A 142,797-nucleotide genomic window follows, 5' to 3' on the forward strand; every position below is an offset into this window, starting at 1 on the left:
TACTTGGCATCTGGCACAAGACCAGACATATCTTATGGAGTAAATCTACTGGCGAGGTACAGCGAAAATCCATTGCAACGGCACTGGGAAGCGCTCAATTTTCTGATTGGGTATCTAAAGAGGACGAAATCGATGAAATTAACGTTAAAGGGGCGTGGAAGGTCACTGGACTTGTGGTCGGATGCGAATTGGGGCGGCAAGCACGAGCAGTCTACATCAGGTTTTGTCATCAAGCACCTGGGAGACTCCATTGCGTGGGGAGCGAAGCGGCAAACGGTAGTAGCACTGTCAACTTGTGCGGCGGAATACGTGGCTCTATCCGATGGATCTCAACAATTCGCCGGAGTCTCAATACTTCTTGAAGAAATAAAACATCAGCTGCTGATGGAAATTTTCTGCGACAACGAAGCGGCCATCCTAATTGTGGGCGACAACGCGTCAAAGAAAAAGACAAAATATCTGACGCAGGCTTTTTATTTCATCAACGACTTCATCAGAGAAAACAAGGTCAAGATTTCATGGACAAGCACCATCCTTCAACAGGCGGACATCTTCAGAAAGCGACTAGGACCCAACAAAATGGACGCGGCGACAGCATCACTTGGTCTGAAGGCGTGAAGTTTACCAACTTGGGGGGGGGGTGTTAGAGGCCGGGGAAGCCAAGGTGGTAAACTTAGTACATAAGCGAGTTTATTCATCTGAAGCATGTATCCAAAACACTGTATATACATGCTGCGGCTATGCCTGTACTTAGTCTAGCTCAACCCGCTCGGTACCGGATTCCCTCTTTCCTCACCAAGAGTGGATCCATTACCGAGCAAGGCTGACCCTACCGTGACGCATCTCTTGTCGTCAGGTATGTGCAATTCAATCACCAAGAGTGGATCCGATACTGAGCGAGGCTGACCCTACCGTGACGCATCTCTTGTCGTCAGATTTGCATTCACTCATTTTGAGTTTCTTATACGGGGCAAGTTGAGGTGTGAGGTTGAGGTCCTGCGAGCTGACAGAACACCGCGAGGCCTGGACAGTCAGCCAGGCCTCAGAGATCAAAAAAACATGGCCTTTATCCATTGATCAAGGCCCAGGACAGTTGAACAGCCAAAATTCTCACCTGGGTTTGTAGGTGGGGGATTGTGGCACAAGGGCAGGTTCCAGGGGGAGTTTAGGTGCAAGGACAAGGTCAGAGGCCTTCCAAGGTTGTCTGCCAACTGATACAGCAAAAGCAAAAAAGCTTGCGGGTGCGGGAGGCCGAAAATTGCCTGCTGCATTTCAGCCACACACCTGTACAGCGGAGCTGTACAGGATGTCACATCGCCTCTGGGCGACTGGTTGAGCTTGATTTGCATGTTGGGCCGACTGTTGGGTGGGGCAGATAGTCCTGGCAAAGCGGCCGATCAGGGTAAAGTTGCACCAGGATTCCAATGGTGCAACCCTCAATACCCCAATGTTGATAATGAAGGAAATAGAATTTTTCTTCAAATGATATTCCTGTATGCAGCTTGACATACAGGACCTATACAGGCTTGAAGGGCAGTGGCTGAGATTCCAAAATTGGGCCTGCCAGACCGCAAGCTTTTTCGCTTTTGCTGTAGAACAGAGAGAGGCCTCAACAGTCAGCCAGGCCTCAAAGATTAAAAAAAAACCCTGGCCTTGATATCACCCACAGATATTTGTTGGCTGGGGTTCCGTGGCAGTGACTATGAGATTGAGAGTTGAGGGGTTTTATGCACTTGGGAAGGCTTTTGATGAAGAGTTGAAGCTTGGCTTGGTCGAAGGGAAGAGGATGAAACGGCAAACATGAATCCACCCACTCAAGTGGAAGAGTTTGTCTGGGAACCGAGGAAAAAAAATCAAAGGTGAAACATGAATATGATATTGGTGACACTGTATTAATTGAAAGGAAACCAAAGTAACGCCGTGGCATGAACATGGTTCCAGACCACTTCAAACGGTTTGGAAGGCCCAATCTAGGTGAATAGAAATCAATTTCAGTCAAACAAAAATCATCACCCCCAGCCCCCCCCCCCCCCCCCCCAAATTAACAACTTGCCTTATTCAAAGTGGGCCAGTGTGATGGGACGCAAGATACGTCTCAGATCACACAAAGCTTTTTCAGTGTGGGGTGCTATTTCAGGGGGTGGTTCAGGAATGTCATCTTCATAGAGCTCTTTCCATTGATCTTTGAGGTCTGCCAGCAGATTATGTAGAATGATGCATGTAACAATCCATTTGATGGCTTCCTTCATCTCTTCCTGCCTGCGTAATTGACTTCAAATCTCACGTAGGCTAGCAAATCAACCTTTGAGAATCCCAATGGCATTTTCAATTCTGACTCAAGATTGGGCAAGGTGGTAGTTGAAATTAACGTTTCGCTGGTCAGATAATTCTCTGGGCCCTTTGTATGCAGGGACAACATATCAATCATTGGTGTAGGCTGAGTCTGCAAGTAGGAATTGGTTTTGATCAAAATATTGTTCTGGTTCCTGGGCAACCTTCATGTGTGAAAAAACATAAGCATCATGACGGGAGCCAGGGAATCCGGCCAGGTACAATATGAACTTCTTGTTAACATCACATATGAGAGTAACTGAGATTGAGTATCTGAGGGGCAGGCCAAATAGAAGATCAGTCAACATGTTAGAAGATTACTTTATCGAAGATAGTATCAAAAATATGACCTCTTCTTTCAATCAAAGTAGTGATTCCCATCTACTGGGGGCTTCTGACTCAAGGGAATTAACGTTCCATCAACAAATCCGACGCAGCCAGGAAATCCTTCCTCTTGCATGACCTGTGATGATTTGATTCGTTCAGATTTGGTTGGCCATGAGATTAGAGAAGTTCGTAATTTGTAAATAGCATTGATGACTCTTCAAGTATACAGGTCAATTGTTCCAAAGCCAACTTGGAAAAGATTTTTCAGCCTCAAGACAGCTGACCCGTTGCCATTTGATCCAAGACAGCACAGAGCAACAGCAATTTGAATAGGTGGTTCACGTCGGGGGTTCTGAGAGTTGTTGTAGAAGATGAGGTCTTGTTTGATAAGCTGGAGGAGGTTGAGAAAACATGGAAATGTCATACAAAACAGTTGTAAAAAGCTTGAGGCTGATAGGTCTTGAAGTTCAAACATGTCATAGCGAGGATTTAAGCAAGTGGTGGAATTGTGGTCTTCTAGGTATCGTCTCTGAAGCTGATGCATCAAAAAAGCGTAAAAATCTTCAAGTTCTGAGTCATAATCAGAATCAGAATCAAGCATCAAGGCAAGGGCAGCAACATTGGCCCCTTCAACTATTTTTTTTCTTTGAGATACTTTTGGCATGATTGCTTTTGAGCTCTTGAAGGTTCCAGGAAGTGGAGTTGATCAAGGTATCAGTTTGTCAGAAGGATCCAGGAAGTAAAATCAATTGGGGGATTCAGTTGGGTCCAGGAAGTGATTTGGATCAGGTGTCAGTTGGGTCAAAGGTTCCAGGAAGTTAATTTGATTGGGGTGTCAGTTGGGCCAAAGGTTCCAGGAAGTGTATTTGATCGGGGTGTCAGTTGGCTTGAACGTTTGACAAAGTGAATTTGATTTGGGCATCAGTTGGATTGAACGCTTGGAGAACTGAATTGGGTCTCAGGTTGCTCAAGTGGGGTGAGTTGAAAAACTATGATAATTTGAATCGACTGATTTGAGTGAAAAAAAAGTGATTTAGCTATTTCAAAATCCACCTTGGTTGGGTTGGTGGGTTTCAAAAACCCGTCAATTAGGAATTGTGGATTTGGCAATTTCTAATTGACTGGTTTGTAATGGTGGATTTCTCATATTTGATACCCCCTATTGAGTTGATACCTGTGCAAAATCCCCTTTCATGTGCACATATCCCTTTTGTATGCATTCAACCCTTTCATAATGTGTACATACCCCTTTATGTGCACATACCCCTTTCATGTACATGTATCCCTTTCATGTGCATGTATTGCTTTCACAATGTGTACATACCCCTTTCATCATGTGTTCATGACCCTTTCATGTTTACATGTCCCTTTTGAGATTTTTACATCCCTTTCAATACCCCTTTCATCATTCAGTTCTACATACCCTTTTGATGTTTACATTTGAAATATCACTTAATGCACATACCCCTTTCATGCATAAATAACCATTTCATCATGTGTACATATCCCTTCTATATTTTAATACACCTTCTCACATTCCCCTTTCATATGTACATATCCCTTTCATGTGTACATACCCTTTTTATGTTATTCTGGCTAGATTCAATGGCACATGGAGTTTTTACTAAAATCAAATAAAAGGATGCTCAGGGGGATGCTCATTTTCAAGGTTGAACATTGGCCTCAGCCTACTGCATGAGCACTACAGCATGTTCAGCATTGGGATGGATGCTGAACAAGGTCCACACTCAAGATGCACCAGCACAGAATATGGGTGCTTGACTCCAGCTTGAGCTGAGGCTTTATTCAAGCTTGCTACATCTCGACTGCAAGCAGTTTCTAGAGTTTTTCTTGCAGTGTTAAATTATCTGCCAAGCTAGATGAAGGAGGGGACAGATCTGCCTAAGTATGCAGTGGAGGATGAATAAGTGAAATATACTATAAAGCTCAAGTCCACATTATGCACGGGCTTTACAAGCCAACACAAAGTTTACCAGCAACATGCATTCAGTGAAGTAGTAAATTCTGGATGGCATGATGCTCCAAAGTGAGGGTGGAAAAAACCTGGGTTTGACTTCTGAGTATTTGCTCACATGATGACAGAAATGTATCACTCCTACCTTGTAAAGGATGTACAATCAACGGTGGGTAGTTACGTTGTGTTGTGTTATCTGCGCTATTTGTGTAAAGTAACTACCTGTGTTATTCACCGCGCCTTGTTACATTACCAGTAACGGGCCATTTAAGTGGCATATGGATAGCGTAACAGGTCTTTCTCCGACGCCGTTACACTACATTATTGCTTAGATAACGCAATAACAAGCCCTCAAGGGCCGTTTTGGCACTGAAATCAGCTTGTTATCTGGCGCGCCGCGGGCCTGGATAATGTAACAAACAGGAAAAAATTGTACAAGCAGTGGTGAAACAACGCAGTGCACCACCATTATGAGAAACTGTAACAATAATGTTGTAAAACTGTTATGTTACCATTATTGGTAACATAAATACCCACCACTGGTACAATGGAGAGGCAGTTCTTCGAAACATAACTGCCCACAGCTGGTACAATGGAGAGAAACTGGGAGGTAAATTCTGGATATGCTTGGAAGGATTATCAGGTAAACAGAAGCACATGTGAGGAGTATATTAGTATAAACTGCAGGTCACCATGCTTTCATCAGGTTGCATGGCTGAGTTCATACTGACTTACAGATCAATCCATCACAAGTGTGTCTCACATTAGCAATGATTTCAGAACAGACTTCTGCTTACTTTCAATTTGACATGGAACTGACTTCAGACAAGAAGCATGATAAAATTACCATCTGGCAATCTCTGGAGAGTGCAACAGATTCCCCCCTGGTGACTACTGCCCCTTCTCACCATCTTTCTACCTCTACTTCCCAACCCAGTGTAAGACTCAAAAGATGTTGTGAAACCCTTTTGCTGAATGGTGAAGGGGATGATGGAGTTTCAAGCTCTGCTCTTCTGCTATCAGATAACATTGGCAAGTTTTAATCAAGTGATAGGTCTGGTCTAGTTCCAGATGAAGTTGTTTGACAATGAGAATATGAGAGTTAACTCAGTGGTTATTGCAGATATGAGGGATGATACTGTATAACTGGTGGGTACTGAACTGGGGGGAAAAAATTGGGGGGGAGAGAGCTCCTTATATAGACAATTGTAAGGGATTTTAGCTAAAAGGAGGACCCTGGATGAGGGATTTTAGCTGGTGGTCTGTGTAAAAGTGGTTTCAGAAGATACTGAATACAGGCAAAAAGTGGGGTGAGAAATGAAGGATGATGTCATACTAATGCAAGGAGTGCATAAACAAAGCGGGGAAATGTCAAATACAGGGTACCTCATGCAAGGGGTGCATAAAGGGTATCAGAATAATGCAAATGAAGGAGTGCAGAAACGGGGTCAGAAGACTGCATACAGCTGCAAGGGGTGCATGAATGAAGCAGGGATATGTCAAATACAGGGGAAATGGGGTTGGTCCCCTGCATACACAGTGGAGATAAGTAGGATAGAGAAGAGTATGTGTTTTTCTGGGGCTCAGGTTGTAAACGGGTTGGTTTTGGGTCAAAAAACAGCACCCAAACCCAACCCAACGTTTAGTGCGGGTCGGGGCAGATTTTAAAATATGCTGCCCAAACCCAACCCAATGTCGTACTTTTTTGGGTTGGGTTGGTTGGGGCCTTGGTTTGACCTGGCCTATTAGGTGCTGTTGAGTTTATGCCGTGACAGCCTTGGGAAACTTCTTGTGAAACTTCACTCGCCTGTGCTCCTTTGTTTCAGTCTTCTCACTGGTCTCACAATTCTCCGTTGATCCACTTCCTTCGACCGCTCTTGTCTAGACTTTGATCAGACTCTCAACCCTCAAGCTTTGTCTTGACATCGCTCAAGATCAAGCTTTGTCTCAACATTGCTCAAGACTCAAACTTCTTTCCCTTCTTGACATTGCTCAAGTTTCTCATCAATCTCTTGATTGGCTCTTCTCTCCAATTTGGTGAGAAAAGAACAGTGATAACCTCGGTCCACCTCTCCCTTGGCTAATCTTCTTTTCTTTTCTTTCCTTCTCTCTTTATCATCTCCAGTTTCCTTGTTCCCAATATTTCTTCTCCTGTCTTTGGTTGTCTCAGAATCTATATTCTCTTGTGGTGGTAATTCTCTCTCATCTTTTCTTCCAATGTTTTCTTTTTCTTTTCCCTGAATGTTCTAACGTTGTTTCTTCAGTCTGGTTCTTATTTCACAGCAATACAGTTCAAATCTTAACACAATTAAGAGTCAAACGTTGCCAATTCTTGCACTCAGGATTGCATGTCGTCAAACTCTGAAGAACCTCAAAATAAACCAATTGTGAACCAGCCACCACGCCCACAACCAACAACATCTGACTCAAAGATGACGGACTCCATTATATCGGCCGAAAAACTTAAAGCACTGGCGATTGAGACTGCCATCAAGTCGATTCCATCATTGAATCAGGAGAACTTTTCTAGCTGGAAGGACCAAATGCTCAACCTGTTCGAAAACCTCAACGTCAAAGAGATATTCACTCTCAACAAAGGTGTTATTTCAGCGGCAAACAAGCTATTCATTTGAATGATCATTACTTCCAAGCTCGACGTGGATATTCAATCCAACATCATAAACAAGGACAACCGTGGAGACGCTTTGAAAATCTGGAACGCAATCATCAAATATTTCGCCTCCAAACATAGCGCAAACGGAGCCAGAGTCTGGAATCAGTTCTCTTATATGAAATTTAACAAGACTGATATAAAGACTTTTACAACTAAAATCAAGAATCTTATCAATGAGATGCACAAAGTCGGCATTCAATAGATTCCGACATCGTTGGGTACGAAATCTTGAAGAAATTACCTAAATTGACCGAGATGGACAGCATGAAGACCACAATCACTCAAAACGGTCTCACCAAACCAGAGGAAATTCTTGATCATATGAGAATTCATGCTCATAATCTTGTCATCAATCGCTCTTCGAAGACGTCCACTTCTCAAGTCTCGCTCTACACCGGTCCTCCAAAAAATGGATGCACCAAAGACTATCATAATCCGTCCGCAACTCATCCTAAGGAAAGGTGTTGGTCACTCTATCCTAAGCTTCGACCTCCTCCTAAATCTGAAGATGCGAAGACTCAAGCAAAAAACACCCAATCAGAGAATATTGTTAGCAGCTTTTTGTCCTCTATTTCATCTCCATCCACCAACTTTATTCTTGATTCCGGTTCCTCCGCTCATATGACTTCCGATTTGAACCTATTCATATTGATATCACTCAAAGAGGAAGGAATTATGAAGACCAGCTCCGGTACCAAATCTCTGAAGATTAAGGGTGTTGGAACAATCAAGCTATCCAACAAGGTGGGAGATCTCATTCTAAAACACGTTCTCTTTGTACCCGATATCGTTGTCAATCTTCTCTCTGCCCAATGTCTTGCTCTCAATGGCTATGAGATTCTCTTTGAAATTAACTCCTTTTCCATTGTAAAAGAAAACTCAATCATTATGAGATGTCACTATGAGATTAATATTCCGACTCTTCACTTCAAGAACCTGAGTCAACAATGCCTGTATTCAACAAGTGTGATACTCCATAAATCACTCGGTCATGTGAGTTATTGAAGGATTTGTCAAAGACTTGGTATCCAATTGAAGGACTATGGAGCTTGTGAAGCTTGAGCTGTCGCGAAAATCACCAAGGGATCTTTTCACTCTTGACACTCCATTGCGTCCAAACCCTTTGAGGAAATTCATCTCAACATTGTTGGTCCGATCAATCCATCATCTCGTGAAGGACACAAGTATTTTCTTACTGTTGTAGACAGCTGCACCCGCTTCTGTCCAGCCCTTCCTCTAAAAAACAAGAACAATGTAGCCTAAATCTTGGAACAGGCTCTTGATCTAGAAGCTCGACCTTTCGGCTACTATCCTAGGATCATTCATTCTGATCGAGGAACCGAGTTCATCAACTTCTGCAATAAAAATTTGATCAAAGCTTGATACTCCAATGCCTATACTCCGCAACAAAATGGACTAGCGGAACGGTTTACTCGAGCGATCTTCAAAGACTCTGGAATGAAGTGGTGAAAGCTAGCACCTTGGCTCTCAATCAAATTCCCTCTCATCAAAGTCGCAAGTCACCCTTTGAATTGTTCAAAAACCGATCTCTTCCTCTCAGTTACTTCAAACCTATTGGAAACCGTGTGTCGTATTTGCTCTTACCTGAAAGGACCGGCTCTAAACTGGCAGAAAAAGGTGGTCTTGGCTATCTTGTTGGCTACAATGAAGAGCTACAGTCTTATAAAATTCTCACTGATGAAGGAAGATTGCTTGGCACCAAGCATGTGTCTTTCTTAGACTTTCCTAAAACCAAATTGAATACTGAAGATTCCGAATTCATTGTGGAGCTGTTTGATGAAGAAGAAAAACCTCCAAATGTTCCTTCGAATGAAGATTCTCGCGAATCTGCTGATGAAGTTATCAACTTTCAAGGTAGACAGACTGACGAAGAATCAGGCAACGATGAAGATGAGGTAGCCGGCAATCTAATTCCTCCTGTGAGGTCTCTTCAAGATTGCACTGACAGAGTAAAACCAGTAAAATACTCTTATCTAACGGGTGATCCTGATACTTTTCAACAAGCCATGAAATCGTCCAGCAAGGCCAAATGGATAGCCGCAACAAATAACAAACTCAACAACATCGCATCACATCAAGTTTGGGATGATGAGTGGGGAAATCCTGAGTCTTTTCTTTGTACGGTATGGATCTTCAAAACAAAACCAGCCACTCTCTCTTCTGCCGAAAGGAAGAAAGCACGTTTGTGTATTCAAGGCTTCAGACAAATCAAAGGACGTGATTACAAGAACACCTTGGCACCAACCGGTGTGGTAAGCCAATCCTGATCTAACCAGAAAACCAGCAACCATCAATCACAAGGCTGTCACACCTCAAGACTAAATCCCATACCTCTGGCCCCCTTGTCAGCAAAGCCCAAGGCCCTCAACATCCCCACTCAATGTTAATACCCTGGATAATAGTATTCCCTCTTCCCACGCTCACACTCACTTGGATAAACCCTCTCCCTAGTCTCAAACATCTACCTAGATCACATGTTACCCCCTTCTTCTAGTTTTTCCTCAGAACCATGTGCTCAAATATGTACAAGCACCCTTGAAACCCTTCATCCTCCAAACCCAACCAGATACACATTATACTAGACATAGCCCCAAACCCCACCTATATTATTTCTCCCTGAAACACTTCCTGAAACGCTTCCTGAAACACCTAACTCCTCCTATCTTCAATCCCTAGATGACTTCTTCCTGAAACACTTCCTGAAACGCCTAACTACTCCTATCTTAGATCATAGAATATTCTACCCCTGTTATGTCTAACATATCCCCTCCTCCAACTAGGAAGATTGTACCATAGCCCCCAGAAGATGGCATCATCCCCACCCACTATTACACCATCATGTGACTCCTTGACCCACTACTCTGACCACATGGCTGTTTCATCCTATAGAAGTAGAATGTCCTATGCGTCCCTTCAGGCTATCCTTGTTTCATCATGGCTCCTCTTTCTTGTGTATATAAAATGGGTTGTTTTCCTCTTCATTTGTTCCCCATCAGATCCTGTCCCAGCAATCCAGATCACTGGTCACCATTCACTAGCCTAGCTTATGCCATTAAATCAGAGTGGACAAGCTTGATAAGTCTATGCCAAATATATCAGGTTGGACAGGCTTTAAATTATTCTTGACTCCTACTATTAGATTAGTATACCCATTAAAGTAAAAACCTACAGACAGACCTCAAGAATCTCCATAGCCACACCTTTCCTTAAGAGTCCATACTCTTATATTCTTTTTCTTGTTCCCAGAGAGGCAGACCATTAAAGCACCATTCCCTCTCCAGCTCTATTCATCCCAAGAGTAGTTCCACACCAGGAAATTCACTTCCCTTCTAATTGTCTTGATTTTTGCTCTAGATAAAAAGTTGCCAATCCACAATTCAATGTCAAAAACGTGTTTCTGTTTGCACCTCTCAAAGGAGACATCTACATAAAAACTCCTGATGGTTCTGAGAGGAAAGCTCCTTTCCTGTGACTCAACAAATCTCTTTATGGACTCAAGCAAGCTCCTGCGAACTGGTACGACACGCTTACGGCCTGGTTTGGAGAAATCCATTTCGAACAATCTTCTGATCCGTGTTTATTCCACTACCAAGATGGATGAATTTGCAATGTTGTATATTGATCAATATAGCATATATTGATCAATTTATATTGATCATATTTTTTTTTATTCCTCTTAATACCTTTTTCTGTGTTCCATGTCTCCTTGATACTCTTCTATAATCTCTCTCCTTCCCCCTGTGTTAGCTTCAAGGCACAGGATTTTTTTTTTTTGCCTGGTAACATTCATAAATTTCTACATACACCATTCAATTCTTCATGAAAAAAGGCGTTGTAAGTTTTAGGATTAATCCAGGGTGGCTGAGGGGTCTCAAATTTTTTTCTTGTTTTTTTTTACTTCAACAATTGATGCTATCAGAAGTCTCCAAATCTACTTTTTTTCAAAAAAGGAAAAACATTGAACCCTGACCTCTCTCATGATACCATCCTGCACACATTGCTAATTTGGTTGGTTGAACTTCCTGAAGATATTGCACATCATACTTGAAGTGCTACATGCATAGATGGCCTTTTTGAAATTAGTTTACCATGGTTTAGCATATTTTTGTCAGGTTCTTTTTTTTATCTGCTTTTGTTATCAACCACAGGTTAATGAGGAATATTTCAACATTACAATTTTGTCGGACAATTGTTCTGCATATGAAACCCAGAAATATTTTGTTTGGGGTCACATCCATTATGCAGCAGCTACAATCTGATCAGTTGCCAAATTACACTACTTTGGTAGTTTCTTGGTGTTTCTGCCACTATATCTCATCCCAGCGTGGGAATTCTTCCAAGATATTTTTACCAAAATGTTGAAAAGCCCCCAAAGTTTCATTATGTACCTTTACTGACCACAAAACCCCCAAATGTAGCAGCTACAGTCTGATCAGTTTCCAAATATCACTACTTTGGTAGTTTCTTGGTGTTTCTGCCACTATATCTCATCCCAGCGTGGGAATCCTTCTGCCAGGTGGTGACCAAAATGTTTATAAGCCCCCAAAGTCTCATTTTGTACCTTTACTGACCACAAAACCCCCTAATGAAGCAGCTACAGTCTGATCAGTTCCCATGTATCACTACTTTGATATTTTCTTGGTGTTTCTGCCACTATATCTCATCCCAGCCTGGGAATCCTTCTGCCATATGGTTAGTAAAAAATTTACAAGCCCCCAAAGTTTCATTATGTACCTTTACCAACCACAAAACCCCCGAATTTAGCAGCTACAGTCTGATCAGTTTCCAAATATCACTACTTTGGTAGTTTCTTGGTGTTTCTGCCACTATATCTCATCCCAGAGTGGAAATCCTTCTGCCATATGGTGACAAAAATGTTTACAACCCCCCAAAGTTTCATTATATACCTTTACTGACCACAAAACCCCCAAATGTCGCAGCTACAGTCTGATCAGTTCCCAAATATCACTACATGGTAGTTTCTCGGTGTTTCTGCCACTATATCTCATCCCAGCGTGGGAATCATTCTGCCAGACAGTGACCAAAATGTTTACAAGCCCCCAAAGTTTCATTTTGTACCTTTACTGACCACAAAACCCCCTAATGTAGCGGCTACAGTCTGATCAGTTCCCAAATATCACTACTTTGGTAGTTCTTTGGTGTTTCTGCCACTATATCTCATCCCAGTGTGGGAATCCTTCTGCCAGATGGTGGAAAAAAGGTTGAAAACCCCCCAAAGTTTCATCATGTACCTTTACTGACCACAAAACCCCCAAATGTAGCAGCTAAAGTCTGATCAGTTCCCAAATATCACTACATGGTAGTTTTTTGGTGTTTCTGCCAATATATCTCATCCCAGCCTGGGAATCCTTCTGTCAGATGGTGATAAAAATTTTAACAAGCCCCCAAATTTTCATTATGTACCTTTGCTCACCACAAAACCCCCAAATGAAGCAGCTACAGTCTGATCAGTTCCCAAATACCACTACTTTGGTAGTTTCTTGATGTTTCTGCCACTTTATCTCATCCCAGCCTTGGAATCCTTCTGCCATATGGTTAGTAAAATATTTACGATCCCCCAAAGTTTCATTATGTACCTTTACCAACCACAAAACCGCCAAATGTAGCAGCTACAGTCTGATTGGTTCTGAAATATCACCACTTTGGTAGTTTCTAGGTGTTTCTGCCACTATATCTCATCCCAGCGTGAGAATTCTTCTTCCATATGGTTACCAAAATGTTTAAACGCCCCCAAAGTTTCATTATGTACCTTTACTGACCACAAAACCCCCAAATTTAGCAGCAACAGTCTGATCAGTTTCCAAATATCACTACTTTGGTAGTTTCTTGGTGTCAGCCTTAGAGTCAACACAGCTGACCTAATGTCTGCCTCTTTTCTACTTATTACATATGAAACTACATCATATCTTTTTCATCTTAAGAGATTTCATTATTTCGAATTCATATTCTGTTTCCTCATGCAATTTTAACCCTAGTTACAACTTACTAATTCTTTGTAACTATACTCCTTCCCTGAGTTCTTGAGTTGTGGCCCGCATGCGCAGTTGTGACGTGTCTGCGCTACCAGGCGCACCAAACCACATGTACATATGTAATTACATAAGCAAACTGTGAAATTTTCGAAGTCAGGATCCCCCTTGCCTGAGGAGGATCTACAGACTTGAGACCACCCAGAACCACGCCGTAGATAACCCAGGATCACCCCACAAGAGGATACTACACTCCCAGTACACCTACCATCACAGGCGCCTAGGTTATTGACATTAAGTATACTCTTCATTTGAACCTTGATTATCCAGAGTGATTCTCTGTGTCTCTTGATTGCTTCTCTTTATTACTTTTACATCAACCCTTCTCAAGATCAAAGGTTACTCTGTTAATCCTAGACTCAGTCTAAAAATCAGAGCAGATTAGTATTACTATTCTGTGTCCCCCCACCGTCTCCTTGGTGCGCGCGGAGGCTGTAGCCCTTGTTGGTCTGGCGCAGCTGTCCTTATCACTTTTCAGGTGATTCAAGTTGACTTTTGAGGATCCTCCTATAAGGAGTAGATAGACGCCCTCCAGATCATATATTTCTCTTTCTATTTCTTTCTTTTTCTCTTTTACTCTCTGTTTGTAGTTCTTTATCCCAAGAAATACAACCAGTGTCCCCCTTCTTCTTGTGTCCTGTAGCCACTATAGAGGCTCAGGCTCATACTTGGTGTTTCTGCCACTATATCTCATCCCAGCGTGGGAATTCTTCCCAGAAATTTTTACGGAAATGTTTAAAAGCCCCCAAAGTTTCATTATGTACCTTTACTGACCACAAAACCCCCAAATGTATCAGCTACAGTCTGATCAGTTCCCAAATATCACTACTTTGATATTTTCTTGGTGTTTCTGCCACTATATCCCATCACAGCATGGGAATGCTTCTGCCATATGGTTACAAAAATGTTGAAAAGCCGCCAAAGTTTCATTCTGCACCTTTACTGACCACAAAACCCTCAAATATAGCAGCTGCAGTCTGATCAGTTCCCGAATATCACTACTTTGGTAGTTTCTTGGTGTTTCTGCCACTATATCTCATCCCAGCGTGGAAATCCTTCTGCCAGATGGTGACCAAAATGTTGAAATGCCCCTAAAGTTTCAACGTGTACCTTTACTGACCACAAAACCCCCAAATATAGCAGCTACAGTCTGACCAGTTACCAAATTTCACTACTTGGGTGGTGACTGGGTGTTTCTGCCACTATATCTCATCTGGGGGTTTGTGGTCAGTAAAGATACATGATGAAACTTTGGGTCCTGGTAAACATTTTGTTCACCATCTGGCAGAATATTTACCACGCTGGGATGAGATATAGTGGCAGAAACACCAAGAAACTACCAAAGTAGTGATATCTGGAAACTGATCGGACTGTAGCTGCTACATTTGGGAGTTTTGTGGTCATTAAAGGTACATGATGAATCTTTAGGGGCCTGTAAACATTTTGGAAACCATATGGCAGAAGGATTCCCACGCTGAGATGAGATATAGTGGCAGAAACACCACAAAACTACCAAAGTAGTGATTTTTGGGAACTGATCAGACTGCTGCTACATTTGGGGTTTTTGTGGTCAGTAAAGGTAAATAAGGAAACTTTGGGGGCTTGTAAACATTTTGGTCACCATCTGGCAGATGGATTCCCAGGCTGGGATGAGATATAGTGGCAGAAACACCAAGAAAATATCAAAGTAGTGATATTTGGGAACTGATCAGACTGTAGCTGCTACATTTGGGGTTTTGTGGTCAGTAAAGGTAAATAATGAAACTTTGGGGGCTTTTAAACATTTCTCTCACACTCTGGCAGAAGTATTCCCACGCTGGGATGAGATATAGTGGCAGAAACACCATGAAACTACCAAAGTAGTGATATTTGGAAACTGATCAAACTGTAGCTGCTACATTCAGGGGTTTTTTGGTTGGTAAAGGTACATAATAAACTTTGGGGGCTCATAAATATTTTACTAGCCATATGGTGGAAGGATTGCCAGGCTGGGATGAGATATACTGGCAGAAACACCAAGAAACTACCAAAGTAGTGGTATTTGGGAACTGATAAGACTGTAGCTGCTATATTAGGGGTTTTGTGGTCAGTAAAGGTACAAAATGAAACTTTGGGGGCTTTTAAACATTTTGGTCACCATCTGGCAGAAGGATTCCCACTCTGGGATGAGATATAGTGGCAGAAATAGTGAGAAACTACTATGTAGTGATATTTGGGAACTGGTCATACTGTAGCTGCTAGATTTGGGGGTTTTGTGGTCAGTAAAGGCACATGTTGAAACTTTGGGGGCTTTTCAACATTTTGGTCACCATCTTGCAGAAGGATTCCCATGCTGGGATGAGATATACTGGCAGAAACACCAAGAAACTACCAAAGTAGTGATATTTGGAAACTGATCAAACTGTAGCTGCTACTTTCGGGGGTTTTTTGGTTGGTAAAGGTACATAATGAAACTTTGGGGGCTCGTAAATATTTTACTAACCATATGGCAGAAGGATTCCCAGGCTGGGATGAGATATAGTGGCAGAAACACCAAGAAACTACCAAAGTAGTGGTATTTGGGAACTGATAAGACTGTAGCTGCTACATTTGGAGGGTTTTGTGTTCAGTAAAGGTATATAATGAAACTTTGGGGGGTTGTAAACATTTTTTTCACCATATGGCAGAAGGATTCCCACACTGGGATGAGATATAGTGGCAGAAACACCAAGAAACTACCAAAGTAGTGATATTTGGAAACTGATCAGACTGTAGCTGCTACATTGGGGAGTTTCTGGTCAGTAAAGGTACATGATGAATCTTCGGGGGCCTTTAAACATTTTTTTAACCATATGGCAGAAGGATTCCCACACTGAGATGAGATATAGTGGCAGAAACACCAAAGAACTACCAAAGTAGTGATATTTGGAAACTGATCAGACTGTAGCTGCTACATTTGGGGGTTTTGTGGTCAGTAAAGGTACATAATGTAACTTTGGGGGCTTTTAAAAATTTCCATAAAAATATCTTGGAAGAATCCCCACGCTGGGTTGAGATATAGTGGCAGAAACACCAAGAAACTACCAAAGTAGTGATATTTGGAAACTGATCAGACTGTAGCTGCTACATTTTGGGGTTTTGTGGTCAGTAAAGGTACATAATGAAACTTTGGGGGATTTTATACATTTTTCTCACCATCTGGCAGAAGGATTCCCATGCTGGGATGAGATATAGTGACAGAAACACCAAGAAACTACCAAAGTAGTGATATTTGGAATCTGATCAGACTGTAACTGCTACATTTGGGGGTTTTGTGGTCAGTAAAGGTCCATAATGAAACTTTGGGGGCTTTTAAGCATTTTCGTAAAAATTTCTTGGAAGAATTCCCATGCTGGGATGAGATATAGTGGCAGAAACACCAAGAAACTACCAAAGTAGTGATATTTGGAAACTGATCAGACTGTAGCTGCTACATTTGGGGGTTTTGTGGTCAGTAAAGGTACATAATGAAACTTTGGGGGCTTTCAAAAATTTTGGTAACCATATTTCACTAGAATTCTCATGATGGGATGAGATATATTGGCAGAAACACCAAGAAACTACCAAAGTAGTGATATTTGGCAACTGATCAGATTGTAGCTGCTGCATAATGGATGTGACCCCAAACACAATATTTCTGGGTTTTATATGCAGAAAAATTGTCCAATGAAATTCTATGTTGAAATATTCCTCATTAATTATCTGTGGTTGATAACAAAAGTAGATAAAAAAAAACCTGACAAAAATATGCTAAACCATGGTAAACTAATGTCAAAAAGGCCATCTATGCATGTAGCAGTTCAAGTATGATGTGCAATATCTGCAGGAAGTTCAACCAACCAAATTAAAAGTGTGTGCAGGATGGTATCATGAGAGAGGTCAGGGTTCAATGTTTTTCCTTTTTTGAAAAAAAGTAGATTTGGAGACTTCTGATAACATCAATTGTTGAAGTAAAAAAAACAAGAAAAAAATTTGAGACCCCTCAGCCAACCTGGATTAATCCTAAAACTTGCAATGTCTTTTTTCATGAAGAATTGAATGGTGTATGTAGAAATTTATGAATGTTATCAGGCAAAAAAAAAAATCCTGTGCCTTGAAGCTAACACAGGGGGAAGGAGAGAGATTATAGAAGAGTATCAAGGAGACATGGAACACAGACAAAGGTACCAAGAGGAATAAAAAAAAAATTATCAATATCAATTGATCAATATACACTATATTGATCAATATACAACATTGCAAATTCATCCATCTTGCCATTGGTAGTGTTCCTGCATCAAGATCAACATCAGTCATCTTCTTTCACGTTGTGGTGTGCCAAATCTGTTTCAAGTATCAAACTAGAGTTCAAGGCGGCTACGCCGCTGCACTTTCAGGGGTCCAACCTTTACAGCCCCCCCTGACCAAATCAAAACCCCAAAGATATGATCTCCAAATGTTTGAGTTGCATTCTTTTGTAGATCTCCACTTCAAACTGTCCCCAATCATACTTGACCCTCAAGTTGAGTTGTTCTCAACTTCTGCTTAACTGCTCATCATCTCAATTAACAAGTGAACCATGAAATTCACAATCTCATGGTGTATTGGGCCCTGTCACTGATGTGCTCTCAATCAATTCCCTGCCCTTAGCTAATTGGAGTATTGGTGGCAGGACAATACAAATGATCCTTGTGGATCTTCAATATTAGGGAAAAAAATTGTTCAAACAACTCTTGTGAATGCTATGGTGTTGGGTTTTGTTGATCTCCATCTGGGGCTCATGTTGAATTAGCACCTAATTAGCCCAGCAGAGACTCATGCCTTCTGCACCCCGTCTGATTTGTGATGAAGATTTTGGGAATGAGATTGGTCTGAGAGAGAGAGAGATTCATATCCTGTTTTGCTAGATGTTTGACCAGGCCTATCTTCAAGCTGAGAAGCAACAGGCCAAGGGTAGGCAAAAGGAAATTTTTTGCCTGGAATGTTTTCCAGTGGATCATTGTAGCTTTTCAGACTAATATACTCATAGGTCAGTTTACACACACACTGTTTATCAAGAAGATGTAAATACCTTATTCCAGAAACTTACAACCCATTGAATGGTTGATTGATATGCGCAGTTGGCGCGGGAGCAGTGGGTGCATTCTACGGATCGCGTCTACACGGGCCCGAGGCGGAGGCGAAGGTGTTTTTGTCTGCCGGTCGAACTAAGAAGCCTTTCAGACAGAGGGCATCAAGATCTCGAGTCAAACATATGGCACGTACAGGGTCCGGCCAACGCGGGTGTTCGAGTTGGTCAAGCGGGCCGACGAGCTCGGTCCGCTAGTGGAACTGGAACCGGACGCAGATCCGGCTGGGATTTTGTGGTTTTCTGCACAAAGGTGTTGCCCGACCGGTTGATGACCCTGCTCTCCTCGCGCCTCTCTTGAAAACACCCAACGACGGCCGCCATCCTCCGACATTGGTGCTCATCCAAAACGGCATCGGCTTCGAGGATGCCCACTGTCAGAGACACCCCCAGGTCCTCATCCTCAGCGCCGTGACTGTCGTCAATGCTGAACAGCTGCAGCCGGGCTGAGTCAGACATAACCAATGGACGCGGATCAGTATCGGGCCCTATCTCGACCATCCCCATCCTCCAGTCGCCTCTCAACTTGCGCTCCATTCGCAAACTCGGCTCAAGCTCCACGCCAAACTTTTTCGGCACGGCCAGATCAACGACGCTAAGATCTATGGCGAAAGAGAGCTCCAGATCCTTCGTTGGCACAAACTAAAAATCAAGTCAGTCCATCAGACCCCTTCGCAGATCTATGAGGAGATCAGATGGGACTGACAAGAAGATGTAACATGAAAAAACTAAATGCAGTACTTCCATGAAACCGACCTTGATCCTGTCCGGTGGAATGGCGCCCTCAGAGATGGTGAAAGACGGAGGCCTGCGGGAGCATTTAGCGGGATGCATGGGGGAGATATTTGGGGCAGCGTTGAAAATCTTTGGGCTCGCGGAGTTCCCGGCCGAGTTTGCGAGCATAGAGCAGATCTTGCGGTCGACGGAGCGCGCCGGTGAGTGGGCGACCATCAAGCCCTCGATGTTGCTTGACTGGGAAGCCGGTCGGCCGCTCTAGACCGAAGTGATCCTACAAAGGGTGAATTAGCTTCAGTTTGAGATCATGTACCCCACCCGAACCGACAAGATCAACCTACTGAAGGCCTCTAGAGACTTACGACAAGATATGAAAGCAGCAGCTGTGCCAGCGCCAATGGAGCTGAGGTAGTTGAGATTATGGGCCAGGTGGGTTTTTGGTTGGGATGCCGAGCAAGTGGTCAATGGAGCGCGAAGAATTTTTGATATTCTGAGAGAGGTCTTGACAAGAACGGCGGGATGGGCCAAGTTGAAATTGGTGGCAGACGGGAATATGTTGCGGGCGCGGATTGCATCGCAGAGGTGGTGGTCGCAGGCGGCTTTAGATTGAAGGCCACAAAGGCCGGTCGTATTAGGCGAAGAAAATTGACAGAGCAGTTGGCGAGACTCCCAAAGCGCTCGACTCCCTGCCAGATTGGTATGTACCTTGTTGATTGCCGTGGCACTGGCTTAGGGGTAGTGAGAGGGGCTGTACATACAAGCAAGGAATCACTGTATTCACCTGGCAACGGGCACAGTGGCTTGTGGCTTTCTGGGCCATCCTGGGCCAAGGTGATGATGGTGCGCTCTGCAATCACAGCTTCTTCAGTATATAAGGGGCCTTCTACTGCACCAAGGTTCATGCCCCAGGTGATCCTCCCTGCTCTTGCATTTGCAGAGCACTGGTGGTGATCCTCCCCCTCCCTAATTGCACTTGCAATCGGCTGAGGGGTTTGCAGCCCCGACTTTTGCCCCACGCACTTGCGCCAGGCTGAGCGGGTTAACACCGGTCTCTTTTCACCTGTGGCATGTCACAGGCTGGGAGTTTGTTAAATCCTTTGCTTTTTTTGTAGATATGTTTCAATTAAGATTTGTATTGTTTGTTTGTTCATTAATTTAGCTTGTTTTACTTTCTTTTTTTTGATTGCTTGTATATAGGGGGAACCCTTGATTTTTTTTTTGGCAAAACTGTGGTTTTAATAAACTTAGATTACATAAAGTGATGGTTGAATACATGAGAAGGAGATACACTCTTAGATTTATTATTGCATAATTAGATTCTGCAAGTCATTTAACCCCTAGTCACTCACTTGAACCACTAGGATAGCTCCACTCAGTCAAAAGTTATTTTGGTTAAATGGTTTTCATCCAACATAAGTACATAGTATAGTAGTACATTGGTAGTACATACTATGGTATTAAAGCCAACCACAACTGGGTCATATTTTTTGTGCATATTCAATTAGAGTTAGGGCTAGAGCCACAAGTTGGTCATATTTGTATGCATATTCAATTAGACTTAGGGCTAGAACCACAAGTCAGCCGCCTTGTAGATAGACTATATAAGGAGCCCTTCCTCCCCCCTCATATGAATTCAGCATGTGAATAGCAGCCACCAACCAACCAGTCACTCATTCATTCAACAGTGTGATCTCAAACATCCACTCACCCAACACCTGTGATCATAATCAGGTTCTTAAATAGCTTGTGTCATTGCACATCATCTGCATTGTTTGATCTAAGTCTGATAGAGACTACTACACATAGTGATCTCTATCAAGGTTTTGCCACAACAATAAATAAATTTTGTTGTCAGAATCCTTGTGTAGTACAATAGAGGGGAAGGTCCTTCAAACCACCCGTAACATAAATATTGCTTAACCGGAAATATCATATTTGTTATCTCCCCCTCGCAGAACTGCCACCCGTCCCAAAGGAGTTCTCACAACGTGGATGATTTAGTTGTGGTAGGGAACGTGGACGCGTTTGAAACTCTATTCCTACATTGATTTCCAAACTCCTCCGCTCATGATCCAGATACTCTTCTTGGCATGGATGTATGTCTGAGTGAAGACAGCATCAAATTATCTCAGCAAAAGTTAATCAAGAAAGGTCTAGAACTCATTGGTATAAATGAATGCAAACCGGTTAAGACTCCTCTTTCTGTAGGAGTTCAACTGATGCCAGTGACCGAAAGTGAAAAAGCAGAATTTGAAAAACTGAAAATCAATTATTGCACCCATACCGGTATCCTGAACTATTTTTCATGCAGAACTCAACCCGATCTGGCTCCTGCTGTATCCATCTTATCTAGCTTCAACAATGATCTGGGTATTCTACAGTGGAGACAGGTCATTCATTGTTGGAAATACATCGCCGGGACCTCTGATCTTGTGCTAACACTCTGTCCTGACTCTGAAGATAAATCAAAAACACTTCAACACTATACTGACGCTACTTCGGCAGATGACTTGGAAACTTGACTATCGCGCAGTGGCTCAATTTGCTTCTGGAAAGCGTGCTCAATCTCATGGAACAGTAAAAAACAACGCAACATAACTATGTCGTCTACTGAAGCGGAACTCAATTCTCTGTTGGACGGTGTGCAAGAAAACGAGTCAATCAAATACATTGTTGAAGAACTCTGGAACAAGAAACTAAATCCTACTCAATTTCACATTGACAATCAGGGTCTGCTTGAAAAATTAAAAAACTTTGGATCAAATTTGAAAACCAAGCATCTTGACATCAAGATCAAACACCTGAGAAAAATGAAAGGAGATAATGAAATACTCTTCAAGCTTATTCCTACGGAAGAGATGGTCGCCAACGTGCTAACTAAACCAAGCAACTCAGAATCGCTACAACGTCTCCAGGAACGGTGCTTCATGGTCAAAGTTCTTTTCTCAACAAATTGCGGGGGGTGTTGAGTTTATGCCGTGACAGCCTTGTGAAACTTCACTTGCCTGCGCTCCTTTGTTTCAGTCTTCTCACTGGTCTCACAATTCTCTGTCAATCCACTTCCTTCGACTGCTCTCGTCTAGACTTCAATCAGACTCTCAACCCTCAAGCTTTGTCTTGACATCGTTCAAGATCAAGCTTCATCTTGACATTGCTCAAGACTCAAACTTCTTTCCCTTCTTGACATTGCTCGAGTTTCTCATCAATCTCTCAATCGGCTCTTCTCTCCAATTTGGTGAGAAAAGAACAGCAATAACCTTGGTCCACCTCTCCCTTGGCTAATCTTCTTTTCTTTTCTTTCTTTCTCTCTTTATCATCTCCAGTTTCCTTGTTCCCAATATTTCTTCTCCTTTCTTTGGTTGTCTCAGAATCTATATTCTCTTGTGGTGGTAATTCTCTCTCATCTTCTCTTCCAATGTTTTCTTTTTCTTTTCCCTGAATGTTCTAATGTTGTTTCTTCAGTCTGGTTCTTATTTCACAGCAATACAGTTCAAATCTTAACAGGTGCCAAAAGCCCCCAACTTGACTTTTGGAGGCGCCATAGTTGGGTTTCAGGCTGACCCAATCAGAAAATAGGCTGCCCAAACCCAACCCAACAATTTTGCAAGTTGGGTTGGGTTGGGTTTGGGTCATGCCATTTTCCTTAAGGACATACCAGAACCCAATGGGTCTTGGGTGGTTGGTTTTTGGTTTGGCCCAACCCATTTACACCCGGAGCTGGGGCTGATTATGTTTATACCTGGGAAAAGTGACTTGAGGGTTGTGACAGGTTGATGCCTGGAGCTGGCCGTATCCAAGAGGGGTCCAAGAGGGTGTAACTTCCAATCCAGTGGGGTTCCAGTGACATTTCCAGTGGTAACTAGGGGTAAAATTGGAAGTAGAATCAATTCCTGAGGTCTATTGGGTGGTAACTTGAGGCAAATTATGAGTAAATATGTGTATGAGAATTTTTTTTTGGTTTTTCACTTTTCCTTCTGCCACACTGGCATCAACAAATCACTCCAATTCCAACAAATCTGCTTCCCTGAAGTGATACACCACCCAAAGCTCAGATATGAAGACAACAACCAAGTCTGCTGGCCCCAGAAAAGTGAAACCAAGCAAAAAGACATCTGCATGGGCCCTTGGCCCATTAGCTGGTGAGAACACTTATTAATATTACTTTTTTTCATACTCATGCTGACTCCCCCACTGCTTTTGCACAATAGGTACAATGGTTTCTTGTGGAACCCAATGCCTTGCAACTAAGATGGCCTTGTTGAGAAAACCTTTACCTTTGTCCTTGGACATTAATCGTGATGCTTGGATGGTTGCACAACAACTTCTATTCCACGGAATGGATTCTGCCCTGGTTGCAACCAAACCCATCTCTATCAAAGTCAACAAAACAAATTGATAGGCACAGGAGGAATGCAAATCACCTATGCTGCTCAATGCAAAACTAAAATTGATGGAGTCAACATCATTACTGAATATGTAGCCAAGGTGATGAAGGACAGAGTTTCCCAAGACTTGAATCTCCATGCAACAGATGAATGCATGTATGAGGCATGCACACTCCTTCTTCAAGAATACAGATCAGTCATTGAGGCTTTTCAAAACTTGCCAATAAGTACCAAAGCCAAATTAAAAGAGATGCAGGTATGTCCCATGCTAACATAGTTCAATGCTCACAAGCGGTTGAATGAGCTCCTAACCTATTTTTTACATCCTCTTCCCCAGATGATTTGGCATTATATTGTTTTCACTGGTGATTTGATTGTACCTGGAGAAATATAATTCTTTGAAAAGAGGTCAAGGGGCAGTTATGTCAAATACTCAAGTAACACCAACCTCAACGTGCCTACAAACCAACATGGAATGAATCCCAAAATCCTACATCTGATGGATGATTTAACACACTGGACTCACAATCAATGGTGCAACAAATGCAATACATGTATTGTATAGGCATATACATTGTATTGTATTTATTTTTGAATACAAAATGCCTTGGCATATTTGTATTGCGCCATTTGTCACCCAATACAATACAATACATTTCAAAAAAATGTATTGACCATGCCAATCCGCAAAATATTACATTTGGGGAGGGCAATACATTGTATTGTATTGGATAAAAAATACAATACAAATACAATGTATATGCTATACAAAACAATACAATACAAGCCATATACAAATACATGTATAGTATTTGTTGCACTGTTGTCACAATGGACCAAGGGGAAAAACCTTGTGAGAAACTTACAGGGAGTTGGTCCCCTCATCACCAAACCACAAATAATTGATTTGGATCAGTCTGGTACTCTTGACCACTCCCAAAAAAATACTGATCAACAACTTTTACAGCCTCTGGAAACAAGAGAATACCTCTACAGTGTAGAGATGGCATTCAGTACCTGTTTGGGGGTACCTGGCACCTGCGCGCGGGGGCTACACAGGGAGCAGGAAATGGGAAAGCCCTCTAGAACACCCCAATTCCCCAGGATTTATAGGACCACGGAGAGGTGGGCAGGTACCAAAGTCACAATTTTTTTATTTCCTTTTGTGAGACTTTTATTTGATTTAGCAACTATGTACTACTACAGAGCAGGATTAAAGAGGAAAGATAGGAAAACAGTCAAAGTGGTCCTTAAAAGGCTTTGCACCATCCCATGAGGCACAATAGCTGTTCAATACTGCTTGAATTGAGCACAGATCACTGCCAAGATACTACTTGTTGGTGTTGTGAAACAAGTCACTCAGAAGCATCACTGGTGGCCGGAATCAAAAGGTATTGGCGAGCCATTTGGGAAAGGATTGGATAAGATTTTGATGATTGAACCAATAGTTGAGGGTTTTTTTCCTTCTGGCTCAATATCATCTTTCAAGTAACATTTCATTTCAGCATTAATGCCCTCAACAGGTTCACTAGGTTGATATAAATCCACAGAAAAAAACTCAATCTTTGAAGCTGATCTTGATTCTTCTATCTTTAGGGCTCACCTCTCTTGTTCCCTTGATCAAGGATGAGATTGGTTTTTCCTGATTTTCCAATTCAACTTTTTCTGTATGGTTTATTATCTTTTTCTGTACGGTTTATTATCTTTGTCTGTACGGTTTATTATCTTTGTCTGTACGGTTTATTATAAGCGGAGCCAAGAAAGGAGATGAGTTCTGGATGATTTATTGGGGTGAGTTATGGTTTATTTCAGGATAATTTCTGACTGAGTTCCAGCTAACTTCCAGTCTTATTCATAGTACATACCTATCCAATATTTCTTCACCAAAGGCCTCTAACACATTTATAGAAGAACTATCACATATGGCACTTTCTGGAGAGTGGGAACATAGCTTCCCTGGTACCGGAGGCAAGCCTGCAGAACTGTGGAGACCTATTGGCGGAGTTCAAAAAGAAATTTCTAAAGGTGGAGGACAGCCATTGATGCACATGGAGAAGAAAGTGAGAGGGCAATCTTTTTCCCACTGGGTTTCTTTAATGTTGCCCATGGAAAGAATGTACAGCCAAAAGAGGAGGTTTTTGTTTTCTTAATTTTCTCAAGATTTCTTCAACCTCAAAGGGGGGGGCTTGGGCACTGGAGGGGGGGATAATGTAATTATGAGCTGTTGTGCTGGCTCCACAGCACAGGCTCTCATGTACTAGCTATCACTGACATGTCACAGACCACACACTCATGGTTTGACAGGCTGGAGATCCAAGCTCCATCCTCATCCTGCAATCAATCATATTGGATACAGGTACCCGGCCAAAGTGCTGCTGGTACCCAGGTGGTGGTGCCTGTTTTTGGCCAAAATTTGACCCAGTACCCTGGTTCCAATGGGTACCTGGGTCCCACAGGGCCATCATAATGCTGCCCTTCCTGCAAAATTTGAAACTTGCCTGCTTGTGCGGGCCCTTCCCCTGGGGGGCAAAAGCCATTTGTTCTTATTATTATTACAATTTTGAACCTGTGCAGATGTGTATAGCTCAGAATTATAAGCCCTAAGAATTTGAGCCAGTGGTTCTGTTTTTTTGTTTCTCTTGGTATGAATAGATATCTTCAGACCTGCTTAAACCCATAACCATAGGATTATGGTGAAGATATGCATGGCTTTCTGCTACTAAAACACCTATATTGAGTATTATTTGGTGTTATACAGTAGTATTGTACCCTTTGAGTCTTGAAAAGCGTTTCATCAGCTTAAAGCCCTCCAAAACAACACTTGATCCCATTTTTTTGCCTCAACATTTTGGAGATCGGCCAAAAGCCCTACAGGTCTATGACATACCCAACTGTAGAAATAAAAACAAACAACATTCTTAAACCAGCTGATTATAATCTTGGCTGATAAGAATAGGAACACCTAGAAATATACCAACGGTTCCTAGCAACTATATAATCAAAGCGCGTAATTACAATCTTAAATGACAAAAGTAATACTATTACTCGCCCTGATATAAGACACTATCGAAATAATTACATTTCCTTAGTCATTACACATGAGTCGAGTGGTGAAGGTCAACTGTTAAAGCTTGCTATTTGACTTTTTGGTTGTGTTGCCATCTTCTTTGGTCAGCCCATACGATCCGTATGAATTTGTGCTTCGTAGGTGATGTTCACCGCCATCGACGACTAGAATATGTGTGGCCAGGAGAAAAGATCGAACATCAACATCGGCATATGTGTTCAGGAATGGGAACACTATCTACTCACTGAGAACTGTGCCAGTGATAAAAGAAGCGGCTGGCGAAAAGAGGAACACCGCTGTGTTGGCAATATCACCTTATTTTTGAGTTGTTTTTGTTTGTTTGTCCGAGATAACGGCAGCAAGAGTAAGTAAGCCATTGTTACTCAGTGTCATAGGAGGTTGTTCTGTGTTTTTTGTTTACCTCGGGTGCCAAAGCGTTGCAATGGAATACTCTGCAAAATGGCCTTTCGAGATTCAGATGTACTCAAGCGCGAGAGACCTTCGGTATCACCGATAGGACCTACACAAACAAAAAAAAGTCAGAAATGATGTAGTTCTAGTGTGTGTGAAAGGAAATCTGACCAACCTGGTGCGATGACGTTAGAGCGAATACCATGAGGGCCGAATTCAACGGCTACAGCTTGCGACAAAGCATCCACTCCAGCTTTGGCTGAGGACACATGAGCTTGGAGGGGCGTACCTGTACGATGCGTTTTTCAGAACATGCAATTGGAAGGGTTGAGAATGTGCTTGACTAGCTCACCGAAGTAATGCAAAGTTGCGGATACACTGATAAATGAGCCCTGTGCTTTCTTTATGTAGGGTAAGGTCGCTTTGATAGTGTTGTCTATGGATCAAGTTTTCATCAGCCGCGCAAGCCTTGCCACAAAAAACAGGAGCCAAAGTTCAGCTCACAGGTTCCCAGCTGGATTGAACACGAAGATTCATAGCGGAGAAGAAAAAGACGCGTGAGATTTCAGTGGTCTTCGATAGGTTACTCAAAGCCTACCAAGTCTATCTCGATCACCGATTTGAAGGCATTAGTGCTGAGTTGATCGATCGGGCAAAGAAAGTTCCCTGCTGCACCGGCGATGACAAAATCGATTCTGCCGTATTCACTGATACATTTTTCGACCGCTTTTTCTAAAGAAGCGAGCGATCGCACGTCACCCGAGGCGTAGGAGCATCTCTGAAGGGTTTGTTTGGTGAGGTCTGAGGCAGTCGCATGTAGTACGTTTTCTCTGCGACCGAAAATGAAAGCCGATGCGCCATCTGTTGTGTGCCGTCACCCGTGTATGAAAATTGGGCTCCTTAGATCTTTCTGGTGTCTCGAAACAGGGGGTAGGGAGGTCCGACACCTACGCCGCATGACTGCCTCTACCATCTTTTGACAGATTCCAGTACCACCTCCAGTGCAGAAGAGCACTTTTCCTCGAAAAATATCATCCTAAGAGGTAGCAAGTCGAAAGGTTAGCATCACTTCACCATCAATTGGTTCTACAAAGACTAGAGGATGTCGATCATACGCACCTTGAACACTGAAGTGGAGGGCACATAAGCTATTGATTTCGTGGGAGTAGGTGACTCGTTGGAAGGCATGGTTGCAAAGAACGGATGAAGATGGCTGGTGTCAGAATTAATATACAATCTTTAACCAAGCTGAATCAAACCGCTTGTCTGTATATGTAACAAAGATGTGCACACATCGGACCGCAACCTTCCTCATCTGACACCGGAGAAGCGAGCTCCGAGGCACCGGTCGGTACCGGTGTCCATGACACCGCACTACACCGCCCTCACTAAGATTATGTTGTAACCCAGGTCCCCTGGGCCCCCCGGACCCTCCGTTCGAGCGGCTTTGTTGCAGGCAGCTTTTCTTGGATTTTTGATAGTTAACCCTCTGAAACATCTGCTTGAGCTCCCATTGAAAATGGACTTGGTCTGACAGCTTCATGGCCCACCATTTGTTGGTAACAAATCCTCTGAAAAAGACGAAATTGCATTTTTAAAAACAAATCATTTTCCTTGAGTTTGCCAGGCTGATGGCAATTGGATAAGGCCGAGCAGGTGCGGATGGGATATGGCTCATAAAGCAGCTTTCGGATACAGCTTTCATTAGTCTAAATCAGTAAAAATATTAACTCAGCTTGTTCAGCCTTTTGTGTATGCGCTTGATAAGTCTGATGGGGTTGGACTGGGTCGATGACGTCACTGAGGCTATTCTCGCTCAGCAGCTCCTCATGGCCTCATCGCTTAACATTTCTTTGCCTTTTCTTTCCCAATCCACTCACTTCCCAAGCCACTGACCCCCACTCGGAAGCATATTCGATTCTCCATCCTGCGTCTGCTCGGTCTCACTTCCAGCGCTGCTTCATAGTGCTTCATATCAGGGGCCAGAGCCACTAGAACTGCGACAAGCATATCGAGTTTGATCACCAGGTAAAAAACACACCAATTCTTCCTTGATATTTATATAAATATGTCTTGCTGGAATCCATGAACCTGGCTGTATCCACTACGTCGCAAGCACATTCATAGCTCTGCTGAAAACCTTTCGCCTCGAACTTTGCAGCTTGGTTTGTTTGAGTGGTCAAGTACAAGATTATAGTTTGGTGAGGATTGATATCTTCATGCTTGTTTGATTGGCCCTCTTGGCGTAAATATCCACCCCACTGCATCCTTCTTCCTCGTCCATCCCTTCCCCCGATTTCATTCTCGTTTATTCACCAACTGCGTCCTGTCTGCTTCATTGGCCCTGTGCTGTCCGGGTAGATGTATTAAATAGCTCGATCGCCGCAATCGACTCATTGACCGATCCCCCCACCAGCTTTTCATTCAGCCCAATCCCCCCAGCCATCCCCTCATAAACCAATCAGTCAGCACATGGCGCCCTCAACTCACGCTGGCTCTAATCCGGCTGGCCTTCCTCGGTCGAAACCCTCTGGCTCAAGTTTTGCCACCGAGAAGTTGAAACCTCTCACCCAATTAAGTTCTCCCTCAGGTCGGTCCTTCCCCCTCTTCTCTTTTATTATTAAGGGACATCCCCCTACTGGTGGTTCAACTTCCTCACTGAGTCTCGTCGAGTTTCACGGGGGGTTCATGAACTGATAAGCATATAATATTACGTCCTTAGAGTCTCTTTTTCGCACCGACATCGCTGGTCATCACGTTGACAAGTCTGTCTCGGGTCCCAATCTCACTCAGTCCGATCATTCTCGCCGAGGCAGTATGAGTTCTCAAAGCCAGTATGGCCCCAATGCCCCACACGCTCACGTCAACAATCTGCATGGGCTTCCTACCACTCAGACTAGTATGCCTAAGCTTACACTTGGCAATAGGCTGAGCCATACTGAGGGCGGCGATCAAAAACAAGCGAGATCGAGTGGTCCTCATCCTTACGACCTCATCCTTCCTGGGGAGGAAACCCTCAAGATCCCCCCAGTTAGAACTCGGGCCATGTCGGTGGCAACGGCGCCGGCCGCTTCGATTGCTTCAGTTAATCGAAGCAAGAGTTTCCGAATCGGTGCTCGGCGCTTTACTCAGACTGCACACGCTTCTGTCCACTTCGGTCCAAACACCGGGACGACCACTAAAGCCTCTTTACATGGTAGACGATATTCCACTATCGCTCGAGAACCCTCTGCAGCTGCCACTCCAGAAGGCTCCAGTAACGCCGGCGACGTATTTGAAGAAGATGATCATGTCCGAGATGCCAAGAAAATCGCCAAACACGATACTCAAATGCTACTAGTTAGCTTCAACTCGCTCTTAGGACGAGACGGTGGCGGGAAAGCTGTCGAAAAACTCATCGCCTTTGTCCTTCAAGGTGGCTTGGGTCAAGCTCTGGAAGAGATCACTGGTAAGGCAGATTTTGTTTGCGGTCATGCCATCCTCAGAACTGAAATGACTCATATATTTACTCTTGCTTTTCAGGGCTTGTGAAGCAAGTACTCCAAGGCGTGCCGACCTTGCAAGCAGCGTATGTTAGCGTTTACATGCATGAAATCACAGATCAAATCCAGAAGATTGGGGGACTGCTGTTTTTGGAACCCGAGTTGTTGTCCATGTACGTATCGTGAATGAAGCCGAATGTCGAATCAATTAGCTAACGATGATGGTTTGGTTTAACTTTCAAATCGACAGGTTTGATAGCCTCTACAGTAGATTTCGTGGACTTGCAGGGTCCAACTCCAGTGGCTCACCAATATTATCTCTCAGTAACCTGTGGGAGTTTCTCGTTGACAAGTTTACCAACTCGCCTGTCTATCAATCCGCGCTGTTGAAACTTATCGAAACTTTCTCCAAGCTGGTGCTGTCCTCGGAAATGCTGCGGGATGGCTTGTGGACCACCTTATCTCGAGTCTTCTCACAATCCGCACGTTCCCAAGTTGATCCTGCCACCGCGAATCTTGCTGCCTGTCTCGGTTTGCTCTTCGCGGGTGTTGAACAGCTTACTGGGTGCTCTATTGGGCCCCTGGTGAAGTACTTTATATCGTGGCTCGCGATTGTGGATGATCTGCTCACCAAGTTGGCCAAGGAAACCTCTGACGTCTTGAATCAACCATTACGTCTTCCAAACGTTCCGCCGACTGACTACGCAACTCACCCCTTTGGATACATCTATTCGCCAACCGAATCGTCTGCAAAACTGGACGTCGTAATCCGAAAATGGCTGGCAGTCTTTGGAGAAGACCCCGTGCACAAAAAGGCGTTTGAGCATTTCAAGCGATGCTTCGACAATGTGATATCCGGAATAACGGGTAACAGCACTTTTGCTCGTTTCTCTCGCGATCTAGTTCGAGTCTGGAGAGGTATTATGGGTCATCCAAGTGAAGGCGTCCAGGGCACGGGACTCGAAGGGGGTCTGGAGTGCTTTAAGAGCCTGGCCTCTAAATTTATCGAAATTCCGGTCCAGAATGTCATAACGCGGCACAAGGGATTCGAGCTCACTCTCAGCGATTTCAAGTTAAGCTTGATGGATGTACTTCCTCTTGAGATCAGCTTCAGCACGCATTCTCGTCTTTTCCCGTCCAACTGTAGCTTTCAAAACAGCACTCGACTAGAATTGAAAGACTTGCAGCTTGGTTTGAAGAATGCTTGTGCAGTTCAGCTCAAGGACGGCACCTCTGGTTCGACCTCTCGAAGTACTGCTATAATCCATACCAAGTTGAATCTTAGCATTGATTTTATTCCTCCGGGCAACAAGCTTCCTAAGATGTTGACGTCCTTGCCGTATTATGGAGGCTCTGTGGCCAAAGTGTCGACGTCTGATATCAAGCTATCCGGTGCCACTGACGTGAAAGTCCCCGATACGTTATGGCCGGAGGTCAAAGATCAGATGCATCAAACAATCGAGACAACCGTTCAAGATTACGTCGATTCCTTTTTCAAGACCTGGCTTGCTCTACAACCAAAGACTTCTAAGGATCTTCCAGTGGCGATGCCTAAGCCAGCCGGCGCCAAATCGGCTAAATCCGTTCCAAATTACTCGCACAAATTACTTGAGACCCATGGCAATGCGCGCGATCGATTCAAGGCGTCAATTCGCAATTTGACAGGTATCAAGACGGGGGCTGTCTTGACTCAACTTCAAAATCCACTTTCTGGATCTGGATCCCCGTTGGCAAGTCCTTCAACCGAAGAGGCACCCGGATCGAAGTTCAAAAGACGCCAATCGATGGCCGATTATCTAACCGACATCTCCAAGGCAGACAGCACCCTTCCCGAAAATATCCAGCGTCCGCCTGTAGCAGAGTCGCAACGTCGTAATAATTCAGCGAATTTGCCAAATGTGTTTGACGAGGACGAAGAGGATGCACCTCCGGAATTTGAAACCATGGCTCGAAGCTTGTCCTTCTCTGCTCGTGGAGACAGCACCTCTGTCGATAGAATCATTCGCCCGCTTGTTTCCTCCAAGGCGGACGTCAATTCGGTCTTCTCACATCGCGGAGCAATGTCAAATTTCCCGATGGTGGAGATTTCGTACGAGGCTTACCAAAGAGCCGAGGCGTCTCTCGACGAAAAATCCAATACGCCTACCATGGAAATCGGTGGGCAGGAGGTGCCCTCGATGGCACAAAGCTTGTCTGAACTGGCGACTCGTGATACGACCACCGAAGAAGCGATTGCTAATCCTCCAACCGTGGATGGCTCACGCCGAAAGCAAAGCTACGCTGAACCAGCTGGTAATCTGACGATGGACCAAATCACCAGGCACTTGAGCGGATTGACTGATCGGCCTGTCCAAGACGCGGATGTTACACCTGAACAACGGATTCTTCGACGCAATGCAGTTCCACCTGAGCTGCCATCAAAAATGTTGATGGCTGACGTTTTAACGGATTCAGTCAAGGAAGATAACACTGTAAGTGATTCGAGTTTTTTTTTTTTTTTTTTTGGAGTTCAAGCTAAGCTCATTCTTCGTGTTCATCATCTAGCTTCCTGAAACCCAAGCCACAGGTCACCTATCAGGCCCAGTCAATGCGGCTGGCGTTCCACTCGGTGACAGTGTCACTTCGCTCTCTCAGAGTGAGATTGTTGCGATGAGGAACAAACTCTCTAAGTTGGCGGCGACTGACATGACGTTGCCCAGCAACATCGCTTTACCGCCCGGGACTCAACACGTCTATCGAGGGACGCCGAGTAACGCCTACACGGGATTGAAAGTGTTGAGATCGATGAGCACGACATTGAACGAGGCGATCGAGAAAGATTACACGACGCCAGAGGGCCAAGCCGAGCTCTATCGCACCACGCAATCTCCAGCGAACCAGATCGTCGGCTTGACCGAGAAAGAAATGAAACAACGAAGACAGTCTTTCAAGCTCTCTGAGGAAGCAATGCGGGATATGACTCTCATCGAAAGTATCCGCAACCCCCCGACGGTTGCTCAGTCAATTCCACCTGTCTGAACGCTGCTATTCTTCATCTTCTCAGAGGAGACCCATTCTTGTCTTATCCGCAATGTAGAATATAAGTAGTAGCTAAATTAAAATAGAGCGTTTCTGCTCTCCTTTCATCTCTTTCATAGCATCACACCACAGACTTGTGTTCTTCCAGAAAAAAACATTCTCGTATGATTGTTATGAATGAAATTGTCGCCTGTTCTCCGAATTATTTTCATGTACCCCAACAAAAAGTCAAGTTGTGAATCATGTGTGTATGTAACAAGGACACCGACCTAGAAAAAGCTGTATCTATCTGCCAAGCACCAAATCGAAGAGCAATGCCATATTCTCACATTATCTTGTCCTGCCCTCTTTACACAATTGTCGATTTTTCTCATCAATCTATGCAAGCGACTGGTGTCGAACTGAAAATGAAGATAATAATTAAGAGTCGAGACTGTAAGGTACTACCTGGTACTACAGACCAGAGCAAAACCCATACACATATGTGCGCGTTGGCCGCCGGAAAGGAAGTATAACATACCAAGCTCAAGTCTCATTGGCGCCGGGTTGAAAACACTTCCCACTTGCTGATTGCTTCACGATGTGTGCACGGAAACATCGGCTTTCTGGGAGTCGAACAGGATGGTGCAGTATTACCAAGGTCTATGGGAGCCCGCTCTCACTTTTGCTCTCTCTTTCCTCACTTGAAAATGGAAAAGGATGGTGCTGTATTCTCTTCCAAAATCAGGGGAATACTAGCATGAAGGTTGTGTAAGAGTTCAAGTGAAGTAAGGCAGGGCAGCTGGGCAAGGTATGTGAATACAAAGTGAAAAATAGGTATGTATATATACGAAATCAATAAGTAGGTACGTATTCTTTTTTTTCTTTTTTTAGCCGACGGTGATGATCCCGCTAGTCGAATGATTGTTGGGCGGAGCGTCCTCAGTTTCTTGATTATGTTCATCAATACAGTTGATTTCGGCCGTGTTAACCCAGCGAGAAGTATACCCCACTAAAAAGAAACACAAAATGTAGTTGTTTTTTAGGAAGGGAGAAAGGGGTCCACGTAAGTCAGTCTCTTTTCTGCAAACTCTTTGTTTTGGAGTGGGGAAAAAGGGATGAGAATGGGAAGAGGAGAAATGCGAAGTTTTTAAGAGAGGGGACTGAACTCTTCCAGATCCGCACTTTTCCGTCCGAGCCACTGGTACTCAAGACGGTACCCGTGACGTTCCATTCGCATTTACCCACGCCAGCGTCAGCAGAAAGAGGGGGGACGGGGTTTTTGAGGAGTTGGTGGTGAGTAGAGAGCGAGTCGAGGGGTTGTTTCGGGGTATGGATGTGGTCTTCGAGTTCGGTGTCGAGGGCGAACGACCACTGAGAGGACGGGGGTAGGGCGGGGATCAGTTTCCAGATCCGTGCTCGACCGTCCCGATGTCCCGCGGCGATCAGATGGTAGTCTCGACCACAAGGGGGGGCCCATGCCAGACTAGAGATCGGCGAGACTGGAGTAGCTGGTCCTGCTCCTGCGGCCGTTGTTGTCCCACCGGTCTGTCGTTGGCCACTGCTGCTGGTGCCCGTATTGCTATTATTGGTGTTGCTGCTGTGGTGGTGGTGGCGGTGTGATGGGAGAGTGAAGTCCTGGCCCGTCGCGGATTTCGAATGACTGAGCGGGCTCAAGAAGCCGAAGTTTTCCCACTGGGAGTGCCCGGAGAATCGGAAGAGCCTGATGGCGCCGGATGCGCCGGCGGAGGCGGCGAGGATATCGCCCCAGTAGCTTTCGGGACACCAGCTGAGGGCCCATCCGCCGAAGCACTCGAGATGCTGGTCGGAGGAGGAGGGGGTGTTGATGGACGCGGCTTGGTTGAAGGGGGATGTGTGGCTGGCGGTGGCCGATGATCTGAGTCCGGATAGGGGGTTGATCAGATTGAAGTTCGTGCTCGGGTTGTTCTTGTTGGGGTTGTTGAGGCTCACGGTGGGGTCGAAGCCACGGACGGAGGTGAAGGAGGAATGCTGCTGCGGGCCGCCCGTCCCGCTGCTCGAGCCGGGGATCGTCGCCAGGGTGGGGTTGAGATGCTCGAAGGAAGTGGTGGGATGGCTCGGGAGGACTGAGAGGTCGATGTTGATGACCAGGTTCCAGTTGTCGCTCGAGAACGAGTTCGTCTCCAGACATTCGTACACCCGAAGATGGTTGTCGGTCGAGATCGATGCCAGCCTCAGGCTCGTTTCCGATGGGCTGAAGCCAATGTCTCGGATCGTTCGGTTTGAGTCTGCTAGGATCGTTTGCTGGTACCATCCTCCGGGGGACAGACCTGCGTTTTGCTTTGTTGTGTTTGCCTTAGCTCCAGTCTGGTTTTCATTTCCGTTTGATTGATCGAGCCTTCTAGTATCTATGTAGACCAGGTTTTTATGTTCATGACAGCAGAACGACGCGTTCTCGGTCAGGGTTCATATGGCACGCCCTCAGTGATAGGTTTTTACGCACCTTCTTCCCATATCCGCACCGTTCCATCCGTTCCGGCCGACGCGAGGATTTCGCCATGGATAGGGTCGGACCAGACGACCTTGATGACGGGTCCTTCGTGGGCGGTCCAAGCCTGGATCGAGGGAGTCTTGCGCTGCGAGGGGTGAGAGCCGTTCTGGGCCGCTGGGTCGGCCGCCGATTGGCCTGGCTGCTGTTCCTGGCTCTGGTCTTCTGGCCACTTCCCGCTCTCGAGGTCGGACGAGAGTATGTAGAGATGGTGGTCGAGCGAAGACACGGCGAGGCGAGTGCCGTAGTAGTTGAAGGAGAAGGAGGAGATCAGGTCCTTGTTGGGCAGGGCGAGGAAGTGGGTCTGGGCCATCGTGGCAGTGAGATGGTGGTTGGGGGCTGAAAATATTATTTGATGGATCGGGTTCAGGGAAAAAAACCCAGCAGCACTGAAACGGACACGACTCGGCACTGCGTATCCTCATTAATCATGGAAGAAGATCATTCAACATTCCGGTACAAATACATACACAAAAAGAATAAGAAAAAAAAAGGATTCGGGGCAAGATTAGGACGGTCCAAGAACAAGCATAAATCATCTAGAACAAACAAACAGGAAATCGGGCTAATCTATCTAAAAAGTAACCGTCTGGGAAAGCAAGTGCTGCAAGAAAGATCAGGCGGTGTTAAAGAGTGTAGTTTGATCCTGGATCCAGATAGGCTTCATCACACTGCACATTCTCGCGTAGGTCGAAGAGGTATGGACCTATTAAAGATGAAGGTCAGCCGTTGCACATTTCCAGAGTATACTGAATACTGAATGCTTACCAGCTCGTGGTATATGAATGTCTCAACTGCTTTAGCGTAGAGGCTGGAGGATGGATGAATCTTGACATGCTGGAGTGGATGAGGCCAAGCAAGCTCATAAGCGATCAAGAAAAAGTTGGAGACGAACGAAAGGAAATAACAGCTTACCACTTTGGTGATTGGATTGATGTAGCTTTGGTCGGGCTGTCTGATCGCTAACTGGGTGGCCAGACCGGCAAGCAAACTGCACAGGATCGGGGACGAGTCTTCCTCTACGACACGCGCGCCGATCGTCTCTGATTCCTGCGGATCACGACTGGACTGGCTCCAATCCAAGCCCAGCCTTTTGCATCGATCCCGGAGCTGTTTCCTGGATTCGAGCACGTTACTCAAGGCTTTCGGGTTGATGAAGTTCTCCTTGCACCAATTCTTCTGCTCGATCTTCATCCTAGCTTGTGAATGGCAATTCTCAGTCGTGCTCTGGTAAGCCTTGAGGATGTTCAGGAGGAGCAGGTGGTCACCATCTCGATGGATGAACTTTCTTCTGGCCTCCTGGGCTAGCTCACGCGTACTGATCGTATTGACCAAGAGTGTGTCGGAATGCTCCAAGAGTGCAATCAGGTCGATCATCTCCGAGGCACATCGATGGTCGAAAGACGCCAAGAGGCATCTGGCAAGAGGCGGGTCTAGAGGCAGGGTTGCCATCTGCCGACCGAGGGCGTTGATCTTCGAGCCCGAATCTAGGGCACCCAGGAGGGCCAAGTGGACCAGGGCAAATTTGACTGCAAGATAAATTGAACACTTGCGGTCAGCCCCAAGAGAATACCAATTTCCCTCGCAATTCTTAGGAAAATTATGGATGACCACTGACGATCATCTAATTTGGGCTTATCCATAAACTCAAAACTGAAGATATCTTCCACCCCGGTCGCCAATAGATGCAAGATCGCAAACGATAGACTGCATCGCTGTATCTCTGGCTCGGTGATTTTGGCCAGCAAGTTATAGGTTTCTTGGGAATAAAGTCTCCAACATTTTCCGGGGCACTGATCGATGAAAAATCGAGCAATCAGCCACCAAACCTCGACCAAATTACATATGTATGGGGATGTAACACTTTACCTCTCGACCGGCTCTGCCCGTGCGCTGATTTGCAGAAGACTGACTGATGGGCTCGGCCCGCAATTCTTCAACACCGGCCATGCTGTGGAAGCGTTTGACCTTGGCGAACCCGGTATCAATCACGTAACTGACTCCAGGAATCGTGATCGAGGTCTCGGCTACATTGGTGGAGAGGATAAACTTGCGGAAGTTGGGGGGCGTTCGCTGGAAGACTTTTTGTTGCTGGTGAGGCGGAAGCTTGGCATAGAGCGGACAAATCAACATCTGAAGGATAAACCAATCTTCCGCTTCAGTTTTCTTGATCACCTCTCATCAATTCAACCAAAAACGTGAATATGGCTTACTTTGGGCATCGTCGGTGTCAGATCATCGGCATACATCTGTAGCTGCGCTTGCATGTTTTCAATCTCATCTTGTCCTAGCCATCAAAACCAAAGACAATCAGAATCAGCCCTGTCAAGAGCCCAGTAGCTAAGATGTGTGTGAGCGCTCACCCGTGAGAAAGATCAGCACGTCACCCAGCGGATATTTGGTGTGTATTTGTAATGAGGTCTTGAGGGCAGATTCGACATAGTCTTCTTGTGGCTCTTGGGCGTAGAAGACGGTGACTGGGTGTTGGCGACCTTTGACGTAGAGGATCTTGGCACTATGCTTGGAGAAGAAGCGGGTTCCGTCAGTCTTTGAGCGTCAATTCGAGGGAGAGATAGTGCGGGCTCAACTCGTCAAAAAACTGACTGAAGCGCTCGGCATCGATAGTCGCACTCATGATTATCACCTTAAGTGCACGAGCCGGTGTTGGTGTGGCTTGATGATTAGCAGATTTTCTTTGCGGGAAATTTGAGCTCTCTTCGATCCTAGTTCGCCGAGTTCTCTGGATCCCTTTGAGAAATCCTAGGAGCATGTCGGTCCGTAGGGAACGCTCGTGAGCTTCGTCAATGATCACAATATCGTAGTTTGATAGCAGCTTATCGGAGAGCATCTCTTGCAACAAGGTCCCATCGGTGACGTATTTCAGCCTTGTTTTCTGCTCGCTACAGTCATCGAATCGGACGGTATAGCCAACAGTGGTTCCAAGTCGACAACCAACCTCCTCGGAGACTCGGGTGGCCAAGGACATTGCAGCAACTCGTCTGGGCTGGGTGACGACGACTTTGATGGGCTTGGTTGAGTTTGCAAGTTTGTGATATTCTGGTCCGATCAGATATTGCGGTATTTGGGTTGTTTTACCGCATCCAGTCTCTCCCAAAACGACGATCGTATCATTATTCCAAGTTTCGTTGATTATCGCTTCTTTGCCTGAGACGTGGTAGAGCAGTGGGAAAGAGAAGGGTCTTAGCAGTTGTTGATGAGTCCAAGTCTACTCAGATTTTTTTTTGGTTGAAATGTACCAGCATAGATAGGTAATTGCCTCTGTGCTTGAGCTAGAGCCTCCGATCTATCGTGTCGCTGCTTGTCGCTCATGCCATTCTGGTGCTTGGCAGCCTTGGAATTGGATGGGTGGCTGGAATCGAGCCGGGATGTCGAATCTGCTTCATTCTCTGACTCCGAGTCAGATTGGTGGAATTTTATATGCTTTACCTGGCAAATACACACGAGCAGGTCAGCGAATCTCAGATCTTTTCCAAAAAAAACAATGGTGGAAAACCTGTTTAGTTACAACTCACCATCGGTATAATCTCCTTACTCCAATTTAGTAAATCCAATAGTCTGATGGAAATGGAAACCCAACTTTTAACTCCAGCGAAGTATATTTGAATTTCGAAGTCAAGTACTGGCTACATAGATCAAATAGGAAGATGAGAAATGGTCAGATGAGCGTGCATATTTTGTGAGTCTATCAAAACAACAGAAAAAGCTCACCTAGTTCCCCGCGCCAATGAACGCTTGACGTCGATGTAAATATGTATGTATGCGTTTGATAATCGTTGTGGAGACAGCATTGTCCATGCCCGGGGATTTGGGAGTCCAAATTGTTGGAAGAGTGCCCATTTTGAATATTCAAGCTTAATCAACTGCGCAGCAGCAATCGCCGCAGCTGGGATGCGATCCAAGCGTGTGACAGGTGTATCCCCAGGTCCTGTCTGCTTTAGTGCTTTCACACAAGAAACATTTCCGCCACATCAGGCCTCTCTCAACTCACCGACCTTGACATCATCCTTCAGAATGGACGATGGTGATATCGGCTCGAGCGAATTTACTGGTCATGGTCCGTTTCAGCCTGTCGACTCGGACTCTGAAGATCCTGAGGCTGCCTCAAGAGCTATCCAGCGTCAGAAATTAATCAAGTCAGTCATTCTCCCAATCCAATGTCTAGACGACCGAGATATTATCCGTTGAACTGTCCCTCCTGTCGATCCTTGCTTATTCTGTTGTCGTTTTGGGTCAAATCGATGTGCAGGGAGATTCAAAGTCTTCAGCAAAATCTTAAAGGTTAGATCGATTACGTCTCCTCTCGATGAACATAAGTTACTGTATCCAAAAACCCAATGAAGCCTCTCAATCTTCTATGTGTGTTGGATGTTTCAATAAATGAAAACAAAATCTAACCAACCTGATTGCAATCGCACAGGTGTTCTGGATGAAATTAAGAAAGTTGAGGGGGAATTCGAAAAGAAGAAAGCAGAAAATGAAATGCTACAGACTTATGTCAACAACTTGACTCGTCAAAAGTGAGTGCTGAATTCAAAAGAGCATATGACTATTCTGGAATCACGACTGATGGGATTCTGCATATAAATCACTCCACAACTGGATATATATTAGCATGCTAATCACTAATGCCAAATAGTTTATTCTCCTGATCGTTGCCTTGTAAGTTCGTCTCAGTTGCTCCCATCGACCTAAGGTCAGCTCAGTTTGATGTTTTTTTTGCTCTTCTTTTTCGTTCCTCAGGCCCTCGGATGAAGTCCGAGATGAGTTGGCCTTACGAATCGTTGATATATATGCTTTACTGCCTAGCTTAACAAAGCCTCGCGAGCACTTGCTGGCGAGAGCCATGCGCGAAGTGCATGCGAGGCTTATACCCGAGCCCACGGAGCTCGCGCGGAATCTGAGTTTGAGTTGTAATTTTCTCTTTTTCTACATTTTAAATTTCATGCGTCACAATGCCGCTGAAAATTTTTCAAAGGACTAGCGCTGCTTTAGTATGCATCAATCCCTCTATTCAGATTTATTTATGTTTTTTTGGACATGCTCTCATTTCCCGGTAGTGTTGACTTTGACTTTTTTTTGTTCTTTTTTTCCCGCAAATGTCTCTTTTTTTGAAAAAAAAGTGTTGGCTTGCCAAAGCCAGCTTTGTCAATTTAGGGCATGTCTACAGGATGGCTGAGATTGAAGGTTGTGTAAATGGAAATCTGAATTTTGGAGCAGGGAAAATAGTATGATAGGAGCGGAATTCGATAAATCTGAGTTGGTGGATCCAAAGCCAAGAAGCTCAGGATTGGTGGCTCCAAAATATTATTTGATTGGGTTGTGGTAAGTATCTTTGTCAGCCGGCGTGCTAGCGAAGAGGACAGGCTGGACAAAAGGTATAGTGATTATATCAGTATAATAACTACTAAGGCTAGATACAATGGATATAGATAGAGAGAAAAGAAAAAGGAAGTAGATGATTTTGTTTGTTGTGTTGATGCAGAATAGATTTCTAGTGTAAAGAGACTGATTGAGCCGCTGTAGCCAAGCCTCTTCAATAGAAAGGTCTATCAAAGGTAACAATCAAGATATATGTTTGATTGGTATGGTTTCTTTCCAGCTAAGAAGCACAGGTAGGTTATTACCAAAAAAACACAATAGATGATGGTTAGTTTAACTTGCTATGATCTTGGTAGTTTCTTGGTAGTGAGGTAAGAAGGGATGATATGGGGAAATCAGTTAGTCTTATGACAATCTTATAGCTCTTTCCATAGGGTAAGGAAATACATGGACTAATAGCATCCACCACCGTCTAGGTAAATCTTGGCCCCGTTTGGCTGCCGCGTTATACGTCATAAATGGTCGAATTTATGACGCGCGACCCCCGGGGGTTTCAAAGGTTTGGTGGCAACGGGGGGGCAAACTTTGGGTCGCGGCGTCATAAATTCAACGATTTATGATGCAATATAACGCGGCAGCCAAACGGGGCTAGGTAGCCAGCAAGTCCCGCGAGGCTCGGTTGCTTAGCTAAATAAGTAATCCACCTTTGCCAGCCGGTATCAGCTCGGTAGGCAACGTGGATTTAGATAACGACACCAAGTAGTAGCAACTCCACCCTTGTGTATATGTATGTATATACATCCCCTCGGTAAGTAATACAACACCGCTGATGGCACCCTACACCACAGGTGCAACAAAATATTTGGAAAACCAGTTTGATTGGTTTTCAGAATATTTTTTTTAATTGAGTCCGGACGTCCTGAAGAACAAGTTGGACTAACCATTTTCAGATATTTGTAAAATATTTCTGGAACCACCTGAGGTAGTTTTAAAAATATTTTGGAAACCAATTTGGTTTGAAAAATATTTCGAGAACCATTTGAAATGGTTTTGGAAACCATTTGGATGCTCCTTCTCTCACGGTACAGTTTTTGGGACCTTTTTGGCAACAGAATTTGTCCACAAACCAGATTCAGACCAATTTGGTTCTGACAACCACTATCCAATCAATTTGGTTTTGATAAACATCCCAAAAACTTTTGGTGCACCCCTGGTGTACCATTAATGGCCAGTCATTCTAGGATGGACAATGACTGGCCATCCTATCAATGGTCTCACCAGTCATACATATTGGTGGCCAATCAATTTATCGGCTGACCGGTCATACTATTGGTGACCGGTCATACCATCAATGACTGGTCATCCAATCAAATGACCAGCCATCCAGTCGTATGACCAGCCATCAAATTGTATGACTGGTCATCCAGTCGGCTGACCGGTCATCCAATTGAATGACCGGCCATCCAATTGAATGACTGGCCATCCAATTGAATGACCGGCCATCCAATTGAATGACCGGCCATCCAATCGGATGACCGGCCATCAAATTGTATGACCAGTCATTCAGTCGACTGACCAGTCATCCAATCAAAGGTCATACTATCAATACCGGTCAGTATATTGAATGACTGGTCATGACTGGCCGTTATGAGAACTAGCATCCTATCATGACCAGTTGATTGATGCCCGGTCATCCCATTGATGACTGGTTGATTGATGAACGGTCAATTGATATGATGACCTGTTGATTGATGACCGGTCAATCAATATGATGACTGGTTGAGGGGTGGAGAGCTACTGCAGGTATGTATGTATGTATTTACGCTGTGTACATGTGCTGGGGGTCTTGTGGTTTGGCAAGGGCAGTTGGCAGGCTCGCTAGAATCACCCCGGGCAAATTGGGGTCATGAGAGCTGCACAGGTTGCATGGTCCTGTATGCAGGTCCTGTCACATATACATGACAAGCTGTCTGGATCATGACATGCACCTCACATCTCCAACATGTCACATGCACAGTGACTGTGCAGAGGCTTTCACAGACCTGTCAGCTACAGTTCACATACATGAAAGCCAGTCCTGCAAGTGATGCATGACACAGGGCGTGGGAATTTTTTATGTGACATGCAGGACTGTGCAACCTGTATGCCTGTCATGACCCCGGTTTGCCCGGGGTGAATGATCTTACAGAGGCTCTGTAGCTGTTGGTAAATCTAGTGAGCCTTACAGATTTACCAAACAAATATTTAGCTAAAGAGCCCTAAAGAGGGCGCAGGGGTAGAAAATTGCTTACATACTTGGTAAATATGCCTTACCGGGCAGGTTTACAGAGACGGTGGTGGATGCTCTAAGACAACCACTAAGAGCATCCACCACCATCTAGGTAAATCTTTTGGTATTCAGCGAGTCCCGCAAGGCTTGGTTGCTTAGCTAAAGAAAAAACCCACCCTTGCCAGCCGGTATTGGCTTGGTAGATACAGCAGATACAAAAAAGCTTGCGTTTGGGGGGTCTGAAAATCCAACCCCCAGGGTCAGAAAAAGCCACACCCAAACAAAGCCACAGAGAGATACAGGACCTGTATCTCTCTGTGGTTTCCATACCCCCCACCCCCCAATGCCGGCACCATTTCCCCTTCCCCCCCCCCCCCCCCCCACCGCCTACCCACCCAGCTATCCACCCACCCCAGCCATCCTCAATCCCCCAGCCACCCAAATCCCCCCCCCCCCCCCCACTCAGCCTGTTGTGAGTTTTCTCATTTCCTTCCCAGTCTCTCCTTCCTGGCTTTGGCTGACCCACCCACCTCTGCACCCTCCCCCCAGGCCCAAAACCATTGGACCGCAACGTGGTCAGTATTATGTACGTTTTTGTTCCCCATGATAGTTCAATAGGTCTGATCCTCCAATTTGCCCAATCATCCGGCCAGCTGCCCTCCCAAATGGGGTTTGTGAAGTATGCCCAAGACGTCAAGGTGATTGTTGTCAAGCTCAGCCTCCGCGGACTGACCCTCGATGAAATCAATGACACAATTGATAAGAATGTCTCTCACAACTCTTTGGCGCAATGGAATCGCCTGTATCAAACCACTCGAGATGTGGTGCGTGACCTGGTGCTGTGTGAAGACAGAGGTTGGCCGCTATCCTTCTCGGCCAAGGAGCGGGAATTCATCCTCTTGGCCCTCGATTTAGAGCCGACACTCTACCTAGATGAGATTCAGTCTCACCTGGAGACCATGACAGGCGAAATTCACCCAATTCCCTTGATCTCAGACGAGTTGAGGAGCCGGCTCAACTTCTCAAAGAAGGTTGCCTGGACCGTCCACCCGGCGCAATGCCCAGTGAAAAGGGCCCAATATGTGACCCAGGTGGGCCCATACCCATCCAGCTACTTTGTGTTTATAGGTAAGTCCAGGGTGGTTTGCTGTGTGGTATCTAATTGGCTAGTTTGGCTGATGCATTGGCTGCATCCAGACAAATGCGGAGTGTCTCTTGGTACCCACTCACGCAATCATGCATGGTCAAACCGCGGCCGTCGGACAAAACAAATCCCTCATGCTCACGATGCGCCACGTATCTCTGTGTGTCCGGCGGTTTCACTCGATGGGATGGCGCAGGAGGGGACAATGTGTTGCGTTGACATCAAGTACTTTTTAGAGGATGTTCTGGTAGGGATTACTGTTTTTTTGGCTTTTTCTTTGGCGGACCTCAGCGGCTTACTTATGTACTTGTCTCAATTTTTTTCAGATGCCTGTGATGAATGCGTTCCCTGGCCGGAACAGCGTGCTCATCATGGACAATGCAGCAATTCACCATAGAGGACGGATCGCCGAAATTTGCGCGGAAAACCAGGTGTTGCTGATATATTTACCGCCTTACTCGCCGGACATGAATCCAATTGAGAAGGTCTTCTCAAACCTCAAGTCGCACCTCAAACGACATCGGATGCTCACCGGGACCGAGTTGGACGCCAACATTATCAAGGGGGTGCTCCCAACGATTGCCACCCCCAATTTGATGCAAAAACTTTTTCGGGGCAGTGGGTACAGGGCCTGAGCTTTTTTGGGAGAGATTTTTTCATGACTGGATTTATTTTTGTCTTTCTTTTTTCTTTAATTCTTCAAATGAGAAAAACTTTACTTGCTGCCAACTAAAAGGAGCCCTCTGAGCCGCTTGGAGGGGACTTGTGAGATATGTTGGGTCTACATGACTAGGCTGCTTTGTGGGCACTGGTCTATCTTTGCGGGCCGGGACTTTGAAATATTACATCCATGGTGGGGACTTTTCCTTGCCGGCCAGGACTTCAAATTTATGAGTCATCATGTCTGGCCCCACGTGCAATTCTGTGACTTGTAAAAAAAATGCTGCGCCCCAGAGGGACATTTGCAGATGGTCCCCGGGCCCCATCATTTTAGGCAAAGTCTTTCTATTTGCAGACGGTCCCCGGGCCCCAGCGGTAAACTGGGCTGCAGAGGGACTCATTCATTTTAGGCAAAGTCAATCTCACATACAGGCCTTGAAGATTATCTGGACCTCCGGCGGAGCCGGCAGGCCCAAGACTGGCGTCCACCCCCACTGTCTGTTTATTGGAGCTAAGATATATGTATAAATTCCATGCAAGGTTAAGAGGATTGTAGCAGATATAAAAATTTACGATCCAAGATAGGAGAAGTGGTCACGGATATAAGAGTAATAGAAACACGCAACCAAGAGAGGAATTGGACAAAGGCTTAGGAAGGGGGCTGCTATGGGTCTCATCAGGAAGAAAAAAAAGGCTGCCGCCCGCAAAAAAAACTTCCTATGTTGAGCAACCCTCCAAACACACTAATTATGGCCTAATGGGATGGAGATTGATCATAGTGGGTGGGGATTAAAGTCTGCGCCCCAGACAAGAGCTGCCAAGCTAGAGGTATGGGATAGTTCATGGACCGTAACTCGGCCAGGTTGGTCTCCGCAAAGAAGCTCCAATTGCTGACCAGCGAGATGTTGATTAACGCCCAATGGTTTGGGTTGTTTGGATGAAAATTGCAGTGGTCAAGGAATTGCTCCATCGTGAGCACGCGGCCAGCAGCGTTGAGGTTTCCGGGGTACTGATGGCCATAGCTATTCTTCGGGGAAGAATTCGATACCCACCCGTCTAGGGAGTCCACCTCTGTCTGGTCAATCCCAGAGACTTCCGGGCGGGTGGCTGCGGAGCGGCCAGAGCCTAGCTGGATAGCAGAAGACGCCCCGGACCCCGCAGCCTTGCGAGTTGGGGATTTAGCATCCCGGCGAGGCGGTGAGCAGTGTCAGTTGAATTGAAGTCGACTCAGTGTGTGAGCTACCCCGTCAGTGGCCGGGCTGTGCGGTAGTTTGCGGACAGGCAACCGGTTGATCACCAGGTGGTCTTTTCCACCAGAGACGCACTCAATTTCGGTGCTGGCCATGGAGATTGACTGCTGTGGGGACTTAGCTGGCGGCCGGGCAAAGGGGCGCAGTGCACGCTCCATTGCGTCATGCTCGGCTGGGTCCTCAGGGTAGTGATTGGTGTCCGACGAGTTGGCCTGCAACTCTGAGGGCGACCCCGGGGCACTCGGGCTCAGGCGGTCCAGCTCGTTGAGGTCAGGCAGGCCCGGAGGGGATTCTGATCGGATGGGCACCCCCACCCGGGCGTTTATGGGGACGCTGGGTTGGGATATAGGAGCCATCACGCCGTCGCAAGGATCCCCCCCAATAGGACACGGCGGGCACTGGGATCCAAGGTGAAGGGGGTTGAATCGGTGGCGGCGCCGCTTGGGGTGTAGAGGTTGTTGCCCGCGAGGCCCCTGCCTTCACCCAATCCAAAGCACCCAAAGCCAGCGTTGGTATATCAGGAATCAACCAGGGGGGGTTGGATGATCCCGTTTGCAGTGACCCAGGCCGGAGTGAACTTTGGGGTGGCGTAGTTGGATTTGGCGGCCTTGCTGCTGCCTTTGCCTTTGCGATGGATCTGCGCCTTTTCGGCAACCTCGTCTAGGGTGAGGATGGGTACTGCTTTGCTTACGAAATCCTTTGACCTGGGGGGATTGTCGTATTCCACTCCTGGGGCCCCGTGTCGGATGGCCCGTGCCCACTGCCACAAGCTATTTGTGTAGATCGGAATTGAGGCCTTGGACGAATTGAGCGGGTCTTTGATCCGGAGGTTCTCGGTGTTCCCACCATACTTCGCAATAATGTGCGCTGTCAGGTCGCCCACAATCTGTATTACCTCAGCTGAGTCTACATTGGCCTTTGGCTGAGGAGGCAGTCAGCATCCAAAACATGCGATGAACGTAAGTAGACCGTAAAGACCGTAAGGATGACTTACATTCATTACCAACTGAGTCGCCTTACATTGCAGCGCCAGGCGCGTTTGCTCTGGCGCATGAATAAGGGCCAGGTTTTCGTCTTGAGCTCGCACCTTTGGGGAAAGGTTACAAACACATGAAGTCAGCCCAACAATTCAAAATCTCCAAATGAGAAAGTGTGATCTCACCGCAGCAGCCTGCTTCTCCAGGACTGATGGGTCCTGCATGGTGATTTTCACTTTGACCTCATTCCTGGGGTTGCGAGCTACCTCCGTCACGAAGTTTGACCATTCTTCCTCGGATGTGACTGCCGTGTTGCGGGCAACTCCAAAAACACAATTGTTGTGGATTGTGCACCACCACTGGATTGTATTGCCCTCCAACTCCAACTTCCTCAAATGCGTGCAGACATGTTCGCGATTGACTGACACCCTCATGATGAATTCTCTTTTGAACAAGTCAAACAAGTAGTCCGAGAGGTGGACCATCCAGGTAATGAGGCCTGCGTGGCCTAACTTTGACCATTTGGGTACGGCTGGCGTTGGTTTCCCCTTCTGAGCTAGGGCGATCTCGTGGGCAACCAAAGGGACAAAAACCACAAATTCAAGGATGATTGCCCTTGGAGCGCCCTTGAATTTGGACGCGGCGGATTCCTGTGATTGCTGCTGGCGTGGTGGGTGGGCGGGAGAGGCGACCTGGGAGTGCGGCGGCGCCGGGTGGGGTTGTGGCTGCAAGTTGGGCGGCACTTGGGGTGGTTGTGGATACGCATGTAGCGGCTGTGGTGGCGGGGCAAGAGCCTGGCTGTTGGGTAGCCCGTGATTTGGGGAAGGAAGGGGCTGGGTTTGCAATTGCAACGGGAACACCTGCATTTGCAACTGGTCGAATAGCACGTACAATCTTGAGTCGGCTACATTGCCCAGAGATGGCCCCAAGTAGGATTCTTGGGTGCCACCGGGCTTGTTTGCAAAGGGGAGTGGCGGGATTTGTGAGTCAAACTGGTGGTCCATTGGCCGTTGATACCTGAGCGTGTGTATCAGATCCCCAGTGGTTGTCAGCCGGAGGATGAAGAATATGGAAGTTACAATCTTACATACCTGCAAAGCGGGCAAAAGCTCTTCTGCGGGGTGTTTGACTGATCTCGGCTGGTCCAATGGTTTTGGGCCTGGGGAGAGGGTGCAGGGTGGGTGGGTCAGCCAAAGCCAGGAAGGAGAGACGGGGAAGGAAATGAGAAAACTCACAACGGGCTGAGTGGGGGAGGGGGATTTGGGCGGCTGGGGGATCAAGGATGGCTGGGGTGGGTAGGCCGGCCAGAATGGGGGGGGGGGGGGGGGGGGGGGGGGCGGTGGGGGGGAAATGGTGCCGGCATTGGGGGGTGGGGGGTATGGAAACCACAGAGAGATACAGGTCCTGTATCTCTCTGTGGCTTTGTTTGGGTGTGGCTTTTTCTGACCCTGGGGGTTGGATTTTCAGACCCCCCCAAACGCAAGCTTTTTTGTATCTGCTGTAGTGCAAGTTTAGATAAAGACACCATCACCACCCTTGTGTCCATTCAGCCTCTCTGTAGGTAAACATAAAACACAACACTATTATCACATACAGACCTTTGCCGATTGGGCTTGAATGCATCCATTCAATGACCACTTGACCGGTCATCAAATAGATACAATCAGCAACCCGTAACAGATTATATTTGGAGCTGTTGTATGACTGGTAATCATAAAACTGGTCATCAAAAGACCATTCATCATTGAAAGGCCTGTGATTGATAGAACGGTCATCGAAAGACCGATCATTGATAGACCGTTCATCAAAAGCCCGGTGATTGGTCATTGAAAGACTGGTGATCGACAGGGGTGATTGGTAATAAATATCCCTCCATTCGATGACTGTTCTTCACTGGTCATTGAATGGGGGTTCACAATCTCAAGACACTCAAGGTCATCTATGTATGCAGGTGGGTTGATGACCGGTCAATCAGTCTTGATTGGTCTTCAGAAGGAGATCATATTTGTTTTGGATAACTGGGGGGTATGTATGTACATGTACATGTATGGGGTTTGTACATGTACTGGCGAGTCTGGAGGGGGCAGAGGGGGGCAGTCGGTAGGCTCATCAAAATTTTCCTTATGTAGGGCTTGGTAAATCTAGTGAGTCTTAAAGATTTACCAAACAAACATTTAGCTAAAGAGCCCTAAAGATGGCATGGGGGTGGAAAATCCCTTACATGCTCTGTAAATCTGCCTACCAAGCGGGTTTACAGAGACAAGGGTGGATGCTCTAAGAGCATCAGCATTGTATCTAAGTTAGTATGGACTAACTAGCTTGGAATATGCTTGGAATAAGCTAATCTGATTGGCCAACCGCATGGGTGGGGATTAGCAGGTCCAAGGCTGTTGGAGGTTATGTGTTCAGGGGCCTGTATGTTATGTGTTTGGATAGAGTTCATGCTTATGAGCATTTTGAATATTCATTGTGTGTTTTGTCCAAGGACTAGTGGGGTCTCCATCTAGACCCCACCAGCTCCAAACGGAGCTCCGGTTCAAGTTGATCCCAAGTTGATCTGAGCCGATGCGGATGGGGGGGTGGACTAAGTGCCCTAATCCGGGCTAACTTAGTGCCAAATGCAGATGCTCTAAGGCACTCAAGTGAAAGAGTACGTTAGCAATGGTGTTATGTTCAGATACTTGTGAAGGAAGGTCAAGGGATATCAAACGTGATAAAAGTTAATTGAAGTCTGCGGGAAGAATTCATCTGTCACCCCAACTCCGGCAGTAATAAGTCATTCTGCTTCTGCTTCCCTTGTGTTTATCCAGAAGTCATGATTTGTGATCAGACTTGAATTTTGTTTCTTGTCAGTGTATGCTTATCAAAGCTTGTCTTTTCTAGTCATAAATATGTAAATATTATTCCAGTTGTGGTAGCATCTCTTTATTCAATGTCTAATCTTCTTTTCTACAGTATGTACTTGTGTACAGATTGTGTTGAATTTTATCTGTTTACAGCTGTGTGAAATCTTTTGGAAACTGTGAGTGTCTCTAAGGCTGACAATCTTTCCTGGGGCATGGAATTTGATTTAGACCAGAACCCCAAGATCCTCACACGCAAGACACAGCCGCTTGGGAAGTCCCTCCTCCCTGCGGTCAAGGGTTGTGCATCACACCTCAACAAGGTTCCCTTGCTTGCCACAAAGGGAAGAAGGAATTTGATAAGTTAGACCCAATGCATTGGCTAAGGCACATAGAAGGATGTTTGTTTTTACCTTTTTAAAAGAAAACATTAGATCAAACTATTTTTGATTACAATCATCAGCATCCTCTTGAATAACTCAAAGCCTCAGATGACAGAGGGAAAAATTGTCCCCCAGGGGCCCCTGCGGTTGTCAAAGGGAGGGACTTTTAGATTAAGAGTCTTGAGTGTTTTTCATTTCCTCAGCTTGGCCTGTATTAGACATGTTTGCCTGCACATATCTACATAAATACTGCAATCTCTCCTTCATGCAGAAGTATGTACATAGAAAAATTGTTCAGAACTTTCAGATAGCAACAGATACGAGACAAGTTGACCCAGCCCAACCCACCCATTTAGTCTGTGGCCCAACATGGGCGGCCCAAACCTGCCCAATTGCCATGCCTAGCAACAGCCTCTCCAAAAACTAAGGAAACAGTGAGGAGGACACTGGAGGACTTGTTGTAATCTGAGCCAAATTTTGCAGGGAAATATAGGCTTTGGGACTCTGGGAGGCTCCCAGATTGCTCCCAGATTGTGATGGGAAGTCCTCCACTGAATTAGTATAACTAATCAGACCTAGGTTGAGGTAGGTTAACCTTATGATACTTGACAGGTTTAAAGATGAAGAGAAATGGGAGAGAAACAGCCCACAGACATTGCACTCTGAGATAAACATGGTTCAGTGAAAGAGGTTACTAACTGTTAATCTCCTTGGTACCTGTGACTGAAGGGTACTGGTAGTATAGTGGCCTCTGTTTGGTGATCCTGGTTGTCCAGGGGTGTGGTTCTGGTGGTCTGAATTATGTTTATCCTCCAGCTATTTACATGGAGGATCCTGACTTCAAAAAATTTCACAGTTTGCTTACATAATTACATCTGTACAAGTGGTTGGTGTGATCTGTTTCACCTACATGGTGGGGGTGCACATGCTTTGAGAAGCACCAAACTCTGCTAAGGAGCTGGGATATTTCAGTGAGCACAATGGTGAAAATTTCATGAGAAAACAGAATCTGAAGTCAAAACAAGGTCAAAACAGATATAAGACAGTTCAGGTAGAAACAAGTGATAAAGGCAAACTTTCAGGTCAGCTGTGCTGACTTTAAGGCTGACAATTACTGGGTGTGTTCTTTTGGGTGGAATAGGTTAGTTAAAAAGGTTTTTTGTCAATGGGGGATGGCAAAAGGGGGTTTAGAAGAGGGAAAAAACCCCAGGGGGTTTAGATCTGTTTGGGAATGAGCTAAAAGATGGGTTGGATCAACGGTGGGCTGATACACTAACTCTATTGTTAGTGTAGTGTATTGTTAGTTTTTTCCACTGCACTACACAAATAATACTGTTATCCTTGATTTTATTGCAATAACAATACATCTTTTTGATGTTATTCTTTTTGGCTGTTATTGTATTGTTAGTGTAGCTGAAATATGCCAGGTTAACAATAACCAAATCCTAGTTTCATGATTGTTATCTGTTGTTATTCCTGATAACAAATACAATAACTGTCAGTTTATCTCTGCAATTAATGATAAAATTACTTTCAGTGTATTGATATTTTTGGTAGTAAAGTTGGTTTTGTGTTACAAAAAAAATAAATCTGGGACATGATGTTTTGAGAATCATTTTCTAGAGGCTAAAAACCATGAAATAACAGATACTGTAGTGCAGAAGATTGTTATCCTAACTCTGATACACTAACTTTCAGGGAAATGTTGGTTATCCAAAATAAATACACTACCTGTTAGTGTATTTTGAGTGTATTCTGGATAACAATACCCAAGATCTTCAATGAGAAAATTTAGATACACTAACTGTTAGTGTATTGGGCTATAATTGGGGATAACAATACCCCAATTGTCTCGCCAAATAACCACGGATACACTAACGATATTGGCCCGTAGCGTAGCGTAGCGTAGTGGCCCATTGTTGGTTGGATGGTTGGTTTTGGACTGGTTTTCCTGCAGTTTCCCTGGCCTCTTAGAGGGTCTTGCTGGTCAGGAGTCCATGTGCAGCGGAGACTTTCAAGAGGTTATTTTTTACTGTAATGTTGGACCTGGATGATTTCCCAGAAGTGCCTCAAGTGGGACGTTGAAACCCCATAATTGCCAATTATCATCTTTAATGGAGGCAGAAAGTTTTATACTTCAGACTGTATGAGATTTGAGGAGTGGCAAGATCACTTTGAAACATTTAATATCCTTAACCTTGGCCACTCACGAGAATTATCTTTCTACATATCTGAGATTCTTTCTTAAAGTATAAGCCTCTGAAATACTTTCAGAACATTTAATATTGAGTAACACATGCAAGAATTTAATAGTCAACACAGCATTGCCTAAGACAAGCGGCGGCACAGCCACCTTGAGTCTAGGAATTAAGAAAGATGATATGATGAGTGGGGATGCTGTTTGTGATGTCAGACTGCTATGTGTTGAGAATATTACAAGATCCGGGTCCCTTATAGTTTAGCTCCTCGGACCGCTTTGTCAATACAAGCAGCGACATATTCGACGTTGGAAGAGTTCAATCCACTAGATAATGAGCAGGTAACAAGCCACCGGGGCATTTCGATAGAGGCAAATTGTGTCAACTCAAATCCAAGCAGGCTGTTTCGCAGAAGACAGACTACTTACGCCATCGAAATTCGGCCATTGCCAGTCATGTAGATGTGAGCGTTCTCGATCATCTTTTCGACTTGAGGGGGAGTCAAGCCAGTGAACCTAATAATTATTAGAAGAAAGAGGAAGCCCGCGTCAATGATAAATCAACATTCTTATTGATCTCTCTGAGCCACACGGTCCAGGAACTTACGAAAACATGCCAATCTGTCGAGTGATGTGTTCCCATGAACCAGGTGTTTTGTATTTATTCTCGAGTAAATCCCGCAGTTTTCTTCGCATTTCGATAATCCGGTCAGCCATCGTCTTGACATCCTTCTTCCATTGTTCGAAATGATGGGGCTCATTTAAAATCTTAGAAACCTAGAAACAACAAGGAAGTGGGGGAGAAAAATAATGAACTTCGAGTAGTTATTGATCAAAAGAAATAAAAAAGAAACTCAACGATTCGAGCGCCGTAAGCGGGGGGGTTGGATATTTCACTACGTTGTAAAACACTAATCTGACTCTGTATTCGACCGGCCTCTTCTCGGTCTTTCGCGACGACGGTCAAACACCCGATTCTCTCTCCATAGAGCCCAGCATTCTTGGCAAAACTTTGGCAGATCAACAGCGGGATCTTCCGATCGACAAAGTGGCGGACTGCCCAGGCGTCATTATCCAGGTCACCGGATGCGAAACCTTGGTATGCGCAATCGAAGAAGGCGTAGTGACCTTTGGAGAGGAAGATGTTGGCCAGTTCTTGCCATTGGTCTCGAGTTGGATCGACTCCGGTTGGGTTGTGTGCACACGCATGCAACAAGAAGACCGACATGGGTGGAGCTGAATTCAAGGCATCCACAAAGCCTTTGTAATCCAAGCCGATCGTCTTGGGGTCGTAGTATGGATAATCTTTGGTTGTAAGGCCCATGTTGGCAAAGATCGCTTTGTGGTTTGCTAGGAGAGGGGAGTGCAAGAATTAAGTTTGGGTTCCTGCTGTGACTGGAGATCGATCTGGTGAAACATCAACTCACCCCATGTTGGATTTGAAAGATACACGACTCGTTGATCAGCGGGTAGACCTTGCCAAGGTTGATAGAATTTGGCCAAGAACAGACCACCTAGATGGTTTGCGCCTGTACCCGAGATCGTCTGTGCCTTTGCGACTCTGTTTTAGTGTGTTGTTGGTTGATATCATAATGATAAGCGTTTTTGCGAGTGAACGAAGATGGATAGACTGGGGAGCAGAAGCTGACCGGTTCTCGGATGTGGCGTTGCTGTTAGACCCGAGGATCAAGATTGAACTAGCCGAGGTAAACGAAGGTATACCGGTGATAGGTTGGTACTCGTGGTCTAGGTTTTCATCTTCGGCCAATTCCTTTTTGATCTGTAAAAGGGAGGCGAAGTACGTATGACATACACATGCAAGTTGTATAAGCCGTCATGTGTGATATGGCGGAAGTATACATATTTAGTTATGTACTCTAAAAAATACTGACCGTCTTAACTACCGGAAGCACCCATGGTTTACCACTATCGTCCCTGTAAGCTCCGACGCCAAGATTGACTTTGTCTTGGAACTGATCGGCCTTGTAAGCGGCTGTGAGTTGGAAGATGGCATCTGGAGGTGCCAGGGGAACTGTCGAGAAGATGTGCTGGGTGGATGGCATGATGTTTGTGCTTGGGGAGTGTTGAGGGTGAGGTTCTTTCGACCAGTGGTCTGGTTTTGGGGTTTTTGTGGGGAAGAACACCGGAGAAGAAGGCCAGCTGTCGGGGGGTGCACCACCTAGCTTAACTAAGGCTCTCGAACGGAGGGTCCCGAAGGGACCCCGTGTCCCCGCGGGACGCTCTCCGTAGGAGAGGCTTATGAGTCATGTCCCAATCTTCGCAGTAGAAGTTTGAGTTCTGGAGCATCAAAATTGTTTAAAAAATTATTAAAAATCAGCGGTTAAGAGCATCCGCATCCGTGGCTAGATTAGCTGGGCTAACTAGCTCGGATTACGATCGGAATAGGATAATCCGATTGGCCATCCGCATGGGTGGGGATTAGCGCTAACTTAACCAAGTCCCTCTATTTGAGGGGGGACACTGTCCCGCCGGGACCCTCCGAAGGAGGGACTTACACCCAATGTCCAAGTTTGGGCTGACAGAATCAGAACTATGTCTTTTTTCAAACGTTTCTGGCTTCACCCTTTCCCATTGGGCAGCAAAGGTTTGGGGGAACAAAAGATTCCCAAGATCAAGGAGAATCTCTCCAAATTTTTCTGAATTTTTCGAGGCCTTCAGAACCCCTCAGATCCATTTTTTGTGACTGTCTGTGGTCCGCTTCATCCTATATTACAAAGTTCACACTGTACAGAATCCAAAACTCGTGATGTTACAAGGGACATTGCAGATCAAGAAGACAGGTTGGGGATAGGTGGGTATAGTACATGGATAAAGAAGACTTTGGTCATCATGCAAATCCAAACAATAATGAAATTGGACAGGAAATGGATGGGTGAGAGCAGTTTTAAAAAAGTCCCCACCAAAAAACCAAATGCTGTCAGCCTGCAAGTCCGTTTAGCGCGTAAGTCCCTCCCTCCGGTTGGCGCAATGCGACCAGTGTTTTACCACTCCACCTGTAGGAGGGTGGGACTTAGTTAAGTTAGGGATTAGCGGGTCCAAGCCTGTTGGAGGTTATGTGTTTAGGTGCCTATATGTTATGTGTTTGGCACCTAAACACATAAAGTTCATGCTAACAAGCATGATGCATATTCACTTTGGGATTAGTCCCAGGATTAGTGGGGTCTACATTTAGACCCCACTAGCTCCAAACGGAGCTCCGGGCTAAGTTGATCCCCGGTTGATCCAACCCGATGCGGGTGCGGGGTCGAACTAAGTACCCTAATCCGGGCTAACTTAGCGCCCGGTGCGGATGGTCTAATGTTGTGCAAGATTGGCTTCCTACAGCTTGTAGGGCATATGATTGCGCACATTAGGGGGGTTCAAAATTGATCCAGGAAGCTGTCCAGGTCCAAAAATCCAGGAAAAAAATCGGACCTGGAAGCTCTCCTGTGAACCTGGGGGCCCGATTAGCAAGAGGCTCCAGGAGGGTTGTTCCAGGTCCAGGAATCAGGCCAAAATGACAGGAAACAACTCGCATCAACATGTTTTTGCACCCCCAACCCCTCCTGGCTGTATCATCCCAAATAGAGATACACCACCGCTCGATTCTCAACTTTGAGTTGCGTTGGCGCACCCGCGGGGTCAAGGGGATGTCAGGTTTGACCTGCCTGCCGCAAATTTGACTGCGGAGGCAGGTCAACGCCGGGGACGGGTCAGACCCGCGTTGGTTTGACCCATCCAACCCAGCTGTCATGCCAACGCAACCAGCCCATTCTGTTGGCATGACAGCGGGGTCAGAATAGTGCCATGGCATAACCCGGCCAACCATGTTTGGCCCTGCTGAGCAGGCCAATGGTACGGCTGGGTTGGGCCAACTTGTTGGCCCCGTTGGCTTGACTGTACGTCAAACAAGGGTCCAACACGGCAGACAGCCAACGAAGGCTTGCCAGCAGCGGCAAGCCAACACCGTCGGCTGGTTGAGCCCGCGTCAAGCATTGGTCAGGATTGGCTCGCCGTCCGGGTCGGCAAGCAATCATTGGATTGTTTTTTTTTTTTTTTTTTTGAGCAAGGGTTGTATATATGCTTTTGTTTTGAGAGAAAGGTAATGAGAGTTCCATTTTTCAAAAAAAAAAAAAAAAAAAAAAAAGAAAAGAAGAAGACATGTCGAAAAAAGGTTGTCAGCAGGAATACTGAACAAGAAAACGTGGGTTTTAGTTTAGCACACTGGGTGGCAAGACAAAAGGTCTTTAGCCTAGTGGTGGAAGTAGCAGACCTGGTTGCTTGATGAGATGGCATCCAATAGCTCTGGGTTCAAGCCCAAGCTTGGGGCAATTTTTGCACCAGCCAAGCAATTGCAAATATTACGCAGGCATTGCGTACTGCAATTTGCGTTGCGCAAGCCCGGCGCAATGCGTTTTGTGTTGCGCTGGGCTTGCGTCAAGGATGTGCCAATGCACTTCCATCACGCAGGCCTTGCATCAAGGATGTGCCGATGCACTTCCATCACGCAGGCCTTGCATCAAGGATATGCCAACAGCGGACTCGGACGCAAGGCCTGCATTGGAAGAAATGCCGACTGCAGCGCCAACGGCCTCCCGCGTAGAGACATCAGGTTGGCCACCAAAATTCTTTGGTGGCGTTGGGGAGGTCGCGCCGACGCAGTTCTTTTTGTCGTCGCTGTGTTGACTGCAAACCCTGGTGTACATACACCACGGGTGCAGTTGGATGGCGGGCGGACGTCGGCCACCCCCTCTCCGCCCCTGCAGTTAAACATTGCATGGCGGACGTTGGGAGGAGTATATGTCGGGAAGGTCGGGCTGCCCCTGACGGCGGCTAGGCCACGAATCCTACCCTGACATTGGGCTTCAAGCTGGGATTACCCAGACGTTGGCCGCGGGGCTCAGGGTCATGATGAGATCCAAGCAGCAAAAAACATCCAAGGGGAGGGTCAATCCGGCGACCGCACCATACATCCGGGGATTGATCGCTCACCGGTGCGATTGCTTACAACCACTGCAAGAACAACAATATTCACACTGTGGGCATCTCGCTGTTGGTCCGGGCCGCAGCGACATCATGACGCTGCATATCAGAATGCAGCGACATCTGGCCGGCTGATTTGCCTTTGGACAGCCAGCCACCACAGTACATACATAACAACCTCTCAATGACTGGTCCTTGTGCCAGCCATTGAGAGGATTACACACTCCTCTCACTTCTCTTGGTGACCAGCTCATGGACCGGTCATTGGGAGGAGTCCACACTCCTCTTGATGCCAGCACACACCGGCATCAAGAGGAGTACAGACACCTCTTGATGGCCGGCACAACGACCGGTCACCAAGAGGAGTATGCACTCCTCTCAATGGCTGGCCCAAGGCCCGGTCATTGGGAGGAGTACATACACACTTCCCTCGATGGACGGCACAGACCGGGCATCAAGGTGCATGTACTCCTCTCAACGCCGGCCTGGGTTGGAATTGAGAGGAGTATGGATTCCTCCTCCCAATGACCGGTCCTTTTGCTGGTCATCAAGAGGAGTTTGGAATCCTCCTCCTGATGACCAGTTGTTATGCTGGTCATTGAGAGGAGTGTGGACAAATCTCAATGGCCGGCACAAGGACTCCTCCTGATGGCCGGTCCTTGGGCCAGCCATTGAGAGGAGTGCGTACTCCTCTCGGTTACCGTTTGTTGTGCCGGCCATTGAGAGGTGCGTTGTGTGTACATACCCCAGTGGCTGGCTGATGGACAGCCAGCCAAGTGTCGCTGCAATACTTGTTGCGCGGGGTTCGAATCCCCACTGAATCGTCAGATGTTGCTGCAGTCCGCAGCGACATCAAGATGCCCGCAGTGTCATATCATCATCCATCTTAGTCACAAATATATACCGCATTCTATCATGAAGAGCAAACGGTGTGAAGTCCAACATTTTTTTTTCTCTTCTATGTACAATCCGCGAGCACGCTTGGCAGATTGTACTGGTGGTCTCAGGAAACTCACTTTTTCAAGTGAGTTTCTGACCTTGGGCCAATGGACAGGTTGACTTGTTGGGAAGGTTGGCTCATTTCCGGGGGCAGCCGACCTGTTGAAAACCTTGAGGGCCGGCCGACCATGCTGACCTGCCAGGCAGATGGGTTGGCCGGACCTATCAGACAAGTCGACCATGCTGCCTCGCGGGTTGGCACGGTCAGACGAGGTTGGCCTGCCCTCCCTGTTGGGAGGAACAGCCGACAGGTGGTTGGGCAGGGTCAGGCCGACCCAAAGGGCTGCTCAACGTCCTGCCAGAACGGCCCAACCCAAATCTGACGGGAGGGTCCGCCTGCCGCGCAACTCACTTTACAAGTGGAGCTGTGGTGTACATATCTCGCATCGGCCACCTCCACCTCCACCATCCAATCCACCATCAGCAGTGAAACAGGTGCGATAAAATGCAATATTGCACATTTAGCAGTATGTCCGCCGCAGTCCAGCCCTGTCTTTTCCGCTCCGGTCTGAATACCCAATCCGCAATCCGTGATCCGCAATCCGTGCATTCCAGTCCGCGTGCGACTTTCCGTAAGCTTTCTTAGCGTGCTTTTCTGACATCATCCTCAGTGCTTATGTCACGGGAATGCACTCTGCCTGAGCCGCTCTGTGCATTCCTGCCTGTGCTATCCCCAAGTGGACATTCTACCACACATGCCTATATAATTCACCACACCAATAATGTGTATTTATCATAGTAAATTCATGTTTTCCCCAAATCTTGTCAGAGGGCAACTTGTTAAGAACCTTTTTTTTATAATTTCTCACCTATGTAGCCTCTTTCTATACATGGAAAGAGGCACGGACAACTCATCTCTTTTTGTTTCATTTCTTGTTTGGCCCAAAGTGGGCTCAAACAGAGAACAGCATTGGGCCGCGGCTCAGGGACAGCCTTGGTTTGCTGGGTCGCACGCCCAATGGTGCTTCAACCGCGGGGCTCTGTCAACTCCGCCAATGTGGCATGTTGGCTGGGTTGGCCCGCCCGCGGAGCAGCATGGGTCGTGCCAAGGTGGGCCCAACCAATCCTTGACACCAATCTCAGGGTGTAAACAGGTTGGGTTCGGGTTGAAAAACAGCACCCAAACCCAACCCAACATTTAGTGCGGGTTGGGTTGGGTTGGGGCAGATTTTAAAATATGCTGCCCAAACCCAACCCAATGTCATACTTTTTTGGGTAGGGTTGGTTTGGGTCTTAGTTCCACCCGACCTATTGGGCGCAAAAAACCCCCAACTTGACTGTTGGAGACGCCATAGTCGGGTCGCAGGTTGACCCAATTAGTAAATAGGCTGCCCAAACCCAACCCAACGATTTTACAAGTTGGGTTTGGGTCATGCCATTTTCTTTAAGAACGTGCCCAAACCCAACGTGTCTTGGGTCAGCCCAACCCATTTACACCCTGACACCAATCCAACCCCGCGGCTGAAATCTGGGTAGACAGGTTGGGGTCCACCTGGGCCAACCTGTCTGCAACTGCGCCGTTGGGCCCACGTCAACCCAAGCTCAAATTTGAGTGGTGGTGTACAGAGAGTCTCTTTGGGAACCCTGTTTGAGAGGATTTGTTAAGCTTGGCGCAAAGTGCCTATAGAACTTGCAGGGCTGCCCTTTGGCTCACTGGGAGATTTTGTTAAGCTCACCTAGGGATGTAAACAGGTTGGGTTTGGGTTGGAAAATGATGCCCAAACCTGACCCAACGTGAGCACCGGGTTGAGTTGGGTTGGGACAAAACTGCAAATGTACTACCCAAACCTGAACCCATTGATGAGGAGTCGGGTCCGGGTTGGGTCTTTGTCCAACCCGAGACAGCATAAGTTGTGCTAAATGCACACCAAATTTTTTGTATGTGCACACCAAAAAAGGCGCACACAGGTGCATGTATGCCAAGAAACCCAGGACAATTGACCCAAGTCCAGCTTGCCTAGAGAAATACATACATCCCGTCTAGCTGGAATTTGACCAGGTTTCCGTGATTTTTCTTCCCGGCAAGCTGGTCAAAACCCAGCTTGCCAAGAGGTATGTAGTCCTCTTGGCAAGGTGGTACAAATCCATCTTGCCAAGAGGTATTTATTCCTCTTGGTGAGCTGCTCATAAGTCTAGCTCTCCGGTGTGGTATTTATTCCTGTGTTTCTATACAGAGAAATATAAAAATTTCCTAATTTTAAAATTAACCCCAGAAATGGACTTTTCACACAAAATAATGTTCTTTTACCGGGAGTGCAACAGGAAGTGGGATTGGTCCACGGGCCGTGACACCACACGAGCAGGCCAGATGGGGACCTGTCCCCATACTGAGAGTACAGCGAGGCACTAGAGTAGCCGAGTTGTACTAGAGCCCGCCGCATCAATCTAGCACGTGGGCGCTGCCGTAGCAAGTACAGGGAGGAGCCACCCAAGGAGAGGCTCGGACTCAGACCATGGTCTGGTACTTCCCCAAGTCCTCCTCCCCTTCACTCTCCCCAAGATCCCTCTCACTTACCACTGACTCAAGTCTAAGAAAATTTTCCACTCCATCACTCCCCATCCGACCGTAGAAAAGTTTTCCAATACCACCCACCCACCCATAACAGAAAGGTCATTTCAGGCGATTAGGGCAGATTTAGAACACAAGGCAAGGGTCTTACACCCTTGCCATCACACTCCCGTGTGTGCTGCTCCAGAGAGGAGGATTATTGACCTCTTTTCCCCTCCCCCCCTTTTTCCGGTGTGTCAAGGCGCTAGGATTCTCTACCCGAGATGATCAGGCCCTCACTCTACCGCGGGGATAGGCGGAAGAGGTGGGAAAACTCCTCTCTGCAACTTTAAGTTGCAGTCCTCTCCCTCGAACCATACACAGGGATCTAGGGAAGCCACTCCCTGGCTTCCAGGATCCCCTAGATGTAATGAAGCATTGAAAATGTTACACAGCGCACTAACCTGAAGAGTCGTGCGCAAAGAGCACAGAACCTCCGTTCAGCGGGTCCTCCTGGCACCATGAGGCAGAGTAGACCTATAGTCACCCACTGGAATGACCCCTCTACCTTCACCGGTTTAGGAGTTACACAGATTTCAACCTGTCACAGGAAATGTTTCTCTTGCTTATTTTTCTTCAAGCTCACTTTGGATTACATATGCATAATGAATATGCATACTCTTGCTTGTATTTATAATGCCCTGCGGGGTTGTACCCTTTCTGTTGAAGGTAGCACCCTGTTTCTTTAGGGTAGGTCCCTTTGAGGCTGTGCTCTTGTCAAACTATACATTGTAGGGATGTACCCCATTAGCTATTTAGCCCAACAAAGCCTGTTCCCCTGAAGCTAAAATCCCTCACCCACAGGTATAAAAGGAGGCCTCTCTCCAGCCATTTGTTCCCCATGCTGGCAATTCCCCCCACATCACACCATATCACTCCTCATCACACCAAATTATATACTACCTAAAATTTCATATTATTACCCTTACAAGTGCAATAAAAAGTCTAACACATTTTTCTCATCATCAATATAAAAATTGTCTAGTGCTAGTACCCTGTCCTTGGTTCCAATACAGGTTGAAGCATAGTGCTCCCACACCCTTCACGCCTCACCTGAGCCAACCTGGGTTCCATTCCCACTCTTGTCATTGATAACAATACCTCACCCTGTTGAGTTGTCTGTTAGTCTGCTACCATGATGCATCACCACAGTATGGAGGGCTGTCGGATTGACCCATGAGCACTACCAACCAACCACCCAGCTGGCAGCCACAAGCGTCTGTAGCCTAGTTGGTAAAGGCAGCACTCTAGTATGTGTCTCAGCATAGCTGAGGTCATGAGTCCGACTCTCACCAGACACATCTTCATTTTACAGTCTCTACACACCCAACCTCAGTTCAATTACCCCTCTTCACATCTTCATCACCAACACCAAGCCTCAAGGGTGTAACAGCTGCACTACGCGCTTTTTTCTGTATTTCCAAAAAAAGATGGCAAGATGTCATAATTACAGAAATATTTTTGGATTTTCTGGATCCTCTCACATCCATGAATCAAAAATGCTTTATTCAATTTTCTTTATTGAAGTGGTGGTCCTTTGAAACTATGAAGCAGTGTCATTTGGGCACTATTTTCAGCACAGCTGTTTTGAGCTTTCATATTCACCTGCTTCATGGATTTAAAGCCACATAATCCCAGTGCCAAGAATATAAAGATGAGCTTTTGATTCCTGGGTGCAGGAGAATTCTGAATATCCAAAATAATCTGTGTACTTCTGACATCTAGTTGCCATCTATTTTTGGAGATACAGAAAAAAGTGTGTAGCGCAGCTGTTACACCCTTGCCAACACTCATTACTCATTGATACTCTATAACTCATTACTCATTAATACTCTATACTTTATACACATATTGATTGAACAACTTCATCGTGAGCCAATCAATCCTAACCTATCACGTGATTAAAGCTTGCCAAGCTTACCTTGGTGGGTCTTGTTATCTGGTATTTAGAAGGGCAGAGCTTGCAACTCCACCATCCCCTTCTCCATTCAGCAAAAGGTTTCACAACCACTTTTGAGTCTTACACCGGGAGGTATGTATTCCTCTTGCTGAGCTGCTGACAAAGTCTGTCTTGCCAAGAGGTATGTATTCCTATTGGCGAGCTGATTGAAGTCCAGCTTGCTGGGAGGTATGTATTCCTCTTGGAGAACTGGTACAAATTCATCTTGCCGTATCCCTCTTGGCGAGTGATTGAGCATGATGTGCATTGGTGGTTGGACTGAAGCATGGATAGCCTCATTTCGGGTCGCAATTGGGTTCATGGGCCCACCTGAATGGGGAAAACCCTGCCCAAACCCTACCCAATTATCTAATTGGGTCTTGATGGGTTGGGTTGGTTAAAGAGAGGCCTGATGTCTGCCCAAACCGGACCCAGAACCCATTGGGTTGACCCAACCCATTTACATCCCTAAGCCCACCTGAGTGTAACCCATTGCCCTACCCCAAAGGATGTCTCCCGCACGCTCGGGAGACAGCCTTTGAGGGTGGGCTCTGCCAAAATTGAGCCCGCCCTGCCAACCTTGCGCAACTCACCTGAGTGGCTAACTTAACACAAGTACCCCCTGGTGGGAGGCTTGCGGTGGCTGGCCGCAAAGCAGCCCCTCCCGCATGGACAGACTTGCGCGTAATGTCAAAATTTTGGCTGGGAAAGAAATCACAAATGGCTGGAGGGAAATATTAAGCCTCAGCCAGCCTCCCCCTCAGGTCCTGTGGACCTGCCTCCAAGCCAAAAGATACTTCTGGACCTCAGCTTTCATTTGGCACCAGTCTCATCTCCTCAATCCAAACCATTTGCACTGTACTAATGTTTTGAAAATAAAAAAACATGAAGAAATGTAAACTAAGGATGCCCAACCATCATGCCTGGTGGATCCTGGATCCACAAACCCGCAGATCCTACACACGTAGTTTTGCATTATGTTGCAGATAGGGAACTCAATTGTGCATATTATCAGAAAATCCAAAAATGGATCTTCAGAGCAATGTAATACCCTTCAGGGTTCCTTTGGCCTTCAAAACGGATTCCTTCAATCAGTTTTGGAGCTTTTTGCTCAAAATTTTGGGTGAGGGTGCGCATCAGCACTGCCAATGAAACTGTCTATTCAGTTTTTTTGTACATATTTTGCTGATTTTTAAATAATTATTTAGTGGTTTTGGGGTTGAATATCTGCCAGACTTCAGACATTAGGTGTAAGCCTCTCCTGCGGAGAGCCCTCCGGGCGGGGTCCCCCGGACCCTCCGTTCGAGAGGCTTATTCAAGCTAGCCTGAGTGGCGCCCGGCTCCGAAGGACCTCCGGACTTATGCAACTCTGGGACCTATCACGAGGAAGGGGTAGGAATATATTGGCCTCAAACCAGCAGAATTTCAAGAGGAGGCAGGAAGTATGAAGGCACGGAATCTGCGCGATACAGTCCGGCGGCGGGTCAGCTCTCACGTGTCGGTCCCGGGGTCTCCAATCTCGGTTACATTGCTAATGAGTTGACTAACCTGCGCGATACAGTCCGGCGGCGGGTCAGCTCTCACGTGTCGGTCCCGGGGTCTCCAATCTCGGTGAGGAAAAGAGGAGAGCCCGGGCAGGTGAGAACCGGAACTGTAGGCGCGCGTCGGTGACAGTTTAGGTTTGGTACCTGTCACCGACTAGGTTAGAAACTATGTACATGGTGAGTAAGTACATAGTTGCTAAGCCATAATTTGTGCATAAGTGCATGGCTACTCTAACACCCCCTCCCACGCCTGCACAAATTACCCGACCAAACCCAATTTGTTGCCCGCATCCACCATCTTCGTCGCGCCAAGTTTTTTTGTGAATACGTCTGCCAACTGGTTTACTGTGCTGGTCCATTCGAGTTTGATGTCATTTGCTCTGATAAGATCATTCACGAAATAAAAGGCTCGTTGTAGATATTTCGTCTTCTTCTTCGATGTATTATCCGTTGCAATCAATATAGCCGCTTCATTGTCGACATGTATTGAAATCTGCGGGTGTTGATCGAGATCTTCAAGGATATTCATCAGATGCGCAAGCTGCTGTGATCCTTCTGAGAGAGCAACATACTCTGCGGCACACGTAGATAAGGCCACTACTGTTTGCCGCCGAGAACCCCATGCGATGACATCACCACAAAAAGTCAACGCATACCCCGTTGTCGATCGCTCGTGTTCCCCCCCCCAATTCGCATCCGTCCACAACTGGAGTCCATCGCCACTTCCTCTGTACGCCAGTCGCTTTCCGATCGTCCTCCGCACATATCCAATCAAACAATCGAGCGCCTTCCAGTGCATTTCTCCGGGATTCGAACAAAAACGTGCCAGCAAGTTGACCGCATACGAAATATCAGGGCGAGTGCCACTAGATAAATACACCAGGGAGCCAATGACTGAGCGAAACTCAGTCGGGTCAATAGGTTCCGCCGTTGAAATTTCCAGGGCGTCATCGGGTAAAGGACTCGTCTTCAGGTGAGCATTCCGTTTGTATTTTTCAACAATCTTCTGCGCCATCAAACTCTGATCCAAGAAAACGCCGTTTGACTTCTGTTTGATGTTGATTCCAACCAGGCGCTCAACTTTCGCAGACCATTTTATTTCTAGGTCTTTGGTCATCCCGTCCCGCAACTGGTTCAAGAGGAAATTGTCCGACGCCAGCGCGAAACCGTCGTCAACATGAAGCCATATGATGACAAAACCAGCACCCTTCCGGAAAAGGTAAAGTGATGGTTCTATTTCACTCGCTTCGAAACCCAACTTTTCTACGGTTTGTTTGAAAAATTTCCACCAGCACCTTGCGGCCTGTTTGGTCCCGTAGAGTGCTTTCTTGAGTTTCATGACTTTTCCTTTCAGGGCGGGCAAAATCTCGACAGGTGGCTGCACGTAAACGTCTTCCTCGATCGGGCTGTACAAATACGCTGAACTGACATCGAACGTGGCCGATGGTAATCCGAACTTGTTTGCCATGGAGATAAGCAAGCGCAACGTATTCAGTGAAGCAGTCGGCGCATAGGTTTCATTACAGTCGACCCCAATCTGTTGATTGAAGCCCTTCGCCACGTACCGCGCCCGAAACTTCTCGATCGATCCATCCGGCCGTCGCTTGAGTGAGAAGACCCAACAAGCTCCCAGCACCTTCATTCCCTTGAACGGATCAACAGCCTCCCACACGTCCAGCTCCCCGAATTTCTCCATCTCGTAGTCCGCCGCCTTTCTCCACGAATTCGCATCCAAGCCGCTTAACGCCATCTTGATTGTCTTCGGTAAGTCGATCTCCGGTCCAACAGTCAAATCTTGCAGTTGCTTTGATTCTTCTGCCGCAATGAGGTCCGTCCTTTCTTCACCGAGTTTCAGCATTATCTGGTTCAGTACAAAATCAAGATCTGATTTCTTTACTTCCTTCTTTACCGGCAGATTCTGAAAATCTGGGAACACTGCTGCAGTCGAATGGATTGCGCGACGCTCCCTCGGCGAGAAAAACAGCCACCCCGCTCCAGCATCCGGGTATCCAATCAAGACGGCATCCTGGGCTCGCTCGTCCAGCTTCTTTCTTCGCTCATTGGGGATGTGAATGATGGCCTTCGCTCCGAACGGGTACAGAACATCCGGGTTCGGCCTTATTCCATAGAAGAGTTCTACGGGGCATTTTCCTCCTGACCTCGAGTTGGGCAACCTATTGTGTATATGCCCAGCGGTCGACCATGCATAGCTCCAGAACCGTCGAGGAAGCCCGCTCTCATGCAACATGGTTCTCGCCATATCGCCGATCGTTCTGTTGAGCCGCTCAGCTTCACCATTCTGTTGGGGCGTATACGGGGCACTCGGGGCAGTCTTCACTCCGATTTCATCAAGACGCTTACGGAGACTTTGAACATATTCCGGGGCGTTGTCGCAACGAACATGAACAGGGTATCTTCCAAAGTAGTTCTTCACATGCGCAATCCACGACATGATCTTGTCCGGGACGTCCGACTTTTTCTCGATTGCTCCGACGAACGAAAACGTACTTGCGTGATCCCGGAGAGTAATACTGTAACGCATACCGTGTAGGTCCGTCTCAAATGGGCCTGCGACATCCGAGACCATGAGATCTAGGGGCTTCTCACGGACAATCTTTGACTCAACACCCATCGACTTTCGGTTCGTGCTTTTAGACTTCGCGCACCGGTCACAAAAAAAAGCTGACCACTTAATTTTAACTTCAGGGTAGTTGTTTCTCAGGTATTGTTTGACGACTTCATCGGACGCATGGCCTAGGCGGACATGCCATATATACGGGTTGAAAGAAGGTAATTGCGAGATTTTATTGGCTTTAATGGAATCCGGAACAGTCTCTAAAGACCAGCAGTAGTTGTGAAAGATGGTGGGGTAGCGGTTATTACACGGATCTAATAAAGTTGCTTCTGTTCCCCTATATTCTAGCTTCCAGCCTGACGCAATCAATCTACCCGTCGACAGGATGACACCGTCTACACCAGGAACGAAGTAGACATCCTCAATCGTGATCTTCCCCGCTGGCGTCGGAATCGTTACCCTACCGACGTCGGATACCGTAACGTTGCAGTCGGTGACAGCAAGATAAAACGTACGTGGAGTCGTCAGCTTGCGAGTCGGCTCGAAGAGACTGGATTTCCCACTCACATGAGCAGAAGCCCCAGAGTCCAGAAGAACGCCTTCGGTCAGGTTTGGGAACGCCACTTTGCGGACGTGGTGTTCTGAACGTCGCGGCGGTATGTATTTCGAATCTTTCGAGTCAAAATCCGGTGGTGGAGGTTTGATTTCCTTCATCGCAACCGCCTTCCAATATTCAGAACAATCGGCGAACCAATGTCCATACTTTGAGCAGTACGCGCAATCGAAACCGTGACGTTGTATTTGCGACTCGGTTTGGCCCTTTCCCTTGTAGTACTCGGCCCGTTCGACCGCAAAGCGCGGGTGACTGAGTTTCGAGGATTTATCATCCGAGGTACGTCGTTGAGGAGCAACGTATTTGCCTCTGTTTCCCTGATGCAAAGCCTGAATCCGGTCGATATCCATCGCCATGCTATCCACATCTTTCTTGCTAACTTTGCCGGTCGCAGACTGGATCACCGTGGCAACATCGGCGAAGGAAGGATCCTTCTTGTCATTGAGGTTTTGGTCGACCGTAAATTCGAACTTTGTCAATGCGGCACCGGTGACAGGTTTGAAGGTCATTTGAAGCATGATCCCGACGGCCTCATTAAGGGTGAGTTTTGATTGCTCCAGCTCGCTCATGACTTTAGCCCACCGCGACATCGTCACCTCATTCGCTAGGCCGGTATCGTTAGCCAACTCCAAAAGCGTCGTCATCAGATCGATTTTGTGTCGGCGGTCTGATCGTTCACACTTAAGTTTCAACGCCTCGAAGATTGTCTTGGCGGTTTTGTGGCCCGCGGCTTTGACGATTCCCAGCAGCGACTTGTCGATCGTGTTCTTCATCAAGCTGGCGATCGCATGGTTATATTCGGTCGCCAGATCAGTGAAGGTGTTCGTCTTCGCAATCATAGGCTCGGTAACAGAGAATGCATATTGAAGTGTCGCCTCGATTGATTCAACCCATTGCGAATAGTTAGCCGAGTTGTAAGATAGAACGACATGATCTGGGTTTACTTCGCGGTGTAGCTTAAGTGGGGACTTCAAGAAACTGCTAAGGATGACTTCCTGACGGTGTTCTTGGGCACGAACAGCAGCAGTTACCGGGTCGTGGATGTGGGGCGGGGCCGCTTTCAGACGGTTCAACTCGGCCGTCATATCGGCCATTTGGCGTTGGAGGGTAGCGAGCGCATCATTGGGATTTGCTGCCATATCGGTCGGGATGGGGGGGTTCTGGGGGTATCTTTCCTGTAAGATCCTTTCAATTTCTTCCTCAGGGACTCCTTCGTCCCGTAAACAGATCCTATCTATTTCAATGTCCTGTTGTGCCCTATTCATTTATCGACCTCCCGTAGATTTGGAAAGAAACGACCTCCGACAAACGTGGCCTAGGAGTGAGCCGGCTTTTAACCTATGAAGGCACGGAATCTGCGCGATACAGTCCGGCGGCGGGTCAGCTCTCACGTGTCGGTCCCGGGGTCTCCAATCTCGGTTACATTGCTAATGAGTTGACTAACCTGCGCGATACAGTCCGGCGGCGGGTCAGCTCTCACGTGTCGGTCCCGGGGTCTCCAATCTCGGTGAGGAAAAGAGGAGAGCCCGGGCAGGTGAGAACCGGAACTGTAGGCGCGCGTCGGTGACAGTTTAGGTTTGGTACCTGTCACCGACTAGGTTAGAAACTATGTACATGGTGAGTAAGTACATAGTTGCTAAGCCATAATTTGTGCATAAGTGCATGGCTACTCTAACAGGAAGGCCAGCTACAAACCGGTACTTGTTTTCCTGTCTGAAACGTGAAACTGATGATACGCGCCCTACTACATGCAAGATGCAGGATATGTAACATGACTCTGTTTAATCGTGCTCGATACGTGTTCGATTGTCCTCATCATTTGAACAATCGTACTCCAAAGTACTAATCCACTTTATCCTGCAGCGCTGAAAATCTTTTCAGCTTAACTTCTGCTCCAGCTCCCTTCGTATTCGCACCACTCTGGGGATCATTGACTTTATCTTCACAAGTTTTCAAGTATGAAAATACCAATTCCATGGGTTCGCATATTTTGGCTCGTAGCCATCACACTGCCGCCAAGCCACTCAGTAGACCCAGAACCAGGTCGAAAGGAGATCGACTTCTGGAATTATAATCCAAATGAACCGACTCTAAGTCCTACTGCCTCGGAGCATGCTTTGAATCCTTTAGATTTGGAACCAGGTAAAATACTAAAGGAATTCGATTTTCTTGGTGAGTCTGTTTACAAACTGTGTAGAATCCTGCCGCTTCCAAGTCCTGCTCATTCAGATGAGACGGCGGCTGCTGACCAATTATACATCGGTAGGCGCTTGGGCGGAACGCAGCAAGAAACAATCAAGTGATACAAACAAGAAGCCCCTCTCCCGGAAATTGGACCAGCTTTTGGAAATTGACCGAGGAATCCGACCGCACTGGGATCGAGGTAAACGACTGAAGACTCAGCCAGCACAGAATCCGCAAACTGCCGATCGGAGACAGCTGTACCCACCAGGTGTGATTACATTCCCTATGAGTTTATATGAAGAGGGAAGTGGGGGACAGCCAGCGCCAACTAACTTGCCTGTGCTACCGATCCTCGCACACATCTTACGTTTCGCGAACTAAAGGTTCGAGCTCAAGGTCGCACCATTCAGCTTATGCCGGGTCATCTCAGTCCTTCATGGGGGAAACAGGCGCTCGCAACATAGCCGGAAGATCCGGGGGAATAGTTCCGCAGACTATTCCTGCAAGGGTTTACATTGATTTAACCGGAGATTCAGATGAAGATGCTGAAAAGTCCAGGAATCCCCAATTACCCAGTCGTCGTGAGAATACCTACCAGGCCGACACAATTGAAATCGCCCATGAAGGCGATCGGATTTTAGATGAAAATTATGTACCTTTTAAAACTGTTAGACTCTTTAGCTAGAAATAGTTGTTGTACAGCAATAAGCGTGGCCGAGCGTATGTAAGCCTTTGTCCGCTGCGGCCGGTTGTATCCATTTGAGCTGGTCGAGATGCATGCACCAGAGGAGCAATCGAGAGAGCCTGGGAAGTTGCCAAAACTATTGCAGGAATCACATGTCCTGGCAACTGCCAGGACCGCCATGGAACGTTGTGGTTATCTTGTCGGCCTTGGGACAGATTTTAGACAGATTGCTTTCCTTGACGTCCTCGTCAACTGAGATGGTTGCGGTCTCTTGGGTTTCTAGGACGTTACAGTCATCACGGAAGACGCAGCGTTGCGCGGACAAGAGCCCGAGCCCTAACATCATTTGGATACCTGGGTTCTCCCAACGGTTTCAGCGGCGTCCATTTTTTTTTTTTTTTTAAAAAATGTAATTTTGCCTTTGGCATTGCACACTATGAATATCATGATATCTAGCTACAAGGAATTTTTTTTATTTATGTTTGTAGTTTGTTTTTTCAGTACTTGTTTCTATGGGGCCAGGTTCTGTAGAGGATGTGGTAATCTTAACAACTAGGGACAATGAGTTGTGATGTGGGTTTATGGGGTGGATGGGGTGCAACCATTTTCCAGGTTGATTCAATTGGGTAACGGGTGTTGAAATTGAAGATTTTTTATACATGTAGAGGACAACTAATAAGTTGGTTGAAGGTTGAATTGGTGGTGTGTAGTTGTCCAAGCGCGGAAGTGGTAGCGGCCAGGGGTTGGGTCCACCGGGATTTGAACACCGGACTCATCACTCTCTTCAAAGTGATTATAGTATGTCTTTGCAGGGGAGACACCTAGCTTCTGTGGGTGATGGTTACTGCTAGGCCATCTGGACCCCGGCGTCCGTATACAGCCATACCAAAAAAGCTTGTATGCTTTGGAAGGAATTTCCACTGAAATTCCTATGGGATTTTCCAACCTTGCATGCAATAAAGTGACAAGGTTGGACATTAAAATATCCATGCCTGCCTTGTTGATATATGCAGGGTGCCTATATCACAAGCAGGTAAGCTCAACCAGAGACTTTTTCCCTTATTTTGATACCATGATCAGAATCCTTGACCAGTTTTCACCCCGGACTCTCATTCAGAAGAACACACCATGGGATTTTGTGTGGCACTTGTGTGCAAGTGCCATCACACAATATTTTTTAAGAAACCTGTTAGATATATCCTGGAACTTGAGCCTCAATGTATGCTGAATTCATGCTGAATTTATGTTTACTCATGCTCAATTGAGCTGAAGGCACTTTGGAAAGGATTTGGATTCAATTGAAAACCAGCCCCAACTTGAATCTAGTTATTACTGGAACTATTTTAGAACACATTTTCAACTACCTTGAAAATCAATATCTAATACTTGGCAAAAACAAGGTATTTACCACAGGAATGATATATTTCTAGAGCTGGCCCCTAGCATCTGTTGGCGGGTACTTGGCACCCATGGGCGGGTGCCTGTGGCAGTGCGCAGGTATCCTCCAGCGGGTGCAGGTGCAGGTGTCCAGTCTGGGTCCAAATTCAGGCAGGTACCTGCGCACAAATTGCCATTCTGCACAGCTCTGCTTGCCCCTAGTGCCAATCGGCGGGTACCCATGGAAGTACGCAGGTAAAAGCCAGTGGGTGCTGGGTATGGGTGCGGGTGTCCATTCTGGGTCAAAATTCAGGAAGATACCTGCACCGGCTGCAGGTACCCAGGTGCAAAGTGCTAGCTCTATATATTTCATTCTATCATGTGTTTATCATAAATCCCAAAAAGCTCAAGATATGTTGGTGGTACACAAAAAGATACATGTGTAAGTTTGTGTGACACATTCTTTAGTTGCTGAATTTTCTCACAAAATATTTGAAGTTCTGGGAAAATTCCAACAGAAAAAACCTCATATTAATCAGGAGTTGTGTATGACTTCAGAAAATATCCCAAAAATCATTTGTGTACATATGGCTGAACGTTATAAACAATTTTTGAAGGGTCCACCTAAGCCCCTGGCTCTGCATGAGCAATCAGGTTGGCATCACTTGCCTCAGTGATGAAAAATGTGACACACCAGCACACATGTGTAAATTTGTGTGACACATTCTTCAGCTGCTAAATTTTGTCCCAAGGGAGTTAGAATTCTGGGACAAGTCCAGGGGAGCCTCATATTACCCAGGGTTTTTGAATGAATTCAGAAAATCTCCTCAACAGGATTTCTGTACAGATGGATGAAAATCAGATACAATTGTTAAAGGATTCAGCTAATTCAACCCTGGGATTGCGGGGCACTCATCTTGGCATGATGTGGCTGGGTGATGGTCTACGTGTCACACAACACGCGCGCGTACGTTTGTGTGACACAATGTGTCACAGAAACCCGCACAGGTTACATGGTTGTGTGACAGCTGGCCCCACAGCACCAAAGTCAATCCATAGTACCAGAGCAAAATCAGACCTCCCACTAGAGCTGATACTTTGCACCCGGGTACCCGCAGCGGGTGTGGGTACCTGCCTGAATTTTGACCCAGAATGCCCAGAATGGACACCCGCACCCACACCAGGAACCCGCTGGCAGTTACCTGCGTACTTCCATGGGTACCCGCCCACAGGTACCTAGTACCCGTCAATGGGCACTAGGGGCAAGCAGAGCTGTGCAGAATGGCAATTTGTGCGCAGGTACCTGCCTGAATTTGGACCCAGACTGGAAACCCGCACCCGCACCCGGCGGATACCTGCGCACTTCCACGGGTACCCGCCCATGTACCTGCCAACGGGTACTAGGGACCAGCTCTACCTCCCACAGTATCACTACAATCCATCCAAAGTTTTAACCATGTGTAATAGAAACAACTTAAAAAGAACTGGCAGCTTTTTGGTGTGTGCCCTGAAAATAAATACAAAAATTGTTTCAGAGAAACCTACTGGGTATGGGTTTCCAAAGAGGTCAAAAATCATGATAATTAAAATATGAGGAAGTTTGGCCAAGCTTGAGGATCAAGTAAAACTTATAATTAAAATGGCCTTGTTTTCAGCATAGGTGTGGCATACATTTCACACATACAGTACACAATACATCAAGTATTGTTCCAGGTCATTTTTGGATATTTTGTGGAAGACATGAACCTTGCCGTCAAACCAGCATCTAAGTGAGATCCAACCAAATCTATGACTGAGTTCAGAGATGGCACTTGCACGCAAGTGCTAAGGAAACTCCCATGGTGACAGTTAGACTTTTATTGCACTTGTAAGGGTAATAATATGAAATTTTAGGCAGTATATAATTGGTTGTGATGTGGAGTGATATGGTGTGGTGGGGGGAACTGCCATCATGGGGAACAAATGGCTGGAAAGATGCCTCCTTTTATATCCATGAGTGAGGGATTTGAGCTCCAGGAGAAAAGGCTTTGGTGGAATAAATAGCTAATGGGGTACATACTTGCAATATATAGTTTGAGAGGTACACAGCCTCAAAGGGACCTACCTTAAAAAAACAGGATGCTTGTCAGCCTTAGAGCCAGCGTAGCTGGCCTAATATGCTGGCCTAAAGCAAGGGTGGGCTGTTACATGTAATTGGGAACGTAAATGTAGTTATGTTACCCTGTAGTTACAGATATCTTAATTTTAGTTACAATATCTTCTGCAGAAAAAGGGCTTTTTTTTCTAGTTGGGTTACCCAGAAGTTTTCAACAAAATGGGTTGAATTACAGGTTTGCCCAATTTTGGGTAACTTAACCGTAAATTTCCCAGGGAAATGACAATTTGTGGTTTTCTTTGTTCAATATGAGTACGTATTGGGCTCAAGTTGATGTAAAACAGCCACCAATGCCAGTTTCTGCCCAGGGTGTCAGGGCAAGATGGGTGAACAGTGAGGATTGAACCCGCAACCTGAATATTGCAAAACATACAAGAGGCAGGCACTAACCATTACACCGCCAGCAAATGGGTGACGTAAACCGGATTTTGTCACACTGACGTAATCCAAATGTCGCCCCAAGTTCCCACCCCTGCTCAGTCATCAGCTGGCTGGCATTTTGTCATCTTCCTTTGCTTTTGCCACCTGCCATTAATGGCAGGTGGCCATGGATGGCCGTTACACATGCCACACGGAGCAAGCTCTCTCAATGACCGGGACTGACCGGCCATCAAGAGGACATGCACACATTCTTGATGGATGGTAGTGTTACCGGCCATCAAGAGCATACAGCATGCCTCTTGATGACCGGTACTAACCAATCATTGAGAGCAAAGCACCCTCTTGATGACCAGTGTCAGTACCCGTCATCGACAGCAACGTACTATGTACACTCTTGATGACCGGTACTGGCTGGCCATCAAGAGGACACGCACGCACTCTCAATGGCTTTTACATACCGGCCATTGAGAGCAAAGCTGCCCTCTCAATGACTGGTAAAACTGGAGAAACCTGTACTGTAGATATTTTGAAGTACCGGAATCCATTCCGTCTCAGGACACACCTGGCCAACAATCCGCGCTTGTTTGCTCTGTGTTTTTCTTGGGAATGGTACTTTGTATGTAAATAAATGTGCGTAAATATGTACGCCCAAGAGGCTCTTCTGGGCAGACAGCCTCAATGTTGACCTCCCTTGACTGGGAGGGATCCCTCCAGGCTCCCGGTGAGTGAGGTCGCGTGCACTGGGCGGGGTCCATGACGGATCACTTCCAATTGGTGAGGAAAAAAGGACACATTTACATAGATCAATCTTGATGGCAGCAAAGCAGCCCTCTTGGCACTGGTCATCTAGAGGGCTGCTTTTTTCAGCCTTAGAGCCAGTGCAGCTGGCCTAAAGTCTGCCTTTTTCTACCTCATTATACCTAAATGTGTTTATATCTTTTTAACCTTAAGAAATAAGGTTGTTTTGACTTCATATTCTGATTTCTGATGCAATTTTGACCCTAGTGTTCACTGATCACTTTCCAATATCTCTACTCCTTCATAGAGTTTGTGGTTTGTGGCACGCATGCGCAGCGGCGCTGTGTAGTCGTGCCTGAGCGCTCCAAACCACATGTACATGTGTGATTATGTCATCCAACTGGAAATTTTTGAATTCAGGATCCCCCATGCAGCTGGAGGATACACAGACTTCAGCACACCAGAACCACACCCCAGATAACCCCAGGATCACCACCAAAGAGATTACCACGCTCCCAGTATACCTACCGTCACAGGCGCCTAGGATATTGACAGTAAGTAACCTCTTTCACTGAACCTTGTTTATCTCAGAGGTAAAACTCTGTGTCTGCTTGATTGCTCTTCTTTTGCTGGCCTTTGCCTTATCCTTGATCACAGGGCTGCCCCTGCTTAACATCATTCTTTTTCTGTGTTTTTTGTAAGAAACAAACCACATAGGTTTCCCTTTAAAGAACCTTGACTATCCAGAAGGAAGCTAAAAAATTGTGGCTGGATTAAACTTGTCTAATCCAGAAGCCCTCCATGTTTCTTTGGTGAGAGGAGGCTGTTGCACTCTCTAGCACAGCTTGGCAGCACTCTTCTAAAGAGGTAGCATTGCCAGTGTACGTGCATTCCCACCAGAATAACCTTGAATATATGCTTCATCTTCAATCTGCTCAGTCTCTTTCTCCCTTTATCTCTCTCTCTTATATTTGTATTTTCTTTATCCAAAGAAATCCAAATATTGCCCCCCTTTGTCTTGTGTTCTGCTGTCACTATCACCAGGGGAGATATGTTCCCACTCCCCAGGGAGTACCTTACCTTAATTTTTTTCCATAACTGTGCTGGAGGCCTTTGGTAAAGAAATATTGAATAGGTATGAACAAGACTGGAAGTCAGCTTGAAATCAGTTGGAAATCATCCTGAAATAAACCATAACTTGCCAAGGAATAATCCAGAACTCATCTGGAATTCATCCAGAACTCATCCAAAATATATGCCTTTCTTGGCTCCATGACCAGTGTGTCCTTTTCATGGTGATGTGAAAGGCGCAGTATGTCATATTGTCCCCCTCATGTACTCGCGTTGTGGAACTCCTACCGTGCCAGGAGGTAGGCAGAGCGTCGAGGGGATGGGTGCTGTTGAGCTGCCCTCGTGGGTGGTCCGAGAAATGAGATGAAGATCGAAAAGAGTGATAGCGTTGGGGGTGGATTTTTGAGAGATGGCAAGGATGGAATACCGTTGGCGGTGGTTGGTTTTGAGGAGAATCAGGTGATGATGATAAGGGGGATAAGGATCAGGGATAGTGCTGGAGATGCTGCCAGCGGATCAGAAAAGTGATGGAATTCTCTTGGATCAGAGCAAGTCCCATGCCGTCCCATCCTCCAAGTTCAAACTCGAACTTGGACTCTGGGGAGTGACATGTCACAGGACATGTCATCACATCCCTAACTACAAACATCAAGCAAGAAAAGAGGAAAAAGAAGAAACACCACAACACTAAAACAAGAAACAAACCATAATAAGAAAGGAAGAAACCAAGGAAAGGAACAGAAAGAGCAAAGAAGAACAACAAAACCCACATGACTCATGTGTTAGGACCAAGAAACATGAAAAGAGCATAAGGAAAAATCTGGGAGGGATTGAGAATCTTGAGGAAGTGGGAAAGCATGAGAAGGGATCTTGAGGGATCTTGAGGTCAACGTCTTGCTGGTGAGATTGGGGATCTTGCTGACTTGAAGATTCTGATGATCTGGAGGGCCTGTACTGGTTTGAACACCACAGCGTACATCAGGGGGACAATTGGTGTCCCAACACAAAGTTTTTACTTTTCATGTGGCTGTGAAAGGCCTATCCTGTGATATTTCCACCTCAATGTACGCGCGTACATTAGGGTGACTATTAGCAAAGTGCAAAAACGTTCACTTGCATGTGCACATGTGGATTTTGGAAAGCAAAAAAAAAAAAAAAAATCATTTTTGTGAAGAGGCCAGGATATGTGACCAAACTGGGGTGGCACTGCAATCCAACCTTGAATTACCTCAGACTTTCACCCCAATTACAATAGTTTATCACCATTTTTTTCACGAAATTCAAATTAATTACAGCATTTCCAAGAAAATGAGTTTCACTAATTTTACTGCAACATAACCACATTCCATAATTCTAAACCAAATAATACCAAGTTGACTTTTACTTTAATTTTTTATATGAGGGCATGTAATGTGAATTACAAGAAACTAATTATTTTTCAGGAATTACATTGGCAATTTTGCTTTCCTATCCTTTTACATCATCAAACAGGAGCAATTGATGAGTTGGACTTGGGTGAAATATCATTTCATCATATTTTTTCCTCTAGTTGTACCTAGAAAACAAAAGAATTCTACACAACATTGTGTTGACTCCCAAATCAATTCTGACTGACTTTTGACTCACTTCTGCATCCACTTCAATTCATTTAGGGATGAGTTACTGATGCACATCAGGCTCACATTCAACCAAAACTCACATCAAATTCAGCTCTGGCACTCCCTGGGGAGTGGGAACATATCTCCCCTGGTGTATAGAGACTCAGGCTCACAGCTTTGCTCTCAATGGCTGGTACAAGCCATCAAAATTGTAGTATTTTGCTCATCAAGAGGGTTCATTGCTATCAATGACCGGTTGGTGCCGGTCATCAAGAGAAATGCTTTGCGCTTGACAACAGGTACCAACTATCAAGAGTGTGTATATGTCCTCTGGCCAGTGGTCATTGATGATTGCTCTTGATTACCGGCACCAGCCATTGAGAGTGCGTGCGTGTCCTCTTGATGGCCAGCCAGTACCGGTCATCAAGAGTGTACATAGTACGTTGCTCTTGATGACAGGTACTGACACCGGTCATCAAGAGGGTGCTTTGCTCTCAATGATTGGTTAGTACCGGTCATCAAGAGGCATGCCGTATGCTCTTGATGGCCGGTAACACTACCAGCCATCAAGAATGTGTGCATGTCCTCTTGATGGCCGGTCAGTCCCGGTCATTGAGAGAGCTTGCTCCGTGTGGCATGTGTAACGGCCATCCATTGCCACCTGCCATTGATGGCAGGTGACAAAAGCAAAGGAAGGTGACAAAATGCCAGCCAGCTGACGACTGAGCGGGGGTGGGAACTTGGGGCAACATTTGGATTACGTCAGTGTGACAAAATCCGGTTTACGTCACCCGTTTGCTGGCGGTGTTATGCTAATTTCATTATTCAAATAAAAAAAATTTGGAAAAATATTGAACAAAGATTATCACCCCAAGAAAATTATGTTATCCAAAACCTCCCAAACTCAAAAATAAAAAAGCTACTTTACGTTACGTTACCCAAATGGCTAATTTGGATAACTAAGTTACGGTATCCAATTAGCCCTCTGTAACGTAACTGCCGACCCTTGCCTAAAGTCTGCCTTTTCTATTCTTTTATACCTAAATTTCCTTATATCTTTTTCATCTTGAGAGTTATCATCAGACTTCAGATTATGTTTCCTCATGCAATTTTAGCCCAAGTGTGAGCCTGAGTCTCTATAGTGACAGCAAGACACAAGGAAATGGGTGGGCACTATTTGGATTTCTTGGGATAAAGAAATTACAAATAGTAGAGAGAGAGAAAGAAAGCAAGAGGAAGATATCTGAGAGAGGATATTCTGAATTTCAATAATAATGTGGTGGGTACTAACTTCCACTGGCAATGCTACCTCCTTAAGGGAGTGCTGCCAAGCTGTGCTAGAGAGTGTAACAGCCTCTTCCCACCAAGGAAACATGGAAGGACTCTGAATTAGACAAGTCTAATCAGCCACAACTTTTTAGACTTCTCTCTGGATATTCAGGGTTACTAGGGAAATTGTGGCTGCGCCGCAGAGCACAAAATGTAAATTGCACAATCAGGTTTATTGCCAATCATGAGAATATATTCATAGCAGCCTTGAATCAGGGCTCAAGTCCTGAAATATAAAATAAAATTTTATCAAAAAGATGAATGATTCAATTATCTCACATAGCAGAATGCTTTAATTAATGGTGCACTCATACAGCAATGATGCATCTATTACACTAAATTTAATTAGCACCACTAAGAAAGTACATAGTGTAGCACTTGCAGCTAGTAATCTGGGGCCATAATGTTTGGTGTAATACCAACCTGCTAACTGTAGTGTAGATGCATTGTTGCACACAGCCAGAAATAATCTCATTTTAGGCCCGTAAAGTTTCCTGCCAACAGAGACTTATTAACCACATTGACAGTTTCATCTTCCTTTGATTAACTGGAACAGTCACTTTCCCTTTCTGGAAAAAAATTGAGTAGCACACACAATCAGTGCCTATGTCACACCCAGTGCAGAGCACCACAGCTCAAACAGGATATCGAGTAAGGTCCTAAGGACCGCAGAATATTGTCCTATATTGTCTTTGAACTTCTTAAGCAGGATTGGATTCAAGCTGAGGGAGAGAAAGACTGACAATGTTACAATTGGTTCTCTGTCTTCAGTGGACAGGGAATACCGTGGAGATAGCACTGGGTAGGCAATTCCCTTGCTTAAAATGCAGGGATAGTTGAGTAATCAAGAATAAACACAGCAGAGTCAGTTTAGATGTTGCAAAGGTGATGGTTGATGACTCAGAGGCTGTTTGGTTGAGGAAATTCACAAGGGAAGCTATTAATTTACAAGATCAATATTTTGCGCAAAACAATCCTCACTGCTGGTCCTCCACTCATCATTCAACCAAGTCAGGCCCTTGCCCAGTAGCTGAGGTGGGTAGAGGATAGGATCCTGTATCTCAATTGAATCCACATGGAACTTTGTGGAATTTAACATACACAGTTCTGGCCAAACACCCAAAAATGAAAAACTTTGAAAGGGGAAAGGGAGGACAGTGAAAGGAGGTATAATATTCTGATTGGCATCAAAAGGAAGAGAAATTTTACGTCTTCAATCTGGTACCACAGGCGTGAAGTACTTGTCAGGGGAAGATACCGGAAAGGGGGGCGGGAAAAAACTCCCACCAAAAGGGCAAAAGCCCTCACGCCAAAATTTTGCGATTACCTGGCGCAAGTCCTTCCTTCGGAGGTCGATCGCGCTTCGCGCCAGCCGAGGCTACCAGGGCCCTCCGAAGCGAGGGACTTGCGATAAGTCAGATTTTAACTGTGCTTTAGCGGCAGGGTAAGAAAGGCCGCAAAGCTGGAAAATTTTTCTCAAACATGATCCATTAGGAATGTAAATATGTATCTACTGTAGACGCCGAGCAGAAGATATGATCTTCGACAGGACCTTCATGATCAATCAATTATTTCTCATGACCACCGTGTGACATGCTGCATGTGATTGAAATTCCATATGAAACTTCAATCAGACCAGATACAACCAATTGAAAGACACGATGCAAAAGAGACAAAAAAGGACACATTGCTGCTGAAATGGATATCTATAACTGAAACTTGAGAATAGCAGGGTTGAAATACTAAAAAAATGAAACGCCTATCTCCGAGAATTACAAGAATGTATCTAATAGAAGATATGTATATACATATTTTTTGATGTATATCGAGCCAAACCAGCGAATTAAAAGCATAGCGCACGGAAAACGAGGGCCGATCAGATGAGGAAAAGGTGAGTTGACCGATCAAGTTTTCGAGATGGCAGTTTTGAGAGCGTTGTCGAGATATTGACTCCAACGAGATTCGTCCAAGATGCCATCGACGTCAAAAAACTCCTTGAAATGTGGTTTGAGGGATACCTGGTACTTCTTGGGACCGGTCTTTTTGCAAGTCTCGTACTCTAGTTGGAGTTGGTAGACTGGATCAAACGGCTTGACTTCTGATGAGATCGTGACTTTGTCTGGTGCAGTCTGGTCAACAAGTAATACATCGAAGGAGATCGCCATGTTAGCTTTAATCAATCCCATCATCCATCAGGAACCTGATTTGGAGATATACTTACCCCATTAGACTTGCTCGGTTTGGTACCTACGAAAACTTTCTTCTTTTCAACTGTCGAGGAAAAGACAGTCAAAGCGAGAGAGAGGATCAAGTACCTACACAACAAACAGGGTTTTCAAAAAAACAAAAAATTAGGACTTTCCAAATGAAAGGATATAGTAGGAACTGCTGGCTAGTTAGGCTAGCCGTCCCGACTTTTGCAATGACTCACGCTCCTACGCAATACCCAGTATAACCCTGAGCTTTTTCCCATCCGAAGTGCCAGCCAGCCAAGCTGATACCAGCAGCGATAATGTTAGAGGTCCATCCGAGTCCTAACTTGACGTCATCACAGAGGTAGTCTTGCGTGAAGCCGACCTTAGTGGTAAGGTGAGACTACACGCAGGCACTGGGCTTTAGCAACCGGATCGACGGCGGAACAGCTTGGGATAATCGACTCACCTTCATCGTATCATCGAGCGCATTCTTCAATTCCGTAATGCAAGCATTGTTGACTTGGACGGGGACCGCTAAGCGATAAGGAGCCGGGGGATTAGCCCACAATCATGAATAGGACATCAGCACGGGACGGGATCAGCTCACTCTGGTCTTCCTCTTGGGTGGATTCATTGTCTGATGAGTCCTGCTCGACCTCAGCTTGCGGCTTTTGGGACTGTTTGGATGGAGAGGCATCGGCGGCTTTGTTCTTGCGAGTAGAAGCAACCATGTTGAGTGATTTTCAAGGTGTGCTGATGTGGATGTGGAGTGAATTGGACGGCGTCGATGCTCGATGGTGGTGGTACTCGTTGTCGAGGATCCCGCGGTGCTAAGTTGCCACGTTGGACAGTGAAAGCCAAGTGTCACGCAGTTGTGGTTTCAGGTGCATGTTCCACAATCATTGCGAGTCTCGACTCGATACATATCCTGTGACATGTAGCCTTCCGATTGAAATTTGAAACTCATGGGCAGCGCATCTAGAGCGCTTTGATGAAATGGCTATAAGCTGATAGGATGATCTAAAAAGCAGAAGATTTTTGTCTGATGAAAACACACGTTGATTGGCACTGGTAGCCACAAACAGCACATGCGTATTGTACATAAAAATATGTATCACAACTTCAAGGATGTTGTTGGTTTAAAATTGTCTGAAATATCTTCGCGGATAGATCATCAACTAGGGTAGGTGTTGATCAACTAGGGTAGGTGTTGATCAACTAGGGTAGGTGTTGATCAACTAGGGTAGGTCATACTACATAGGTGTTGCTTTTGGAGTTGTGTTCTAGACCATTGATTTTGATGGCTCAAACGCAAACTTGGATCAACTTCACTGCCACTGCTGTCAAGTGTTCTGACAATCAATCAACAGCCTTTAACATAGACCGCCGGTTCTTTTCTATGTTGTAAATGGATTTTTAGATGCCGTCTTGGGGCCGGGGGTTGGTAGTCAGCTGGCGACAAATATAAATATTTAGATTGTATCATAATTTTATCATGACACCTGATATAGACCTGGATCCTGGGTATTCCGAATATGAGTTGTGTGGAGTTAAGTTACATACAGACGATAGGTGTGGTAATAAACAGTTTAATCTGGTTTTTGACTTGGCCGTTTTGTCCGGCTTGGATGACTTCACTGATCTCGTGTCCTCCGCCTGCTGGCCATTTCTTTTGTTTGATTTTGTTTGCTGCTGTTGACCATCCAAGACAAGTTGAAGAATCCACCTACCGGCTTCGACCTCGTCATGCGCCCCTCCACCCCCCTGCCCCTCGTCGATGGCCGGCCTCCGGGTGGGGGCAGTGGCTATTCGACTCCGGTCGCCTCTGCCGGCCCGTCCTCAACCATCTTCTCCTCGCTGCTGGCTAGTCCTGACCCTCCCGATGCGGTGATCGAGAAACACAGGCTGTCGACCGCTCGTCGGCCATTCAGCATCCTCCGACCTTTCGCCGCCTACTTCTCTCCCTATCCCATGCCTCTTCCCTTCACCTCCCGTCGTCTCATCTTGCCGGTTCCGAATGTCTTCTATCCCAACTATCCCAATCTGGCCCCTCAGAACTATCGATCAAACCATCCGCGTCACTCCTCTTTCGGATCCCGTCGCTCGCCCGATAAACGCTCCTACCGGCTCACGCTCTTCTACGGTCTTATCGCCCTAACGACGATCCTGCTGGCCTTCAGTAAGATCCGATCGGCTATCAGGAAATCCACCCGTCGGATCCCCTTACCATTTCAAGACCCGTCGACTTTGATCCTAAACGAGCAAACGATACGGCGAGTTTGGGAGTGGGAAATCAGTCAAGGCCATTATCCCTCTTCTCGTCGCACGCCGACCGTCGTTGGGTTGACTCAGGTCCCCAATCCTGGCCTACCTCGCAAATCATCTGCCGGTCTGAATTCGGCTTCAGATCACTCTCCATTCACCCGATTTGATGATCATGTTGCGGTACCGCCAACAAGGATCGCACAGCAGAACCAACTCCGTGCACCTCCATCTTTCCTGGACGATATCATCCCGATCGGCCCGACCAGGTCTTACCTGAATATCACTGCACCTCCGGTTTATCATCACGACCAAACATCTCCCAAATCACCCCCCCTACCCTATCCGCCTCGCCCGATCCCGAATGCGATAATTGATTTAGATGTCGTCATGGATTATTGTGACTTTTCGACCAACCAATACGTCAGGGATTGTCTAGAGATTCTCAGAATGGGCGGTGGCTTGGACGTCGAAAAACGGGTCAGGCGAGGCGAAACTGCACGGTGGCGTCATGTTTATCATGAGCAAAATGATGATGGCTCTGTGCGTGCGGTCTCTACCAAGCCACTTCCAGATTACGATCCTAGTTTACATACGCCAATGGATGAAGAACGTGGAGAACAAATGATCAAAGACCCGTCATATCAACCTATCGATGTCCTGTCTCTCCTCAAATCAGATGTTTATCCGCAAAAGCTCAAAGAAATTCAGAAACAAGTTCACAATACGGCAGATTCAAGACGCAAAGCTTCAACCCGACATCCCTCTCATCCGACTGCTGATCCGACTTGCGATATTGATTACCCCAAGATCTTTCACATCTTTTGGGCTGGCCCATTCACTGACAAGCCTTATTTGGCACTATCATCGTTTCTATTCACTCAAAATCTTGGCCTCCATCTCCCTCTCGCTGAGCCACCCAAAGGGGCTAAAATGACGAAAGATGAACAAGAAAACTTTGCACGTCGTTCCAAATTCCTATCTGAAGTGTGTCGCCCCCAAATGTGGGTTTGGATCAATCCCGGGCCGGCAGCTGCAATCCCGAACCCGAATGCTAGGCGTGAGATGTTTGACGATTTGAAAGATAATCCATGGAGTGCACCCTTCCTACATCCTCGATTTAGGGAAGTGATCAAGTTCAAGATGTGGAACACAACCGAGCAACTCGATGGCGTACCTGAATTACGTGATCATTGGCGTGAGCTACCCTTATTCAACAGTGGGGGTGTCAAGTATGGATCGGCACCGGCCGCTCCAGTTAAGTCTCACCAACACGGCCCTTCGGTAGGCGCAAACGGTCAAGTGAAAGCACCCGTGAAGATTGGAATTGTCGTCCCTGAAGAAAAGGCGAAGCTTGCAGACAAAGACGGAGACGGCCAAGGAGAAGCGCCAGACGTGGTAGAAGAAGAGCTCGGCCGATTCGGAAACCACACCCGTGGAGAAGCAGCTGTTGCCGAAGATATGTCCGCACCAGCAACCAACCCACAACCCGAAACCACCGCTTCCGCATCGTCACCCGTCTCGTCGTCCACAGCGGCCCCAACAACAAAGAAAAGCGAAGATGAGCTTTTCCAGCGAGTCGGATCGACTTCATCCAAAGGCTACGACCGGTTGTCGGTGGTTCTGTCAGACATGGCCCGCTTCGTCCTTTGTCATCGGTTTGGTGGAATTTATCTGGATGCTGACACCATCTTGCTCAGAGATTGGGAAGAAATGTGGGGATGGAGGGGCCAATTTGCTTATCGATGGAGTCGATTAGAGAAGTACAATACTGCTGTTCTAAGGCTCCATCGACACTCTGCTGTTGGAAGCTTTCTATTCAAAACGGCGCTGGCTAACGGATTAGACTTCCATCCTATGACCATTTCTCGGTGAGTTATTATGACATTGTTGACTTTGTTGAAAGAAGGCAATTAGTTGCGGAGTGATAGTCCCTAACACATATGTAAATTTGATTTCAGGTATACGAAGGATGCCTACCTGGATGGACTACTATTACGTTTACCCGATGCTCTATTTGATTCAGCGTGGTTGAACACTGAATACTATCAACGCGACCGACCGGCGTTCCCATACTTCAAACGCTTCGAAGACTTCTTTGACCCACCACGAGAAACGGATGCCGGTCCAGCCGCGATTGGCTTTGATGGATTCTTCCGGGGCGCATTCAGCTACCATTTTCATAACTTTTGGTGGTAAGTAGTTCACGCTGCCTCTTGATTGGTATCGAAGATTAAGCGCGTTGTTTCTTATTAATTCCGTTGTTGTTTTTGGATTTCACCCCCAACCAGGATCCCATTTGATCCTTCTCGAAACTTCCCCGACCTTGGCTCGAGATTTGAGCACGGCGAGCGAGTGACTCGAGCAAAAGAACTGGCGGCCAAGCAGCTCAGCAGCAAGACTAAAGGCAACTCGGACGATAAGAAAAACGATGGCAGCAATCTCTACGGGGGCCATCAGACAAGAGAAGAGCTGGAGGAGGAGTTAACCAGAACAATCAAGCTTGATCAGGATGATGTGGCTGACGATGAACGCGACTTGGGCTGGGCTACTGTTTTAAAGAGGACATTTGAGGCCTATTTGCGGTGCGAAAGACCTAATATGTATGGTGAATGGATCGTAAGTGGTTTTTGATTTGATTTTCAGCGTGTACTTGAGCTTCATCGCTCTTGATTGACTACCAATGCTCATGAGTCATGTTTCTTAACATCGTTCTAGGATTGGGCTGATGGACAATAATGATAATTCGGCACCATTATTTTGCGTCATGATGTGATGACGAAAGGAACGAAGAGCAACATAAGAAAAAAGATCCAACATTTCCGCTTCCGAAAGCGCACGGTTTCTTTCATTTTCTCAATTTTAGAGTTTTGCCCTTTCTTTCTTTTCTTTTTTTAATCCTGTTTTTTTTTTTTTTGCGAAAAAATGTTCAACGAGTTGAAAGCAATTCTTAATTTTCTTCTCATTATTGACGTATCAGCCTGCCCAATGGATAAAGGAACAATCAATATTGGTTTACGAAAGAGAGTGGAGAAACACCATAGACATGTATGTACAGGTGGTACGAGGGAAAAGGGTAGAGCCCGGGTCAATGGTCAACGGCGCGCTCTGAAGTCGTAGGGGTGTTGTGGACTGGGGCGAGCTCGAGGTGAGTTTCGCTGAGCTCCAGTTGGGTTTGGGTAAGCCGCCCTATACTCGGCGACTGTACCAGTTTCGATGGGGGGCAGACACCCTCTGGATCCCTTCGCGGCGCATGTCCTCGAGTTGCTGGCTTATCCTGGCCAGCTGCTCCTGGACTTGTACCCAAGGACCGTTGGCCTCTTCACGGAGCATTGCTTCGAGGTGTACACAACATGAAAAGGAAAGAAAAATAACTACATATGTGGGAACATGATTAGGGTGATCTCTGGTGATTTGGATTGGAAGGAAAGATATGGAGAGAATGTGTTTTTCCACTATGTGGTGGGTGACACACTTCCAGACAGCAGAACTATCTTATACTCGTAGCACTGAGCAGCAGGGCGAATTGAAAGGGCCTCTGTGCCAGTCGGACTGGGCTCCACCGGACTATTTTGCTCAGACCAGCACTCTTGCTCAACACGAGATGGCTAGCAGTTGACAGTAGCCAGTATGTAACCCCGCTGGCGGGCAAGGACTTTGTTAATTTTGGCTGGCGGCCGTCTCTCAGTTCAATTGGCGAACCCCCCCTCCCCATACGCCTGTTTATAGCGATCCAGCTGGCCTCTGGTGGCCGATATGGAGGTTGGGGAATGGAGGGCAGGAGATAACATATACGTGCCCAGCGGTGTCAATCGAATAGCCAAGCGCGTAGTTCATGAATGACAAGCCTTAATGAGCTCCTTACAAGGAGCATTAATGATTGGTGCCGTAAGGGGGGGAAATTATTGGTCTAGCCTTTGCACTGCTATGTCGAGTGTGGGACGAGCCTCTCCGGGTACGAGTTGAGTCACAAACGGCCATACAAACTGGGGCGAGTTTCCTGGTTCCGTGATAAGGTATTCATTATGTATCGGCCAACTCTCCAAGGATTGTGCAAACTGTGCCGACTCACCGGCATGAGAAAAGTGTGCGTTGTACTTGGGAATAACTTGTATCCATTCAAGTACGTTATAGATTATAGCACTTGGCCAGCCAGCTAATCCACCCGGTCCACTCCCGGCCGGCTTTGTTCCTGGCCTTTGTTCTCCCTCAAGTTAAAACTTGCTATCACTCCAACCATCTCCCGCTGCCTCGATCATCAAGCTTTTATCCGACCTGAGGCTCGCAGCAACATTATTGTCTTCACTTTAGTCTCAGCGTATATTCTCAGTGTCTCTTCAGACCACAAGACTTGAATTAGGCCCTTCTTCGGGTTCCTCTTGATCCGCACGATTGGTTGGATCTCAATCCAGGTACAGTCTTGAACGAATAAAATATTTATGTAAGCCCAACACCTTCCATACATCCAGACTTCAATCAGTGATTAAAGTTCAAAGGCTGCCTACGTGGCCAATCCACCAGGCTTCCATTAACAATTCCTTTGCAAGCCCATCTCCCGCCGCGCTGAAGCCTGAGATGAGAGAAGTCTTCTAGAAACTCCTATTACATAATAGGACGTCAATTTTATCCCACCACCTCCCTTCTTTTGAAGATTCGTACCTACAGGCTCCCAGTATGAATACAAACAATATCATTGTAGTTGTACCGGGGGTAGATGTACACTTCAGTCCTTATACTCTTTCTAGGGTTGAAGAAGGACATGAAAATCGCAAATCAAAAAGAGTGTACATGGGTACAACCAGGGTCCAAAGACCTGGCTGTCTGGAGGCTGTCTGACGGTGGGAGGGTGTGTATGTGTGTATGAGAAGTGGTTAAACAGGCTGCATATCTATTTAAACACATACAATCAAATTAGTGAGAGCGAAACGCATTATCAATCGATTGTAATTATGAAAACTCGAGCATCTTCTACGCTGCTGCTTATTGTTTGGATGGTGTGGGTTGTTGCAGCAGGCTCGGGAGAAGTTCGCCTGCCTGAAGCCAGGTTACTTCAGCCTCAGCTCAAATCCAAGCCGAAGCGTCGTCGTCCCCTGCCTCCCATCAGCAGCAGCTTCCTCGTCTCCGGTTGCTACACCCTGCTACAAAACACCTCTTTGTACGCTTCCTGTTGACGTGTTTCAAGCTCCCTTCCTTGGATAAGATCACTGATAGTACCCCCAGCCTTTTCAATTCATACATACAACGTACATTCTGACTTCATTCAAACCCCGTCGAACCAACCCGTCTGACTCTAATATTCATTTCATCATAATCGATGGCTACTTGGTTTCGCGGCAGTGTTTGAGGTTCCGCTCGACCAATCAATCCAACGAGTTCCATCCACCTCCGACTGGAGCTCGCGTTTCAGCCGGTCCGCCAAGCATCCCCCATCCAGACACCCCCGACCACGACTTCCTCAGCAGAACAGCGCTTCATCCCAGTACCGGATCTGCCCGCGCGCTACTTTATTAACTCCTCCTCTCACCTCCCGCCTATCCTAACGCCCAGTGGATTATCATTATTATCAATACATACATTACCAAGGCTGCCTCCCCTTCTTTTTCTTTCCGAAGTCCACGAAGAATTCGAAGCAACTTCCGGTCATTCGCTACCTAAAATATTATTGCCCTCTGACCCACCACTCATTTCCGTCCTCAACACTCGTTTTGTCTTGGGGCCTGTGGGAAGCACCACATAAACATAGAATTAGAAACTTTTACAGCGCCCTAATCTTTATACACTCTTATTAAACCCCCTCCTCACACATAATTTAGAACAAAAGGGTAGATTCACTGCGAAAAGTTGCACTGTTATCCTGCCGCACTTTCTTCCGGCACGTCCTCAGCAAGCAGTGGTTTTCCTCTGAGCAGACTATTTGTTCAATTCTGTAAGCATTTTTCCTTCAAAGCACTTTCATTCGTCTTGATCCCATTCCCAACTATTTTTCCCCATCTCCCTTGACCCATTCCAGCACGTCCAAGCTACACAGTCGAGTTCCCTTCAAGGAACCTCCCTTGTACCTCAACGCCCATCCACCCTCTTGAGTGCTCGGGCCACAGGCTCCCTTGGTATTCCTACACCCACACCACCTGAGCGCTCCGGTCTCAGTGCCTATTTGCTGTCCTGGCTTCTCGCCTGCTTTCTTGAGTTCTTCCATTGAGTATTACCTGATCCTCGACCGTAGTAACTCAATGTACGTAGCAGCCTTGGCCATCTTTCCAACCAGCCAGCCGTTGCACTGCCCTTATTCCGCTTATGATCCAACACTCCATCATGAGTTCCTACGTGCCGTGTACTTATGACGCTCCAATCTTTTTTCTATGACACCTCTAGCATCCATAATCTTCTTCTCGAGCCTCGCTTGAATACTCTCTCCACTAGCCATCCAACCATTTGGGCTGGACAACTCTCAGCTCAAATCTGTCGTAGTGAACGCACCGTCCGCTTCTCCTCTTCGTCCCGGCCCACCCCAGTCCAGATTTTCAAAACAGGATTTTCTTAACCGACCTAGGCAAATTCTGCCTCCTCTAAGAACTTCGCAAGTCAAGTAGTCCTAGTGCTCTGATTGGTCAATCAACCCCAGTAATCTACCACTGTCCACCTATCCTGCACCTCACCCCTCCCGTTGAAGATCATCATTAACAACTCCACCGCATCCTGCCCAGAGAACTGATTTGCTATGCCAATGGTACTGCCCGTTCAATTACACATCTCGTGAGTCTATTGGGTGGCCTCCCTCCATCGACCTCTCGGTGCGGTTTGCATCTGACCTAACTCCTTGCCGTTTGCCTTTTGCCCTATTCGTTCAGGCTCAATGCGAGATTATTCAAGATATTTAATCTAACGGAGCATCGTGCTTTTACCATCTCTCACCTCCGAAAGACTCTTGGCACTTCGTTCCACATATCTCCTGAGAAAATCCGCTTCAACCGTAAGTCATTTTTGTGATTCACGAGAATTTCTCTATTTTTATTTACCAGAACCCCTGCTCCCTTCACGTTGCATATCTCAGTGGTCTCTGGCCGTTATACTCGGGACACCGATGCGTTATTTGACTTGCGAGCCAGTGACGGAAACTCGGCCTCGCTCGATGTCGAGCTACCGCCGGCTTACGTTCACTCTTCGCTTTCAAACGGCGTGATCAGTATGCGATTCCTCTCCAACGTCGGTCCGGTGGTCTCAGAAGACACCTTGTGCGAAAACATCGTTGAGGTCCAACTCTTGGCCCCGACTACACCTAGCACGCTACCCTCCAGCTCTACCGCCCCTGCCCCCTTCTCACTGGAGGAATTGAGCCGAGAACAGCGCATTGCCCTCCGAGCTCAGCTCGAAGACCCTTTCAGCATTGCCTCGAAGTCTTGCTTCGAAGACGACAGTGATGATGACGACGACTATAATGATGACGACGATGACTCGGACAGCGACGTGGATGATGACCTCTACAGTGATGATGGTGAAGCTGTATTCGAGTCTGCATCCAGCGATTCCGATTGTTCTTCGACTACATCTTCTCTACTGAGCTCACCCGTCACATCGGTACGACTTCTTCATTACTATTGTTGTTAATGTACTGCATCACTGATTTTGTGTTATTTGTTCAGCCGACCTCTTCCTCCTTCTGGCCGTCTGATCCGAGCAAGCTTAGCGCAGGTCATTTGCGCCACCTGGTATGTCTTATCCTCCCTCACCCCAGTATCCGCACCGCAACATAGTATTCTGACTATCCAATCGCCTGCGCAGCTTTCCATCACTACACCGCGAGACTCTCGGAGGGAAATTCACCTTCGGGTCAGCCTGCTTCGTTACAAATTCCAACAGCGGATATTGGAGAGATTGCAAGACGGTCCGAAGCTCAGCCCCAGCAACCCATTAGAGAACCTCAAACTAACTCCCGCAATCCAGACCAGCCCACTCCCAACCTCTCCAACATCTGCCACAACCAAGGTATCGTCGGCGGTTCCCTCGAGCCTTCCAGCTCACCTCTCGTTCATTTGAACCTTCAATTCAGTCTCAATCCCATCATTGCGATTGCCACGCTCGAGTTCGTTCCACATTGTGGGAGCGATCATAGATTCCCGACCAAGCTTTTCGTGCGACATCGGTGTGATCCACTACCTCACTTCTTTGCCCTATCCAGTCACTTTATCCTTGTGATTAGTGACCACCAGATCTGGATCACTTATTTCATTTCGTCTCTCTTGGTCTTGCAAATAAGCTGTAAATCACTATTGTCTCACTGGTTTTTTTTTCAAGGGGATTTTTCTCATGTCAACCCATACTTGTATACATAGCCCATTCGGATCTTACGATTGCAGTTTCAGTACACTCCTTCTTCGCTCTTCAACTGGTCCTTGTTGTATATTTGTCTTCATCGGACCCTCGTTCGTTTTTCTTTTTGTCGTTTCGGGTCTTCATTGCATAGCACTCTCTACACATAGCAGCATATCTTTCACTTTTTAATGACGCTCACTTGAATCGTTCTTGTCACACTTCAATCATTTGTACTTATGTTGTACTTTACCACATTGTCCTTTCTTTTTCAGCGTTTTGTAGTTTGAGAACTCTCATTGACCCCGAGTCCCAAGAAACGTTGACATCATTATTAGCACAAGCACATACATGAACACAGAGAGAGTTGTTACTGATCAGATGTCTTACAAACCTGAGGGCCTGTACCATAGTGGCTCAAAAAGCTGTTTTTCGGCCGGAAAACGACTTTCCTCACGAAAAACAGTTTCCCCTCGAAAACGTGTACCACAGCACCTGTTTTTGGGGGAAACCAGAACTCGTTTTTCGTTCAAAACGATCAATTTCCAGAAACAGGTCTGACCCTGTTTCTCATAGGTGTTTTCCTTCTGCTGAGCCCCCTCCAACCAAGACACCGGGGCCTCTCTCCTCGGCCGATGCAACATGGGTATCGGTCTCTCTCTCATCTCGGACCGATTCAACATATGTATTGGTCCGTCTCTCACCTCGGACCGACCCAACATGTCGGTCCGTCTATCCTCCCAGACTGATATTATCAGTATGAGAGGAATTCTCTCCTTCCTCTCCGACCGATACAACTAGATCGGCTGGAGAGGAAGAGAGAGGGTTCTGCCACCGATACTATGTATCGAGTAGCTCTCTCCCCCTTCCTCTCGGACCGCTCTATTGGATCGGTCCGAGAGGAATCCTCCCCGTCTTCCTCTCTGCCCGATATACAATCGGTCCAAGAGGAAGAAGGGGAGTGTTCTCCTCAGATCGATACATTGTATTGGAAGGGAGAGGTTTGGGCCCACCTCCTCTCATCTTGGACCAATACACAATGAATGTATTGGTCTAGTGTTGAGGACCTTCCATCCCCCCCGGACCCATGTGTTATGTATTTATGTATGTACATACACAGTTTGGGCCAGGAGAGCAGTGCAGGAAGCCTGCAGTTGTGGTACACGATTGTGGGAGGCTGTTTTTACCTCTTGATAAACTGAATATTGAAAAAAAGAAAGCTGTTTTCCTTGCGCGGGAAAAACAGATTTCGTGTGGTACAGGCCCTGAGTTTCAAAACCAACCTGGCACCCTGTTCCAAGACAACTAACTCTCACGATGATTTCCAGATGCATCACTATTAGCACGGGAAAAATTACCAAACAATTGCCAAACATTAGTCATGAATTGTTAAATCCAATCTTATTGAATCTTGCTTAAGCTGGAAGGAGTTCAACTGTCATTTTCAAGGCCCGACTCTTTGCATTGATATACACATGGACATAATTATGCACATTCACACTTGACTTCCAAAGGCTAATGTGAGGACCCCGGAGAGCCCCTACCAAGCCACCTCATGTAACACGTATCTGGGGGACATTTTTTTGCAAAATGCTCCTCATGTAAATCACTGAATAAGTATCTAAATTGGTTTGTTCTTCCAAGATGTTCCTAATGTAGTTGGTATATTTTGGGCTTGCTTGGAAAGAAAAACCAACCATGTAGGTCTTGAGTTCAATTCCTGGCCAAAAAAAGGCTTTTTTTGTCTAATTTTGCCCCGTTGGGGCCTTCTACCAAAAACTCCTGCTCATGTACTGGAGGACTTCCCGTCAATCTGGGAAAATCTGGGTTTCCAGATTGGCAGGAAGTCCTCCACTACATATCCAAACTGGGTTCAATTGGGAAAAACCCAATTTCCCCACGTATCCAAAACCCAGAATTAGCAAAAATTACATGAGGTGGCTTGGTCGGGGCTTTCCGGGGTCCTCTAATGTGTAGAATATTCAGGGGTTTCAAAGTAGACCCACGCATGCAACTTGCAAGGCAAGGCAAGCCAGCATTCAACTCAAATGTTGAACGTCGACTTGCAGTCTCCCCGCAAAACTGGGTTATGCAAAGTGACCTGCATGCACGCACGGGTCTACTTTGAAACCCCCTATTATGCAAGCATCAAAACCTGGAGGCTCTCACCAACATATTCCCTCTTTTAATTGTTGGATGATTTCTTGATTTTTCCGGTTTTGATGGTTGCATATTCTTAAAAATTGAGTGAGCTCCACAAATACAATGCTGCTCTTGGCAGCAATTGACAAGCAGCTGCATGTGGCCTACCTGTGTGAGAATTGAACCCAAGCAACGGTGGGCTGATACACTAACTGTATTGTTAGTGTAGTGTATTGTTAGTTTTTTCCACTGCACTACACAAATAATACTGTTATCCTTGATTTTATTGCAATAACAATACATCTTTTTGATGTTATTCTTTTTGGCTGTTATTGAATTGTTAGTGTAGCTGAAATATGCCAGGTTAACAATAACCAAATCCTAGTTTCATGATTGTTATCTGTTGTTGTTCCTCATAACAAATACAATAACTGTCAGTTTATCTCTGCAATTAATGATAAAATTACTTTCAGTGTATTGATATTTTTGGTAGTAAAGTTGGTTTTGTGTTACAAAAAAAATAAATCTGGGACATGATGTTTTGAGAATCATTTTCTAGAGGCTAAAAACCATGAAATAACAGATACTGTAGTGCAGAAGATTGTTATCCTAACTCTGATACACTAACTTTCAGGGAAATGTTGGTTATCCAAAATAAATACACTACCTGTTAGTGTATTTTGAGTGTATTCTGGATAACAATACCCAAGATCTTCAATGAGAAACTTTAGATACACTAACTGTTAGTGTATTGGGCTATAATTGGGGATAACAATACCCCAATTGTTTGGCCAAATAACCACGGATACACTAACGGATATTGGCCCGTAGCGTAGCGTAGCGTAGTGGCCCATCGTTGACCCAAGAGCTAGTTTCCACCTTCATTTGGTCTAAAAGTTTCACAATTTCAACAATTCCTACAATAAATATGTGTTTCATGAGGCCCATTTGTCTTTTGGACACCCAAAACCCAAGAAATATACATAATAAATACATATCTGGTGATTTACATAAGAATAATTTTGGAAAATAAAGTCATTTAGATACATGCTACATAAGGCCGTTTGGTAGAGGCTCTCTGGCTCCTGGTACTGCTTGGTATATTTGAACAGGATTTTGGAAAAAAAAAAAACACCAAGATTTGAATATAGTTCAAAAAGTTTTCAAAATTTTCAGTACAACCAGGGTTGTCAACATCCAAACGGAATTTATCTTCCTTCATGTTTTGATTTAATCAAATTTGAATAACCTTTGAAGTTTTGCAATTATGGTGTTCAAAGTTGGTTTGCATAATTTTATGCATGCATAAATCATAAAATCATAAAATCTTTTTTGCAGGGGATATGACTATCTGATTATGTAATACAAAATTTCCACACCAAAATATTTTTATGATTTTATGATTTATGCATGCATAAAATTATGCAAACCAACTTTGAACACCATAAATGAGGTGTTGATCAGACTGGTACACGTGGCCATATTCAACCTTTGGTGTAGATATAGCAGACCAACCCTCAAGCTGTTTCAGGATTGGGATCTCAAGATTTGCCTCCACCTCTGCCAGGATATTCAAGCTTTAGACTCTGCCTTGGCCAGGATATTCAAAGTTTAGACTTTGGCTCCATCATGATCATGATATTCAAGTTTTAAACTCTGCCTCCACATCCATTGAATAGGTTTCAGTTTCATTAAACTATTGTTAGCTATGTTTCTTTCTTTCTCACTCTACTTTTGTCTCTTGCTCTGCTCCTTTTCTCTTTTTGGTTGTGTCTGCAGATTATCCCTGCATTGAGATGTCATTTCTCCTTGTTTGTCTGGTTGTGGAGTCACTAGTGTTGGTTTTTTTGATTGTGTCTGTGCATCTTGTTGTCTAGTAGCAGACATGTGTCAGACAGGAGAGTTGGATGCATGCTGCTCATCTCCTGACTGTAGTGCAAGTTCCTCCGGAGCTTGGAAAATGTCCCCAATGCAATTCCATCCTGATCCAAGGGGGATACCATCACTTTTCTGAGCATTATTTATCCTGATCTTGATTTCCTGAGTGTTTCCCTGATTCTCATTCCTTCCCCTCTGCCAAGGGTATCCATTCCCTCTGTCATCTCAAACAAATCCACTCACCATTTCTGGAGTGGGAGCTTGCAGTTGGAATGATGATTTTATTACAGAGCAAGAAAATCATGTAGATAAACTATCTAAAATATACCTATGACAGTTGTCGCAGTCAAGAACTATGTACATGTCACAACAACCATCACACAATATCTTTTCTTTGATCCTTTTTCTGCTCAAGATTCACGGACTGTCACCAAGGGCAGCTACACAGCACTTTCCACCTCCTGTGCTGCCTATGGTCTGCCATACTGTCCGTGGTGTACCTTAAACCACCCTGAGGACCCCACACTCTCACAGACACAATCACGCAACCCTGGAAAAACTGGTTCCATGTGGGCGAGCAAAAGTCTGAAAGTTTCCCCAAATTCTTAAAATTTTGAAACCTGTGAATATGTACTCCTTGGAGGATTTCAAAATTGATAATCCATGCATTAGGAGCTTCCAAACTGCCACCGGGAATTTTTGCAGGTCCAATTTTCCAGAAAAAAATCCCCCTACCAGAAAATACATCCCGGCTCCTGGAGTTTGAGTCTTGAGATTCTGAGACCCCACTTGGTAAAGTCCAGGAAATATGACCCAGGAATCACTTCCAGAAAATGAAGTGGGGTTTTTTCCAGGAGTTTCTTCTCTTACGACCGGGGTCTCAAAGTGGTCAAGAGTTTCCACCTCCTTGTGGAACCTCACCACACTGCCCATCTGCCTTAACAACTATGAATTCAACTTGCCCTTTCTTCCGCACAAATCTGCCATCAATGCAAATATGCATATTCTCTCCAGTATAGCACTAGTTCAATCAGCTTGAATATTCCAGTCTTGCTTGCACTGCAAGAAAAACTTGTGCAACTGGCACCAGTCAACATGCAAGATTCTCCTGTGTAACAGCTGTTGTAGTGTTGGCCAAGAATTCAACAGTTGTTTTTTGCACAGTGACTGTGCATTGAAGCTTGGTGAACAGCAACAATACCGGTACCTCCAGTGGAGGCGCCAAAGCGTACCCACATCCAGGACTTGGATAAGTTAGGGTTTGGCAGGGCAAAGGCAAAAATGTGATAAACAAAATATCCCGAGGGTCCAGTTCTGTTTGAAATTTGGGGCTGAGGTCAAAGATGGGTTGGATTTTTTTTTTGGACTGGGTTTCATGTGGTTTCCTGGACCTCCTGGAGGGTCTTTCTGTCCAGGAATCCAGGTCTGCAGGACGTTCCAGGATGTGTTTTTTTCATGGAAAGTCTAACCTGGATGACTTCCTGGAGGTGGTTTGAAACCCCCTATTGTGCTTGCCCAACATTATTTTCTGATGGGAAATACAAAGCTTGCTTCTAATTTCTTTGCAGTTAGCTACTTCTTGGTCTTATTTGTAGCTTCAGGTTCACCAAAAACACAAATAAAAAAGTGCATATAATGATTTACTGTAGTTCAATTGTCTTTCTCTTTTGAAAGAGCTGTGAGTCTGCCCGTGATAAAAAACCTATTTTTTATAATGATCCAAGAACAGAGCTTGGGACATTAAAAAAGATGAAGCTACAATCTTTTGGGGATAGGTACACTATTCTCCCAAAAATCACTAATATAGAGCCCTTCACGGATTGGAAATTGTATTTTTTTTCTTTTAGGCACTTGGGAAAATCATACATTTTAGGGGAATTTTTGGACTACACATGTGTTATGGGGACTATGGACAGCTCTTCCAAGGCTTCATTGGATTAGACCGTGCCATGAAAGTATGACTCAGTGGAGGACTTCCCGTCAATCTGGGAACCCCTTCCAGACCCAGATCTGAGCCAAACGTTGCAGGGAAATTTAGGCTTTGAGACTCTGGGAGGCTCTCAGATTTCTCCCAGATTGCAACAGGAAGTGGAGGACTTCCCGCCAATCTGGAAACCCAGATTTTCCCAGATTTTGCAAGGCAATCTAGGCAGATCTAGGATTTGGGACGATCAAGCCCAGATTTCCCCGCAAAATCTGGAAAAATCTGAGCTCCCAGATTGACAGGAAGTCCTCCAGTCCTCCAGTGCCGTTGGAGTGTCCATAGAGCTCAGCTAATGTGGCCTCATCCCCACTCAATGATCTGATATTCACACTGTTCGCGATGAGCCTTGTTTCTCTGCAAGTGGTCAAAGATTGGAATCCAATACAGTAGAGTAGAGCCAGACAGATATAACAAGGTCGGACTAGAAAGGAACTCTGGTGTTCCATTGTTTTTCCACATCAAGAAAAGTGTAATTTTCTTTTCATCTTGCAGGAAAAAAATAAACAGTCCTCATAGCTTGCTGGCATGCATATGTAGAAGATTTGGAATGATTGTTTGGATTGAGCATAAGGAAGCTCTTGTTGTGACATAGATGTCACAGACATCTCTCAGACTTGCCGCAGCACAACCGATACTCCTCATCCCGGGGCAATCCTGGGTTGAGGAGTAGAATAAGGGGATGTAGAATTTTACAAATTGTTCTTTACATTGTGTAGAGAATGCAAAATATGGTCAATGCAAAATTGCTCAAACCGTGCAAATCAATTAATTTTGCAAACACCACACAAAAAGTGGTCCTCTGTAAAAACAGGCTATGTGAAATAATTAATGTAAAAGTGCGACTGAGCTATGTGACACTGGATTTTCCAAAGTAATTCTCACATGGTCAACTCAATGCAAAAAATTACAATGTAAAATTATATATATTACAGTGAAAAAACATTTTTACACCTACCTAAACTTACAAAAAACATTGACTGCAAAAAACACAATGCAAAAAAGAGAAAAAAATTAAGGCAAAGACAATTGTGCAGTGTACAACACACTGCAAAAAACCAAAAAAGCGGGCAAAATGCAGAAAAAGGAAGGAAGCTTGAGAAGGCGCCAGGGGAGGCAAAAAAACGCGACATGACAGAGAGAGACAAAGGTCAGAAAAAAAAAGCGAGTAAAAAGAGCCAGGAAGGCCACAAAATCAGCAGAAAAGGGGAAACAAAATCGTAGTAGGAAGGAAAAACAAAACATCTACTTCTTCCCCCTTCTGGATTGTCGTTTCACGCAATCAGTTGAGGTGTTTGCCTCCAAAGACGAGGCTGGGGCTGAGATGCCCATTGTATAACCAAAGCTTGTTTCCCCAGCAGAAATGCAACGCTCATCCCAGTTGGCCCTTGAACACGCAAGCATACGATTGTAGTCGGCGTCAGTCAACGGAGCTGGCTGAAAAGTGACCGAGGTACGCGGCACTGGAACCTTCTTTGGCCTGCCACGCTTGGCAGGAGGCTTCTTCTCCGAGGTTGTATCATCCGAGTCGTTGCCTTTCACTGGAGCTGCCTGGGAGGGACGCGGTGCAGGAACCTTGATTTGCCTGCCACACTTGGAGGTCGGGTTTGAAGCGGTTTCGCTAGCCTGGGCCAAATCTCTTGCTGCTTGGACGATCTGCTGTTGAGTCGGACGGACAGGCTTGGGTCGTTGTGGCTTGACCGTTGGGAAAGTAGCAGGTAAGCCGACTGCTAGAAAGGAGGAATTGTTCAAAGCCGTTTTGACCGGACTTCCATCTGAGAGGCAGGCATCATCTTCGATTCCTTGCTGCTTCTTCTTGGTCTGCTTAGTTTTTTGCGCCGGACCAGCAGTGTTGGGGGCCTGTGATCCAGCTTCCACCGGGACGCGAATTTTGATCTTCAAGCTCGTCGGATTTGGAGTTAAGACCTGTAAATCATCTCCGGGTCCTAATAGGAAAATTCAGTAAGATGAGAAGTAAGATAAGAAGAATTGCATTAATTGACTTACTTGGCTGAGTATCTTTGCCATTGGCTTGATTGTCCTTGTGCGCCGCTTCCCTGCCGTCATTCTGAGGAATTGGCATTGCCAAGTGATATGTTGATTGGATGACGGCACCCATGCCAACAAAAGGGATGCTTGCTTTGGATCCAATGTGAGTGTTGTCGCGCTTCAGGTTGTTGATGCCAAGATTCACAAAGCTGGTTTCAGGGGTGTTCCATTTGCAAGAATAGATGGCCCAACTTGTGTGCGGCTGAGCTCCACTAATACTTCCCGGGCTCCCATCAACCATGGTAGCAATCCCCTTGTTCAGAAGGTTGTCGTGCATCCACACCGCCGTGATACCATTCACATGTCGCAAGACCTTGCCCCAGTAGTGTGATCCGTCCCAAAATCCCCGCGAAATCAGGGTGTATTCTTCGCCAGGTAACATCAGCTTGAAAGGCCAGTCGATTTCTGAAAGGAATTCCTGCTGCCTCGACCGATCGACTTCCTCCGCCAGATCAACATGAAAGTAAAGATGCACCGGGGCCTTCCCAGCTAAAAACTGGAGCCTAGATTTTTCGGATAAAGGCGGACAGGGCGCCGGAGGGGGAACTGCCTTGCTTGACTTCTTCTTGCGATTTGTAGGTTTTGTGTTATGTTGACATTGCAGACCTGAAACCCCGTCGAGCCCATCAGTCGACCACTTGATCACCAGTCCGGCTAAGTTCGCGCAACTGAGATTGTTTCCTACAAACATTGACCGCTGAATCTTCAGGACAATCAATTCGCGGTTGGATCGAGGATGATTGATTGGGGTTTCGGTAGGATGTAAGGCACAGGTGAGTTCACGGTTTTCGATAGTCAAGAAAAGTTGTCGCAAAGCTTTTGACGAGTTTGTCTTGGGATCCAAAAGGATTTCCATAAAGAAATCGAGGGAAGCAAATGAACCAGATACAAAGGACTGTGGGTGAAGTGCCTGTGCCGCATCGAAGAGGCTGTTTGAACCACGAGTGAGTATTGAGCGGATTGCTGAGCTTTGTGTGAGCTCCCATGTTGACCTCGAGTTGAAATGTTTGATAAGCAATGAGAATAAGCTGCCGTTATTTTTTGGCGGTTCCATCAGCCAAACTGGACTGTATACCGCATACAGTGATTCTAAAGCAGCAACAAGCCAACATCGATTTTGCTTTCGGGGATCAGCTGAAGTACCATAGGACACATAAGTGTGCATCGGGTGACGATCAACATTGCGTGAGTTTGGAGGCCTGCCAGCTTTCGTCCGCTTACGTGGGTTCTCGTCTAGGAGTTCCGCAGTTGTATCAGGAGGCCGGCCATCGTTGGCTTCGTTTTTCCGACGCTTCGTTGGTTTAGACCACCCAAGAGACTGAGAGACATCGATCTGTTTTTTGAGCTGGGTCCCATACTCAATTGGCATTCCACGCATGACACACTGGTAGTCTTTCTCTAATGCTTTGACAAAAGCATACAGCTCGATCATTCCAATCAAGATGGACTTCTTGCCCGCACTGTGAGAAGTTTAATTGTAATCGATTCAGTTCTATGTATGAGCAGCGGGCTCAGAAAAAAAAATCATACCTGAACATGTAATAAACTCGGTGCATGCTCTCCTGAGCATTAGTTGAGGAAGGGAGAGCAGCATCGGCATTGGGATTGTCTTTCAACATAGTCCTTTGGCTCGGGAACAGGATGGCCTCGATGTCGGCCACGGTCCACCAGTCAATCCATCTCTTAATCTTGGGAAACCGACGTCGCAGTTCGTCAACTTTGTCATTATGAGACGCCACTTCAAGCCCGTCTAGCTAGTGTTGCCACGTTCACCAGTGAGTCAACTTGTATGTCTGATTGTTCTCAGCTGATCTACCTCTTGTATGCGATACTGATGCCTGTCCTCTCTACAATTGCATCTGACCGCCAGAGTTCATCGATTCGTTAAACAAGCTTGGACAGAGGGACATCTTCTCATGCGGACCAGATGACATCTCGCTAGTTTCGAGACAACCAGGATGGATTGAGGATCCACGGGTAAATGCCTCATAGTCAGCTAAGAGGTCGATAGGATTTCTGATAATGGGACTTTGTCGCTAGGTAGAACCATCACAAAGTCGGAAGCATGTAGTACCTTGCAATCTACGGCTCACGGTGATGCTCACTTAAAACTGGTTGGCCCTCAAGCCTGGACTGTTTGGCTCCACCTATGTCGAGTCACATATGAACAACAACATCCTTGTCCGGGTCTCTACTCAAGCATTTGCGAGCGCTGTTCGCCACACTTCAAGTTCTCCAATTGAGATCGTTATTTGGTTGGCCAAGTTGGGAAGGACAACGTACAACAGTTTTGTAGCCAAAAGAGTTGTATGTTAACTCGCTAGTTGATTGGTAATCTTTGCGCTCTTGGTACTCATTTGATTTCATTGTCTTGAAGGGACGGTGTGGTGTGGAATACCAAGCCATGGATGGTCATGGAACCCATGGTGTCGGAGGAGAGCCCAGCCGCTGGTGTGAAAGTCGAATCGGATTGAAGTGTCTTCACAGGCCTGCCAGTACACTTTGCCTTTGCACTTTCCAGCCATGCCTGGGCAGGGGGCATTCCTGCATAAATGTAAACACGTGCATGAGTTATTTCTTGTTCTTTCTTGATATCGTTTGGATAAGGCATGATGAGGAAAGAAAGCATTGGAGTACTCACGTATCGAGTAATTCCTCAATCTTGCCGGCGCCAGTGGGAGGTGATCCTGTGTAGTCACATTTCTCCTGATCGCAAAGGAGGACGCCAAGGCAATTATATCGTACGAGGCACCATTGTTCATTTGTGTTCTTGCTAGTATTAATGCGCCTTGTGAAACCAACCGAGCCAAAGTTACGAATCTCCATGGCGGGCTTGAGGACGAAGATTGTATTGCGGTTGGGATAGATAGGATACCCCTGGCTGTCCAGAATACAGTCGTGATCAATGTATGTTTCGTGGTCGTTGCTCATTCCCCACGGTAATTGCCAGTTGGCCGTTGGGGATCCGAGTGGCGAGTTCTGGATTTCGGAGGTCATGGTAGAGTTTGGAGAAGCTCCTTCAGTGGATGGTGGTTTAGGCCGCGGTGCTACTGGCTTTCGCGACAAAGTAGCGGGGATAGAAACGTTCGAGATACTGGCTATAGATGATGTGCGCTTTGCAGGTTTAGCAGGCTTGGTTGACTTGGTTCGCACCATTGGACAAGTTAAAATGATTATTAGTGGGGGATGGGTATGTCGGTGTCGGATCTGGAGTCAAAAGTTGTGGGGGAAAGAAGGAAGAAGAGAGGAATGAGGCATGTTTCGAGGGGAAGAGAGGGATTAAGATCACCGGAGTCTTGATCCTGGTACACAGCCTGGAACCACCGTGCAGTGGGATATCCAGATTGATGATCATGGTTAGACTACCAAAGATGCACGTTGATGAGCTAATCCAGCCGCTCACTGTAAGAAATGAGGTGCAAATTTTGGTGCTTTGGGGCGGGTGGGGAGTTTCACACCCAATGCAACATGGTGTGTAAGGGGAGAGAGTGTGAAGTTCCCTATGCACCCCCCCCAGATGGGCTTTTGCGCGCTGCTATTTACATAGTAAGGTTTTGCGGTGACCGTTTTGGTCGGAGGGTTGTGCAAAACTAATTTATTCGCAGGTTTTGAGTAATTTTGCATTGGGCGGGATTTACATTGAGGTGTCCCTGCAAAACACACTTTGTAAATTTCACCCACCCCGTAGAATAATACAGAATACAATCTATCGTGTCCTTATAGGTTATGAGCCTATAATCTCGATTCAACCTTGTATAATCTCAATTCAACCTTGCAAGCCGGCAATTCGACCTGACGGCTAGATTCTTTCGACCAGTCAGTCTAGAGCGTAATCGCCCGACTTCAAAAGGATTGTGTTACTTCGTCGTAACGTTGTGGGGCACTTAGGATAAGTAGAATCCGCTTTTTCCCTTTACCTCTCTGAACGGCAGTGAACTACTAACCCGATTAAGCTAAGCGGATTAGCCATCCAGATGATTATGGAGGTGTGGCCCACCTTCCGGTGCAGAAAGGGAAAGTTTGTGATCTGTAGTTCTACTCCCTCTATTTCTGTTCCTCTTTTATCTCCAAGCGTTCTCGCGGCGTTGGGGTGAGTGGCTCTTTTCTTCCCGGTCTCGACTCACACCCCAATTTTTTTTTCTTTTCCGTTTCTCTTCCGACCTGGGAAATGTCTACATCCGATCACGAGGTGGACGATTTCGTTCCTGATGGCGGCCTTTGGATGAGCAATCTTTTTGACTCGGTTACCGGTTCCACCGCTGGAAATAGAGGAGCAGACGACACCATTCGAGCCTCAACATCGGGAACTCGCGCAGGTTTGGCGCCTCCAACTCCTGGCTCGGCGATCAATGTGAGGAATGCGCTACCTCACCTAGGACAAACTCAGACAACTGGTGCGACAAATCAACCACCTGCGGGGATTGCGAACGACTTGAGCCAAGCGCAGCAGGATTTCCTCGCGGCTAAGCTCCAGCTTGAGCAGGCAAAACTAGTCAGTCAAACGGCAAAGCTCAACAACAACCGGTGGACAGACGGGAAGCGGCTGGCGGCAAACGGTGCAAATTTAACGCAGTGGTTGAAGGAGTTGGAGGAAATCGGAAATGCCAACATGTTGAACGGGAATTTTTTCTTCCAACCCATCCTGAACTCGACTTTTGAGAAGATCGCCAGGATGGTTGTGCTTGAAGGCGTGCATACGTCCCTTGTAACAGACTTGCAGTGGGTCAAAACTGCCCTCGAGATGCTATCGACCCTGAAGAAACGATTCTCGGTTGTTTCTAGGGCGGCTCAGTTCAACGTTTGGAACCATTTTCTGAATTTCTCCATTGACGACACTGAAGGAGCCGGCCTGTCTTCCACAATGCGGAACCTATATGCAGAGTGGAACAACCTGAACGTTCGAATACACTCAGACGCCTTTTTTGGTTTTGTTTTCCAACGAGCTGTCATGCGGTCCTCAGTCCCTTTCAAAAAAATATTTCGAACAGCGAATTGAGACATCGATGCAGAACGATGATTCGAAGAGTACACCAAAATTCGATTATATGGTCAATACTTTCGACATCTGTAAGAAACAACATGCCGACTCGACAGCAGAAAATGCCCTTACGGAATCATCGGCACCGTCTGTAATCCTGGCAGCGGGTGGAGAGGATGATTTTGACTTCGACGCTTTCCTCGCGGACGTTCCGGAAGAAAACTGGCCGGATGCTCTAGATTTGTACGCAGCAACGGCACATCGATGTTGGCAGTGTGGTGCAAGCGACCACTACCTGAGGGAATGCCCGGAGCGAGTTAAGCCTAACCAAATCAATAAGCGCCTCCGTGGACCAGGCGTCTCGCCATTTCTTTTGCCGGCACATCGAACTCAGGCCACGTTTGTCGGCTCTCTCTACACCCAACTGACCTTGTCTAATCCAACGCCTCAAGCACCGAGTCGGGCCCCCCCTCTTTCACATTCTCGGTTTCAAGCGAAACACCTGGCCGACTACTATCGACCTCGGTACACCAACCCCGACAATCGTCAACAGTCTACTCCCACTTCAAGTGCAACACCGTCAACTTCGACCAAGGGGGGGAAATCGGCGCAACTTTTGGAGATCGGAGATCTGCCAGATGATCTGGACCAACTCGATTTCAAGAACATGGCTTGAGGAGAAGACATGGTGAGTGATCCTGTCATTTTTGATACCGGTGCATCCCACCATTTTCTCCATGATTTCAAACTCCTTTCTAAACCGTTGCCGTTGTCGGTAGCTACCGCCGCCAACAAATCTTTCATCACTGGAGTTGGGAACCTCCACTTCCTCGAGTCAAGCGGACGCCTGATTGTTCTGCGGGGTGTGCTTTATTGTAAGGAAGCTCAATCAACGTTGATCTCTATGGCTGCCTTGCGTAAAGCTAATGCACTCGTGTTCTATGACAACGACAGAGACGCCTTTGATGTTTACTCCGGGAAGTGCGAGTTCGCCTTCAGCTGTGTGATGGAAAGGAAGCGCAATCGCTGGTGCATTCCTTACCCTTTGGTCAAATCCGATTGAGTTGGCGGCGTGGTTGATGACAAAATATCCTTGTTTCTATTGTCTACGAGTTCTGCTCCTGCACCTTCTGTTTCTTGTTCCTTGACAAAAACATCTACTCCACCTCCGGCTGTTTTTTCTCTGTCCGAATCTTCGTTTTCTTCCTCTTCCCCTCATTCTCTTGTTCCAACCTCCTTCTCTCAATCAAAAGACTTCCTCCTGCATATGAATGATTCAAAATTCAAAGTTTCTTTATCAAATCTTGCTTCCAAAAATGAACATCTTTCGTCTGAAAGTGAAGCGCCGCAGCGTGAGGTTTTATCCTTCCAAGCGGCAAAAGCCAAGAATGGTGGCTCGAACCTCTTCAAAGAATCCGTACCGCAGGTGGACAATCATTGTTTGGACCAGCGGTCTCTGACAAACAACGAAAAGAGATTGCTTTTCTGGCACCGCGTGTTTGGTCACGCTGGGCTCCGTGTAATCAGGAGATTGATTAAAGAGCTTGGTTTGCCAAAAGAACTGCCTCCAGGGGCAATCCACTGCCCAACGTGCATGATAAAAAAATCAACCAAAGTGAACCCTTTGGGGACAAGCCAACGCAAAGCGGAAAGAATGGAAATATGGGCAGCAGATCTTGTTGGGCCTTTCCAAGTCACGGCAATAGATGGAGGGAACTATATCCTCATGATGCGCGATGTAGCGACTGGCTACTGTTGTGTGTAGATACTGAAGGCCAAATCCAACGCAAATTCGGCAATCATTGACCTGATCAACAGACTTGAACGGGTGACTGGCCTGAAAGTCAAGATCCTAAGAAGTGACAATGGCGGGGAGTTTGCCAATAAGACCTTGGAAGAGTTCCTCTCGAGCAAAGGCATACATACGGAAAGGGCTTTGCCCTATCACCATTACCAAAATGGTGTGATAGAGCGGTTCAATAGAACTATACAGGCTATGGCTCGGACGGTACTCTCCGATTATGGTGTTCAAAGTTGGTTTGCATAATTTTATGCATGCATAAATCATAAAATCATAAAATCCTTTTTGCAGGGGATATGACTGTCTGATTATGTAATACAAAATTTCCTCACCAAAATATTTTCATGATTTTATGATTTATGCATGCATAAAATTATGCAAACCAACTTTGAACACCATAGATAGTAACTTACCTCGCGACTTTTGGAATTACGCTTTCCTGTGGGCCGGACACATTCTGAACTGGATTCCCAACAGCTCCAGTGGAAAGAAAACTCCTTACAAGGCTATGTTTGGGATGAAAACACAGTTTGACTCGTTCAGAGCTTTTGGGAGCTATGCTTATGTGCACATCCCACCAGAAAAGCGGAAGAAGTTGGACCCTAGAGCTTTCAAGGGACAGGTAATAGGCCATCTGGAAGCTAGAAAAGGTTGGCTTTTCTGGCTACCGGAAGAGAAGAAGTTTGTATCATCAGCCATGGCGCGTTTTGTTGACAAGGACAAGACTCATTTCATCGACAACCCTGTAACTGGAAAAGAGGCTGACAGGCCTGAAGCCGCGCAAGCAAAGAAACTGTCACTAGACTTTGTGATGAACCTGATTGAGTTGGGGGATTTCTCAAGGGAAATTGAGTTCCATGATCAGGAACTGATCGTGGATAAGATCATAGAACTATGTCAATTCTATTCTATATCTGTACCCTCAACATTCAAACAAGCGATAAGGTCACCTGAAAAAGAGGCTTGGTCAAAGGCTATTGCAGTGGAACTCAGCAACCTCGAACAGATGAAAGTCTGGCTGCTTGCCCTCCGCCCAACAGACAAGAAGGTTCTGAATGGGCGGTGGGTTTTCGCGGTGAAACCTGATGTTGATGGAACTGGCATCAGGTTCAAGGCTCGTTTCGTGGCCAAAGGTTTCACACAAGTGGCAGGGACAGATTTTCTTGAAACCTTTGCACCAACAGCGACTTTTGTGGCTCTTAGATTGCTTTTCACTGTGGCAGCGGCAAACAAATGGGCAGTTCACAGCTTTGACTTCGTTGCTGCCTATCTGAATTCCCCCATTGACAAAGAAGTGTGGATTGAACCTCCTGAAGGGATGGTGGTACCACCGGGTCACGTGCTACTGCTGAAGAAGGCGTTATATGGGACCAGACAAGCAGCGTGCTGCTGGTGGCGACACCTAAAGCAGGTGCTGGATAATCTGGGCTATATACCGTCACAGTATGATAATTCCTTGTACATCTTGCGGCATCCAGCGCAACGCGGGGTTATCTGGCTCCACGTGGATGACGGAGTTGTGACCGCTACGAGTAATGAACTGCTGAAGAAACTGGAATCTGACCTCAGTGATATCCTAAAGATCAAGTGGAGTCAGAAACTGAGCGGGATCGTTGGACTGGACGTTGAAAGGGACAAGAGGGGTTTCAGCCTATGTCAAAAGAATCTTGTGAAAGGCTTGCTCAATGCTGAGTGGGATGGTACAATGGTTTCCCGTACCCCACTTCCACCGGGCTATAACGGTGTGACGGACCCTGAAGGGGATCCGAAACAGTCTGGAAAATACCTGTCTGTGATTGGGACTTTGAGTTACCTGGCGGTTGGAACCCGGCCGGACATATGTTTTGCGGTCAACTATCTGGCGCGTTTCTCAGCGAAACCAGGTGTGGCGCACTGGAAAGGCCTGAAGCATCTGATCAGATACGTGGCCGGGACGGCAGACAGGAGACTGTGTCTGTTTCCTAAAGTGAATGACAATCCTCTGAAGACATTCTGTGATGCGTCATGGGGAGGTGAATTTGGTAGGTCTGCTTATGGAGTTTTTGTTTCTTTCCTAAACTGCCCGGTTCTTTGGGTGGCAAGGCGGCAAGCATCAGTTGCTTCCTCTACGTGCCATGCTGAATACATGGCGCTGGGGGTAGCAACTAGACAAACTCTATGGGTAAGGCATTTGCTCCGGGACGTGCTTAAGGAAGATTTGATTGGCCATCTACATTGTGATAACCAGTCTGCTATTAAGGTCTCTACTGACGATGCTTCTAACAAAAGAACCAGGCATTCAGACAGGGACTTCTATATCACCAACGAAGCACTGTTTCAGAAGAAGACTGCATTGCACTGGGTAAGTACAAAAGATCAAATCACTGACATTTTTACTAAGAGTCTGGGACCAGACATATTCTCGAGGCTGAGGATTTTGGTTTTAGGAGAAATGTAACTTTCTGTCTATGTCTTTCTGTTTTCTCTTAACCCTATTTTATGATTGTTTTTGTCGGCGGTGGTGATTTTTTTCCTTTTCATTATTTTTTCTCTATATTTTCTCTTCTGTTTGTATGTTAAGCGGCGGCTATGGCGAGAGGGGGGGTGTTGTGACATAGATGTCACAGACATCTCTCAGATTCGCCGCAGCACGACCGATACTCCTCATCCCGGGACAATCCCGGGTTGAGGAGTAGAATAATACGGAATACATTCTATCGTGTCCTTATAGCTCTGTAGCTTATGAATTTTGGATGGCATTGACATGTTTGTTTTTGGCAAAAAGGCAACAAATGAACGGCAGGTCAAAACTGGATGCAACTTGAAAGCGAACTACAGAATGCTGACTCTCAGAATTTGCTAAGTTGGGGAGGCACTCTTCAAACAGAATTTACTTTTTTACACATCCAAGATGCATGCACTTGCAGGAGAAAGGTGCTTTCAATTGAGAATGTAATATCTTATAGGCACGGCATCCTGTTGCAGCAATTAACCTCCTTCCCACAAGTTCCTGTATCGAATTTTGATTGTGATTGAAAATGTTAGATTTGGAACTTGAAACGGTTTCTGGTGTAAGACGGATTGAAAATTAAGGACTCCACTCACCACCAATCAAGGGATTGCTGCCAAGGTCCGGCACAGAGATGGTTGATTTCTGGGCAACCAGGCCGCGAAGGATAGGAGGAGCTGCATACAGGTGTATGGTAGCATTAAGGAGGACAATCAAAAAAGGCAGGCTAGAGTGCATTTCAATCGATGTTATAGGGTGGTTGGGATCTTGACTTAGGATGCCGATGGACAACTGAAACTGATTGAGTTGGCTTGGTTGTTTTGCGGTCGGAAATCGAGCTGGATGAAGCCAACTACATAAATATGTATCCTTTTTGGTGCCTTATATATAGGCTCATATCCTCTCATATCTCATTATCGTATTGCAAATTTGGACCTTGGTGCACTGCCGTGCACTGCCAATGCCATTCCTTGTTAGCGCCCGCCTAACATGCGTACATAATGTCATCTCTCTTGGGCCTCTTTTGCATACATATGTACAGCACTTTCGGAAAAGGATGTCGCTGGCTCCCAAAAACCAAAAACCAGAGCCTGCAGGTCATGCATGCGCCTGCATATGAACTGTGGGGCTGCAGATATTGGACGCTATTTGCAATCCTGAAAATCCAGCCCCGGCCGGCTCCCATGCGCAAATGAGCCATTGACTACTGGCTTCGCTTCCTGCCAGGTACCCCCCCCTTCCCCCCACCCGCTGCCTCCAACCATCCAAATATTCATTCTCGACCACTTCCCGCCACCAAATCAAATACCAATTCAACCGCGGCCATCATCTGAGCTTTGCCGGCCACCCGAGGACTCTTTTTTGACGGCAACTTCCCGTCCAATCTGGGACTCCCTCAGTCATGGAAGATGCAAATAGTTGCAGATCTGCTCCAACCAGCACGCGGGGAACAATTGTATAGGCAATTGTTTGATCATGCTACTTACCTTGAGTGGAATCGAGATCGATTCAAATCGCACGACGGACGAATGCCAGATTGGTTGCGAGTGCTGCCGCGCATCGATTGAGTGAATGGGATGACTGGGTGGTCGATCAAAGGGTAACAAGTATACCCTTGCTCATCCGGATCACAGCCAAAGGGGCAAACCATCACGGAGCGATGGTAATCAGCTCGATATGGGCCAACTCAAAGGTGTCCTTCGACCAACTCCTGGCAAGCCCAAGTAATCGACATTTTTGATGTATCGATTGTTTGAGAGACGGGAGCTGACCGCTTTTGCTTCACTCCATTCCAGAATACCGTCGACTCGAAAGTCGTCGGCTCGGGGCGTTCTCCAGCACCAGTCTGGTCGAGTCGGTCACCCATGATACCCAGCTTCACTGCTTTGTCCAGCACCGGCACTCCCGCGCATTTTCTCAGCGGTCAACACTGGTTTATTCTTGGCAGGTTTAGGTCAACTATAAGAGTGGGTCGACTATTGAGACTGAGACCAATGAGCATCACATGGAAAGTGACTTATCTCTTTACCGGAAAATTTCTAGCTGATTCTCAACAAGCCTTTGGTTCAACTTTTGTTTTATTTTTTCCGTTCATTTCTTTGTCCGTGGTATGATTTGTAAAGAAAAATCTGATTTGAAAATTTAAAAGATTTGCTGCTTGTCTGGTCTAGTAAGAGAGAGACAGAGGCCCAGGCTGGTCCAGGGGAAGAAAAGACCCGCGTCAATCATACAGGTCACGCTTTCAGGCCTGTCACTTATTCAGCGGGAAAGCCAGCGTCTTCCCTGCTGGCAACGGTGGGCCGCTACGCTAAACTATCCGTAGCGTGCGCTATCCGCTAGTTTAGCGTTGCGTAGTTCCTGACACATTGCCGTTAGTTGTAGCGCCCGCTACGGGACGCTACGCTACGCTACGCTACGCTACGCTACGCTAACGGGCGCTAACAGCGCTATCAGCTTTTTTAGCGGTTGAATAGCACTGCTAGCGCTGATAGCGGCGATAGAGGCCCTGTAGTTTCAAGGGGTGCCTGTTAGCGGTAGCGGGCAATCACTGCCCGCTAACGGAAAACCCTGTCATTTGTAGTTTAGATCCGCTACGCTGCGCTGAACTACGGACTAAATGTAGCGTAGCGGCCCACCGTTGCTGCTGGCCTGCCCAGACAGGCCGCAACTGATGATCTAGGGAAATAGCTCTCATACTCCGACCTCAACCGTGGAGAGAAACCCATGCACTTGAGCGCAGTAGTTGCTGACAATCAAAATCTATCTGTGTATCGAGACGTCGGGCTGAAAGTTCCAACAAGCGGTGGCAGAGACTTTATAATTCATGTCTGGCCAATATGATCAACATCTGCTTTCAAGGCTACCAAGCGGATGATTGTCTCATCCATCATTTGTCTCATCATTCCGATCCGAGATTGCTGCTTATAACTGATGTGACAAAAGCAAGTAGATTCCATGAATTGTGAGGAATAAGCTCTCCTGCTTATTCCCCAAAGACATAGTATGGTCTTCGGATAGGCGAGTATCACTAATTGTAACCTAACTACTTAGGTTACAACAGCCACCCCCTCGCCTAGCCGCAAGACCCTATTTACAAGAAAAAGCTTAGAAGAGAAAGATAAAGAGAGAAAAAAAAAAGAAAAAAAATATTGAAGGGACAAGGAGAAGGCAAGACAAAGAGAAAAAAAGAGAGAAGAAGAGAGAGAAAACAAAACTATTTAAGGAGATAACTTCTCATCCGTCTGAAAAGCTCCGGCGGAAGACTCTTGGTGAAGACATCCGCTTTTTGCTCACTAGTGGGGATCCAAGTTAGAGTGGTCAGTTTCCGGAACAGCGCTTCGTTAGTAATGTAAAAATCCCTATCAGTGTGGCGTGTGCGCTTATTTGCCGCGTCATCTGTACCCACTTTTACCGCAGATTGATTGTCGCAGTGGATGTGGCCGACAAAATCAGTCTTTAGAATGTCTTTCAGCAGATGTCTTACCCATAGCGTATGTCTCGTGGCGGCGCCCAATGCCATGTATTCCGCATGACAAGTCGATGCCGCCATCAAAGCTTGTCGCCGTGCCACCCAAAGTATTGGACAACCGATGAATTTGACCAGGACACCGTAAGAGGAGCGAGAGAATTCCCCTCCCCAAGACGCATCGCAGAAAGTTTTCAGCGCTTTCGGTTCTCTGTTAGAAAAAAGACACAGCTTCTGTTCAGTGGACCCGGCAAGGTAATTGACAAGGTGCCGGAGTCCCTTCCAATGCGCAACACTGGGTTTGGCTGAGAAACGCGCCAGGTAGTTGACCGTGAAAGCCACATCCGGTCTTGTGCCAACTGCTAAGTAACTAAACATCCCAATCACATGAAGAAATTTGGACAACAAGGAAGGATCACCATCTTCGGTGGGCGCATTGAAATTCGGCGGCAATGGAGTCTTTGCGGTCTGAACACCGTCCCATTCTTCTTCCAGGATAGTGTTGATGAGCTTGGGTTGAGTGAGAACAAAACCATCGGCCGTCCTATCAATGTTCAGACCTACGATAGAGTCTAGTTGAGGACTCCATTTGATCTTAAGCACGTCTTTGAGATCTACCTCGAGTTTTTTGATCAGGGCTTCGTTGGATGCGGTCACAACCCCGTCGTCTACATGAATCCATATTACTCCAGACTCCTTCTCATGGCGTAAGATATACAGACTATTGTCATATTGTGACGGAGAGTAGCCTAGTTTATCTAGAATTGCACGCAGGTGTAGCCACCAGCACCGTGCCGTATAGGGCCTTCTTAAGAAGGAAACCGTGTCCAGCGGGAACTTCGACGCCATCAGGAGGTTTTACCCAAATCTCTTCATCTATCGGCGAGTTCAGATAAGCCGCTACAAAGTCGAAACTATGTACTGGCCAATCGAAACGTGCCGCAATAGTGAGTAACAGACGTAGTGAGACAAAAGTAGCTGTGGGGGCAAATGTGGCATTGAAGTCTTTCCCTGCCACCTGTTTGAAGCCCTTGGCCACATAGCGGGCCTTGAAACGGCAAGAGTTGCCATCAGCACCTGTCTTCTTCGCGAAAACCCAGCGGCCATCTAGCGGCTTCGTCCAAACCGGCATTGGCTTAGAGACCCAAACATCCATCTGGTCAAGGTTGGATAGCTCTTCCGCAATGGCGTTGACCCATTCAGCCTTATCGCCTGATTTCATGGCTTGCTTGTAAGTCCTCGGGATGTCAATACCATAAAAGGAACATGCTTGTAGCACTGCGTCGACGAGCAGTTCTTGATTCTCAAATTCGATCTCGTTCACAAAATTTCCAAGCGTGATCTGCCGAGCGATAAAATCCAGCGACATCTTCCCAGACGGCAAGATGATCCTCTCCGGCACTACTGATGTCGAGGGAAGTGTGACTTTTGGAACACTGTTGACGAAACGGACCATGGCCAATGAGACAAATTTGTTCTCCGCAGGCATGTAGAAAAGCCAGCCTTTGCTTGCTTCGAGATGAGCTACTACGTATGCTTTGTAAGCTCGGTCTGCCAGTTTGTCCCGCTTCTCTGGGGGAACATGGATAAAGGCTTTGGATCCAAAAATCCGGAAAGTAGTAAAACTGGGGGGGCAATTGAACATTGCTTCATACGGCGTCTTTCCTTTACTGGCTTTATTGGGTACCCGGTTAAGCACGTGATTGGCCCAAAGGAATGCATAGTTCCAGAAGGTGCGCGGTAACTGACTGTCGCTCAAAACAGTCCTACCCATGTCGGCCACTGTCCGGTTGAAGCGTTCCACCACACCGTTTTGATAATGGTGATAGGGAAGGGAGCGTTCAGCTATGATGCCCTTTTCCTTCAGAAAAGTATTAAAAGCTTTGTTTGCAAATTCCCCGCCGTTATTGCTGCGAAGGATTTTTACGGAGTCTCCCGTCTGTTTCTCCAGCTTGCGTATGATTTCGATCAGAACGTCGTTGGCTTCTGATTTTGCCTTCAGGCTTTGCACATATGAGTAGCCTGTGGCTACATCTCTGAGCGTGAGAAGATATTTGGCCCCATCAACCGATTCCACTGGGAAAGGCCCCATCAAATCAGTACACAGGATCTCTAGTCGAGTCGGGCTCCGCATTGTGCTAGTGACAGGATTCAAACTTGTGCTCTTCGTGATTGCGCATATAGGGCAATGGATCTTGCCAGGTGGTAGGTCGGATGGCAAGCCAAAACCAAGCTTCTGCTTGATCAGTGACCGTATCTTGCGGAGGCTCACGTGCCCGAAAATGCGGTGCCAAAAAAGAAGAACTTTTTTGGACTCGGTCAGAGATTCCGGTCTCCAGGAGGAAGGATATACCCTCTCAAACGGCGTGATGAAAGGGTCATTGGGTGATGGTGTCTTGGGCACACCGGTCACACCAAAAATGTCTGGGCTGGGGCAAATAGCGTCGTCTTTGTTGCACTTATTAGACAGAGAAGAAAGAGAAACATTTTTGGACGGGTGTTTTGGCGTAAGACGCGCGAGGGAAGAGGATTGAGGGAGGGTCGAGTCTTGATGAGAACGGACAACAGAAGACATAGAGGGAGAAAGAGATTGAGAAGAAGAGGAATAGAAAACACCAGGATTGGGCCGCTTGATGATGGGCCATGGAATGCACCACCGGTTCTTTATGCGCACAAACGGGCATCGGAACACCAAGTCATTTTTTGCATTGAAAACATCAAAGGAATCGCCTGGCGTGTCGTAACTAAACGACCAGTTAGCCTTCCGGAGGGCCGCAAGAGAGATAAGGGTAGAACAGGCCTGCTCACAGAACAACACTCCAGATATTACTATGGTTGTGTCCCCGGGCCCTCGGAAGCGTAGCTCGCCTGCGCCTGATATATAGGCTCCAGCTCCTGAAGTTGCTACGTTTAAAGCAATAGGAGATTTGAGCACTCGGAAGTTGTGGAGGAGTTGAATTGCTCCGGTGAGGTGATGGGTAGCACCTGAATCAAGGATGGCAGGGGTACTCACGTCCAACTCAGCCGTCATGGCTCCAAAATCGACTTCAGCCAATCCATCAGGAAGATCCGGGACTTCAGCTTCCTTCGCAGATGCCCCACCCCCTTTTTGATGATCGGAACGAGGTCGCATTTGACTGGCGTTCGAGTGGTGAGTTTGGGTTGAAGTAGGTCTGTAACTGTCAGCCGGTCGGAGGGTTTGTTGTTGATGGGCCGGGTGTTGGTATTGTTGATGAGCAGGGGGGTAGGGCATCGAGTACTGTTGAAAGTACTGGGCTGGAGGGAACTGCTGTCGAGGGAAAAAACCGGGAGGGGATTGGAACTGTTGGGATCTGTATGGCAAGTTTGGAGGCGGGTAGACTGCGCCTATCATTGGCAGAAAAGTTGCTTGTTGAGTTTGTTGTCGAGGCATCTGAGCTGGACGATAAGAGAAAGCACCGGGACCACGTTGTCGGCGATTGACCGGAGTTGACCTAGATCGGCTCGGACAGTCACGAAGATAGTGTGACGCATCGCCACAGCTCCAGCAGTGATTTGCTTTCACCTGATGAAACTCGAGAGCTGCCGGCCACTCCGCTTCCGGTACATCCGCTAAATACGCCAACTGATCAAACGGTGGAAGATCCGCAATTAGTTGATGTATGGCCGGAGAATGTCCCATCGACGGCGATGCCTTGACTGATGGCCAAGTGTGGTCATATTGGAGCTTGCACGCCGATAGCAGTTGAACCAATTTGTCAAAAGTTGGCGTGGTACAGTCTTGTGATTGTTGCAACTCGATTTCAATCCTCCTGTCAAAATCTTGGCCAAGCTGAGTGTCCCGACCGATACTGCTTTGGAGAACAAAACCCATAAAAATGTCGGATGTGAGTTCAATTTTCAAGTTGCGCCACTTGGTTGTGAGATCTTTAAGTTTTGATGCCACCCCGGCTGCCGTCGGATTTGCTGAGTTCTTGAATTCAATGAAACGGTAGAAAACGTCAAGTTGGGCCGCCCGACTGACTGATTTGAACTTCTTGAACATGAGCTCATACATATTGTTGCATGAAGTGGTGCCGTGGACATCCAACTTGAGCGACTCGTGAATCATCGCAAGGAAAATGGCCCGACCAATTTTTTTGAGAACCGAATTGGACTTCTTCTTGTTAAAAAATTCCTTGTTGCTAAGATGAATGCCGGCCTTCTCGCCCAGTTCTCGGGACCAGATTTCGAAATTCGACCCATCGGCCGCTAGGATAATGTCGGTAGGAATGTTGGACGTCGCAGCGTGGACTGCTTGACCAACAATTTTTGATTCCTCGAGTTGGGCCTTAGCTTCGGCCAGGTCGGCCGCACGTTGTGCCGCTGAGAGGTGGGGCGGTCAGTCCATAACAAAAGATGGCAGCGGTGGATGATTGGGGGACGGAGGAGATGGGGGGACTTCGAGGTTAGAGGAGAAATGTTTGTTGGAAGGTACCGGCGAGGCGAAAGACGGAGGAGGAGGTGGTGGGTGAGGGGGCGCGGAAGGGGGAAAGATTGGTTGCCGGAAAGTTGATCTTGGGAGGGGAACGTAGTGCCGCTTGGTCAGCGCTGTCGCTGGGTCTGCTGTTGATGTTGGCGGGAGTGGTGGGAGTTGAGGGTAGTACCGGTTACCGGGAGTTGCTGGTCTTGCCTGTTGCCACGCTCCAGGTATCCGCTGGTTGATAGCTGTGGTATTGCCTGGAGACTGTGTTGGTGCTGCAGAGGGGCAGGAATTGGGATCCAGGTTCTGTCCAAAGATTTGATCGAGGCGTTGTGGTGTATCTTGAATTGAAGCCGCTACTGCGTCGATTAACTCTTGGCCGCTGAGTTCCGCGATCAATCGACCAGACCAGGCTGAGGAGGAGGAAGTTCAACGTTGAGATCCAGAAGGTGGTTCTGTCGGACTGGGATTGGACATAAAAGGGAAAAAAGAGAAAAAAAAGAGAAGGATCAACCAAGTCAGAACAGGAAGTCTGTGACTACCTGCTTGAGCTCCTGAGTTCTCCGGAAAGAAAAAAGAAGAGTAGATTTTGGATTGTCAAGGTTGCGTCTAGGCCCTGCACCGTGCCAGGGAGCAGTTTCACAGTTTTGGCGTACTGTTTAGCCTTATCACAATGTGCTTGATTCTCCTAGTCAGGGAGTTTAATGGGGTGGGCGGGGAAGAACTCAGGATCTCAAACAAGCAGACACAAAACTTTTGCTCGACCCTGAAGATCCAACGAAGAGAATTTGAAGATAAATTTTGAATAAGGCGGGTCGATTACTCCCTACGCTGGGATACCCAAGATAATCGAAGTTTGAAAGTCGTAGAGTGAAAAGAAAGCGGGTCGATTACGCTTGACTCAAAGCTACCCTGCTGGAGAGAAAAGATTGATTTGGTATGGCGAGATTTACAGGCTCATAACCTGATGTGACAAAAGCAAGTAGATTCCATGAATCGTGAGGAATAAGCTCTCCAGCTTATTCCCCGAAGACATAGTATGGTCTTAGGATAGGCGAGTATCACTAATTGTAACCTAACTACTTAGGTTACAACAACAACATATGTATCAATTACCCCGATCAAATTCAATAATTACATTCAAAAGAAAACAAAACAAGCCTAGTCTAACTATGAAACAAAGATAAACTAGAAGGAATTGACATGATAGTCTTGTAATCTTTGCAGCTAGGTATGATGGCATTCCAGAACACCTTCGCATGCGGCGGCCGCAACAAAATCTACAAGCTTGGTTTATTTACATAGTCCAGATGAGTTATCTAAACAAGTGTGAGGGGAAGGGAGAGGAAAGAGGCTTCAGGTGTAACAAAATCAAGATAAAAAGATGGGGCCCAAGAAGGGCGGTCGCGTAATCAACCCGCACCGAGATCAATGGCAGTCTTCGTGTCCTGGTACGAGGAAAGTGCCAGATCAGTGATCAGTCACCGGAGTCAAGTCCGCTTGAAAAACTCACATTGGTACGGTTTTCGGAATCGGGTTGGTGGCAGGAAGTGGTCAAGAATGCGCATCTTGGTGGCAGCGGGTGGGGGGAATGGGGGGGTACCTGGCAGAAAGCGAAGCCAGTAGGCAGCCCGAGTCGATGGCTCATTTGCGTATGGGAGCCGGCCGGGGCTGGATTTTCAGGATTGCGAACAGCGTCCAATATCTGCAGCCCCACAGTTCATATGCAGGCGCATGCACGACCTGCAGGCTCTGGTTTTTGGTTTTTGGGAGCCAGCGACATCCTTTTCCGAAAGTGCTGTAGATCTATTCCCAGCAAGTCGAAGAAATCAAGAACCATAGCCTAGATTCTTCATCTTTGTGATCACTCCGGACTCTGCCGAACAGTTCCTTGCCCAAAAGTCCGTTGAAGCGTTGATATCGAAGCCCGCGTCTCTGCTGCGGCGGAGCACCTGCTTGGTGAAATGAGGAAATGCATAAAAAGAGTTTGAAAACCCTCTTTACTCAAGGCTTGCGGAGGCGTTCCAGCTCTCTTGCACTGTTTTGATTTTGCGCAAGCTACAGACTATTCGGATGGACTCGCCTTTTTGGACAGTTTTGCGCTTTGATCAAGTATCAAGCAAGTATATCATGTGAAATTGTCTATATGTACTTGCAGCAGCCATTTTGACACTCTTTTTAAGAGAAAGGAAATGAATGATAGAAGAAGAATGCGAGCATATCCTACAGATGAGAAAGAGATGTCCATTGTAGAAAAACAGGACATAATAATTCAGGTGTTCCAGACCATGTGTAGCGACTTAAAGCACAATCTCGACATATCTAATAGTTTGCAAAAGCCACAATCAAAGACGTCGAGTTGAGTACATCGAGCAGGCACCAAACAAAAAGTCAATCTAAGATAGCCAAGACAAAACACATCAAGCCCAACGTTAGATATTCTTGCTTTGGAAAGCATTTGATTTAATGTGGTCGGAAATTACCATCTCCCCGATCCTGGTATCGGGTTTGTAAGACTTTGATTGAGCCACGATGGCGGGTAGTCTTCAGGGGGTGAAGGTACGTGATAAGTTGTGCGAGTTTTTACACAACCATAACATACTTAGCGGAAAATATGAATGAAAAAATTAAATCGAGTCGTAAACCTTCACTATTGCCCAAAATGTGAAAAGTCTGAGGTGAACCAAAAAAGGCACTCACAAGCAAAACCACTAGTTTTGCCGTTGCAAGAGTATCCCTTAGTTTCGGTGAGGCATGCTTTCATGGAGAAGAGTTTGCATAATTTCAATTTTTAAAACTAGCCATCCGATCCTTTTTGCGAAGGCACAAGCAGTAGCACTCACCTTTAGCAGCAGCCGTGTCCCGACCAAAGCCAACGGTGCAGTTTTGGGGAGTGAGCGGAGCTGCGGCCGATTTAGGCGAACCATCGTTTGGCCGACATCCTTCAGCAGCTATAAATAACGGTAACCCAGATTATAATTATTATTAACAATCGGAAAATGAATCGCGCGATGGCTTTGCGCTGATATCATGGAACTCAGCTGACTCACTGACGTAACTACCTCGGCGGCACCCTCCGGTGCAAATCAAATCCGGAACCTCATTACAAGCTAGAAAGAAAACAATTATTCACCCCAGAAATCTGGCTACGACTTCTTTCAGGATTAATTGAGACTTACTCGCGGAGTTGGTGTTTGCACCGGTGTAATAAAAACACTGTCTGGGCGTATCGTCATCTGTGGTCACTGAGGCGGCTGAAACGACCTGCCCGATGAAAGCGAGGACAGAAAGGGTGAGGCGACTAGAACGCATGCTGATTGGAGTGGAACTGATTTCAGAGGATGGAACAAGTTTGAACTCGAGGAATGCGCGAGGGATGAACTGAGGAACAAGGGGAGGACCGATGGCACTGATAAATAAATAATCGAGTACATATTGCAAATGCGACACCAATTCATAAGCGGGCATGGCACTGCTTGCCACTGTCACCCGTTCAGTTCGGATCGGTTGGGTTGAGCCTCCTGGATATGCAGCTGTGGGCCTGTCTGATCCGCAGTTGAACATCCATCGCGGTTTCTCATGTGATACGGTGATGGCCCGCACAAGTTCTGATGACGGATCAACTTGAAGCACTGCGTTGCTCTCTTGGTTGCATGAGAAGGTTGGACCCTGTTGGACCTTTCAATTTTTTTTTGTTTTGGTGTATGTATGGGTTTGTTTTGATTTTTAGATTAACTTTGGCTGGAGTATCCCACAGTCCCTTGCCGGTTGTGTAACGGTCTGGTGCTCGGAGCAATTTTTCCAAGATTGTACAGCCATTCCGAAAAAGCTTGGGTTTGTTGGAAGGAATTTCCACCCAAACTTTGTCTTGGATTTGCCAATAATCACTGGCAAGGTTGGACATATGTATATTCATGCCCACCTCATTCTTATATGCAGGGTGCATATACAGCAGCCAGATGCCCTCAATCATCTCCTTCCTTTCATTTTTTCCTAATTCTGAGTTCAGAATCAAGCAATTTGGCTGATTTTACCCTAGATGGCACACTTACCCTGTTCGCAAGGTTGGATGGTGCTGGTCCCAGCGGCCGGCGTGTTTTTTTTCCGCTACCAAACAGCTTGATTGGTGGGATCCTGCAAGCAACTGCGCTCGCAGGTCTGGATATCATGTGTCCAACCTTGATGTTGGATGCACATACATTGGCAAATCCAGAAGGAATTTCCAGCGGAAATTCCTTCCAAAGAAGCAGCTTTTTTGGAATGGCTGTACTGTAAAAACCCCGGGGAAGGAAGAAAAGGTACCACCCAACTACAGCAGTTCCGAGAAAGCTTGCGTTTCCGGACCTGCAATTTTGCCCCCTGAACTTGACTTCAACTTCAGCCACATCCCCCCTGTATTCTGGACAGCCCGGGTTATACAGGGCTGTGGGGCCTGACTGGGCAGCCTGGTGCCCTGTCATGCCACACGGGCGCAGGGGAGTGGAGGACCGCTGGACTCAAAATTTGACAAGGAGTCCAACGGTGCCACTCTCCAAAGCTAAAAGCTAGCTATCACAAAGATAGCTTTTGCACCAAATGCATGTTCCTGTATGGCAACGGCCATACAGGAGGCAATACAGGAGGCTGAAGTCGAGTTCGGGGGGCAAAATCGCAGGTCCAGAAGTGCAAGCTTTCTCGGAACTGCTGTACATGATTGTAGCAGGGCATCAACTCTCCCCCAGAGAGGTACAACACCAGGCCATAACACTCCCCCACAAGCCAATATCACTGATAACAGAGGTGATATTGGATTGGACACCAAATGGACTGGTGTGAAACTACATACAAATCTAAGTGTTACTCCCTGACAGACTTGTTAACTGTCAACTTTCACGCATACTGGCTACTATACTAAGGCCCCATTTGGCAGGGCCCAGTGTCATATGTGGGAATAAGCTGCTGCGTAATAAGCTGTGTAATAATCCCAAGCAAGGTTTATGAACCTTATTGGGATTATTACCAGGCTTCAATTATTTTACATGGCCGTTTGGGACAGCCACTGTCATGAGTGCTGAGGCTGTGGTTTGAGGCAGGTGGGAAGCGGAAATTACAGGGAAATCTTGGGTCAGACCAAAATATCCCTTTTGGCGGGGGAATAATGGAGTGTCAACTCCGGTTGTCAAGTTTATGACGCTCAGTGGGATGCCAAACAGGGACATGGCATATCATCATTTACCCTGTCCCCCCAAAAATAATCTGCATATCTGCTTATTACGCTCCCACATTTTTGGGGCCGGCCAAATGGAGCCTAATAATATGTTCAAGACTATACTATGTTTTATCTAAAGATGGGACTTTTGGCACCCATGAACTGTGGAGCTATTTTAAGGCAACTACACCCCTAAATCAATAATCAATAATATGCTTATATATAAGACTAGAAGTAGCTATCACATTCATGTCATGTTATGTGAGGGTTACAAGCTGGGGAGATGTGACATGTGCAAGATGTAGGCAATGGGATTTGAACACACAACAGAGGCATCGCTGGGCTCATAACATGTAGAGACTGTAAAATGAGGTTGTAGGTATAACATGAGGCCATAACATGTACAACCCTCACCACAGCTCATCTCATCTGACTTGACCCACCACCTCACTCCCTTGGGACCAATCTATTTATTTACATATTTACACCATTGGTGCAAGAAGACAGGGAGGGGGAGGGATTTTCCTTCCCTCCTTCCTCTGCACTGATCTACATAGACAGTTGTAATGATCCAACCTGACAGAGCAGACAAATTCATTCAGTGGTTTGTTTGATGGACATGGTGAATGCGGTGTGATGTGCAATGGCTGCAGGATTGTGTCCAAGATCAATAGGTTTCCAAAACAGCTGATTGTTGATTTAGTGGATGAGTGGAGGACTTCCTGTCAGCATTTAGAGAGCTCTAGATGACCCTATAGTATAACTCCTAAATTAAGACATCCACTAAATCAACAATCAGTGCACATGAAAGTTATGAGCTGTAGGGTTAGGAAAACATTTTCCCTTCTACCAAAAATTAAGAGTATGGGTGTGTAATTTAAGATCTGGGAGGCTCCCAGACTTGACTGAAAGTCCTCCAGTGTTTCCAAAATCAAAATGAAGATCAAGTGTGACAGACTGAGTGACTTCCCGTTGAGACCTGAGGGTCTCCCAGAAGTGATCTGGAGAAGCTAGATTTCTCTGAAAAAGTCTACACTTTTTGGGTCTTTAATTATATCCACAACTGCAAGGGTCTCAGATGTGGAGGGAAGTCATCAAGATCTGTGGGCCTCCCAGAAGCAACGGTGGGTAGTTACGATAACAGTTACTATCAGTTTTTTTTCTCCTTCAGTCTTTAATTTAAAATTCAGAACCACCTAATGATTTTTCTCAGCTAGATCAAGAAGTCATAGCTCTCCTCTAATAATTGGTGAAATAATTTTCCATTTTTGTAAAAATACTGCCTGGATATCCTTGATTACACTTCCAGTTTTTAGTTACTGGTTTTAGTTACTCGTAACTGCAAAATTTGACACGGAATAAGGGATATCAATTTATTCTTTTGACAAAAAAGGAATTTTTTTTTCACCAATTTTTAGAGGAGAGCTCTGACTTCTTGATCTAGCTGACAGAACATTATATTTGGTTCCTAATTTTAAATTGAAGACCAAAGAAGAGGATTCATGGTTATCGTAACTACCCACCGTTGCCAGAAGTAATCTACCAAAATGCCACATTTCCATGTGAAAATCTTAACTTTTTGGGTCTAAACCAACATCTGCATGGATTCCAGATTGCACAGGAAGTTCTCCACTTTATTCCCCTTGTCTCTCACTTCTCTGCCCTCAGTCAGTACTATTGATATACACCTCAAAACCATTAGTGTTAAATCAGCTTTACTCAAGAGGGAAGCCTCACCAGCACCTTTAGCCTCTTCTACATTATTAGTAGTCTAGTTGACTATTTCCCTTCACAGCTCTTTCCTGATCTTTCTGGAGTTCCACACCAACCTGTGGCAACCCATTGTTCACCCTGGCGTGGGGCTGACATGCAAAATACAGTTTTTTTTTGCTGTGGTGTAGCTGCATGTGAATCAAATCATTGGGTTTCCTCAATCTTTCTGCACCCCAAACTTGAGCCTTTCCGGTGGGGATATTCCATCCTCACTGCTCTCCTTCTTGAGATCAAAATTGAGCTCTTCTCTTCCTCATCTCCATATGGACTTGAAATTCACAGGGTCAGCCTAACACACAACTCACTTTACCAGTGGAGCTGTGGTGTAGATCTAACTTAATGTCAGTCCCCCACTTTGGAGGACCCTGGCACAAAGCGTCCTTGTGCAAAATGCAACCTCTGAAGGAGGGATTTAGGACTAATGTCTCCAAACTGAACTGAGAGAATATATGAAAGAATACAAGCAACTAAGAGTTTTATTTCTTGTCAATCTAACTATATTATACTACAAATAAAGTTTTAAGAGAGATTCTTTTTACCTAAGAGCAAGTGCAAGACCGCTCTCTACTGAGTCTTTGAGACTTGATAAGAGAAATAAAAAGAAAACAAAAGGCCGGAACTAGGTTCTTCGGCTGGACCTGAGGTCTGATGGACACAACACACATCAGTGTTTGTTCTAGTTCATCGTCTAGGAGACTTATAGTCCTTACCGTACGTGAGCGCTAAGCTATCAGTACTGGGTCTAGTTTGCGTCGGTGAAGCGGTTAAGGAATCGTTTGACTTTGTCTATTGAACATCAAAGTTTCCTTTAGCTCTTATTCTCCCCCATCTGCCTAGCTATGAACTCGTGTACTCACCGGTTCGTCCTGCTTCTTGAGTGGACCCGGTTTTCTTGGTCTGGTTTCGGTTGACTTTGTCTACTGGAACTGGAACCAAGTGTTAGCTATTTGTTCTATCACTTGAGCTAATAGAAGACAATCTGACCTTTTGTTCCGATTGTAATCCGCTCTAACAGTGATGACGATTTGAGTTTATTCTCAAGGTTTGTCTTGCAACCTAAGTCTGGATCTGCGGTTCACAAAAAAGTGTACTCAGTATTTCCAGCTTTGGCACGGGACTGCGGAAGTGGTTCGCATTGCTTACCTCTTTCCGCAGCTTTATTAGATTGCAGCGCCTTTCGGCGCTGGTCTCCTAGGTCTGCAATCTCACAATATAATCTTCTAAAAGGCTTTTGCTGGAGATTTTGTGCCTTTCTAATTTTTACCCTGTTCCGGAGGGGCATCATGCATGCCCTTTGGACCATGAGACTTCTCTCACTCTTCCTTATCTCTTGCCACTACACATGTTCCTCAAAGTGCAATCATTATTGCCCCATGACCCTTCAAATCAAATGTATGTATTTTCAGGGTACCTTGAATCACCTGTTTGTATTGACCTGACCACAGAAAACTGTTTGGTTGTTCAATTCAATTACACAGGAACCAGGCTCTCCAAGCTCTGGTTGAGATGCCTTGGCCACTCTGAAGGATTTTTAACCGGAGGCGAGTGGAGCGGGCGGAGGGAGAAAGATCGGCTTAGCCAATAGCAGACAAAGTCTGAGAAAAAGGACCGATGAAACTCACTCAAAGGGGCTAATGTGCCTTCGCAGATAAGACAGTGGGCGGGCTCAAGTGCGCACACAGGAACAGATGGTCAGAGCTGATGATCAATTCCTGAGTAGTCTGTTGTGTTTCAATAGACTACATACAATGTGCTCAAGTTGTGGGCGCGCTTTAGAGGACACAATGAATAAGTAAAAAAAAGGTACATGCATAAAGGAGGGGACATGTTTGTGATATGAGAAAAGGAAAAAAGGAGAGCGGTGACAAGTGAAATTCCAACACACTCCAGCTCCTGCATCCAATCCACATTATGAGGAAAGGGGCATGAAGCCAAGATGGTCAGCTGTCTTGACCCTTCAGGGCTTCAGCAGAGGTTGCCTAGTTTTTGCTGTGTGAAGGGTGAAAAGAAAAAAGGGCATAAAAAGCCACAAAAGCCCCAACCACTCAGGCAAGAAGCATGGCTCAAGTCGTAAGCCTCCATTCAAGAGGCTTAGTTAGGGTAGGGGGTAGATGTTGTGGCATTCAGATCACCATGACCCACTGGTCCCCAAGTGTACGTCTTGAAAGAGCGCGGTGGATAGTGGGGTGCAACGTGGGAGTAAGAATATGCACAACGGTCGTGATAACCCCTTCGGGGCAGTTCGGGGCCCCTCCCATCTTTCCACCACCCTCGTCATCGTCATCCCCCACACATACATACATACGCAACAAGTCACAATCGAACATTCAACACCGAGTCAACAGCGATCCCTCATCGAGCATCAAACACACACACCATGCACCTCCTCCCTCGCTTCAAGAAATTGGCCACCTTGTCGGTTTTAATCAGTTCAGTTTCAAGTTTATTGACACCCGAGAAGCTTGAAATCAGTGCCGATTTCCCTTCAAACAATCAATTCGGGATTGTCTTCAATGGCCAGCCCAATAAAATCCTGCAAGTCATTTTTTCTCTTCTTACAGATCCCTTGTATTCGCACAAAGAGAGTACAAATAGATAATAACCTTGCAAACTAGTGTTTAGTTTAAAGGTCCTTAACTTAGGGAGAGATCCGGTCGAGGATGTGATGAGAATCCATCAAGTATGGAACGAGTTCCGGGAAATCGGTGGCAAAGAGCGCTTGCTGAGAAAAGTGGGTGGAAATTCCCCCGAGTTTTTCATCTCCCTCTGGCAATCCTTTCCAGCAGAATAATATTAACTTGGTTTGTATGTATCTGATCTACAGGGTGTTCCAGTGCCTTCAAAGAGGACCCTACCACCGAAAATCGAGCCATACATTATACCCTACATGTTCAGTGCCGAGGAAAGAGAAGGCAATATCGGTTTGAGGATTTGGGTTGAATGGAGTGGTCCGACGGGGAAGAAGCATCGATCCATCGCTTACGATTCAACTGTCACAATTCAAGAACCTCCTACCCGGTGGTTTGATCCCCAGCTGTATGTCGTTCATACCACGCGATCGGGTTCTAATATTGAATAGCCTGAAGGTTTCCTTGCTAATTGTTTGTTATGACATTCATAAACACAGGATCCTACTGTACATCATCTTGGCATCTACATTTGGTGGGATCGGATACATGGTTTACAGCTCTTACGTCGTTCCAGTCAAACCAGCTCGCTCATTGAAGCCCAAGCAGTCTACAGAAGGTTCCCTCCGATCGAGCTCAAAGGTTGCTACTCCGACTGGCGGTGCCTACGAGGAAGAATGGATACCAGCGGGCCATTCAGTTCGACCTTCCAAAAAAACTGGCGCAGAGACCGGCGGTGAGGAGAGCAGCGGGGCCGAAGGAAAGGCTCGCAGACGGAAACGTTAATTGTTTTTGCCGCTCAAATAGTACTAAAACTCGAAAGAATTCATGTTCATAGGATTTTTGAAGGAGAAAGTTTTTTTAACAACATAAATGAAATAGAATAAATACCTAAGCAACACGTCTAGCCCAAGTTCCTACAAGATCCTTAACTCCTAGGTGTTGAGATTTGGACAGCTGGAAGTATTTCATTCGCTGAGAAAACTGTCTCCTTGACCTGGTTGATGTTCCAGGTGATGAAAAGGTCTGGGATGGTGAAGTGGGTTTAACTTGGGTTGGACGTGGATGGCACTGGCCCTCACTTGTCGCACTCCCCACCTTCCGATCCCCCGGGGGATTGTGCTCCTCATGCCGCCGGCGGGCTGCGTCCGCTCCCGGCCTCTGCCCTCACCGCACGGCACCAAGCTGTACCAAGCCTCGGCCTTCCGTCTACATATACTTCCTCTCAGATCAACCGAAACGGGGCCGCCGTGGATCCTGGTCCAAAATCTTACCTGAAGCTCTCCAGAAAGATTAATGTTCGTTCAGTCCACCTGCTCGGAAACTTGAAGGCACGGACTGGTTGAATCCCTAGGAGTCCAAGGGGCTCTTGTCTTCTGCTTTGAATAGGTTTGCTTGCAGTTTTCTTCAACCTTGAGTGAGCTGATCTGACTCAGTTTTCACTGGTTTATCTATGTACGATCGCAGTTGCGCAATCCGAAGTAGCCGGAATGGACGCCAAGCAGGCACAATTGTTTACTTCGTCGGCCGCCTTCTCAGCCTACGCGGCTTCAGTACTCCTGGTTAGCGATCAGATCAAAACCCGAGTCCCGGATCCTTATATGGTTAGTAGATTCCACCATCCAAAACTCCATAGAGGAAATTCCTCTTCGTGATTCTCAGACCATCTTGCTCAAGCTCTTCCTTCACACTGCAGGATGAAATCTTTCACGTCGAACAGGCAAAAACGTACTGTGCAGGTCAATGGACAACCTGGAATAACCTGATCACCACACCCCCTGGACTGTCAGCTCGATATACCAGTTCATGTATCTTGTTTGGAATCATATACCGACTAACGCCATGTCTTCGATCCCCGCGACCTTGCCTCCACAGATATATCGTTCCCAGTTTACTCCACCAAGCCTCCCCAAAATGGTTCCTTTGTTCAACCAACCACCTTCGCTGGATGAATGCCGCTTTACTTTGTGCATTCCCACTCCTCATCAGCCGGATCCTCTCTCACTTCCGAACCACTCCCTACCCACCGAGACCGGGCGTCAAACCACGCGTAAGGTTCCTGATCCCCGAGGATGAAATCATCTTGGAAGCCATCATCATCTCTTGTTTCCCAATAGCATATTTTTCTGGCTTTCTATTTTACACCGATCTCGGCTCTCTATTTGCCATCATAGCCGCTTACGATCAAAGTCTCGCCGGTCGCCATGTGTTGGCTGCTCTGGTTAGCAGGAAATCAATTATCTGGTTATCACAAAGGGAAAGCTCTGGATATATATTGATATTTTAATGCTTCATTTGTGCGGAACAGCTAGGGCTATGGAGTTGTCTCTTTAGACAGACTAATATTGCATGGGTTGCCTTTATCGCCGGCTCCGCCTTGATCAGCCATCTCCGTCAGATCAGCAGCACCACCCCTCCTACTACTCCGAAATCTGGACAAGCCAATAACGTCAAGAAATCGCACCGTCTAGCCCAGCCCTACGACTTATCGCTAACGAGCGCTTCTTTACGTGTGCATCCCCGATCTAGCTTTCTTAACTTTTTAACTTGGCTATATGCCTCTTGAGCCAAAGCTCTGGGTAAATCTCAATATGAATGGTGTCTGACTTACGTGACAATCAACACTTTGAGCAGTCGATTTACCCCGAGCAATCCGTTCACTGGTTTTGGAGAGCTTGTCCAACCTCTCCAGTACTTTGCCTGTCGTGCTTCCGTATGCTGGTGTACTGGTTTGCTTCATTGTTTTCGTTCTATGGAACGGAGGGATTGTCTTAGGTAAAATTATGTTAACTGATCTGTTCTTTTACGTCCCGTAAAAATAACGAGCTGATGTCCGAATGATTCTTAAACCCGTTTCTTCTTTGTGTACATGGACCGGAATCTCGACTGTCATGAGCCTAGGCGATAAATCCAATCACACCACGGCTTTACACATACCCCAATTATACTATTTCGCAAGTTTCGCATTCGCCTTTCTGGCCCCGGTATCGTTTGACTTGTTTTTGATCAGAAGGACGCTCAAAAGCCTACTTGGATCTCCTAGGTAGCTAGCTTAAGTCGCTCATGAAGTTTTCTGATGAATATTGCAGTGTTGATGTCTATCTTTTTTAACGATATTCCGGAATCGTTCTCGACCATCAGATCATTTTTCTTGAGCTCTTGCTTGTTTGTCACAATTCTGTGGACTATTCATAAATTCACGTGCGTTATCGTAACTGATCAGTCTCTACAAGTTCAAACCCTGAAAGAAGATGTATTGAATGGACGTTGATTCCCCTTGGGCATTTGTTGAATCTTTAGATACGAGCACCCATTTCTGCTGTCTGATAATAGACATTACACGTTTCACGTCTGGAGAAGAATTGTCAAATTCCATCGAGTGGTCAAGTATTTGTTCACGCCGGGCTACATGATTTGTATAAAGATGCTTTGGGAAAGGATAGGTGATCAATGTTTTCTTGCAGATTTTTCCAGATAGACTCGATCGTATTGCTCGAATATTTAGCTGGTTTTTTTCTTCGAATGCCTGCAGCGCGATCATTTACGATGAATCTACTGATCACGACTTTCTATATTATCGCCTTGGCACTCACTTTGATACCGTCGCCCTTACTCGAGCCGCGTTATTTCCTTGTCCCTTATATCCTACTCAGACTGCATATTCGACCAGTCGTAGAGGAAACCAAGACATGGTCGATCAGGCTGTTCACAGAGGGCTGTTTATACGCCCTCGTCAATCTGATCACTATCGCCGTCTTCCTGTTCCGTCCGTTCAAATCACGGCCAGGTGAATGGGAAGGTACCTGGCAAAGGTTTATGTGGTAATTCTGTTTCTTATCTACATACATATATTTATCTCAAAAACCTGCACTGTGTACCTACATGTCTTTCATATTTATGCATGAGTTATTATCAGTTGCTACTTGCATTACCTCTTCCTCATAAATAGCTGCAACAACGAAGCAGACCAATCAAAGATTACAGAAAGATCTCAAGGAGCTCTCATATGCGGCCAACAGCCTTCAATAGTTCCTTATTATCACTCAATTTCTACTGAAAATATTCTCACAGGCATCATCCCTTCTTACAAGTTACGACAGAAATTTCCCCTGTTTACAATGGAGGACTTCCCGTCGAGTCTGGGAGCCTCCCAGATCTCAATTCACACACCCAAATTCTTAATTTTTGACAAAAAGATAAGTGTTTTCCCAACCCCACAGTTTATTGATTTCATGTGCACTGGTTGATTTTTTGATAGGTGTCTTAATTTAGGATTTAGAGGGGCATCTAGAGCTCTCTAAATGACGACAGGAAGTCATCCAATTCCAGGGGTTTTTTTTCCTGTGCCCAAGGTTGAAAGGGCTAAAAACCATGAAAATGCAAACAAAAAGCCAACATAGACCAACTGGCAAAAAGAAAACAACATGAGAATATGGGTGGGACAAGTACACAAGAGAAGATGACATCATAAGTCATCATGGTGGCCACTTCTGTTCGTTCATAACAGAAAGTGAAAAAAGAGAGGCCAGGGCTAGTGAGATGAATTGAATCTGATTGCTTTTGACAACACAACATGTAAAAGTGATCCCAACCAGAGATTTCCCAGTTTCTGGGAAAATCTCTGCAGCATTTCCCCCTGCTGAAGGCTTCCATAGCAAGCCTGAAACTCCGGAGCCTTGCTCTATTTCCTCACATCAAGAGCCTCTATTTATACCTTTCAGAATACACCCCCGCCACACACGTTATTGTTCCCTCACTCCTATTGTGTACCTCTCTGACTATTGTTCATGTTTATTGTTCTCTATACTCACATTATTGTTTAATTAATGTTCATCTTCCCGATGCCCCGATCTGATTCAAACACAAAATTGTGTTGTCTATCACATGCATCTTACCTGATTTATAGTTTTCCGAGTCCTCTTCTAATTGCTATTCCCTGATCCAACATTTCCGCAATGCTCAAAAAACTACTCCTTTCCTTTCCCAGTCTCCAAAGGTATCTCATATTGATAAAAACAACAGGTTGCACATCCCTCATCCGGAAATTTGAACCTCTCACGCTTACAATTTCAGCTTGCCACAGCAATTCGACGCCTCCCTGAAAAAGCGGTATTGGAAACTCCTCCAAGTTTCCTTGACTCTAGATTGTCTCCTCCCTACAATTCCTGCCAATCGTAGTAATTCTTTTGTTCCTACTTCATAACGTCCTTCATTCAAAACTGGGACTGGATACTATTTTCCACGGCTGATGAAAAGGGATGTTTTGGTGTCAGATCCTAAATAGAGAAACTGGAGTCTGTTTGAGAGAGGACCTGCCAATGTTCTTGTTCTTAACCGACCCCAGGGGTTCAGGGGGTGTAGCTCGCAATTTTGGGCCGAGTACCGGCAATGTACGTGTCAGGTGCCTGGCAAGGGGGAATAAGGCTATCTGTTCTTGATCTATACACTAACGTCGATTAGGAAAAGCCCCGGATCATTCCTCTTGTTCGCAATGAAGAGCCTATTATCTCCATTGAGAAGTGGCATCAAGCCAGTTTAGCAAGCCCGCTCTCTTCCCATAGCATAGCCGTTGGCAGAGTCTATTTACACTGTCCCCCTATAGGATCCAACACATGAGTCAGGGTACATTTACAGGTTTTTTCAACTTGGCGCATATTCTGCTTTCGGACCCACTGTTCCGTAATATTATTGGTTTAATTAGCCACTTAGGCATTAGTGCTTCAGCAGCGAGCAATCACTATCAATGGGTGGGAGGAGCCTGAGATCATACAAAATCATGTTCAAGGTTGAATATTGGAATTAGGATTCCAATAAATAATTGGGAAGTATTACAAGACCGGAGATCAAACGCTATCGAGCGTCTTCCTGATACGTCCTTGGCTGTTTTATCCATTGAGGTTATCACTCATCAAAGCTCTGCGGAATCATTTGATCTGGATTCGTCGGCTATTCCTGTTCTGGCTCAGCCTCTACAAATCTGACTGTTGTTCCGCGGCGCAGCCGCTATTTCCCTAGTAATAATAATCTGGAAGCCTTTGAAAGGGCGTCTCACTACGAAAAAAACTTGAGAAACTGCTGCCAGTTGACATGTGGCATACGTGAGTAAATACTCAATTAGAACCAGGTTCATACAAATGAATCCCAGGCTGGAACAGCCTGGAATATTTGCAAGTTGCTCAAAATCTTTCTAGTGCACAGCTGTGCGCTAGACAAGACTGAGCTGATCTGAGGCAATTGCTCAGCTGGGATCTGCATGGTCACTGAGGCAAATGCTCAGCAGGGATCCAAGGTTTGCCAAAATGGGCTTGTCAGCCAGCATCAGGTCAACTAGGAATAGCTCCTGGTCAACAACAGGAAACCATGTCAACCAGGAGTAATCCCTCCCGGTAAAAAACAAACCCACTCAATGACGGGCACACACCGGTCATCAAGTGGATACACAACCAACTTGATGACCGGCACAGTCCAGTCATTGAGCGGGCTGAAACCCAGTCAATGACAAGGTTGTACCCAGTTGTCAACTGGGAGGGATTCCTCCTGGTTGACGCGTGTACGGTGTTTTTGGCTGGGAGGGACTGCCCCTGGCCGTGTGTTGTATATTATTGTTGAACTGGAGGGATCTCTCCTGGTCAACATTTGTATCATGTTGTTGGCCGGGAGGACAAGAGCAGCCTGGCTCATTGCACTAAGAGGGACTAGTACATAGTCCCTTGTCCCAACTGAGCACTTCACACTGATCAGGGCTGATAACTCATGAGCCGCAATGATCTAGTGTGGCTCAGCACCAGGCCACACTGAGCTAGTCTGGAAGATGCTTGGAATGAACAGGGAAAAACCCAGGTTCCCATCAAAGTAGTATCAATGTAATTGCATGTCAACTGACACTGATTTCTTGAGTTTTTTCATAGTGCCTGGTACACAGTCAAGGGTTGGGCAGATTTGCAAAGCATGGTGCATTTTATAACCTCAGGAATGGCATGTCACTTCCTGCATATAAATCTTTACTCTCCAGAAAGATCCAAACACATCTTTTCATACCTTTTATTTTGAATCAGCTGGTGGTATTGCACAAAACACCTATCATGCAATACATCTTGATCCACGCAGCCATTTGAGTACACTAAGACAAGGTCAAAGGAATGCAGAGAGGGGAGAAACAGTATACTATGAACATGTAGTTTTGAATATGGCATCTGAATAAGAAAATAAACACCAACAGAATTTTGAATAGTTGTCTAAATAGATATGCATAAACATTTTTTTTCCTAGCCAAAAAGGGAGACCCTACCAACGTGAATCAAGTTGACGGTTTAGAAGGTACCCACTTGATGTCTGTCGATTCGCCGAGCCAAAAATCTTTCAAGATTGCGGGTAGTTTGATGCCCGTGACCTTGTTATTCTGGTCCAGGATGACACCGTTCTCAACCAGACTTACGATCAGCCGGGGCATTGCTTCAGCAGTGGCGTTGAGAGTGTGGACGTAAGCCGGCTTGTTGCTTCCTCTCTGGCTCGGAACCGGCTTGCTCTCTGGCTCGGAACCGGCTTGCTCTCTGGCTCGGAACCGGCTTGCTCTCCGGGTTGGCTTCTCCTGAGTACTGATTCCCCATACAGGGATCGGGACACGGTTGGCGCACTTTTGTGCGGATCCCGAGCCGCCGGGATTGGTAATCCGTGCAGTTGGAGGCTGAAGAGACCTAGGTATAGATGTACGGTAGGTGAGCGTTGGGAATTCTGTCGGGAGGATTTCCCAGGCAAACAAAAATTCATCACTTACCTCTCCCCATCTTCCCCGCCCTGGCATCCACGTCTCAATATCATATTTGTGGTAGGCCAATGCGCCTAACTCCTGAGAGACTGGCAACGATCTGAATCTGAAGCTCGAGCATCTTTTGAAACATTTTCCCACTTGTTGCGAGGTCAGAGTGGGTGATAGCCATGAGTTCAACTTTCTTAAACTGATGGATCTTTGTGCATACTTCCAAAAGTACAGTCATCCTTTTATGACCACTTCCGACAACAATCAGCAAGTTAGAAACATTGCTCCAACCGGTACCAATAACACCCCAAAAGTTCACAGTAGCAAACGGGTTCTACAACATACCTTCAAATGATTGATTGATACTTTGCTTGAGATGATTCCACTGAGATATCCCGCAAGACAGGGAACGTCTCAGCTCGACTGAGAGCTGAATGGTCTCCTCATTAGCGCAATCCAAACCAAGCATATCATGAATTCCCGTGTGTACAACCAGATCAATTTCCCATGGATCCTTTGAGAGACACAGCTTGTAACTTTGTTCCACAATGGGAGATTGAGACTCATCTTCATGAGCTCTTTGTCATCAAACACTTTTTTCTTGAGTAGGTGCAAGTCTTCAGGCACATAATTGGTGAGGTAAGAAGCCCGGCAATCACCAAATCTCTGGATAGCTTTGATGACCCAATTTTTTTGTCTCTTAAGAGCCACGTAATTTTTTCAACTCGGGATCAAGTACCCAAACTCCCATTAGATTCAATTGCAGAGGAGTAGTAATATCTTTATAGTTGTACTCAAACTACTACAAGTCTTTGACAATCAATAGAGTTGTTGTAACACCACATTGCTCAGCTTGTACAATACTCTATGCAACTGGTTCATGTTCAGCACCAGCAAAAATTGTCTGCATTCCCCACAAATGTAATTCAAATTCATGCAATAACATCCTCAGACACACTGATCTGACGTATGATTAAAAGAAATTGAGTGTCTCCTTGGGTCATAGTACCTTGGATGGTGGACTGTTGTTGCCTAGAACACTAAATATTTCTAGGCAACGCGCTCAGACACTGTCCACAATCATCAGGATACGGCGCCAATAGGTACAAATGTGAGATATCCACACACCACTACAGGAATTAGGTCAGGTTCCTGCTCCTCAGTGATCAATTGTCCTTGGATTTAGATCAGAGAATTTCCAATTGTGAAATTGCCAAACCACGTTGGATATCCTCAGGAAAAAAATTGCTCCCTAGAATTGGGACCTGCTCAATCAAACCTGCCTGCAACCAAATCATATATGAGGAGCACAATAATAATTTCCTAGAACCAAAAATCAGTCCCTGAATGCCTCCTTTATTGAACTATATATCCCCAACTCACCGGTTTTCATTCTCTCTTCTTTCCAATCCTTCAAAGACAAGTATATAGTTGGTGTGCTCTCTATCATGGACATATGGTCCTTGATGCAAGATTGTGGATTCCGCTTCAGGTCAATTCCCAATCATACACACACTACAACATTCATACAAAGTTGGGGAGAACCTTACACCAGGGGAGATATGTTCCCACTCTCCAGGAAGTGCCAGAGCTGAATTTTATGTGAGTTTTGGTCGGATGTGGGCCTGATGCAGATTAGTAACTCATCCCTAAATGAATTTTAAAGTGGATGGAGAAGTGATTCAAAAGTCAGCCAGAATTGATTTGGGACTCAACACAATGTTGCATAGAATTCTCTTGTTTTTTAGGTACAACTGTAGGAAAAAATATGATAAAACAATATTTCACCCAAATCCAACTCATCAATTGCTCCTGTTTATTGATGTTGAAGGATAGCAAAGCAAAATTGACATTCTCAAATGTAATTCCTCCGAAAAAATGGGTTTCTTGTAATTCACGCTATATGCCCTCATGCACAAAATTAAAGTAGAATTCAACTCAATACTATTGGGTTTAGAATTTTGGAATGTGATTTTATGTTGCACTAGAGGCCAAGGCGGCTTCGCCGCTGCAAGGTTAAATTCCTGTGTTGGAACAAAAAAAGCTCAATTTGGACCAGTACAGTGCTTGTCTGATAAAACACCACATCAGTTATCAGAAAGTCTAGTTGTCAGGAATTGACATAGAACTAAAAGACCCAAACTCCTGCTGTTTCGGGCAAGCCAAAGTTTGAAGCAGATTTGTGCTGACACTGCACTAAATGTGCTATCATGCTGTGCAACACCCCTGAATACATTACCACTATGGTCTATTTTGTAGCAGAAAAAAACCCCTGCATTATTTTGTAGTGCAAAATTGTAACAGTCCAATATATGTTTTGGCATTGGATTGTTTTTTAGCACAATATAAGGTGATGTTATCATATCAGAATAGCTTGTCTCAGAGCACCAATACAGTTCAATACCAGATGTATTGCTGGGATGAGTGATTGGATTTTCTCCACATCACCCAGAAAAGACATATTTATTACCAATACAATACCACTGTATTTTATTGGCTTTCCATACAATCTGCTTTTGTTGGGTATTGCAAGAACAATTTGATATGCAGCACCACCCAATAAATACCTTGGATCATATTGGCTACAGCGTTGCTCTTTCTTTCAACAGGTTGTGAGCTCATGAACAACAACAAAGTCCATTTCATCAAGTCTGCTTGATTCAATCCCATCTCCACTATTATGCAATTTAGCTTTCAGTTCCTTGAATTTTCTATGGAAGAGAGTTTTTATTGTTACTTTAGATCATTCTATTGATCAGGAAGAAGAATTATTTTAGTGAAAGAAAAAATTTCATAGCATATTTAATTACAGTCAAGTCTCTCTTTGCTTGATTAAGCCTGAGAATGGAAAGATTAAGAAGAGGGATGATTAGACTGATGATAATAACTATTTTCTCAAGTTAGAGTGCAACTGATACTCATTGATCAAATTTTCTATTTGCTTTGACAGCTCAAAAAATTAATATCTGTGTGATATTTATTGCCTCATTACTATTGAATTACTTTAACAGGACACATGTGCCTTTAGATACAAAAATCATTTGTTCTTACCTTATTTTGCTATAAGAAAATCTATCAAAGATGTAATAGCTTACAAGAAATCCAGTTGTTACATATATTGTTTACACTGTTCACCCGCTGGAGACCTAGACGCGAGCCATTTTGATCAGCTGCAAGGGTGGATTAGCTAGCGTCTTGATTCAGATGAGCTTTGTGCGTCCGGGAATGATTCAATTCTGTAAGCATTTGACAACAGATGCGCACACGGAACAACAGAAGAATTGATTGGAGGAAATGTTGGACATGTGCACACAATGATCTGGCGCTCTTTGGCGAGGCAAAGGTAGTGCCGGGCGTGTTGAGGACGGATTAGGCGGAGACAATGATAGTCTGTGTAAGCAAGTGTTTTGAGCACGCGGAGAAAGAGAGGGCAAGCTTACAAGGATGGCCATGATGGCCATGGATCCCGCAATGACCCAGTTGATCTGGCGAGCGTCCCAGCTGATTGTCTTTGCGGCCAGCAGCAAGGGCGAAGTTAGTCAACTTTCTGTGGCCAGAGCTAATCGCTGCCATCGGGGCCAGGTTAAAGTAATGTTGCGAGACGATCTTGGAGTTCAAGGAAGTGCTTACAGTGCGAATTGCCAAGTCACAATCATTGAGATCAACCAGGGTAGGAATTGTGACGAGAAATCCCACGCTTTTGATTACTGCGCGCGAAAAGCTCTCAGCAATGATGGTTGGATGGAATCTTAGAAGAAAAACCAAAGAGGTAAGTGAACACATTCTAGAGTGATGATGTTAGGAAAGGAGAGTCTAGAGATGAATATACCTGTGGCCAAAAGCTTTTCAGCTGCGTCTAAGAGGCTCCCTGCGAGGATGACCACGCTAGCCAGTCCATCATCAGCATATACGTCCTGGGCAGCCAAAAGCTCCACCAGTAGTCTAGGGGGATCTGCAAGATCCTGGTCACGCCCGGCAATCCGAGCTCACTTTCTGCATCTGCTTGGGCGTGATCCATTGGGTTCTGCGGCGCGGTGAACTGGCTTCTGGATCGGCGAAAGACCGATATCCTTGCCCGACGCCCAGAGGGAAGACTGATTGCCAAAAAAATTCCTATACACAACGGGTTAGTGAGTTGGTGTTTGTGAATAATTGGCGAGACAAGGGACAAACACATATTTGAGGACACATTTGGCACAGGGATCAAGGTTGCCGCGCTTTTGCTATTGATTTCCAGTTACATCCCTGAATAGTTCCTCTTGGGAGTTCGCCAATCCATCATGTAGTGGAGAGGGTAGCAGGAAGAATACAAATCAAGCATAGAGTTGTCGGCGCCATCATTACAAAGCGTGGGTGCGGATGCAATGAAGGCGGAGACAAGCGGGGCATAGGAACGAAGGGCCTAGGATGAGGGAGTGAGGTTTCAAGGGGTTCCCGTTGAATCCGCGGATCACGTAGTCGGGAGGGGCACGGAGATATATGGCCTTCTGGGCTGACCACCGGAAGCGGTGGCAGTCGTCGCAGAGGCGTCCCTTCGCAAGTGCGCGGGATAGATGGGCTGGGAGCGGGAACAACTGGTAAGCCCGGCCTGGCCGGAGACTTCATCAGACGGCTCAAGCAGCTTTCTGGTAGCGTTGGGGGGTCGCTTGCGCAGGCCAGGATGTGAGCAAGCCGTCTCCGGCCTGAGGGCTGACGCGTGGGCGGGTCCACGCTCAGTTTCACCAGCTTCCATTGGAGGACGCTCGCAGGCAGACAACCGAGCGGGTTGCCAGAGAGATTCAGCTTGCACAGGCCAGGAAAGACCAGCGGCAGACTCCGGGGGATTTCTAAGAGGGGGGGGGCATACGTCAGTCAACAAGCCAACCTGAGCCCAGTAGTCGTGTGTAATTAATACCTGTCAGTGAGTTCCGCGAAAGATCCAGATCTTTAATCCCAAGGATTATGTCTCGGGTCCGGTCTGCAAGTGAAGGGCGAAGTGGGCTGCTGGAGGAGAAGCCAAAGATCGGGCCGAACAACAAGTACCATGAGGTCACATTCTTGCAGTGTAGTCAGCTTGAGACCAGGAAGCGCGACTCGGCGGGATAGGCCCAAGAGAACGCTCTGGAGGGAATCGAGGACGGCCCGAGTGGGCAGGTCATACAGACCAACAATAGGAATATGAACCGGATGCTGATAGAATTCAGCCAGAAAATCCAACCTCAGTGCAAAATCTTCAAAACGGTCTATGCAGAGCAAGACCCCTACTTGTTCAATAATCTGACAGAGGTCAACATTTGTCTCTTGCTTTCGAAGCTTCGGCAAATTTTGTTGCATCACGGCCAGCGCCTTGGCTTCGTCTCGGCCTAAGCCTTGTCAATAGGTTTTCTGGTTGATTTTGGGATCATGGATGCGGCAGTCAAGATCATCAAACCAGCGAGCTGTCTTTCCAAAGAAACCCAAACCCAAGCAAAAAAGAAGGTATGAGCCAAACCAATCAGCTACATTGTCATTGGCTTCATGAGTTAGAGGAACATTGATGACATACATAGTATTGGGAGGAGTAATCCCAGAGATTTGAACGAGTTAGACGAATGGATTGGGGAGGCTACGGTGGGCGTTGGCATGGATTCAGTGGGCATGGCGCTGGCGAGGATGCGGTTGGTGTGGCGCTGGACCAAGGCAAGGCTGGTGCACGTGATGCGAGATGTTCGGATATTTAAAGGGGGTGAGGTTTGTGTCCGCTGTCCCCCAGGGGTTCTGGTTTCGTCCCACCCCCTCCCTGGAGGCGCCCTAATTGCTTGATTAGGCCCCTCCTTGACGGCTCCTCACAGAGTCCTTCACAACCGGCCCTTTTTTGCTTGTTGCTTTGGCACAGCTGGAGGGTCAATTCAAGGTGCCTATTTCAGGTGTTTGGGGATTCTTTCAACTTGTCTATTGTGTGTGTGATATTTTTGTGGTGTTTCACAATAAAACACGCCAAAACTTAGATCTATGTTTCCACGTTTGTGTGGATTTAATAAACTTGGATTAAAATTAGTGAAACCCATTTTTTTGGAAATGCGGGAATTAATTTGAATTTGGCTAAAAAAATGGCAAAAAACTTTTTTAATAGGGTGAAAGTCTGAGTTAAGTCAAGGTTGGACTGTGGTGCCACCCCAGTTTGGCCAGATATCCTTGCCTCCTCACAAAAATGATCTGGTGATTTTTTTTTTTTTTTTGCTTTTCAAAATTCACATGTCCACATGCAAGTGGATTTTTTTGCACTTTGCTAATAGTCACCCTGATGTACGCGCATACTTTGATGTGAAAATATCACAGGATGGACCTTTCATGGCCACATGAAAAGTAAATGCTTTGTGTTGAGACACCAATTGTCCCCCTGATGTACGTGAGTACATGAGGGGGACAATATCACAGGCTGGGCCTTTCACATCTCCATGAAAAGGACACACCGGTCATGGAGCCAAGAAAGGCCTATATTCTTGATGAGTTCTGGATGAATTCTTGATGAGTTCTGGATGATTTTCTGGCAAGTTATGGTTCATTTCAGGATGATTTCCAACTGATTTCCACAGCCAACTTCCAGTCTTTTTCATACCTATCCAATTTTTATTTACCAAAGGCCTCCAGCACATTTATGGAAAAATGTTACGGTAGGGCACTCCCTGGGGAGTGGGAAAATATCTTCCCTGGTGTTAGCAGAACTAAAAGTACTCATACAGTACAAGATAACAATGAGTCACCGGGATGCGGGAGAAATGGTCAACTGGTCACTGCTTTGTCTTAATGACTCTGATGAATTTTTTGGGGGAGTTTGGTTTGTATTTAGTGGCCATTTCAGGCAGATGTTACCCGTAGTCCGTGGTAGCAATATATTTGCACAAGGGACAGCCAGTCTTATAGGATAATATTTATGGCCCTTGACGCGCCATTGCAGTTTAACCAGGAACAACGAAGGGTAGTTACGTTACGTTGCATTATCCGCGCAATTTTGGTAACGTAACTACCCCCGTTATCCGGGGCCCCCCGTTACTTTACTAGTAACGGGGTCATTTCAGGCCCCGCGCGTAATGTAACGGGCCTGATTTTTGAGGCCCGTTATTGCGTTATCCCCCGGATAACGCAATAACGGACCATTTAAGGCTTTTTAGCCTCATTTTTTGCCTGTTCTCAAGGGCTCTGCGCGCCCGGATAACGCAACGAGTATAAAAAAAACCGGCTCAACGTGTTGCGATAACGTAATCGCACTGTCGTTACGCGTAACGCGTAGATAACGACGAAAATTTCGTTACGTTACCGTTATCTACGCGTTACGCGTAGCGTAACTACCCTTCGTTGCTGGGAATATGTGGCTCCAGTCTACCAGTCAGAGCTCTGAAGATACTTGTACATCCAGAGATCTACCCGAGTTTTTGGAATGGCTACTCCACGTGGGTTCAGGGAAAGGGATGATGAACAATACGGGAGTCATTTCCTTGACCAGGATTCATGTATTTACCAATTGTGTCCAGCGGGTTGTTATGGAAAATCTCATTGCCTTTGTCTACGTGTATTTGAGCTTGGTCAGAAGCAACTATCACAACAAGGGGTTGGCTAA

At 46.1% G+C, this 142,797-nt stretch overlaps 16 protein-coding genes across 16 annotated transcripts; 7 read left to right on the top strand and 9 right to left on the bottom strand.

The window, feature by feature from the left end:
* Window positions 1-26,747: 26,747 nt before the first annotated feature.
* PtA15_6A358 (uncharacterized protein) lies at window positions 26,748-28,289 on the bottom strand (the record flags this gene model as incomplete). Its single annotated transcript, XM_053170054.1, has 9 exons — window positions 26,748-26,854; window positions 26,936-27,004; window positions 27,112-27,210; window positions 27,277-27,390; window positions 27,454-27,537; window positions 27,606-27,615; window positions 27,700-27,962; window positions 28,053-28,137; window positions 28,221-28,289. The coding sequence occupies 9 exons, from the start codon at window positions 28,287-28,289 to the stop codon at window positions 26,748-26,750; spliced, it is 900 nt and encodes a 299-aa protein (XP_053021284.1).
* A 1,284-nt stretch (window positions 28,290-29,573) lies between these two features.
* Window positions 29,574-33,601, top strand: PtA15_6A359 (uncharacterized protein; the record flags this gene model as incomplete). Its single annotated transcript, XM_053170055.1, has 5 exons — window positions 29,574-29,691; window positions 29,824-30,549; window positions 30,624-30,756; window positions 30,834-33,054; window positions 33,128-33,601. The coding sequence occupies 5 exons, from the start codon at window positions 29,574-29,576 to the stop codon at window positions 33,599-33,601; spliced, it is 3,672 nt and encodes a 1,223-aa protein (XP_053021285.1).
* An 869-nt stretch (window positions 33,602-34,470) lies between these two features.
* On the bottom strand, window positions 34,471-36,420 carry PtA15_6A360 (uncharacterized protein; the record flags this gene model as incomplete). Its single annotated transcript, XM_053170057.1, has 3 exons — window positions 34,471-34,592; window positions 34,750-35,967; window positions 36,063-36,420. The coding sequence occupies 3 exons, from the start codon at window positions 36,418-36,420 to the stop codon at window positions 34,471-34,473; spliced, it is 1,698 nt and encodes a 565-aa protein (XP_053021286.1).
* Window positions 36,421-36,723: 303 nt separating this feature from the next.
* On the bottom strand, window positions 36,724-39,643 carry PtA15_6A361 (uncharacterized protein; the record flags this gene model as incomplete). Its single annotated transcript, XM_053170058.1, has 10 exons — window positions 36,724-36,813; window positions 36,876-36,944; window positions 37,023-37,636; window positions 37,726-37,900; window positions 37,977-38,240; window positions 38,321-38,394; window positions 38,471-38,622; window positions 38,696-39,272; window positions 39,365-39,554; window positions 39,641-39,643. The coding sequence occupies 10 exons, from the start codon at window positions 39,641-39,643 to the stop codon at window positions 36,724-36,726; spliced, it is 2,208 nt and encodes a 735-aa protein (XP_053021287.1).
* A 496-nt stretch (window positions 39,644-40,139) lies between these two features.
* PtA15_6A362 (uncharacterized protein) lies at window positions 40,140-40,764 on the top strand (the record flags this gene model as incomplete). Its single annotated transcript, XM_053170059.1, has 4 exons — window positions 40,140-40,261; window positions 40,375-40,406; window positions 40,546-40,645; window positions 40,740-40,764. 4 exons carry the CDS (start codon window positions 40,140-40,142, stop codon window positions 40,762-40,764), a joined length of 279 nt encoding a protein of 92 aa, XP_053021288.1.
* Window positions 40,765-45,865: 5,101 nt separating this feature from the next.
* On the bottom strand, window positions 45,866-47,126 carry PtA15_6A363 (uncharacterized protein; the record flags this gene model as incomplete). Its single annotated transcript, XM_053170060.1, has 2 exons — window positions 45,866-45,905; window positions 46,846-47,126. 2 exons carry the CDS (start codon window positions 47,124-47,126, stop codon window positions 45,866-45,868), a joined length of 321 nt encoding a protein of 106 aa, XP_053021289.1.
* A 6,298-nt stretch (window positions 47,127-53,424) lies between these two features.
* Window positions 53,425-55,233, bottom strand: PtA15_6A364 (uncharacterized protein; the record flags this gene model as incomplete). The annotated part of the gene is made up of 7 exons (XM_053170061.1): window positions 53,425-53,497; window positions 53,600-53,686; window positions 53,778-53,947; window positions 54,030-54,520; window positions 54,598-54,731; window positions 54,820-54,950; window positions 55,063-55,233. 7 exons carry the CDS (start codon window positions 55,231-55,233, stop codon window positions 53,425-53,427), a joined length of 1,257 nt encoding a protein of 418 aa, XP_053021290.1.
* Window positions 55,234-70,329: 15,096 nt separating this feature from the next.
* On the top strand, window positions 70,330-70,936 carry PtA15_6A365 (uncharacterized protein; the record flags this gene model as incomplete). The annotated part of the gene is made up of 2 exons (XM_053170062.1): window positions 70,330-70,543; window positions 70,638-70,936. The coding sequence occupies 2 exons, from the start codon at window positions 70,330-70,332 to the stop codon at window positions 70,934-70,936; spliced, it is 513 nt and encodes a 170-aa protein (XP_053021291.1).
* Window positions 70,937-81,793: 10,857 nt separating this feature from the next.
* On the bottom strand, window positions 81,794-82,815 carry PtA15_6A366 (uncharacterized protein; the record flags this gene model as incomplete). Its single annotated transcript, XM_053170063.1, has 5 exons — window positions 81,794-82,018; window positions 82,111-82,204; window positions 82,321-82,484; window positions 82,551-82,618; window positions 82,692-82,815. 5 exons carry the CDS (start codon window positions 82,813-82,815, stop codon window positions 81,794-81,796), a joined length of 675 nt encoding a protein of 224 aa, XP_053021292.1.
* Window positions 82,816-83,830: 1,015 nt separating this feature from the next.
* Window positions 83,831-87,085, top strand: PtA15_6A367 (uncharacterized protein; the record flags this gene model as incomplete). The annotated part of the gene is made up of 4 exons (XM_053170064.1): window positions 83,831-86,217; window positions 86,308-86,541; window positions 86,638-86,965; window positions 87,065-87,085. The coding sequence occupies 4 exons, from the start codon at window positions 83,831-83,833 to the stop codon at window positions 87,083-87,085; spliced, it is 2,970 nt and encodes a 989-aa protein (XP_053021293.1).
* Window positions 87,086-91,064: 3,979 nt separating this feature from the next.
* On the top strand, window positions 91,065-92,380 carry PtA15_6A368 (uncharacterized protein; the record flags this gene model as incomplete). The annotated part of the gene is made up of 5 exons (XM_053170065.1): window positions 91,065-91,099; window positions 91,195-91,316; window positions 91,398-91,921; window positions 91,987-92,052; window positions 92,126-92,380. The coding sequence occupies 5 exons, from the start codon at window positions 91,065-91,067 to the stop codon at window positions 92,378-92,380; spliced, it is 1,002 nt and encodes a 333-aa protein (XP_053021294.1).
* Window positions 92,381-99,899: 7,519 nt separating this feature from the next.
* On the bottom strand, window positions 99,900-100,773 carry PtA15_6A369 (uncharacterized protein; the record flags this gene model as incomplete). Its single annotated transcript, XM_053170066.1, has 3 exons — window positions 99,900-99,915; window positions 100,249-100,600; window positions 100,662-100,773. 3 exons carry the CDS (start codon window positions 100,771-100,773, stop codon window positions 99,900-99,902), a joined length of 480 nt encoding a protein of 159 aa, XP_053021295.1.
* Window positions 100,774-120,356: 19,583 nt separating this feature from the next.
* Window positions 120,357-121,441, bottom strand: PtA15_6A370 (uncharacterized protein; the record flags this gene model as incomplete). The annotated part of the gene is made up of 5 exons (XM_053170068.1): window positions 120,357-120,478; window positions 120,578-120,634; window positions 120,721-120,828; window positions 120,928-120,987; window positions 121,057-121,441. The coding sequence occupies 5 exons, from the start codon at window positions 121,439-121,441 to the stop codon at window positions 120,357-120,359; spliced, it is 732 nt and encodes a 243-aa protein (XP_053021296.1).
* Window positions 121,442-127,215: 5,774 nt separating this feature from the next.
* Window positions 127,216-128,251, top strand: PtA15_6A371 (uncharacterized protein; the record flags this gene model as incomplete). The annotated part of the gene is made up of 4 exons (XM_053170069.1): window positions 127,216-127,373; window positions 127,461-127,569; window positions 127,663-127,874; window positions 127,966-128,251. 4 exons carry the CDS (start codon window positions 127,216-127,218, stop codon window positions 128,249-128,251), a joined length of 765 nt encoding a protein of 254 aa, XP_053021297.1.
* Window positions 128,252-128,955: 704 nt separating this feature from the next.
* Window positions 128,956-131,290, top strand: PtA15_6A372 (uncharacterized protein; the record flags this gene model as incomplete). Its single annotated transcript, XM_053170070.1, has 9 exons — window positions 128,956-129,069; window positions 129,162-129,250; window positions 129,341-129,686; window positions 129,774-129,975; window positions 130,100-130,240; window positions 130,367-130,508; window positions 130,607-130,666; window positions 130,766-130,908; window positions 130,998-131,290. 9 exons carry the CDS (start codon window positions 128,956-128,958, stop codon window positions 131,288-131,290), a joined length of 1,530 nt encoding a protein of 509 aa, XP_053021298.1.
* A 7,300-nt stretch (window positions 131,291-138,590) lies between these two features.
* On the bottom strand, window positions 138,591-139,953 carry PtA15_6A373 (uncharacterized protein; the record flags this gene model as incomplete). The annotated part of the gene is made up of 6 exons (XM_053170071.1): window positions 138,591-138,611; window positions 138,662-138,730; window positions 138,852-138,928; window positions 139,051-139,135; window positions 139,212-139,315; window positions 139,719-139,953. The coding sequence occupies 6 exons, from the start codon at window positions 139,951-139,953 to the stop codon at window positions 138,591-138,593; spliced, it is 591 nt and encodes a 196-aa protein (XP_053021299.1).
* Between the last annotated feature and the right edge of the window lie 2,844 nt (window positions 139,954-142,797).

The sequence above is a fragment of the Puccinia triticina genome, chromosome 6A (genome assembly GCF_026914185.1).
Source record: "Puccinia triticina chromosome 6A, complete sequence".
Lineage (NCBI taxonomy): Eukaryota > Fungi > Basidiomycota > Pucciniomycetes > Pucciniales > Pucciniaceae > Puccinia > Puccinia triticina.